The sequence below is a fragment of the Equus quagga genome, chromosome 16, assembly GCF_021613505.1.
Source record: "Equus quagga isolate Etosha38 chromosome 16, UCLA_HA_Equagga_1.0, whole genome shotgun sequence".
NCBI classification, from domain to species: domain Eukaryota; kingdom Metazoa; phylum Chordata; class Mammalia; order Perissodactyla; family Equidae; genus Equus; species Equus quagga.
In genome coordinates, this window is record NC_060282.1 from 16,984,796 (window position 1) to 17,128,974 (window position 144,179).

The 144,179-nt window shown below is 39.9% G+C and overlaps 3 protein-coding genes across 6 annotated transcripts; 2 read left to right on the forward strand and 1 right to left on the reverse strand.

Annotated features, from left to right (window-relative positions):
- Window positions 1–3,200: 3,200 nt before the first annotated feature.
- TRMT12 (tRNA methyltransferase 12 homolog) lies at window positions 3,201–54,383 on the reverse strand. Of its 4 annotated transcripts, XM_046642148.1 has the most exons (7): window positions 53,802–54,383; window positions 46,955–47,033; window positions 12,540–12,661; window positions 10,506–10,587; window positions 9,979–10,111; window positions 8,904–8,993; window positions 3,201–5,640 (listed from the first exon to the last, which is right to left on the reverse strand). In XM_046642148.1, the coding sequence occupies exon 7, from the start codon at window positions 5,104–5,106 to the stop codon at window positions 3,787–3,789; it is 1,320 nt and encodes a 439-aa protein (XP_046498104.1). In that variant the 5' UTR covers window positions 5,107–5,640; window positions 8,904–8,993; window positions 9,979–10,111; window positions 10,506–10,587; window positions 12,540–12,661; window positions 46,955–47,033; window positions 53,802–54,383; the 3' UTR covers window positions 3,201–3,786. The 4 variants fall into 4 exon arrangements, with proteins under 4 accessions (XP_046498104.1, XP_046498106.1, XP_046498103.1 ...); XM_046642150.1 differs by lacking the exon at window positions 9,979–10,111 and having other exon boundaries at window positions 12,540–12,611; XM_046642147.1 differs by lacking the exon at window positions 9,979–10,111.
- LOC124227968 (pre-mRNA-splicing factor ATP-dependent RNA helicase DHX15-like) lies at window positions 14,302–17,139 on the forward strand. Its single transcript, XM_046642146.1, has one exon. It carries the CDS (start codon window positions 14,317–14,319, stop codon window positions 16,687–16,689), a length of 2,373 nt encoding a protein of 790 aa, XP_046498102.1. The 5' UTR covers window positions 14,302–14,316; the 3' UTR covers window positions 16,690–17,139.
- Window positions 54,384–54,525: 142 nt separating the features above from the next.
- TMEM65 (transmembrane protein 65) lies at window positions 54,526–102,171 on the forward strand. Its single transcript, XM_046642167.1, has 9 exons — window positions 54,526–55,288; window positions 69,349–69,429; window positions 84,127–84,222; window positions 85,959–86,003; window positions 89,029–89,096; window positions 93,261–93,315; window positions 94,194–94,236; window positions 96,299–96,404; window positions 100,620–102,171. The coding sequence occupies exons 1-9, from the start codon at window positions 55,003–55,005 to the stop codon at window positions 100,728–100,730; spliced, it is 891 nt and encodes a 296-aa protein (XP_046498123.1). The 5' UTR covers window positions 54,526–55,002; the 3' UTR covers window positions 100,731–102,171.
- The last annotated feature ends 42,008 nt before the right edge of the window (window positions 102,172–144,179 follow it).

Genomic DNA, 144,179 nt, shown 5'->3' on the forward strand with positions numbered 1-144,179 from the left:
ATCACCCCAAAAAGAAACCCAGTACCCATCAGCAGCCACTCCCCATCCCCTCCTCCCACAGCCTCAGGAAAACTACTTTGTTTCCATGGATTTGCCTGTTCTGGCCTTTTCATATAAACAGAATCATACAATAAGTGAACTTTTGTGACTGGCTTCTTTATCTTGGCATTATGTTACCAAGGCTCACCCATGTTGTAGCAAGTATCAGTGCTTCCTTCTGTTTTATAGCATATGGGTATACCACATTTTGTTTATTCATTCATCAGTTGTCGGACTTTTGGGTTGTTTCCACACTTTGACTATTATAACCTCTAAAAACATTCATGTGCAAGTTTTTGTGCTGACACATATGTACATTTCTCTTGGGTATTTACCTAGGCATGGAACTGTTGGGTCATATGGTAACGCGTTCAACTTTTTGAGGAACTGCCAAACCGTTTTCCAAGGTGGTTGCAGTATTTTACAATTCCACTAGCAATGTATGAGCTGGGTTGGGTTTTCATTGGTTTTAAAAATATTTAAACAGTTGTAATCATTTCAAATATCTTAGTTTGAAGATGACTAGTTTATGACTTGCCCCATGTGATGTGGCTGCACCCTGAGTGTGTCCAGAATGACATATATTGGGTATCTTTTCACATGAGTGCCCAGGGGAGGAGAAACTGAATTAAAATGCTTTTTCTGGGGCCAGCCTTGTGGCTGAGTGGTTCACACACTCTGCTTCAGTGGCCCAGGGTTCGCCAGCTTGGATCCTGGGTGTGGACCTACACACCACTCATCAAGCCATGCTGTGGCAGGCGTCTCCCACATAGAAGAGCTAGAATGACCTAACACCAGGATATACAACTATGTACTGGGGCTTTGGGGAGGGGTAAAAAAAGAAAAGAGGAAGATTGGCAACAGATGTTAGCTCAGGGCCAATCTTCCTCACCAAAAAGATGCATAGAAGCATAATTATTAAAAAAAAATTTTTTTAATAAAAAAATGCTTTTTCTGTTTATTTCTTTCTCATCATTTTAAGTTTCTATGTTTGTATATTTAAAATGCATACATTATACTCATATATTAATACATGCACATAAATTATTAAAATTATAGAGTTAAAAAATAGAGCACTCATGGTTGAGGGAGTTAAATAAAATTATTATTGTCTTTAATCATGACATCTCCATCAAGCAGGTGCATTAACTGGCAACTAATACTGATGGTCACAAAGGAAGCCTTTAGAGCTTTACTAATTCCTGCACTGAAGTGACAAGGACTCCGTGAGCCTCCTGACCCTTTCAGTGTTTTTTCCTTGCTTACATTAGATGCCTCTTCCTGACCAGACCAATCTAGCAAGTGCTCAGAGAAAGATGTAACATAAATGGATATACTCAAGTGGAGAAAAGGCTTAAGGGACCCTTATTTTCTTCCATTCACACATAACTCCTACTCATTCTTTAACTCTCAATCTTCTTACACTGTTGAACACTCAAGGCCTGATATATACAATAGGTTGAATGAATTCATTCCGATGCACCTGACATCAGCTGACTATCCGCAGCTTAGGACAGGAAGGTTACTCCTCAGCCCCTGGACAAGTGGTTCTCTGACTCATGTCCTCATTGTTTCTCTCCTGCCTTCCTCCCCATATTGGCTCAAGCCCCAGCCTGGCATCTTTAGTTTGAGAGAAAGCTGTAGGCACACACGTTGAAAGAAACCCAATATGTAAAAGAGGAGATGAGTTCTGGGGCTCCTGTGGGATGGGAATGGAAACAAGCAGCCCCCCGCCACCTTCTGTGGTGGGATCACACAGTAGCTAACATTTCCTGGGGGCTTATTGTGTACAAGATACTGTTCTTTCTAATCCTTACAACCCCTATTTTCAACACTCCTCCCACTGCTGCTTCTGTTCCAAAATGATCTAATGACAATGTTCCAAACATTTTCTGGGCATTCGAACTTTTGCACCTGTTATTCTCTTCAACCAGCATGTTTCCACCCTGACTCCACTTATCAAAGTTTTACTCTGTTTTTAAGAGCCAATTCAAACACTACCTCTCTGAAGATGTCCCCATGCAATTCTCAGAACTTTTCTTCCCCACCTTTGCCCTCCTACAACTTGCTATCACTCATATGGCACTTACTGTATTGTATTCCAATGCTTTGAGTACTTACGTTATTTCTGTTGCTAGGTTGTGAGCACCTCAGTGCATGGACTCTATCTAACGTATATTTCCTACAGCTCATGTACATAGTAGGCACTTAATATTTGTGAAATAACACAAATGGCACCAATCTTGTGCTAACTGCCACTGTTGCAAGAGCAAGACAAGCAGCCCAGTGCAACCTAGCCAGCCAAATGCCAGTTGCAATCATAATCTTGATAAAGTTACACTTTTCTATATTTCCTCCATCAGGCAAACAGCCCAGATGGTTTCAAAGCACACCAAAGCTCTGAAAGGTGATTCTTGACAATCAGTCATCCCGAAGGTAAACAGACTGATTCTTTACAATCAGTCGTTCCAAAGATGAACATTGAGATGACAGACAGCCATAAAATAAAGTGAGGCTTGAAACTCTGCAGAGTACCTCTCATTTCCTATACCTCCTTATGTCGGCCAGGGAAGGAGGATGACGAGGGAGTCTGAGGCCTGTAAAAATCTAAGATTTTAATGCAAACTTTTAAAATAGCTAGCAATTGGCAGCTACTGCACAAGCCTAAGGCTGGAAATGTAGTTTCCCTGTGAGTTAAAGCAGTCATTCTTAACCCTTTTTCTACCACAATAAATATATGACATCCCCCCTACACATCCACTTATTTAAGAATGCTCAGGGGGCTGGCCCGGTGGTGCAGTGGTTAAGTGCCCATGTTCCACTTCAGCAGCCTGGGGTTAGCCGGTTCAGATCCCGGATGCAGACATGGCACCGCTTGGCAAGCCATGCTGTGGTAGGCGTCCCACATATAAAGTAGAGGAAGATGGGCACGGATGTTAGCTCAGGGCCAGGCTTCCTCAGCAAAAATAGGAGGATTGGCAGCAGATGTTAACTCAGGGCTGATCTTCCCCCCACCCCCCCAAAAAAACAAAAACAAAAAAGAATGCTCAAGTAGGAGAATGGAGTTAATATGCTGGAGTAATTTTAGCCCTATTCCCTCCCTTATTTAGTCATTCATAGTAACAAAGCAGCACCATTTTAATGCTTCGATTTAGACTTCATTACTTAGTCCCATCAATTTTATTTCTCAAATCCACCAACCCTCCCACTGCTACCACCCTAGTCCAAGCCACCATCACCTCATGCCTGGACAACGTCCTCACTGGTTTCCCTGCTTCCATCCTGGCTCCCCTCGAGTCAATTTTCCATATTGGAGCTGGAGCGGATCTGGAAACAGCACTGTGTCCCTCACCCTTAAATAACCAATGCCCTGTGTACAACTGCTTCTTAGATAACAGCCATGGGAGGAAGTTCAAAGAAACCCTCATTTTGCAAATGAGGAAATCGAAGCCCAAAAGAATAGTGGAACCTTGTCCCCAAGGTCAGAGAGAACTGAGGTCAGAATTCGGAATTCATGTTTGCACAGATGAGCCTCATTTCAATGAGCACACTGCTTCTCCCAGATATGTAGCTCATTCTTAACATGTTAATGGAAGATGAATGAAATGATTTGGATTGGTTTTGGCCCTGCTTTCAGGGCCACAAAATATTAGATTACCAGGAGACAAGAGGGGTGAGATCCTGGCCTGAGCTGATGCATTAAGGATCACTCACACGTAGATCCTTGTGTCTCAGGATCCACCTTCTCTAGCCAACTAGAGGACAGGGGCGGCATTCCAGATCGAGGACTATGTGATCCACGTGGGGAGCATAGGATTTCACCAGTTGGATGTGCAGGATTTCTGTCTTCCATGGTTTCCCATGCATCTGCTGAAGAAGACTGGCAATGCGATTTTCTGCAGATTCCGCCCACCTTTGCCACTCTGGCTTGGTGGCTGCCGACAGTATTTTTCTCCTAGAATCCCTGCTAGCTCCATTTTTCCATTGTTTGGTGATAATATGCTGAGGATAAGGCCAAACCTCCTTCTCCATTTCACTGCTTCCAGGAGACTGGAGATTCTTCCCTGGGAAAGATTCCACATTTTGGTGGATATGCAAAATGCCCCCAGTATCCTGTCGTAGCACTTGGCAGGCAATGGGCCAGCCTTCTTCAGAGCTAGGAATCAGCCCCAGGTTCACCCTGTCCGCAATATTTGCAAGCTTCAGTTTCCTATTATCCCCAAAGTGTATCTGGCACCGATGTGCTACTCTATTGATCTCAAGGTTATTTCTCAGAGCAACTACAGCATGAGGGTTCCACTCACAGGCATGGACGAAAGCAGCACCAGCATGAACTAGGAACGGCAATGTAAAATAACCAATCCCTGCGTAGAGATCCACCAGCACTTCTCCAGCACAGGGCAACGATGCCACTCGGAGCTTCTCAGTGATGTTTCCGAAGGAGAACATGCACTGGGTCACGTCAAACTTATATAGGATCCCATTATCCACATGCTCGACCCAGCCATGGTCGCCCAGCAGCAGAGTCACTGCTGGAGTTCGAGCGCCATCCGGTGATACCCGCCCTCTTTTGGCCAAACGCTGGACACCGAGTGCCGAAGCAACCGTCTTCCAGAGTTCTGGTTCCAGATTTTTCCATAGCTTGGCTTGGAAACAGTCCTCACTCAGCAACAAGAGGTTACCATGTCGTTGCCAAGATCGGGGCAAATCATCCTCCAACTCCGCTGACCACGTCACTCCCCGGCCCTCTACCCAGCGACTCACCTCAAGACACAGCCTTTGGGCAGGTGAACAACCCTGGGCCTTCTTTGAAGGAACAGGATCCAGGAGCTGCGTTAGCCTACAGGTGCTGCCTGGGGCCACACGATTCCTCAGCTCCCACAGATGCTGCTCCAGGAGGGCCTCTCCCAGCACGGGTAGCGCCACGGTGCCATCTGGCATCTTTTCCACGCGGTGCTGTCTATCCAGGAGTTTCTGCTCCTCGAGATATTCCCTGTATCGCTGGGTAAACCGAGGCTCAGTCACAACTGCGACAACAGCCGCGGGCTTCCCACCTTCTCTGTCCATGTTGCTGGCCCCACATTCTTTACAATTCCCTCCGTGAGTCTTCCTCCGCTCAAGGTCCGCTCACCTCCCTCGGTACAGCCACGGCCGCAGCAGGAAGAGCGGCGCGCACGCCGCTGTGCCGGGGCCGGAAGTGACGTAAAACGGGCAGGCCCGCACTAAACGATATTGACGCGCTTGTTGGCAAATTGCGTTGTCGTTGCCGTGGTGAAGCAGCTGCCGCCATCTTTATTGTGGTGAACCATTGCTTGCTTCAGCCTAAGAGGACGTTAATAATAACGAGGAACTGTGTGGGCTCAAAAACTTCAGATTAGTCGGTATCCTTCAGAGCCCTCATGCGCTCTCTTCAGTGCTGCTCACGAATCCAAAAGGAGAAGTGAACCTGGAATGATGGGCTGAATTTGGAAAAAGGCTTCCTATAGTCTCAAGCCGCTCTCAGATCCGATGCGTGGCCACCGTATTTGCTGAGAGTGAAGAATCAGATCCAGCTTCCCCATTCCTTTTCCTTGCAGAGATAGTCCTCACCATCTCACTGTCCTGCAGTATAAGAAACAAGTGTTTGGAAGTCAGACGGATCTGAGTTTGGGTAAATCAAATCACCTCTCAGAACCTTCACCTATAAAATGGAAACTGTGTTGACTTCCTCAGATGACTGCCGTAGTGATTAGAGATATTATAAATAAAATGCTTTGAACAGTGACTAGTAAAGAGTAGATACTCAAAAGAGATATAATGTAACAAGTGGAATGGTTATATGGCAGATATTAAATACTTGTTGGAATGCTTTGATAGAATCTAATAAGGACAAAGGGGAATTCCCCTACAGATAAATTCAAATAATTGAAAATAAGAGTTGTAAAGAACCCTTAGCCTTTCCACTTACTTGCCACCATTGTACAGGTTAGGGTATTGAGGCCCAGAGAGGTTAACATTAATTGAAGTGCCCAGTTCAGGTCTATATGTATGGGAGGCACAAGGCTATGACTAAACCACCTTTTTGTTTCTCAACAGCTATTCAGTATCAATCAGAGTTGTTGTTGTTGTTGTTGTTTTCAGTCTGGTCTCTATGGTTAAGACTCGGATTCCGTGGAGAAAACGTCAAGCAGGACAGTGTAGAAGACCCTCTTAGTGCTTCATATACCCTTGGGGCTCACCATTCCTGTATATGCCAACCCAATGGCTTCTAACTGCAAGCACTTAGGAGTCTTTGCCTGATGGCTTTCTCTCCTCACCAGAATTGGCTTAGCCCATGTCCAGGACAGGCCAGAAATCCTGGGGAATTAATACCCCATCCCCCCATCTCCAGGGAGCATCCCTCAACCAGTGACTGATGGAAGTTGGTGAATAAATTTCCGGCTTCTACACACCTTAGTCAGAATACTGTGGAGGCATGTTCTAGTCTGTCTCCCAGGGTTCTCTCAGGACTTCAGTTTTTCAGGAATCCTCTCTATGTCCTGCACTTTCAATTTCTTTCTGTCGCTGGCGGTCTAGTGGTTAGAATTTGGTGCTCTCAATTTCTCTCTCTCTCCTGGATTATCCCTATCAGTATATAAATATACTGCCATTTGCCATCTTTAACAACATCTCTCTTGACTCTTCATATCTACTGATATTTAAGTTCATATTTCTCACCACTCCATATCTCCCACTCCCAACTCTAATACCATTTGTATCTTTGATATCTCAATTTGGTGTCTAATAGGCAACTCATATTTAATATGTCTAAAACAGATTTCTTTTTGTCACCGCCCCCCGCCTCCCATATATATAATAGTGCCATACTTTCCAGCATCCATCCATTTAGTCAGGCACACCATTTAGAAAGTATCTTCAATCACCTCTCCCCCTCCTTTTCCTCAACTTCCTATAACTATTTGATGGTCAGCTGCCATGTGTTTATATACTCCATATACACATAGATTACTGCAGCTGCCTCCTCAGTGGTCTTTCCAATAGGACTCATACCTTCTTTTTTATTGTCCACATACCAACCAGGATGAGAGTTTTCAAAACATAGTTTCTGATCCTTTCCCTTCCTACTGACAAACTGTTCCTGCCTACCCATTGCCCTGGCCCTTGCTCCTTGCCGGCCCACCAGTCTATGCACTATCTGGCTCCTAAATCAGCCTGAGATGGAACTTTTCCCCAGGCTAACCACACTCTAGGGACATCAGTCTCCTTTCACTTCCTAAAATAGATCAAGACTTTTCTTATGCTTTTACCTTTGTATTTGCTGTTCCCTTTATCTGAAATGCCCCTCCCCTAGAAGATACAGTGGCTGGGGATTTGTCTGAAGGTCATCTTCTTGTGGGGCCTTCATTCAACACTCTCTCTACAAGTGTCACTCTCTTCCCTCCACTGTTACGTCTATTTAACACTGTTAATTTCTTCTTTAACCCTAGTTTGTTATTTACTTGTTTAGTCTTAAATGCCTGTCTCCGCCAGTAGCAGATAATCTTCTCACAGATGGGGAAAGTTCTTTTTCTGTTTACTGCTATATCCCCAGCATCTTGTATAGTTCCTGGTCATAAGTCATTGCTTGGCAAATACCATAGTTATTAAGAGAATGACTGCTTTGAGCACAAAGAGACTTGAACACGTTTGTACCCATTGAAGCAATAATCTATCCATGAAGGTAGAAATAATCAGAAATTCAGACAAAGATTGACAAACTAAAATAGTCCTTTCTGTTTTACTTAAGCCTGTAGATGAATGGTTAAATGAATTATGGTACATCTTTTAGATGGAAATATACAATTATTATGATGATCATAAGAAATTTTAATGACATGGAGGTTACTCCTTATGCAGTGTTAAATTGCAAAATATACAATTATGCCTTAGGTAGTGCCATGTTATTCATGTATTTAAACAAGTTTATTAGGGCAAGCTCTAAAATGTGAACAGTGATTCACAATGATTCCTGGATGTGATGCAATTATAGGTAATTCCATTTTCTTTTGTACATTTTTCTCTAGTTACAAATTATATATGATGAACAAATGTATTTTTAAATCTTAGAAACATATTTAGAAAATCTGTAACACACTAAGGAAATTGTTTTCTGTGTCCCACACAAATGGCAGCTCCCTTTAGTTTTATTTGTAGTGGGCGATGGGAGAAGTCATATCTTACAAAGTGTTTCTTCTCCAGGTTTCCTTCTGTTCCAAAGTCAGTCTGATATCTTGCAACAATAATTAAAATAAGGTAGTACAGACTTTGACCCAGACACACCTTACTTTTAATATGAGATAAACAAAATATTGGGGGGTTTGATTTGAAAGCTAACTTAATGTTTGAGAGTTGGAAATGGTCCTTTTAATAACTGCAGATTTACAAATGAGCCACACTTGTAGACGGCCACCTTGGTCCACCATCACTTAGGCACATGACCTCACTTTCCCTACCATTTCTGTCACTTGAACTCATTAAAACCACAACAAAGCAAAAGAAACCAGCAATGACAATAATAAACAAGCTTGTAGACAATCCATGAGCTCAAATGCAGAAGAGGATAATTACTTAGTAAGGAGAAGTAGGTTAGGGAAATTAAGTGGAGAGGAGAGGAGAGGGGAGGGTGGGCAAACTTTTTCATGAAGCTGCCTCTCCTAATGTGGCTGGAACGATTACATTCCGTATGAATTTCAATCACAGAGACTCCAGCTGAAGACGAGTTTGTTTTACCACCTCTTCTCGATGAGATGCCAAACACATTCAAGATGTAGGGACCATCCACCAGCCCCTCACAAGAGAGGCTGCATTTGAGTCTTCAAGGGCTTTTCTCCCCTGTACGCTGTCACCTTTCATGTAGGAAGGAGGTTCTGAATGGTGTTGGGCTGGCTGGCTCAATTCACAAGAGCTTTCCTCCATGGCTTGAGAGATCCTGGAGCCTGGAAATAAAGAGGAATAATTGCTTTTCCCTTCTCCTTTTTCTCTTCCTACCTTTCTTCACTCTGCTTGCTGCCCCTGGGATGCCTGTCCCTTCCAGTGGGTGCCTCTTCACTTGTTCATTCATTTTAGTATCACTTCTGCATTGTTTGAACACCAACTATTTGACAAACTCCCCAGTGCTAAGCTCATTAAAGCATAGACAATCAAATAAGATGTAGTTCCTGCCTTCACAGAACTCAATTCTGAGTTGTAGATACACTCACGGATAACTAATGCCATGAGTTAAGTGCTATTGGAGTTACAATTTCAAGTGCTTTGTGAGAGTGGAGAAGAGATCGAGCTGTCCTTCTCTTGCATTTTGAAGAACACCTTCTGTTGCTTTTCCTCCCACCTCACTGACTGCTGCTTCTTATGGGTACACCTGTCTACCATCTTCCCCCATTTGATGTTTCCCAGGCACCTCAAACTTCACACTTCCAAAATGTACTTAATGTGTGTTTTCTCTATCCCTCGTTAGCTCATGAAAGTCTCCTAGTGTATCAGTTTCAAGGGACAGGAGCTGGATTTCCCCCCTCATTATTGTATCCTTATTGTATTTATGAGGACCCACACACATAGTAGGGCCTCATAAAATATCTTTAGAATGCACAAATGAATGAATGAATGAATGAATGAATGATGGATGGAAAGGAGAAAGATCTGAAGAAAAAAGTTCATGGCCGGAAAGAGTGTTTTACTTCCAAAATATTGCCACTAGATGGCAGCAATAACCAGCACCAAAGAGGTTGAAGACAGGAAAGTTCGGGTTTCTGATGGTTGGATGGCCAGGGCTCCCCAGGGGTCCTACTCTTCCCACAGGCCGCCCTTCATTCATCTCTGTTAGACATCCTTACTGACATGGCTAATCCAGATGTGTGAGTGTGTTTGGCAGCAGGTAACAAAACCCCCAACAAACAGCAGCTCAAAATAAGTGGGGAGGTGTACATTTTTTAATATAAAAAGAAGTCCAGGGCTGGTGTAACTGTTCAGGGACATCGTCAGTAAACCAGGCTCCTTCCCAGCCTTAGGTGACTCTTTCATCCTTGTGGTTTCAAGATGGCCATTACACTTCTAGGCTCTGTGAAAAAACGAAGCAGGAATAGAGCAGAACAAAAGGAATAAGAAGTGCCCGCCCCATAGACTTCTGCCTCCCACTCTGGGACAGAAAGGGGTCCCATGGCCACCCCTGCCTGCTGGGGAGGCTTGGAGGCGGGTTGGTTTTACATTTTGGTCCCCATAATGGGGGACGCATAAGTGAGAGTAAGCAAACATCAGCCATTGAGGGCATTCCTCTAGGCAGTGGGCAAAAAAGCTGCTGGAAACCATACAGAGGCTCTGGAGAGGAGTTCAGATGAGAGACAGAAAGGAGACGTAAGAGCAAAGAAGAGCATCTGCGAAAAAGTTTCCACAATATAGTTTAGCTCAGAAAAGCCTGAGCTGACTCTGGTTGCCTTCACCCTGCAGACTCTTACCAGTTTCTGAAAACTCCAGTTCAGACTGAGGATCACCTTCCTCAGGAAGTCCTTCCAGGCTTCTCTTTCCTTTTCCTCCCATCTGTTTTGTTTTTATTTTTTGGACAGTGTAGAAAAAAAAAAGATTTAAATTTTTTTTTTTTTTTTTTTTTTTGAGGAAGATCAGCCCTGAGCTAATTTGCTGCCAGTCCTCTTCTTTTTGCTGAGGGAGACTGGCCCTGTGCTAACGTCCATGCCCATCTTCCTCTACTTTATATGTGGGACGCCTGCCACAGCATGGCATGTCAAGCAGTGTCATGTCCACATCTGGGATCCAAACGGGCGAACCTCAGGCTGCTAAAGCAGAACGTGTGCACTTAACCACTGCACCACCGGGCCAGCCCCTAAATAATTTTTGATAGTAGCACTGAGGAACATTTACCAAGTGCTTACCATGTGCCAGGCACTGACTTCAATGTTTTACCATAGTAATTAACTTTTCCAGTAACTCTGTGAAGTGTGCAGTATTATTCTTCGTGTTCTAAAGAAAAGGATATTAAGGTTGTCACCCCGCTAGGAAGTGGGGGAGCAGGAATCACATCCAGGCCAACTAAATCCTGAGTCTGCTTTTTTAACCACTGCCCCATGCTGCTTTCAAGCACTGTGTGACAACACTGGGTTTCAGAGATCTCCAAAACGATGCAATGCACCCCATGAGTACGCAAGAGGGTCCCAGTGGGTGAGGAGGGAAAATATGAAACTTTTCCTTTCTTGATTCATTTTTTGTATCTCATATCTCTCATTTCTATATCTGTATATATGCAATGAAGTACATAATATATTAGTACTATAACTCTTTTCCAAAATTAATAAATAAAATATATAGACACACAATTTAGAGCTCTCTGGATTACAGTTGTTGGCATAAAAACCTGGAGCCAGTGAAGAGAATGGCCCAGTTGGAATGTATTGCCAGGTGTCTCCACCAGGGGAAGCATTCGTGGGCAAATAGAATGGGTGGGTGACATTCCCAAAGGAAGTGCTTAAGGGCGTCACTTCCTTTGTGTGGCTGCAGTGAGAGCTCTGGGAACCTGCCTTCTGCCCACTGCATGCTTCTGCCCAGCTGGCCAGTCCATGCACCTGTAGGTTTTAGGAAATCATGAAAGAAGATGACCTATCATGGCCCCGAGAAAATGAGGGGTATCCCTACCCCTCTTCTCCACCTAAACCCTTTAAACTCAGCTCAGGCAGCACCCCCTCCCACCTTCCCCAGCCATTTTCCTTCCCTCCCACACCCTCAGATCTGGAGGAACTCATGCCTCTGTTAGTGCACCATTAAAATCTCTGTCCATCTCTCACACGTGGCACATGCCACAGAGCACAGAGATCCACCTCGCCAGACAGTGACCCCTTCAGGAGCAGGGGCCCACATTTGCTTCTCTCTGCTCTGACCCTCAGCACAGCGCCTGGGCAAGGAGCTGCACAGGATGACTGTTGGTTGAGAAATGACTTTTCAGAGTCAAGTCATTCTGCTTTCGGGAGACCAGATGTGTAACAATCTCACCAGATGAATTAAGGTGTGGGGCCCCTGTTTACACTAGACTCAACCTTGGAACAGCATCAGCTAGTGAGCTTCTCTCCTGTTCTCAGAAACAGATTTGCTGTGACATTAATGAAGCTTAAGTTTCAGGTCCCCTCACTTGCACAGGCTCTTTCCAACCCTGTGAGGGGCCCTACACAAGGGTTTCAGAAGATCATGTGTTTTTGTAAAATTTGCAAAAGTACGATGTCTTAACCACAAATGGTTAAGATACTGTGTCACTCCATGCCACCTTTCCTTCTGGCACACTGCCCTTCACATACGTTGACTCTGGAGTGTCTGCGGGCATTTTGGGGACCCAGTAGGTTAAGCTGAGAGAAGAATACATTTAGTTTTGGGTTAGTGGGAAACATTTACATGACTGCGCTCAGTTCTGTATGTAGGTAAGTTCTTGCTAGCTCTTCAGGCTTAGGAATAGTTTCCAGGAACACTTCTATGACAAGCTGCTGACTCACCTGGCATCTTGATGCAAAAGTGCAGGTCCAGATGTCCCGTGGGGACGCGAACACCTTCTCTGGTGCTGGGCACTGGGAGGATGCAGGTCACGGACCAGGTTTCAAAAGTAAGAGATCAATAACTAGAGTACAGAAAATTATTTTAATATTCAGACATGTACAATCTTATTTTCTTTTATTTATTTTTTTTGAGGAAGATTAGCCCTGAGCTAACTGCTACCAATCCTCCTCTTTTTGCTGAGGAAGACTGGCCCTGAGCTAACATCCGTGCCCATCTTCTTCTACTTTATACATGGGACGCCTACCACAGCATGGCTTGACAAGCAGTGCCATGTCCGCGCCCAGGATCCGAACCGGGGAACCCCGGGCCGCCAAAGCGGAACATGTGAACTTAACTACTGTGCCACCGGGCTGGCCCCCAGACATGTACAATTTTAAGTGGAAGATTCAGTTCTCAACAATGGTTAAGATGGAAGTTCTCTCCTGTCAGGAATATACTCAATAGTGCAACACACATAATCATAAATGCACCATACATTTTTTAAAAACTTAAAGAGTAGGATATCTAGTGAAGAATCACATTCAACACAAGTTAAACTCACTAAGACATACTCTTCCACTTTAGAAACCCACAGCACTCATTAAACAGCTTAAATGGAATACCAAAGCACTAGAATCTTGCCGCAGGCCCATGTTCCAGCCTCCAGGTCTTAATCATTATACCACTCATCATCCGACCTCAGGAGTTTTCAAGTTTTCTGGATTAGATCCCATTTTGGTAGAATAGAGCAAAAACATAGACAAATATCCACAAGAAGAAACTTGCTCTAGGACAAGAACCAACTCATGAGCAGGAAAAGAACAAAAGGCCAGCCTGGCCGAGATGCCAGCAGCGCAGCCAGCGCGCGCGGACAGCAGGCAAAGACGCAGACACCTGATGTTTATGTCTCACCTTAGCCCTCCTTTGAGTTTCCAAAAGCATGCCCTGTCACTTGACCCATGCATCTTAAATAAGACAAATAGGTCATCCCCCTCACAATGTGATTAGATCTTTTGTCAAGAAATTTTAAAACGAAGTGCTTGCTAGCTGAGAATTTTCCAAAACGTTACATTTTTTGTGTAAACCAAAATAAGAAAAGGAAAACCCAGCATTATACTTTCCTATGATTACAGTAGTGCAGCTCCAGCCAGAAAATCAAATACGACAGGGCCAAAACACATTGTCACGTAAAAGCTTTTTGTTTTATTTTATTTTATTTTTTGAGGAAGATTAGCCCTGAGCTAACTACTGCCAGTCCTCCTCTTTTCGCTGAGGAAGACTGGCCCTGAGCTAACATCCATGCCCATCTTCCTCTACTTTATACGTCGGACGTCTACCACAGCATGGCTTTTGCCAAGCGGTGCCCCGTCTGCACCCAGGATCCGAACTGGCGAACCCCGGGCCACCAAGACGTGAAACGTGCAATCTTAACCGCTGGGCCACTGGGCCAGCCCCCACATGAAAGCATTTTAAAAGATATGAGTGCAACTGAATGTTTCTTCTGTATAAAATCAAGGGAGACAGAAATTTGCCATTTGCTGTTGCTTTAATGTCCCAAAGACAGAAAAATTGAAAATCTAGTTTTTTTCACCGTTGTATACATTAATAAAATATATATTTTTAAATAAAAAATTTAGATGGCAATGTACAAATTTGAATTTATCAGAATTCTTGTGTTTGCAGGCCACAAAGCAGTAGCATTAATAAAAACAGAAAGTATGCCTGTGATGAAGTTTCATGTTTTATGCATTCCAACCATTAATAATAAAAAGCAACCTTCAGGGGACCGATGGGAAGGATCGAGATCGTGACCGGGATCGTGAAGATCGATCTAAAGATCGAGACCGAGAACGTGATAGAGGAGATAGAGAACGGGAGAGGGAGAAAGAAAAAGAGAAGGAATTGCGAGCTTCTACAAATGCTATGCTTATCAGTGCTGGATTACCACCTCTAAAAGCTTCTCATTCAGCTCACTCAACCCACTCGGCACATTCAACACATTCAACACATTCTGCTCATTCAACACACACTGGACATGCAGGACACACATCACTTCCACAGTGCATTAATCCATTTACCAACTTACCCCATACTCCTCGATACTATGATATTCTAAAGAAGCGGCTTCAGCTCCCTGTTTGGGAATACAAGGATAGGTTTACAGATATCCTAGTTAGACATCAGTCCTTTGTACTGGTTGGTGAGACTGGGTCTGGTAAAACAACACAGATTCCACAGTGGTGTGTGGAGTACATGCGATCATTACCAGGACCCAAGAGAGGAGTTGCCTGTACCCAACCCAGGAGAGTGGCTGCAATGAGTGTGGCTCAGAGAGTTGCTGATGAAATGGATGTGATGTTGGGCCAGGAAGTTGGTTACTCCATTCGATTTGAAGACTGCAGTAGTGCAAAAACCATTCTTAAGTATATGACTGATGGGATGTTACTTCGTGAAGCTATGAATGATCCCCTTCTGGAACGTTATGGTGTAATAATTCTTGATGAGGCTCATGAAAGGACATTGGCTACAGATATTCTCATGGGTGTTCTGAAGGAAGTTGTAAGACAGAGATCAGATTTAAAGGTTATAGTTATGAGCGCTACTCTAGATGCAGGAAAATTCCAGATTTACTTTGATAACTGTCCTCTCTTAACTATTCCTGGGCGTACACATCCTGTCGAGATCTTTTATACTCCCGAACCAGAGAGAGATTATCTTGAAGCAGCGATTCGAACAGTGATCCAAATTCATATGTGTGAAGAGGAGGAGGGAGATCTTCTCCTTTTCTTAACTGGTCAAGAGGAAATTGATGAAGCCTGTAAGAGAATAAAACGTGAGGTTGATGATTTGGGCCCGGAAGTTGGTGACATTAAAATCATTCCATTGTACTCTACACTCCCACCTCAGCAGCAGCAACGGATTTTTGAACCTCCGCCTCCAAAAAAGCAGAATGGAGCAATTGGAAGAAAGGTAGTTGTATCAACTAACATTGCAGAGACGTCTTTGACAATAGATGGTGTGGTATTTGTGATTGATCCTGGATTTGCGAAACAAAAGGTGTACAATCCTCGAATCAGAGTTGAGTCCCTTTTGGTGACAGCTATTAGTAAAGCTTCAGCTCAACAAAGGGCTGGTCGAGCTGGACGTACCAGACCTGGGAAGTGCTTCAGACTTTACACAGAGAAAGCTTATAAAACAGAAATGCAGGATAACACCTATCCTGAGATTTTACGTTCTAATTTAGGATCAGTTGTGTTACAGTTGAAGAAACTTGGTATTGATGATTTGGTGCATTTTGATTTTATGGATCCACCAGCTCCTGAAACTCTGATGAGAGCCCTAGAACTTTTGAATTATCTGGCTGCTTTAAATGATGATGGAGATCTGACTGAATTGGGATCCATGATGGCAGAGTTTCCTCTAGATCCACAGCTCGCTAAAATGGTTATTGCAAGTTGTGACTACAACTGTTCTAATGAGGTCCTATCTATTACTGCTATGTTGTCAGTCCCACAGTGTTTTGTTCGCCCCACGGAGGCCAAGAAAGCTGCAGATGAGGCCAAGATGAGATTTGCCCACATAGATGGAGATCATCTGACACTGCTGAATGTCTACCACGCTTTTAAACAAAATCATGAATCAGTTCAGTGGTGTTATGACAACTTCATTAACTACAGGTCCCTGATGTCAGCAGATAATGTACGCCAGCAGCTATCACGAATTATGGACAGATTTAATTTGCCTCGTCGAAGTACTGACTTTACAAGCAGGGACTATTATATTAATATAAGAAAAGCTTTGGTTACTGGGTATTTTATGCAGGTGGCACATTTAGAACGAACAGGGCATTACTTAACTGTGAAAGATAACCAGGTGGTTCAGTTGCATCCCTCTACTGTTCTTGACCACAAGCCCGAATGGGTGCTTTATAATGAGTTTGTTCTTACAACAAAGAATTACATCCGGACGTGTACAGATATCAAGCCAGAATGGTTGGTGAAAATTGCCCCTCAATATTATGACATGAGCAATTTCCCACAGTGTGAAGCAAAGAGACAGTTGGACCGCATCATTGCCAAACTTCAATCCAAGGAATATTCACAGTACTGAATTCAATGCTTAGAACTGAAGTTATTCAGAGGACAGCTTTAAAAGATGAATGAACTCAAAAGTTCAAGTTGTGCTCTTCACGTTGGTTCAATAATGGCCTTTATTTGAAAGCTTTTTAATTTTTCTTTACAGTAAATATTCCATTCTGATTTCATAAATTAAACATTTATGCCTCCCTTTTGTGTTGACACTGTAGCTCATACTGGAAAAGTCGATCAATGTTTTGCAGTTTATTGAAAGTAGTTCTATATATAACAATGTTATAAGCATTTCTTTAGAAATGGTTGAAAATGCTCCTAAAATGTGATTATCGACCATGGTATGCATGATCGTTGTAATTGTTGACATTCCTTTTAGAAGTTGTGAAATGTTACAACTTGTGCTTATGTAGACACAATCTTCTGTCTCAGTACAGAGGCACTGACTTCAATAAAGTCTATTTATACTAAAAAAAAAAAAAAAAAAAAAAAAAAGCAACCTTCAATCAACTATGTTTGAGAAAAGACTGAATCATATTTCTATTCTCTCTGTGGAAATTGATACTACAAATTTGTTGTCATACATAGAAGGGATCAAAGAATATGCAGCTAAAAATGATGAAAAGGTATCATATATAGATGTATTTGGCACAATTCATAATAGTGTTATTTTTCCAAATTTTATAATGTTTTTGATATTCGTCAGTTTTTTTAAAGTTAGCAATATGTTGGAATTTCTTATTCTAAATAAATATTTTTTGTTCCTAATTTTCTATTCTTTTTCTTAAAGAGGGCCACAAATTTTTAAGTTCCAGGCCCCACAGGCCCTGGCTCTGGGCTGGCTGTTCTGGGGAGGCCGTGCAGCACGGTGCGGGGCCTGAGCACACACTGCCCTCCTTGAGCTCCTCAGCTCTCCGGCCCACCAGCAGTGTGCTGAGGTGTGCACAGGGCACAGGCCACCGGCAGAGTTTACTCGGTCTCTTGGCCATGAGTGGCCCTGGACACTTATCCACCACATTTAGAACAAGCAGTAGCTGCTTTATTTTCTGCAATTCAACTTAATGTCTAGCCCAAGCTTCTCTTTCTCTCACCTGCTGGAAACATCAAACCCATCCTTGGGGTTCTCCCCACTGAGGACTGGGCCATGGTCTTGGAGACCCTCTTGACACCTGGAATTTTGCTGTGATTTCAAGATTCTGATGATGCCCAAGAGTGGGGAAATGGGGCCCCTGGTCAGCTGCCATTACAATTGTCTGCTTCTGCGCGGCCTCTTGGGCCTCTCCACCACACTTGGGTAGGTCAGGGGATTTTTTGGGGAGCTTCACTGTACTCCCATCTGCCCAGACAAACCTGGGGGCCATGCCGGGATGTGGGGCCCGCTTCCCTCTTCACTCAGGACCTACAGAACCTTTCTCCTCTCTGTTTTCCCCCACCCCAAATTTTTACAGAATTTCCCTTTCTTAATTTTGCCCCCAGACTTCTTGCCAAGACTTTCAGTTTGTGTCTGGAATTCTTCCCTGTTCCTGGGGATTAGGCTTTTGGGAAAAAGTTTCAGGAAGATGGACTGGCTATTTCTGCTCTCTCCTGTTACATCTCTCCCGAGGCGACAAGCAATGAGCCTCGTAAATGATGGGGACAAAGAGATAAAGCTAAAGGGGAAAAGCAAAACCATGTAAATAAACACTTCAAAATATAGTCTAACACAGACATTTATTCTGGAGGTTTTCGTCAGGCCCTGTTCTATGGAAACCTTACACGCTATTTCACTTCATCTGCATGACAGCTCTGTGAGTGGGGTTTTATCCCTGCTCTGTTGATGATGAAACTGAGGCCTAGAGAGACTCAGGAACTTGTACAAGATGACACAACTCGTGTGTGGGTCTGAACCCAGCCCCAGCAATCCTCCTGTGGCTGTGGCCGTGTAGCCTGTCACAGGGGCAGGGTTGTGGGCCTATTGCTGTGGAATCTAGGGCCAATCTGATGTCAAGGGAAGATGGAGCTGGGCCTGCGGATGGATGGCTCTGCCAGTTAGTAAGCGTGCTATCCTGGACACATCACTTAAATTATCTGGGCCTCAACTTCTGCATCACCAAATGAACAATGTAGAGCTAGATATTCTGGGCCCAAGCTTCCTACAAGAAAATTAATACGGCAGAGCTGGATGGCTTCAAATGCTCTTTCTAGTCCAGATCTTCTGTGGCTCCCAGCCATCTTTGAAATTCCAGTCACCAAAGCAGTTTCTCTCAAGGTGATCTCATATGCACCCCTGACACACCCACACACACCCCATCAAAATTATCTGTGGGATTATGTTTAAAAAGCAAATTCATACAATCAACACTGATTGAGCGCCAACGCTATACCAGGTGCTAGGTGCGATGATGGGGATACAGAAGTAAACAGACACGGATTTAAAAATGTCTGTAAGGAGGTTCTTGTGGGAAGGGCTCCATTCCTGGCTTCATCACTTTCTATTGTGCTGCCTGGGGCAAGTAACGTAAGCTTTCTGTGCTTCAGTTTCATCTTTACACGGGTGACAATAAATGCACCTCTTACAGAGTTGTTGGAGAGTTCCAGGTCATGTATATGAAGTCCTCAACACAGTGCCTGGCACATAGGGAATGATTAAAAATTTCCGGCTATTATTGCTTCAGCAGCAGCATCATCATCATCTCACCCAGAACAATGCCTGGTCATGGAAGACACTCAGAGATGTGTTTTCAATAAACACATAATTAAATAAATTATTCTGCATGGGTAAAAAAAAAAAAAAAATCAAATCCTCGCTACTACCTTGTTGGTGTTTGTTACTTTCTTACTCTGTTTTCTGACGTGGAAATGGGGTATAATAGAACCCACTTCACAGAGTTGTTGGGAGAATTGCAGGAGAGGACGAGGCCAAGTTGGCCACAGGTGTTGAATATCAACAAAGTGAGGAGAGCATATCCGTAGAGAGGCATTCTCATATGTGGACGCCTACCACAGCATGGCTTGACAAGGGGTGCCATGTCCACACCTGGGATCTGAATCGGCCCACCCAGGCCGCTGAAGCAGAACATGAGAATTTAACCGCTGCACCCCGAGGCCGGCCCCAAAAATCAGTTTTAATTCACCCAAGGATACTGTAGTTGTTTTGAAATATTGTTTTTTGGGTTTTTTTAAAGATTGGTACCTGAGCTAACATCTGTTGCCAATCTGTTTTTTTTATCTTCTCCTTCCCCAAAGCCCCTCACTACATCGTTGTACATTGTAGTCAAAGGTCCTTCTGGCTGTGCTATGTGGACACCGCATTGCCTCGTTTTTTTGTTTTGTTTTTAATACCTATTTCTTATTTTATTTATTTATTTATTTATTTGAGGAAGATTAGCCCTGAACTAACATCCACTGCCAATCCTCCTCTTTTTGCTGAGGAAGCCTGGCCCTGAGCTAACATCCATGCCCATCTTCCTCTACTTTCTATGTGGGACGCCTACCACAGCATGGCCTTCTGAGCGATGCCATGTCTGCACCCAGGACCCAACCGGCAAACCCCAGGCTGCCGAAGCAGAATGTGCGCACTTACCGCTGTACCACCAGGCCGGCCTCTGCCTTGTTTGATTAAAGGAAACAGTTATGCAAATAGTCAGATGCATGGAAATTCTTCTGTAACCTTAAAAATAGTTTTTAGGCCCTTAAGAAAAGTAAAGTAGACAGTGTTAGTTGTCCAGATCAGAAGTGAAGGATAATACTACCAACAGGAATAAATAAATTTATAATGCTTGTTATAGGAAAGGCTCTGTTCTAGATACTCTGCGTCTACTGACCCATGTGATCCTCACAACAACCCTGTAAAGGTAACTGGTAATGGTAAACTGTACCATTATCCCCATTGCCATAGGTGAGGGAATGAAGGCTCAGGAGAGGGAAAGGACTCCCCCAAGACCACACAGCTGGGAGGATGGGCATGGATGTTAGTTCAGGGCCAGTCTTCCTCAGCAAAAAAGAGAGGAGGATTGGCAGTAGATGTTAGCTCAGGGCTAATCTTCCTCACAAAAAAAAAGAAAAAACTTGATAAATCAGACTTCATGAAATTAAAAAATTTCTGCTTATCAAAAAATAATGAATAAACAATCACAGATGTGGAGAAAATCTTCACAATGCTATATAAAGCTCTCCAGAAAATCAATAATAAAAAGACAAAACACTCTATCACCAAAAAAATTAGGAGAAGACCTAAATAAACATATCACACACACACAAAAGAAATAAACGGGCAATAAACACATATAAAAGTGCTCAATATAATTTTCATCATGTAGATGTAAACTGAAATCACAATGAGACACCAATACACACATACTACAATAGCTAAAATGAAAAATACTGACAACACCAAATGTTGGCAAGGATAGAGCATGGAAACCTTCATACGCTGCTGGTACAAATGTACAATGGTACAACCAACTGGAAAACTGTTCAGCAGTTTCTTATAAACAGACACCCAGCCTATGCCCCACAAAGCCCCTTTTTATGTGTTTACTCAAGAGAAATGAAAACATATGCCCACAGAAAACCTAGCATAAGAATGTTCATAGCTGCTTTATTTATAATTTCCAAAATCTTGAAACAATCCAAATGCCCACCAATAGGAGAATGGAATACTGCCCTACGATAAAAAGAATGAACTCCTGACACACACACAACAACACAGACAAATACTGAAAAATGTTATGCTGAGTGAAAAAGCTAGACAAGAAAATAATATATATTCATTATTTCACTTATAGAACTCTAGAACAGGCAAACCTAATCTATGGTCCTAGAAATCAGAACACCAATTGCCTGGGGTGGGGCAGAGATTGACTAGGAGGGGGCATGAGGGTACTTCCTGGGGTGGTAGAAATGCTTTGTAGTTTATAGGGGCACGGGGTAACTTGGGTGGTATGCCTTCATGAAATCTTATAGAATTTATACTGCATTTCACTGTATGTAAATCATACTCGAAAAACACCCTGAACCCTGACAACTCTGCATTTAAAACAAACATATATCAATGGCCCAATAATCCTTTGCCTTTTCTGTCAATAGAGGTGTGTTCTAGAAGTCTACGATTCAGTCACGATGACCAGTATCAAAGAAAAGCTTATAGCCATCCTAAACATCATCTAGGAATAGTTAAAAATGGCTAAAGTGACAGGTTTGCCATCAACTGAATCTTGGACATGGGAAGCATGTTGTCTGCAGCTTTGAAAGCTATACCATGAAGCTAGCATCTCAGGCAAAAAGGCATCTTGTAGAGCTTGGTGAAAAATAAGGAGTCACAGTTAAAAGATAATGATTGATAAGACGATTTAAACGGTTGTTTCTCCACTCACGTACCTAACACGTGAAATCGATCTCTGCACCCAAGGACACCAGGTCTACCAGGGCGTGAGGTGCTGTGGCTGTGATACGTCTTTGATATTCCTGAATGTTTGGCTGATTCTCATCAACCATTAGGCACAGGTGGCTGCTGTCAAAAGTCCAGGCCACACTGCTGCATGCCCTGGTTATCTTTAGTGTTTACTTTAAATCCCTTAGGTGGCAAATTTTTCATTCTGATGCTGGGTACTTGCCAAACCACCAGACATTTACTGACTGTAGAATGGAACAAATTCTTTCTTCATTGTGTAAACGCAGGATTAGCTTTCTTCCGCTGGCTGGTGCCTCTTCCATAACACTCCACTATTCAGGAAGCATACCTTGGATTTTCAATGCCCAAACTCCTCATTCCTCGATATAGTACCCCACCTTACCTATGCAGTCTGATTTCTTACTACTCTTAAAATCTCAAGTCCAGGAGTCAAGAGAGCTGAGTATAGCCCTTAGCTTCCTATGTAGATCGGCAAATCAGCTCCCTTTCACACGAGGACTCCAGCTCCCCTTCCTGCTTTAGCTCTCTGAGTTTTCACCAGACGAATGTCACTATCGTCCCCAATATTTGTCTAAACATTCACTCAACTGCATCTTTGCTTCATAAAAATATTGCTCATCTTTTCTAGTGCGGCCAAAGTTTTCTCTCCTCTCTGGCTTTTCTCCCAACTATTCTATCCGCCTTCTGAGTGCTGACGGCAATGAGCAGTACCACACATTGATTACTAATTCCATGTTTATCCTCATGGTGTCTGCCATCAACATGATACACCAACAAAATGTTTGAGCCCCTGCTATGTACGCTGAGGTAATTACTGTGAGCTATGGCCAGATCCATAAAACAGCACTTACCTCAAGTCAACTTAGAGTTTCATGTGTTTATCGCAACCTCTACACCCCCATGCCCAACAAGGTCTGAGCTCCTTGTGGGAGTGACTTTGCCTTTTCTAAGCATTTCTTTGTGTCCCTTAGACAAAAATTGTAGCCCTACCATTTTTTCAGGTTTCTCTCATTCCTTCAGTTCCACTTGATCCCCCCTCTCTCTTTCTACTCTCTCTCACATTATTACCCTGTGGGAGTTCCTCTTACCTTACTCCTCATTCCCTCTAGTGTTCCCCTCGCCAGCCAGCTGTCCTGCTCATTGCTCCCATGCACTTTTTTTTTAAAGTAATTTCATTGGGATTACAATGGTTTCTAACATTGTGTAACTTCGGGTATACATTATTGTTTATCAATTCCTGAATACACTTCATCATGCTTTGCCCCCTGTAGACTAATTTTTATCCATCACCATACATATGTGCCCCTTTGTCCCTTTCGCCCACCCTCCCAATCCCCTCTGGTAACCACTAATCTGTTCTCTTTATCTATGTATCTGTTATCTTCCACATATTAGTGAAATAATGTGGTATTTGTCTTTCTCTATCTGGCTTATTTCATTTAACCTCATACCATTAAGGTCTATCCATGTTGTTGCCAATGGGACAATTTTGTCTTTTTTATGGCTGAGTAGTATTCCCATATATATATATATATATATAGCACATCTTCTTTATCCATTCATCTATAGAAGGGCCCTTGGGTTTCTTCCACGTCTTGGCTATTGTGAATAATGCTGCAATGAACATAGGGGTGCATAAATCTCTTTGGATCATTGATTTCAAGTTCTTCAGATAAATACTCAGTAGTGGGATAGCTGGATGGTATGGTATTTCTATTTTTAATTTTTTGAGAAATCTCCATACTGTTTTCCACAGTGGCTGCACCAGTTTGCAATCCCACCAACAGTGTATGAGCGTTCCCTTTTCTCCACATCCTCTCTAACATTTGTGTTTTTTGTCTCAGTAATTATAGCTATTCTGGTTGGTGTAAGCTGATATCTCGTTGTAGTTTTGATTTGCATTTCCCTAACAATTAATGATGTTGACTGCTCCCATGCACTCTGACTCCTGCTCAGCTGGGCAGCTGGGTGGTGGATTTTTTGGGGCCACTACCTGTTGCCTCTGGCCTTTGACTGGGGGAGGGCCCTGAGATAATAATGCTACACAATCCCCCTCACCAGGTAGTTATGGGGGGAGGGGCAAATGAGCCTGTGCCTCTTGAGCTCTTAACTTGTTTGAGTCAGAGCCCTTTGAGAATGACCCTCTCTAGAAAAATGTATGTATAATCTAGACTTTACCTATAATTTCAGAGTTGTCACTCCTGAACTCCAAAACTCCTTCCACAGGTCCACTAGACATCCCATAGACCCCAGGTTACAAATGCCTGATGTAAGTGAAAACATGTTACAAATTATAAATACTAACTCTAGCAGAAGCTGTTATTAATATTATTTCCTGGGAGCCATATAAGCGCAAACTAAAGTCTCTTAGTCCTCTTTCCTGCCACCAACGTGCCACTCATAAGAACTCCTTATGCCTTCTGTCTCTCTCTTCTTATCCCCCAATTCAGTCTCAGTGTCCTGCTTGGGGTTTTAGACAGTGGCTGTGAATCAAAGCTTCACTTCGGAGGGAAACTTGGCCAAGGGATAAACCTTAAAAGTCTTGTCATATATTAAAATACATGGAATGAGGTTCAAACAAAAGTACAGCCTGGTTGCTTTACTTATTATGGGCTTAATTAGAATTTATGAGCTAGGATGGGAACTTTATATATCATACATTCAATATGACATTTATTGTTAAGTATATATTGTAATATGTTATGATTATTAACGTATTTCTATTATTGTTTCTGTTTGCTTAGTTATTTCTAAAGAAACACCCACACATATTTCTATAGAAAACTATATTAAGAACAGAGAAACCTTTGTAAAATAACCTGTTTGTAATTTGGGATTTTCTTATCCTGCTTTTAAATCTTTGAAGACATGTCACTGATCTTATCATGTTCCAGATAACTTCTGACCCACAAATGGAACTGAAAAATACATGGCCCCTGCCTTCAAGGAATTTATAGAAAAGTAGGAGTTTGATACGTGCTCACTGATTTATAATGCACTGACCTTTGAGGGCTGGATAACCTGGTTACTTAACGTCATCCATTTCTGATATCAAATAGATAGCCAAAGGGTAATGATTTCCACGGTGCCTAATTAACAGTGAGGTACTACTTCAGACACTGGCAGAATACAGGGTTCATTAAGTACAGTTTAACCATTAAGACAATAATATTTACTGTACATGCTTTCTGGAAAAATTCTTTATCACTTTATTTTTGTCTTAATCACCATCTGAATTATAAATTATATTTGAACTTAAGTACCGAAGGTTACTCAAAAGGAAAGGAGCAATGTTATAAGTAGAAACAATAAATTATTTACCCAAAGCTATTCAGAAAATACTAGTCAGCGCTGGAACCACACTTCCAAACACACTGTCAGTAGTTAAAAGTTTCAAGGCCAAAGTCAGATTAAGCAACTGGTCTAAGATATTTTTAGCAATAGCTATAATTAAGATTTAACAACACTGGTCGAGTCTGGAAAATGTCATGTCATACACTGATTATTGTCTTGACATTCATTAATAAATCCATAATCATAAGGGTTTTGGGAGACAGGCAGTGGAAAGAACATTTTGTTGGATTCTCACCATGAGCCTGGTGCTCCACGGTCTTCACATAAATTGTCTCATTTAATTCTCATAACGACCCTGAGATGTGTATTTTTTTTTTTATTCCCTTTTTATAGATGAAGAAACAGAGAGGAAATAATTTGCTCTAGGTCACAGCTAGTAGGTGCAAGAGCTGAAATTCTTTAATGCATAAGATAAAATTACAAAGTAAACCAGTTATAATGAATGATAATAAAATGCTGCATTAGTTTCCTATTGCTGCTGTAACAAATTACCACCAACTTAATGGCTTAAAACAACACAAATATAGTATCTTACAGGTCTAGAGGTCAGAAATCCAAAACGGGTCTTATGACACCAAAATCAAGGTGTTGACAGAGCTGTGTTCCTTCTGAAAGCTCTAGGGGAGAACCCGTTTCTTTGCCGTTTTCGGCTTCTAGATGCTGCCCGCATTCCTTGGCTCGAGATACCCAGCTGGCAATGGCATAATGCTGATTCCGTAGTCACATCTCCTTCACTCTGACTCTCCTGTCTCCCTTGTTCCCTTTGAAGGACTTTTGTGATTAGGCCGGACCCACCTGGATAATCTAGGATAATCTAACCATGTCAAGACCCCTAATTTCATCACACTGGCAGAGCTCCTCTTGCCACGTAAGGTAACATATTCGCATTCTGGGGATGAGGATGTGGACATCTCTGGAGAACCACTATTAAGTCTACCACAAAAGTCACAAAAACAAATCCGTGATATAGTGATCTACGTAATTCTTCAGTAATGCATTCAATAACATGATCCGTGGGTCCAATAACCACTACCATGTTGAAGTAATGTTGAGCTTAGGGACAATAGTCAGAGGTGAGTGACAATAAAGATGTAATTTTTTTCCATTCAAGTTTATGGACTTCCTGAATTTTATCCATGGACTCCTGGGGGGCAGGATGCGTCTGTGAGCTCCAGGTAAAGAACCTCTGCACTGAACCAATAAGCAAAATTCATCAAAGGTCGGTTTTAAGTCCTTATAATATGTCTTGCTACATCTATTAAGTTCAAGGACACAAATATTTTATTTATGGATCAAAACAAGGCTGGAACTTTAAGGTAAGGGGGTCTCATTTATTGAACAAATTTTTATCGAGAACCACAAAGCAGCCCCTCGGCCTCGATGGAGAGGAACATCAAAATGGCTCCTTCCATCCTCTACTGGACAGAGCAGTCACGTGGAGCCCTGGCTCTACCACTGTGTGACCTTGGATAAGTTATTTAATCTTCACATATCAATCTTCTCTCGTGAGAAATAAATGGGATGATATGATCTTCATCTTCTCATGCAGCTCCAACAATCCATTCATGTACATAATATTTATTGGAAGATATTCTTTATTTTAATGTTTCTTAGGAGTTCTGACTGCAACTTATGAAGCCAAGCCTGCTTTTCAGCCTGAGATTTAGAACATGATAATGTTGATGGGGCTCACTGGCATATTTGGCAAACATTTCATCGACTCCTTCACGTAGGGTGAATACAGATGAGAAACCGTATTCTCAGATGCCCAACTGAGTCATCCTCTTACCTTCTGCTGAATTTACAGAAACTTTCTCTGGTTTCTGTTGGCCTGTTTAACGTTGTGGCAAGGAAGAAAAAGCAAGAACCTAAGATTGTTCAAAAACCAAATCCTAAAGCATTGGAGCCAGAGAGGACAGGCAGGGAAAGGAAAGGATGCTGCCCAGAAATAATTTTCTGGCAGTCTGCAGTTTATTTTCCTATAGAAGCAGTGTGAGTTCCGGGGACCCGATATATTAGTACAGTGCTAAATTCAGGTATGACAGGGTTTTCCTAGACTCTTTTTTTGGCCCACCAGGCAAGTCATCATTGAGAATAATTTCTTTGGACAAACACACCCCAGGTTTAAGCAAATAATTTATCAAGCTAATTTTTGGAATTCCAGCTGTTGATAAATTATAGATTGTGAAAAAAAGTGAATATTTACTGGAGAATAATTTCAGTAGTTCAACGTGAATAGATAGCACTCATCTAAACCTTTTCCTCCTTATTGATAAACATTGATATTTTGGATACCTGGTGAAAACCATCACTTTTAAGTGATGTAATTGCAAGCCCCAAGCCATTCACTTTGGTGATTTGTTCTTAAAGGTAAAGCGATGTCTTCTTTTACTTTTTCTTCTTCCAAAAATATTTTCATATTTGGGGACCTATTATCTTGACTATGCAAAAAAGATCCACAGGCAAAGAAAATGATGTCGATGCAGAGAGAACAACTGAACTTGTTCCTGAGCCTAAAATCAGTAAATACTTATTGAGAATCTATTTTGGCGGCAGGCACGGGGCTAGGCACTAGGCATGCAATGGGGCCTCAGACAGACAAGGTTCCTGCTTTCAGGTAGCAACACATTCTAGTTAGAGTGAATCTCTCAATTAGCAGAGAAACAACTAGACAAGGTAATTTCCGATCATGGTAAGTGCAATGGAGAAAAGAAGGCAAGGATGAAGTGACAGAGAAGAGCCTGGGGGGTGGGGACTACTTCGTATTGAGTGTTCAGGAAGGACCTTTCTCACAAGGTGACACCTGCACTGAATTTGAATTCCCAGTTAGTCGGAATAATCCATTCTGATGCAGCAACATGCCTGGCACGACCAAAAATCAGCAAGTGGTAGGGGTCAAGATGAGGTGGAGAAGAAGGCAGGAGCCAGACTGTACAAGAGATTTAGACAAATATAAGGAGTCTGGGTTTTATTTTAATTACAATGGAAAGCACTGGGAATTTTTGTTGTTGTTGTTGAGGAAGATTCACCCTGAGCTAACATCTGCTGCCAATCTTCCTCTTTTTTTCTTATTTTGCTTGAGGAAAATTCACCCCGAGCTAACATCTGTGCCAATCTTCACCTGTTTTGTATGTGGGTCACTGCTACAGCATGGCCACCAACGAGCGGTGTAGGTCCATGCCTGGGAACTCACCGTGGGCCACTGAAGTGGAGCACGCCAAACTTAACCATTAGGCCACAGGGTTGCCCCTCATTGGGAATTTTAAAGCATAGGAATAACATGTGCATGTTTATAAGCTTTTACAGTTTCTTAGAATCATTAATCTCTAGAACTTGAAGGGATGTTGCCAATCCCCTGGTAGGCTTTTACTTACAAAGGAAGGAAGGAGATGATGTGTCTAAGGCCATACAGAGTGCAGGTGGAGCTAGGACCTGTCCCAATTCTGCCTCCAGAACTAGTGTTCTTTCCATTCCAATACTTGGCCTGGCCATCTCAAGCTGGTACTGATGAAGAAGAATTTATTTATTTATTTATTTATTTATTTATTTTATTGAGTTATTGATAGGTTACAATCTTGGGAAATTTCAGTTGTACATTAATGTTTGTCAGTCATGTTGTAGGTGCACCACTTCACCCTTTGTGCCCACCCCCCACCCCACCTTTCCCCTGGTATCCACTAAACTGTTCTTAGTCCATAATTTTAAATTCCTCATATGAGTGGAGTCATACACAGATTATCCTTCTCTTGCTGGCTTATTTCACTTAACATAATTCTCTCAAGGTCCATCCATGTTATTGCAAATGGAATGATTTTGTTCTGTTTTGCAGCTGAGTAGTATTCCATTGTATATATGTACCACATCTTCTTTATCCATTCGTCTGTTGCTGGACACTTAGGTTGCTTCCACGTCTTGGCTATTGTAAACAGTGCTGCAATAAACATTGGGGTCATAGGGCTTTTGGGATTGCTGACTTCAAGCTCTTTGGATAAATACCCAGTAGTGGGATGGCTGGGTCATATGGTATTTCTATTTTTAATTTTTTGAGGAATCTCCATACTGTTTTCCATAGTGGCTGCACCAGTTTGCATTCCCACCAGCAGTGTATGATGGTTCCTTTTTCTCTGCAACCTCTCCAACATTTGTTGCTATTAGTTTTAGATATTTTCGTCATTCTAACAGGTGTAAGGTGATATCTTAGTGTAGTTTTGATTTGCATTTCCCTGATGATCAGCGATGATGCTCATCTTTTCATGTGCCTATTGACCATCAGTATATCTTCTTTGGAGAAATGTCTGTTCATGTCTCCAGCCCATTTTTTGATTGGGTTGTTTGATGTTTTGTTGTTGAGTTGCGAGAGTTCTTTATATATTATGGATATTAAGCCTTTGTCAGATATATGACTTGCAAATATTTTTTCCCAGTTAGTGGGTTGTTTTTTTCTTTCAATCCTGTTTTCATTTGCCTTGAAGAAGCTCTTTAATCTGATGAAGTCCCATTTGTTTATTCTTTCTATTGTTTCCCTTCTCTGAGAAGGCATGGTGTCCAAAAAGATCCTTTTGATACTGATGTCAAAGAGTGTACTGCCTACGTTTTCTTCCATAAGCCTTATGGTTTCAGGTCTCACGTTTAGGTCTTTGATCCATTTTGAGTTTATTTTGGTGAATGGTGAAAAAGAATGGTCAATTTTCATTCTTTTACATGTGGCTTTCCAGTTTTCCCAGCACCATTTGTTGAAAAGACTTTCTTTTCTCCATTGTATGCCCTCAGCTCCTTTGTCAAAGATAAGCTGTCCATAGATGTGTGGTTTTATTTCTGGGCTTTCAATTTTGTTCCATTGATCTGTGCACCTGTTTTTGTACCAGTACCATGCTGTTTTGATTACTGTAGCTTTGTAGTATGCTTTGAAGTCAGGGATTGTGATGCCTCCTGTTTTATTCTTTTTTCTCAGGATTGCTTTAGAAATTCGGGGTCTTTTGTTGCCCCATATGAATTTTAGGATTCTTTGTTCTAATTCTGTAAAGAATGTCATTGGGATTCTGATTGGGATGGCGTTGAATCTGTAGATTGCTTTAGGTAGTATGGACGTTTTAACTATGTTTATTCTTCCAATCCATGTACATGGAATGTCTTTCTATCTCCTTATGTCGTCATCCAATTCTCTCAGAAAGGCCTTGTAATTTTGATTATATAGGTCCTTCACTTCCTTAGTTAAATTTACCCCAAGGTATTTTATTCTTTTTGTTGCGATTGTGAATGGTATTGTATTCTTGAGTTCTTTTTCTGTTAGTTCATTACTGGAGTATAGAAATGCTACTGATTTATGCAAATTGATTTTATACCCTGCAACTTTGCTGTAGCTGTTGATTACTTCTAAGAGTTTTCCAATGGATTCTTTGGGGTTTTCTATATATAAGATCATGTCGTCTGCAAACAGCAAGAGTTTCACTTCTTCGCTCCCTATTTGGATTCCTTTTATTCCTTTTTCTTGCCTGATTGCTCTGGCCAGGACCTCCAGTACTATGTTAAATAAGAGTGGTGATAGAGGGCATCCTTGTCTCATTCCTGTTTTCAGGGGGATGGGGTTCAGTTTTTGCCCATTGAGTATGATGTTGGCTATGGGTTTGTCATATATGGCCTTTATTATGTTGAGGTAGTTTCCTTCTATGCCCATTTTGTTCAGAGTTTTTATCATAAATGGCTGTTGGATCTTGTCAAATGCCTTCTCTGCATCTATTGAGATGATCACGTGGTTTTTATTCCTCAGTTTGTTGATGTGGTGTATCACGTTGATTGATTTGCGGATGTTGAACCATCCCTGTGTCCCTGGTATGAATCCCACCTGATCCTGATGTATGATTCTTTTGATGAATTGCTGAATTCTGGTTGCCAAAATTTTGTTTAGAATTTTTGCATCTATGTTCATCAGTGATATTGGCCTGTAGTTCTCTTTTTTCGTGGTGTCCTTGTCAGGTTTTGGTATCAGCGTGATGTTGGCCTCATAGAATGTGTTAGGAAGTGTTCCATCTTCCCTAATTTTTTGGAATAGCTTGAAAAGGATAGGTATTAAATCCTCTCTGAAAGTTTGGTAGAATTCTCCAGGAAAGCCATCTGGTCCTGGGGTTTTATTCTTTGGGATGTTTTTGATTGCTGTTTCAATCTCTTTCCTTGTGATTGGTCTGTTCAAATTGTCTGCCTCTTCTTGAGTGAGCTTTGGGAGATTGTAGGAGTCCAAGAATTTATCCATTTCCTCTAGGTTATCCATTCTGTTGGCATATAGTTTTTTGCAGTATTCTCTTATAATCTGTTGTATTTCTGCAGAGTCTGTTGTTATTTCTCCTCGCTCATTTCTGATTTTGTTTATTTGAGCTTTCTCCCTTTTTTTCTTTGTAAGTCTGGCTAGTGGTTTGTCAATTTTATTTATCTTCTCAAAAAACCAGCTCTTTGTCTCATTGATCCTTTCTACTGCCTTTTTTGTTTCAATAGTATTTATTTCTGCTCTGATTTTTATTATTTCTCTCCTTCTGCTGACTTTGGGCTTCATTTGTTCTTTTTTCTCTAGTTCAGTTAGGTGTGCTTTAAGGTTGCTTATTTGGGATTTTTCTTGTTTGTTAAGATGTGCCTGTATTGCGATGAATTTTCCTCTTAATACAGCTTTTGCTGTATCCCATATGAGTTGGTATGGCATGCTATCATTTTCATTTGTTTCCAGGTATTTTTTTATTTCTTCTTTAATTTCTTCAATGATCCATTGCTTGTTCAGTAGTGTGTTGTTTAGTCTCCACATCTTTGTGCCTTTCTCAGCTTTTTTCTTGTAATTAATTTCTAGCCTTATGGCACTATGATCTGAGAAGATGCTTGTTATTATTTCAATTTTTTTAAATTTGTAGAGGCTTGCCTTGTTTCCCAACATATGGTCTATCCTAGGGAATGTTCCATGTGCACTTGAGAAGAATGTGTATTCAGCTCTTTCAGGGTGAAGTGATCTATATATGTCTATTAAGTCCAATTGTTTTAGTTTTTCATTTAGCTCCACTATTTCCTTGTTTATTTTCTGTCTGGATGATCTGTCCATTGATGTGAGTGGGGTGTTGAGGTCCCCTACTATTATTGTGTTGTTTTTAACATTTCCCTTCAGGTCTGTTAATAGTTGCTTTATGAATCTTGGTGCTCCTGTGTTGGGTGCATAGATATTTATAAGCATTATTTCTTCTTGATGAAGTGTCCCTTTGATCATTATATATTGTCCCCTGTGTCTCTCTTTACCTGTCTTCTTTTGAAATCCACTTGGTCTGATATGAGAATTGCAACACCTGCCTTTTTTTCCTTGCTATTTGATTGAAGTATTGTCCTCCACCACTTCACCCTGAGTCTGTGTTTGTCCTTGGGGCTGAGGTGTGTTTCCTGGAGGCAACAAATTGTTGGATTGTGTTCTTTAATCCATTTTGCCACTCTGTGTCTTTTTATTGGAGAGTTCAATCCATTCACATTGAGAGTGATTATTGATGCATGTGGACTTAGTGCTGTTAATCTGTCACTCATTATCTTGTTTTCCTGCGTTTCTTTTCCTGTTTGCTTTAGACTACCCATTTAATACTGCAATTTCTTATGCTCAGTTTCTTAGATTTTTCCTTATTTATGATTTGTGACTCTGTTCTGTGCTTTATTTTAGTGTCTACCTTGAAGTTTGTATTTAGAATCTCGTGTATAATATAGTCTATTCTCTGGTGGTCTCTTACTTACTTGACCAATACTGATTAAGACCCTTTGCTCTTCCCCTCCTAAATAATTATTTTCATTTTTTATTCCAACTCGTCTTATTAATTTGTAGTTAGAGTGCTAAGATCGTCCTTGTTTTGGTAGTTTCCTTATTTTTACCCTAATGCTATAGTTGAATATTTGCTATCCTGTTCTGGTTCTATCCATCAGTCTCCCTAGTCTGTGGATTGTCTCCCCTTTCTCCCTTTTCTCTTTTTTCAGGTATGAGAGCCTTCTTGAGGATTTCTTGTAATGGAGGGCTTTTGGTTACAAATTCCCTTAACTTTTGTTTGTCTGGAAAAGATTTAATTTCTCCCTCATATCTGAAGGAAATTCTTGCTGGATAGAGTATTCTTGGCTGAAGATTTTTATCCTTTAAAGCTTTGAATGTGTCACTCCATTCTCTCCTAGCTTGTAGGGTTTCTGTAGAGAAATCCACTGACAGTCTGATAGGGGCTCCTTTATAGGTTATTCTCTTTTTTTTTCTTACTTCTCTGAGTATTCTTTCCTTATCTTCCCTTTTTGCCAACTTTACTACTATGTGCCTTGCAGTAGGTCTTTTTACATTGACAAATCTAGGAGATCTAAAACCCTCCTCTACACACATTTCTCCATTGATCCCTAGATTTGGGAAGTTCTCTTCAATAATTTCGTTAAGCACACTTTCTGCTCCATTTTCCTTTTCCATATTCTCAGGAATTCCTATGATCCTTATGTTCTTACTCCTCATTGAATCCATTATCTCTCGGAGATTTTCCTCATTTTTTTTAATTCTTAGTTCTCTTTCTTCCTCTGTCTGGCGTCATTCAGCCTGTCTATCTTCAATTATGCTAATTTTCTCCTCTATGTTGTCTACACGGGCATTCAGGGAATCCATATTCTGTTTTATCTGGTCCATTGTATTTTTCATCTCAAGTAATTCTGTTTGATTCTTCTTTATGATTTCAATCTCTTTTGTGAAGTAACTCCAGAACTCGGCTTGTTTCTCTATCTTTCTCTCTACCTCATTGAGTTTTTTGATTATAGCTGCTCTGAACTCATCATCACTTAGTTTACCTAATTCCAAGTCCTCAGGACTTAATTCTATGTTTTTATTGTTTTCCTTCTGGTCTGGGGCTTTTATAAATTGCTGGATGGTAGAGGAGCGGTTTTTTCGCATGGTGGTAGAATTCGGTTGCAGTTACAGCCTGTCGCCACTAGATGGGGGTCAAGAGCCGCGTGTTATGAGCTCCCCGCCTTGGGGCAAGATGGCTGCGCCCACTGGCTATGCCGGGGGGGAGGGGCTGTTACACGCGCTGGTCTGGGCTCAGATCAGTTCTGTTCTCTGGTCTCCCAAGGCCCTTGATTTATAGGGTCCCCGCGGACGGAAACTTTCCCCCCATCAGTGGGTCTCCACTGAATCAGCGGCAGGAGTCCTGGATGATCCCCTGGTCGTGCGGCCCCTCCCCTGCTCCTTACCAACCCGCGCAGCAGCGATCACAGACTCTAGGGGAGGGAGTGATGTTCTCTCTACCGTTCCAGCGCCTCCGAGGCCGTCTGCAAGGTTTATGATCTCCGCCTTCTTGGTATTGTAGGTCTCTAACGAGCTGGCATTATGTTTATTCTCTGAAATTCAGTTCTTCCAGTCTTTTGTTGTATTTTGGAGGGGAGAGAATCCTGGGTCAGCTCACCCCACCATTTTGCTCTGCCCCCTCTCTCATGAAGAAGAATTTAGAACCTTCTTTTGAGTCTCTTTGAAAAACTATTCCTAAGCTACAAGATAATCCATTAACAGGAATGCGGCAGTCACCAAGCTTTCAAACCAATTAGTGCAAAGTCCTTGCTAATGCCCTCAGAAAGTCCATACTAAATTGGGGTGTCAATTGCACCAGTGTCTCATGAACCCAGTTACTTCTCAGTAAGTTCATACACTCGCTATTCCAAATGCCTAACGTACAATCCTGGAATCAGAACTTTATAATGAAAGGGACCTTTGGGGGTTCATTTAGTCGAATCTTTTTTTTTAACTTTTTATTAAGATTATGATAGTTTGCAACCTTGTGAAATTTCAGTTGTACATTATTGTTAGTCACGTTGTAGGTGCACCACTTCACCCATTGTGCCCTCCCCCCACCCCCCTTTCTACTGGTAACCACCAATCAGTTCTCTTTGTCTATATGTTTATCTTCCACCTATGAGTGGAGTCATACAGAGTTCGTCTTTCTCTATCTGGCTTATTTCACTTAACATAATACCCTCAAGGTCCATCCATGATGTTGCGAATGGGATGATTTTATCATTTTTTATGGCTGAGTAGTATTCCATTGTATATATATACCATATCTTCTTTATCGAATCATCAGTTGACGGGCACTTAGGTTGCTTCCATGTCTTGACTATTGTGAATAACGATGCAATGAACATTGGGGTGCATGGGACTTTTGGAATTGCTGATTTCAAGTTCTTTGGATAGATACCCAGTAGTGGGATGGCTGGGTCATATGGTATTTCTATTTTTAATTTTTTGAGAAATCTCCATACTGTTTTCCAAAGTGGCTGCACCAGTTTGCATTCCCACCAACAGTGTATGAGGGTTCCTTTTTCTCCGCAACCTCTCCAACATTTGTCACTTTTTGTTTTGGTTATTTTTGCCATTCTAACAGGTGTAAGGTGATATCTTAGTGTAGTTTTGATTTGCATTTCCCTGATGATTAGTGATGATGAGCATTTTTTCATGTGTCTATTGGCCATCCATATATCTTCTTTGCAGAAATGTCTGTTCATGTCCCCTGCCCATCTTTTGATTGGGTTGTTTGATTTTTTGTTGTTGACCTGTGTGAGTTCTTTATATATTATGGAGATTAACCCTTTGTCAGATAAATAACTTGTAAATATTTTTTCCCAACTAGTGGGTTGATTTTCTGTTTCAATCCTGTTTTCCCTTGCCTTGAAGAAGCTCTTTAGTCTGATGAAGTCTGATTTGTTTATTCTTTCTATTGTTTCCCTTGTCTGAGGAGTTATGGTGTCCGAAAAGATCCTTTTAATACTGATGTCAAAGAGTGTACTGCCTATATTCTCTTCTAGAAGACTTATTGTTTCAGGTCTAATCTTTAGGTCTTTGATCCACTTTGAGTTTATTTTTGTGAATGTTGAAAAAGAATGGTCAATTTTCATTCTTTTACATGTGGCTTTTCAGTTTTCCCAGCACCATTTGTTGAAGAGACTTTCTTTTCTCCATTGTATGCCCTCAGCTCCTTTGTCGAAGATGAGCTGTCCATAGATGTGAGGTTTTATTTCTGGGCTTTCAATTCTGTTCCATTGATCTGTGCACCTGTTTTTGTACCAGTACCATGCTGTTTTGATTGCTGTAGCTTTGTAGTATGCTTTGAAGTCAGGGATTGTGATGCCTCCAGCTTTGTTCTTCTTTCTCAGGATTGCTTTAGCAATTCGGGGTCTTTTGTTGCCCCATATGAATTTTAGGATTCTTTGTTCAATTTCTGTAAAGAATGTCATTGGGATTCTGATTGGGATAGCATTGAAACTGTAGATTGCTTTAGGTAGTATGGACGTTTTAACTATGTTTATTCTTCCAATCCATGTGCATGGAATGTCTTTCCATCTCTTTATGTCATCATCAATTTCTTTCAGGAAAGTCTTGTAGTTTTTGTTGTCTAGGTCTTTCATTTCCTTGGTTAAATTTACCCCAAGGTATTTATTCTTTTTATTGTGACTGTGAATGGGATTGAGTTCCTGAGTTCCTTTTCTGTTAGTTCGTTGTTAGAGTATAGAAATGCTACTGATTTATGTATGTTGATTTTATACCCTGCAACTTTGCTGTAGCTGTTGATTATTTCTAACATTTAGCCGAATCTTTTAACAAGGAAATTGATTTACCATGCTCCTCTCTGAGGACTCTCACAGCAGCATTTCTTTTTTATAAAATACCATCTACTTATTTACATATTATTTACATTGCAAATCTGAGTTTGAGAAGCTCAGGATATTTGGTGGTGGTGATAGAAGTGCTTTGTTTGAACTGTTATTAAACCTGGCCGATCAATTCATTAGGAAAATATTTAATTAGTATGTGCTTACAGTCCAAACCTAAGGGACACAGTGGTGAATGACAGAGAATGCCCCTGCCATCAAGGATTCTGTGCTCTTTTCCACTGACTTTATCAGTTATGGAAAACTTTAGGATAAAGATAAGGGGAATACAAGTGTCAGAAGTTTTCCAAGCCATTTGGATCAGCATCACATAGCCAGGAACCTAAATATGCCATAGTTGTAGCCAGCATGATGGTTGCTATAAACTCAAAGCTAGATTCCTAATGTTCTAACTATATGGCTGCAATAAGAAAGGGAACTTTGCCTTTCTTTTCTGGGGGGTGAGGAAGATTGGCCCTGAGCTAACATCTGTGCCAATCTTCCTCTATTTTTTGTTTGTGGGATGCTGCCACAGCATGACTTGATGAGCTGTGTGTAGGTTCACGCCCAGGATCCGAACCTGAGAACCTTGGGCCACTGAAGCAGAGCGTGCAAACTTAACCACTAGGCCACCAGGCCAGTCCTGAAATTTGCTATTTTTATAGTCCATTTATAGCTGACAATATGCTTAGACTCACTCTTACTTCTCATTAATTTGAAAAGCATTTGTTGTGCACCTATTATGTAATGATAGGCACCAGAGACCCAAAGCTGAAAAAATCAGACACAGTTCTTGTCTTCAGGAAGCACAGGTATAGCTGGGGAAAAGAAGCTAATCCAGTAATTAAAAGAGTGATGAGGGCTGTGTGTGTCCGTGTGGTGGAGGCACCTGATGGGGGATATACTCTGGTTTGAGGGAAGAGGGAGTGGGAGAAATCTTTTTGAGAAAGTGATGATGTTTCAGTTGCAGCCCAGAAGATGGGCAGAAATGAACTGGGTAGAAGGAGCAGAAAGGTGGAGAAAGAAGGAGAGGGCTCCAGGCAGAACGAAGAGGGTATGAGGGTGTCTAAGGCAAGATGGAGCTCGGAGGGACGAAAGTCCACTGTGCCTGGAGCTCAGCACAAGAGGGGTCAAGGTGAAGCTGGAGAGCAGGCTGGGGCCAGGCAATGCACGGCCGTGTGGGCAGCAAAGATTGTGTACCTTATCCTGATAGCAATGGGAAGCCACTGACGAGATTTAAGGAAGTAAGTGAGATCATTAAATTTGCATTTTATAACTAACGGTGGCTGCCGTGGAGAATGGATCTAGTGTTCAGAGACCAGTCAGGAGACTGTTGTATTCCAGGTGGAAGATGATTGTCTAGATGGGAGACATGGTGGTGAAATGGAAAGAAGTGGATCTGAGTGAGAGCTGCTCTGGCTTTGGAACAGCAGGAAGTAGGTCTGGAGAAATTGTAAAGAAGAGCCCCCAGATTCTGGCTTGAACAGCTGGGTGAGTGGGAACAGCGCCATTCACTGAGAGGAAAACACTGAGAGAGGAAGTGAGAGAGAAAGAGGTGTCAAAAGAGCCCTTTTCCTTATTTATCATCTCAAGTACCTGTAAGCTAGGTATTACTTGGGAGGTTTTAAAAGGGATGAAAGTAAGACTCAGAAATATTAACTCACTTGAGGTCACAAGGAGTAAGGGGTTGTGATTTGAACTTTTCTTTTGACACCAAGTCTCACGCCTCTTTCTACTATGTCACATCTTGGTTAATCTTGATATCAATTGCTTGAATTAGTCTCCTAGGGCTGCTGTAACAGATTACCAGGAACTTGGTGGCTTAAAACAAGAGAAATTTATTCTCTCACAATTCTAGAGGCCAGAAGTCCAAAATTAAGTTGTCAGCAGGACTGGGCTCCCTCCAAAGGCTCAGTGGAGAGTTCTTCCTTACGTCTTCTGGGTTCTGGCAACTTCAAGCGTTCCTTGGCTTGTGGCTGCATCACTCCAATATCCGCCTCCATCTTCACATGGGCTTCTCCTCTCTTCCATGTCTTCTCTTCCCTCTTACAAGGACACTTGTTATTGGATTTAGGAACTACCTGGGGAATCCTGGATGATCTCACCTCAAGATTTTAACTTAGGGGCCAGCCCTATGGCTGAGTGGGTAAGTTTGCATGCTCCAGCTATGGTGGCCTGGGGTTTGCTGGTTGAGGTCCTGGGCACAGACCTACACACCACTCATCAGGGCATGCTGTGGCAGCATCCGACACAGAAAAATTGGAATGACCTACAACTAGGATATAAAACTATGCACTGGGGCTTTGGGGAGAAAAGAAAGAGGAAGATTGGCAACAGACGTTAGCTCAGGGTCAATCTTCCTCACCAAAAAAAGAAAAACAACATGCCAATTTTAACTTGATTATATCTGCAAAGACCTTTTTTCTAAATAAGGTCACATTCATAGATTCCTGGGGTTAGAACATGGCTGTATGTTTTTGGGGGGCATCATTCAACCCAATATACCTACACAATCACTAATCTATTTTCTGCCTCTATAGATTTGCCTATTATAGACATTTCACTTCTAGGGTTTTGACCCAAGAATTTGGGTGGATGATAGTGCTGCTTACCTAGGGCTGGACTGAGGATCAGTGTTCTAGAATCATGAGTCCTTTGCCTATGTAACATTTGAGATGCATATTGGACATCCAAATGGAGATGTCAAGCAAGCAGCTAGATACATGAGTCTGGACATGTTAGTCTGGAGATGGAGAGTTGGAAGTTATTGGCACATAGATGGCATTTATAGCTATGGGGCAGAACAAGGTCACTTAGGGTGAAAGTGTCGGTAGAAAGAGAAGTAGGCTGAGGAGCAATCCCTGGAACACGCCAGGGTCAAGAGCAACCTTTAAAGAAGACTTAGAAGAACGAACAGCCAATGAGACAGTAGGAAAACCAGGAGAGTGTTTTCCCGGATGTCAAATAAAGAGCACTCCTAGAACGAGGGAGAAGTTCATTATCTCACATACCTTTGAGATCCGGAGGAAAACCAGAACAGATAAGTGAACATTGGGTTTGGCAACATTGACCTTATTAATTGTCAGATAGAAGCAGTTCTGGTGGAGTGGTGGGGGTGGAGGCCTAATCGAATGGGTTAAAGAGTAAATGAGAAGTGAGGAAGTGGAGACGCTGACCATGAACACCCCTTCTGGAAGTTTTGCCCTGAAGTGAAACAGAAAAATGGGTTTATAGCTGTAGGTGAATGTGTGTTCCAGAGAAGCTTTGTTTTAAAGACAAAAGATGAGGGAAGATGCTTTTATGCTTGTGGGAAGCATCCAATAGGGAGCACTTCAAGATGCAAGAGACTAGGGGTTAATTCTAGGAGTGATCTTCCTGAGCAGGCAAGATCCAAAGAATGTGCCTCTGACGAGAGCAGGAACCCTACATCTGTTGTAAAGGGAGAGAAGGCCCAGGGCTGGGTGCAGGTAAAGAAGGTTGTAATTTTCTCCAGCCAAGTGCTCCTGCTCAGGAGCTGGTGTGGATATTTGGCCAAGATCTGAGTTTAGCAAGAGTGAAATTTTGTCGAATTAGTAGGATGGAGAGAGATGGGGGCAAGCAGGTTAGTGTTTCAGAGGGAGAGATTCTAAGGCCATGGGGTTTAAGCTGGGTTCAAAGGGAAGGGAGGACATGAGAGGACTGACGGATAATGAAAAAGTGGTAGAATCAATGGTTTAGAGGTCCTGATAGGGTCAAACGACTGTAGTGGGGAAGAGTAAGAATAAGTGGTCTAGGAAGGTAGGAAGCGATGGCCAGCGAGGAGAGTGCTTTAATTGAATTTTAAGGTGTGGATATTATTTGCGATAACCAGGCTTTTGATTTTGAGACACCTTGAAACTTATGCAAAGACGAGGTGGCAGTGATGCAGCATCTCTCAGCTCTAAGGTCAACATGTCTGACCCTGAACTTGGCTAGGGCTTTGAAGGGGAAAAGCTTGAACTTTGGAGTCACAGAAACCAGAGGTTTGAATCCTGCCCATCAATTATCAGCTGTGTGACCTTGGGAAAGATACTTAACCTTCTGTACCTCCAGTTTCTCATCTAAGAAATGAGGATTAAAAATAGTTCCAGCCTGATAGAGTTATTAATGAAGATAAAGTGAGGTGGTCTATATTAAAGGTTTAGCACAGTACCTGGACCATGATAAGCAGTCAATAAAGGTGAGCTATAATCATCTTTGTTACTATTACTATCTATAAACTGGAGATAACAAAAGCTACTTTGCAAGGCTAAGAGGATTAAATGGGATGAAGTATGCAAAGTACTTAGCCTAGTGTCTTCCATGTGGTGAATACTAAATACAGTCGCCCTCTTTATCCATGGGTTCTGCATCCATGGATTCAACCAATCACAGATCCTGTGCTATGTTTACCATCCGTGGTTGGCTGAATCCACAGACGCAGAACCGCAGATATGGATGCTGACTAAGGGACTTGAGCATCTGTGGATTTTGCTATCCTCTGGGGATCCTGGGACCAATCCCTAGTGGATACTGAGGGACAACTGTAATTAGCTATTATTATAATTTGATCAGCAGACCAAATCATTTAACTTTATAGCAACTGGGAAGTGATGGAGGCAGAAATAACCTAAGTTAAGTTTCGCTTACATTCATGAAATAAACTAGATTAAGTTTTGCTTACTCGCTTAAATGGTTTTGTCTGCTTGGGGAATTTTCAGGCAGTCTCCATTTTATTTTAACAATATGCCACATTTTCTTTATCCATTCCTCTGTTAATGAAAACCTAGGTTGTTTCCATATATTGACTATTGCGAATAATGCTGCAAGGAACATGGAGTGCAGCTATTTCTTTAAGATACTGATTTCCTCTGGATATATACTCAGAAGTAGAATTGCTAGATCATATGGTAGTTCTATTTTTAATTTTTTGAGGAGTCTCCATACTATTTTCCATAATGGCCATACCAATTTACACTCCCACCAACAGTGTACAAGAGTTCCTTTTTCCCCACACCCTCACCAACACTTGTTATCTCTTGTCATTTTGGAACTCAGCATCCTAACAGGTGTGAGCTGACAGCTCATTGTGGTTTTGATTTGCATTTTCCTGATGATGTGTGATGTTGAGCATCTTTTCATGCACCTGTTGGCCATCTGCAGGTCTTCTTTGGAAAAATGTCTCTTCAGGTTCTTTGCCCCCTCTTTAATCCAGGTATTTGTTTTTTGAGATGTAAGAATTCTTTACATTTTTTGGATATTAACCCTTTATCAGATGTTTGGTTTGCAAATACTTTCTTGAATTCCATAGGTTCCTTTTTCATTTGGTTGGTTATTTCCTATTGCTGTCCAGAAGCTTTTTAGTTGGATCTAGTCCCAATTTTTTTTTTAATTTTATTTTCTCTTTTTCTCCCCAAAGCCCCCCAGTACACAGTTGTATATTCTTAGTTGTTGGTACTTCTAGTTGTGGTATGCGGGATGCTGCCTCAGTGTGGCTTGATGAACGGTGCCATGTCCACGCCCAGGATCCAAACCAGCGAAACCCTGGGGCACCGAAGCAGAGCACGCAAACTCAACCACTCAGCCACTGGGCCAGTCCCTGTTGCCTGTGCTTTTGGTGTTATATCCAAAAAATAATTACCAAGACCAATGCCATGGAACTTACCCCTGTTTTTGACTAGGAATTTTACGATTTTGGGTTTTACATTTCAGTCTTTAATCCATTTTGAGTTGATATTTGTGTACAGTGTAAGATAAAGGTCCAATTTCGTTCTTTTGCATGTGGATATCCAGTTTCCCCAACACTGCCTTTCCCCCTTGTGTATTCTTGGTGCCCTTGTCAAATAGTTAACTGTTTACGTGTGAGCTTATTTCTGGGCTCTCTATCCTGTCCTGATTTAAGTGTCTGTTTTTATGTCAGTACCATACTGTTTTGCTTATTACAGCTTTGTAATATAGTTTGAAATCAGGAAGTATGATGTTTCCAGCTTTCTTCTTCTTGCTCAAGATTGCTTTGGCTATTCAGGGTGTTTTGCGGTTCCATATAAATTTCAGGGTTGTTTTTTCTATTTCAGTACAGCAAAGGAAACAATTAACTAAATGAAAAGATAACCTACAGAATGCAATAAAGTGTTTGCAAACCGTATATCTCTGATAAGCAGTTAATATCCAAAATATATAAGAAACTCTTACAACTCAATAGTGAAAAACAAATAACCAGATTAAAAAATGGGCAAAGGACCTGAAGAGACATTTTTCCAAAGAATACCTACAAATGGCCAACAGGTATATGAAAGATGCCATTGGAATTTTGATAGGGATTGCACTGACTCTGTAGATAGCTTTGGGAGATGTTGGCATTTTAGCAATATTAATTCTTCCAATCCATTTATTTGTGTCTTTCACAGTTTCTTTCATCAACGTCTTGTAGTTTTCATTATATAGATCTTTTACCTCCTTAGTTAATTTATCCTCAGTACTTTACTGTTCACGATGCTATTGTAAATGAGATTGCTTTCTTAATTTCTTTTTTTGATAGTTCGTAGTTAGTGTATAGAAATGCAAAACTGATTTTTGTATATTGCTTTCGTATCTTGCAACTTTACTGAATTTGTTTACTAGTTCTAACAGATTTTTGGTGGAGTTGAGTCTTTAGGGTTTTCTAAATATAAGATCATGTCATCCGCAAACACAGTATTCCTTTCTGATTTGGATGCCTTTTATTTCTTTTCCTTGCCTAACTGCTCTAAGACTTCCAGTACTAAGTTGAACAGAAATGGTGAGAGCAGGCACCCTTGTTTCTGATCTTAAAGGAAAAGCTTTTAGCTTTTCACCATTGAGTATGATATTAGCTGTGGGCTTGTCATACACGGCCTTTATTATGTTGTGGTACCTTCCTTCTATACCTAATTTGTTGAGACCTTTTATCACGAAAGGATGTTGAATTTGTCAAATGCTTTTTCCATGTTTACTGAGATTATCCCATGTTTTTGATCCTTCATTATGTTAACGTGGCATATCACATTTATTGATTTGCATATATTGAGCCATCCTTGCATCCCAGAGATAAATCTTACCTGATCATGGTATGATCCTTTCAATGTGCTGTTAAATTTGGTTTGCTAGTATTTGTTGAGGATTTTTGCATCTATGTTCATCAGGGATATTGGCCTAGCAGTTTTCTTTCCTCATAGTGTCCTTATCTTTCTTTGGTATGAGTTTAATGCTGGCCTAGTAAAATGAGTTTGGAAGTGTTCTCTCATATTTTTTTTAATAAGAAGTCCCCAGCTCTGTATGATTCCAAAGCTAATGCTCTTGGCAACTGCTTAACACAGCAGTTGATAACAATAATAGTAATAGAAAGAATCTATAATTTACTGACTGTACATGATGTATTCCAGACATTCTACAAAACTATTCATGTACATTATCTCATTTAAGTATACAAACAGCTTTGGGAGGTAGGTACCATTATTGTCGGAATTTTGCCAAGAAGGAAATTAAGGCTCAAAGAGGTTAACTGGTTCAAGGATATGCAGCTGGTAAGGGGCAGTGGCAAGATTTTAGCCCAGGTTAATCTGACTCCATGTTCTTAACCTTTATTTACATGGTAAATAAAAAATTGGGTTACAGCTTCTCAATTTTCATAGGACTTTTCAGTCCCCTCACCTTCCATCTTTTCCTTAATGATCATATAGTTTTTTCTTATCTTGCTGAGACCTGGGGCAAGGTTAGCTGGTCATATTATGATGACAGTTTGATCCCTAGGATTATTGAGACTTTCAAATGAGACTATATCATAAAATGAGACTATATCATAAAATCAAATATTGATTGGCAGAATGGTGGTTAGCAAGGGGTGGGAGGAGAGGAATAGGGGAGTATTTCACCGGGTATAAAGTTATAGTTGTACAATATGAGTAAATTTCAGAGATCTGACGTACAGCATAGTGTCTGTAGTTAACGACAAGGCATTGTGCACTTAATATTTGTTAAGAAGGTAGATCTCGTGTTAAGCGTTTTTACCAACAAAACAAAACAAAAATAAAGGGACACAAAGGAACTTTTGGTAGTGATGGATACATTTATTACCTTGATTTTGGTGTTGGTAATATGAGTGTATACATAAGTCCAAACTTACCAATTGATATACATTAACTGTACAGTTTTTTGAAAACCAATTATACCTCAATAAAGCAGAAAAAACATTGACAGGCTACTTAATTTAAAAATTCAACAAATATATTGAGTGTATATATGTACAGGGTACTATGCTAGCTGCTAAAGGGATAAAAAGATGAATTAGACAGGGAAGCTTCCTTCAAGGTGCTTCTGAGTGAGGCAGCCAGGGTACTAGAACACAAGGAGAAGGTTCAGAAAGAGTGATGAGGAGGTTCAGAAAAACAGCTGATATCTTCCTAGAAAGTATCTCTAAGAGCCACCTCAGGAATGAGAAGGCATTTGGGCTGGGCCCTGAAGAAGGGGAAAGACTGCACATGTAGAGAAAATGAGGGTGAAGGTGCTGCAAGCAGAGGTGACAATATGAACACAGGCATGGACAGTGGAAGTCTTGGAGAGTACTAAGGAGTCGTGTTTGGCTCAAGAAAGGGAGAGTAATAAGAGATGCGGCTGAAAAGTCAGTTTCTAATAAGATCTGGAAGTCCATCAGTTAACAAGGGAAGCTATTGGAAATATAATTTAGAGGCAGGGAGAGGTAAGTTAGGCCATAATGACAGTCAACAAATCCTGATGGCTTAGAGTCTGTCAGAACCAGCCAGGATGGAAAGGAGGAAACAGAAATGAAAACATTTAATGAGTAGAATGTATAGCATTTGGCAAGGACACATTAGAAGTGAAAGAGGAGATCAAAGATGGTCCGAACATTTAGTTTGAGTTTGGAAGGTTTACAAAGGAAATATAGGAAGAGGAATGGATGTGAGGGGTAAGATGATATTTTGGGGACAGTTTAAGAAATAATAGCCAGGGGCTGGCCCCGTGGCCGAGTGGTTATGTCCGTGCACTCCTCAGTGGTCGAGGGTTTCGCTGGTTTGGATCCTTGGTGTGGACATGACACCGCTCGCTAGGCCACGCTGAGGCGGTGGCCCACATGCCACAACTAGAAGGACCCACAACTAAAAATATACAACTAGGTACTGGGGGGATTTGGGGAGGAAAAGAAGGGAAAAAAAATGAGAGAGATTGGCAACAGTTGTTAGCTCAGGTGCCAATCTTTAAAAAAAAAAAGAAAAGAAATAATAGCCAGAACCATTTTAATAATTAAAGCATGAAAAGATGTTCTAAATCCTAAAACTGTGCATAAATGTACTGGACACATGGATTATGCAAACATTGCTCATTAAAACACAAATCACATTCAGTACACCTTTCACCTAGTGAAACTAATAGACTAGCTATTAAAGACATTAACTAAACATTTGATTAACAAAATTTGGCTGTCTTTTGGAATTCATCTCCCACTCACCTCAGCTTTTCTTCTCAACCCATTATAATCTGATCTCAGCTCCCAGCACTTAACTGAAATTGCATGGCAAAGGTCATCAGTGATTTCCTCAGTGCAAACCCAAAGAGCATGTAAAAATTATTTTTATCAAGGTTGTACTTAGTGATAAAAGTCAAATTGTTCTACAAAGTATGTAATAAAAAAAAAAAGCAGTTCCCAACCTTGCATCTCCCTATTTTCAATTTTCATTTCAGAAAGGCAACTATTTTCAACTTTTTTAGAAGTTTCTCCTGGATATATAATAGGATTATGCCTATTATTTCTTCATTGCTTGTTTTTTTTACTGTGTTGGATATCTTCCATTTTTCCCCTGGATCTACTATCTACCCATCTCCTTGCTTTCTGTTCAGATAAACTCACCTGTATGGACCACCACCACGGGTTTATGAAGGGGTCCTCTGTCTTCTAGGTGAGTTTGTTGTTCTCCAGCTGGGAGAACCTGGAAGAGAGATGAGAGAGAAAAGACAGTGAGATGAGAATCTTTATTCCCCTGACTCCCTCCTTGACCATCTCCTCTAGCTGGCTGTGTCCTCAACTGGAGGTCACTGCTTTTCTCAAGGAGGCCTGCTCTATCTGACTCTCATTCTAGACTGTGGTCACCATGCACTGAACTTACCCCTTTAACAGTGCAATTGCTACTGAGCCCTGGGTTACTGCACTCTCTCTTGTGGCTCCCCTTACACCCACACCTTTGTAAACAGTCCCTTTGGAAATAAACCCTCCTCAAATTATCCTATTTAGAGTGTACTACCATCTGTGCCCCGTTGTGGCCCTGAGTGGTATGCTTACTATGACAGATAAGGTTTTACTTTCTTACTCCCATTTCCTCGGCCCACTACACATATACATATAAACACACACACACACATTTCTTGTCATGAACTGAAAGTTTGTGTCCCCACCCCCCAAATTCATATGTTGAAGCTCTAACTCCCAATGTGATAGTATTTGGAGATGTGAGTTCGGGGACATGATTAGGGTTAGATGAGGTCACGAGGGTGGGGCCTTATAAGAAGGGTCCTTATAAGAAGAGACGCCAGAATGCTTTCCTTCTCTCTCTCCACACTTGCACAAAGAGGTTATACAAGCACACAGTGAGATGATGGCTGCCTACAAGCCAAGAGAAGAGGCCTCCAAATGAAATCTACCTTGCTGACACCTTCATCTTCAGTCTCTAGAACTGTGAGAAATAAATTCCTATCGTTTAGGCCACATAGTCTACAGTATTTTGTTATGGCAGCCTGAGCTGACAAAGATACTTCCCCTCCGCCATCTGCCCAGTTTAGATACATTTAATTTTTGGTTAAATCAATATTCTGAATTATTATAATCCTGTAAATACTGTTTACCTGTGACATTTTAATTTATTATGATTTTTCCCTAATATAATTTTTATTTACGAGTTAATAATTGCCTCAGTCTTTATTTGTTTAGTTTTCTTGCTACCTATCACTAATCCATTCCCAAACTCTCCCAAAGAAATTTGTCCCCTTTCAAGATATTCAAATATATCAGAAAACCTAATTAAGTCCACCTCTTTGTCAGAGACACGCCTCTGAAAACCTTCCGTTGCCTTGCTCCCACGTAGACTCGTTGCTCTCTAGACCTGCCATCCTGCGACTTCCTATTTCCTGGATCTTCTGGTTTATTCCTTCCATTTGACGGAGCACATCTTCCAGTTTCTTCCTGATGCGATGTATGGGACATACGTATTCTGAGCCTTCAAGGTCTGAAAATCTACCCTCACGCTAGATTGCTGAATACAGAATTCTGGATTGGAAATAATATTCCTCAGAATTTTGAAGTTATTTCTCCATTGTCTTCTGGCTTCTAGCATTGCTGCTGAGATATCTGAGCCCATTGTGAAAGGAAATTTATTTTTACTGAACGTCCCTTGACAACCATTGACTTTGATGCTGAAATCTTTTAGGATCTTTTCTTGGTCCTTAGTGATCTGATGACAGCAAAGCACGACAATAGGCTTTAAACGGGGTCTCATTTCATCTAGAGTTCTGAGCCCTCAATGAACTCTCTCAGTCTGGGAACAAATGACCTTCACTTTGGGGGACTTTCCTTCAGACATTTCTTTGATGATTTTCTTCCTTACATTTTCAAAACTGTATTATCTTCTTTGACTCTCTTGCACCCCCGAACCTGATTCTCTAATCTTGTCATTTATCTTCTATTTTATATTTGTTATATTATCTATTGTCTACTTTTAAAGAAATTTTTCTCAATGTTATCTTCCAATCTTTTTGCTACATTTTTCATTTTGACTATCATGTTTGAATTTCAAGAAATGTCTTTTATTTTCTGGATGTTTCTACTTTTATAGACTCTTATTTTTTCCATAGATGCGGTATCTTGCCTTCTTTTGCAAAGACATTCATGTTACGCATTTTCAAAAGTTTTATTTTGTTCCCTATGTCCTCAGAGATCCTTTCTCTTTTTTTTTTAATGTTGGCTATTTTGGTTCTTTCTATCTTGAAGGCTTTCTTCAACTGACTAGTGATTTTAGGCTCTTGGCTCATATTTTGTACTTAAGAGAGAGACAACAAAAAGCTGTTTGGAAATGCTGTGATTAGCAGAGCTGGTTAATGGGTGGTTTCATTGCAGGGGGGTCTGGCTAAGCTCTTTTACTGGCTGCTCAGAGAAGAATCCTCCAAGAGTATGGCTACCAGTGATGGTGAAGCAGAGCAAAAGAGCAACGGGGATCCATGAGTCAGTCTGTGGCATTCACTTCATCCTTTTGTTTTTGGTATGCCCTCTTTGCCCTCAGGTATTCCTGGTGCCCCCAAGCCTAATGTCTCTCTACTAGTAAGCTTCTAGACTTCTTCTGGGGCAAGGAAGTGGCAATCTCCCAGCTGCATGGGACGTAGGAGGGGATCTGGGTTTATAAGTGCTCCTTTAAAATTTTTCACCTAGGGGGCTGGCCCCGTGGCCGAGTGGTTAAGTTTGTGCACTCCGCCGCAAGCGGCCCAGTGTTTCGTTGGTTCGAATCCTGGGCGTGGACATGGCACTGCTCGTCAGACCACGCTGAGGCAGCGTCCCACATGCCACAACTAGAAGGACCCACAATGAAGAATATACAACTATGTACTGGGGGGCTTTGGGGAGAAAAAGGAAAAAATAAAATCTTTAAAAAAAAAAAAATTTTCACCTAGATCTTCTGTTTCAAGCTCAATTATATCTCCACCTTCAGAGGTACTTGGGACCTCCAATTCCTGTACTTTCTTGAGGCTGTTGCTCAGATTAACCTTCTTCTAGGGTGTTTCATTCCAGCTCAGTTTTCACCTTTCGCTGCCCCACCAGGTTAGTTACCACTCTTCCATTTGCTTTCTATCATGTATTACTGTGTTGCTGTCGTCTCTTCTCCCATTAACTCTGTGCTTGCAAGGCTATATCTTTTTTAACCCATTACCTTCATTTTAGTGCACTTATAAACAATTCAAACAACAGAGACAAGTGCAAAGGGGAAAGTTAAAAAAAAAAACTAATATCCCAAGAATAATAATGATCAGTATTACAACAGGTAGACACAGTTCTGGCATCTCCAGTGATACGAACAGAGAGAAAGACAATGAACACCACAGTCCTCTGGTTTTCCTCCTACCCCGCTAGCTCTTCTGCCTCTGATGGGGAAAGGGACCTGAGAGGTTAGAACCCTAAGTCAGGAACTTGATGGATGAGAAGTGCAATCAGGGAACTGCAAACATGTGGGCAGAAGAAATGATTAAAGGTCCCACAAAGGAAAGCAACAATTTCAAGAATTTTAAAGTGGATTGTAATAGCTGGGTGTACGAGGTATCATAAGAGGTAGAGACAGCAAACAGCTTTGTGCCCTGCCAGCAACAGGGATGCCAGGAACTCTGCATGATGTAACCTACCGTGGACTGTTGATTCAGCAGCAATTTTTTTATGAGGATGAAGCTGATTGTTAACTGAGGCATGATGTTTGTCATCTTTAAAGGTGCAGAGCAGGCTAGGCCAAACCCATGCCAAGTTTGCCTTCTGGGTCCTCCTTCTCCCCCTCTTCCATTCCCGGAACAGCCTCCGACCTGCTGGCACTACCTCTTCAGTACCCTCATATTTCCTCAGAAACTTCCTCCGGCCACCCACATCTACACCTGTCATATTTCTCAGGAGCTCCACACATGGACCCCAAACCTCCCCCGTCTCCATCTCCTCTACGTATTCTTATCAGGCGATTTAAGTGTTCAGAGAAAGGGAGTAGATGCAGAATGCAGTTAATACACATTAATGTGTATTAAATGACAGGTAGCTCGGTAGATATCTCTTAAATTAGGGTTCAAAGCCATAATCCTAGAGGTTTGAGGTGTCCCTGGGAATTTGGATAATAATAGCTAATAGTTATTGAGCACTTACCATGTTCCAAGTGTGTTTGAAATGCTTGACATGTATTAACTCATTTAGTTTCACTAAAACCCTATTAAGCAGATACCCTTTACCTCCATTTAACAGATGAGCAAACTTAGCAACATGCCCTTATCCCCATCAAACAGCTGAGCAGCCCTGGAAAGGCTGAGTTATTAGCTCAAGGTTATACAGCTAGCAAATGGTAGAGTGAGGACTCAAACCCAGGCAGGCTGGCCCCAGAACTAATGATCACAATGCTGTCATCTGGGGCTTGATTGGGACTGGACAGTCCAAGATGGCCTCATGCATGTGACTGGTAGTTAGCTGGGGCTATTGGCTGTTGCCTCCTCCTCGACGTGGCCTTTCTAGCAGGATATTCCAGACTTCTTTATATGGCAGCTGAATTCCAACAGGGCAAACATCATGCCCAAAATTACCTTGAGGCAATGGCACCCTCCAAGTATACCAACAGAGAGGTTGTACCGTAGCTCACAGAAGAGACAGGCTTTATAGACCAAATTAAAATACTTGAATCCCATTGCTTATGTGGCAGCTTTAAAACATGTTCCCAAATTCTTTGGCATTGCTCTCATTGAGAGGCAGGGGTCTATATCCCCTTCTCCTGAATCTAGGCTGGCTTTAGTGGCTTGCGGGTAGCTAGTAGAATACATTGGAAGTGATGCTGCATGACTTCTTAGGATAAGTCAGAAAAGGCCATGACCCTTGTTCTTTTCAGACACCTGCTCTGAGGGAAGCCAGCTGCCATGTGAGAAGTCTGCCATGCTGGAGGGGTTGCACGAAGGTGCTCTGGTTCACAGCCCCAGCTGAGCTCCCAGTCAGCGAACAGCCAGCATCAACTGTCAGCCACATGAGTGTGCCATCTTGGATGTCCAGCCCAGATAATCCTTCAAATGACAGTGGCTGCAGTTGACACTTGATAAGAGATGCCAACAAAGAACTGCCCAGGCAAGCCCTTCCCGAATTTCTAAGCCACAAAATCATGAGCTGGCTATTCAAGACACTAAGTTTGGCATAATGTGTTCACTCAAAGAGCTGCACCAGTAACCCAAACAATTTATCAACTAATTTAGAACAGAGTGAGAAGCAAGAGGAAAGAGATAGGGTAGATATACAAGCTTAGGATAGGGTACAAGCAGGGTTGAGGGCCCAAAGCACCTAAATTTTGTTTTATGCAATGTTCATACATCCTATACCTCTCTGCTGTGCCAGTCTTCTCCACAGATGGTGTGGTTTTAAGGACCAGAGTAGAGAATAAGCAAGAGGGATTGACAAGATTGAAGGTCTTGGAACCAACATTCATTTGTTTTGTGTCTGGTCATAACTGTAGCTGGCCATTAGCTGGCTGAGTAGCTAGGAGTTTATCTGTTTTTCTTGTGCAGAGATAACATGAGGCCATGATGGGGCTAGTAGGTGGCCAATTTAGGCATGAAACAGTCATCAGTCTAGAGGTAGTACGATCCATGCCATATTAATATTTAAAGTTCACTTGGTCTACCTCTTTCTATCTAGCCCTTTCATTTGTTCCCTCCTTTTAATCTATGTTCAACATACATCCACTTATTCTAGGTGCAACATGTCTCATAAGCAAATCGTGTCTACGGTTTAGTTTTTCCTATTTTCTATAGCAGAATGGAATATTCATAAATCATACAGCAAACATATTACAAGCCCCAACGAGCAAGCACTTATCAGATCAGGTTTGTGATCTCCCATTTATTGGCTAAAGCAAGTCATATAGCCAAGCCCATAGTCAACATAGTCAAGGTCTACACAAGGGAGTGGATACCATAAGGCATGATACATTGGGACCACTATTGTAATCAACTACCACTAATACCTAACTAGGAAACGGTTGACCCAGTTATCACACTTTCAACAATCTGTTTCTGGAGCTCACACACAAAACTGGTGTCCTACAGACTCTTGGGAATGGGTTCTTACTGAGGAACTCTTCCAAACCTCACTTCCCAGGCCTCACCCCCAGCCCAACGAGTCAGAATCTCTTGAGGGTAAAGGATAGCGTGGGGAGGGTGGTGGTAATCCCAAGAACTTGAGACTGAAATAACTCTGCAGAGGATCCCAACACACACTGGGGGTGTAAAGCATTTCAAAGACAAGAAAGACACAGTCTCTACACTCAAAGAACTTGTATTTCCCACAAAGTGCATTCTTAACTGTCATTATTACACTAGAGGGCATTGCTTTGAAATTGAAAAACAAAAAATTACTTTCCATGTTTCTTTAAGTTAGAGCAGTGGCTCTCAAACTTTTGTGTGCATCACTATTAAGTGGCGAGCTTGTTAAAACACAGACGACTGGGCCCAACGCCCAGTTTCTGATTCAGGAGGTCTTGGGTGGAGCACACCAATTTGCATGTCTAACACGCTCTGCTGTCCAGGGAACTATACTTTGAGAACCACTGAGACAGTGCAGCAGGAGGATTTAGTGATAACATTCCTCCTTTGATTCACATTTATATTTTGCACTTACATGTTTATAGCACATCCACTACACACAAGGTCTTGGGCTGGGTGCAGCAGCGGATATAAGGATAGGATTTGGATCTTGATTACACTTGAGCAGATTTATTCTCTAAGTGGATCTATTCTCTAAGACAGGAAGCCTTAGTGTCATTAGATAGGTTCAGATAAAGCTGAGATCTCCTCTCTTACGAAGAGAGAAAAGTAAAGCTTGGAGTAAGAGACCCTTTGAACTGGGCCTTGAAAGATGCCTAGGACCTGGACATGCGGAAATAGTGGAGAATCGCAGAATTCTTTCTGCCTTGGCATAGAGAAAAAAAAAAACCAACCTTGACAAACACCCCTAAAAGGGCTGTGACATTCTTGCCTCCCGCTTCAGCATTAACAATCTGCAAGCTGCTGGCATCAGAAAGTGGAAGGGTATTCTCGGTGTCAGGGTCTCAGTCTCAAATCCTTCTGAGGAAGGGGTAGAACCGGCCTCGCCCTCTCTTTGGAGCTCCCAAACGGGGTGCCTCAGAAACCCGAGCGTCTGGCCGAGGCCACGGTGGGCGGCAACCTGGTAAAAGGCGCGGCTTGGGCGCTTCAATCCCCAAAAACCAGAGCAGGGAGCTGCGACCCCGCGAGGTTTCGAGCGGTAGCGAGGCTCTCCGGAGCGGCCTGGCTGGTCTCCTCCTGGTCCGTACCGGGCAAGGGGGGCCGCACGCTGGGGCATCATTCAGAATGAGCCCCAGATTTAGGCATGGCGCTAGGGTGGGCCGGGTGGCAGCTGCACGACTCGGCCGGGAGAGGGGCCCACAGTTCTGCGTCCCTACTCTCCTCGCTGGAAAGGTAGGGAACGCCGGCACGAGCATGGGCCTCCTCCCTCCACCTTCGCTCACCGGAGGGGGTGGGGACGCGTGTGCACGCTCCTTCCTCGGGAGGGACCGCGGTCCGCGAGCCTGAGGACTGCGCCTGCGCGGCCCCGCCCCCGCCCCGCCTTCCCCGTTCGCCCCGCCCCGTTACCCCTTATATCGCCGCTAGGGGTAGCGGCGGCAGCTGCGGCCTGAGAGCGCGGCTGCTTTGAGGGCAAGGGAGCTGCGCCGAGAGGGGACGAGGGCAGGCAAGAGGTTGGGAAAGCCGGCGGGAGAGGAGGGCGGCGCCGGAGGAGGGCGGCGCGTGGCTGACTCATCCCTCTGGAAGACCAGACTGACAGACACCAGCCCTCGCCGAACCCGCCCGCCCGCGCCGTTCCTCCTCAGCCAGCAGGCGCCCGCCCGCACCGCCCGCCCTCTCCGGGAGCTCTCCGGGCCCGGCCGCCTCACAGAAAGTTTTCGTCGGCGGAGCGGCCGCGGGCCTTTTGGAAGGGAAGGGGACGGAAGAGGAGGCGACGGCCGCGCGGGCCCGGGGAGTGCATGGTGCCCGGCGCCTCGGCTGCCTGTGAGGAGGACATCGGGGCGGGGTCGGGCTGAGCCCAGCTCCTGCTGCTTCCCCCGGCCTCGCCGGCCATCGCCTTCCCGGACGGCCGCGGGGGTCCCCGCTCCTCAGCCCGCCATGTCCCGGCTGCTGCCGCTGCTGAGGAGCCGGACCGCGCGCAGCCTGAGGCCGGGCCCGGCAGCCGCGCCCCGCCCGCCGTCCTGGTGCCGCCGCGGGCGGGGGCTGCTGGCGCTCGCGGCGCCCGGCGGCCCCCGGGGGCTGGGCACGCACCCCAAGAAGGAGCCCATGGAGGCGCTGAACACGGCGCAGGGCGCGCGCGACTTCATCTACAGCCTGCACTCCACCGAGAGGAGCTGCCTGCTCAAGGAGCTGCACCGCTTCGAGTCCATCGCCATCGCCCAAGGTAAGGGGGCGGCTGGGGGCGAGCCCGGGCCCGGCGCCCGCCCCTCCCCCCCGGGAGCCCTCCTGCCCCGCGCCTGGGCCGTCCGAGGGGGGGAACTTTGCGCCTCCCCAGTGTCCCCGGGGCAGGTAGGACAGGCGCGGCGCGTGCCAGGCCGCCGGGGCCAGCGCTTGGCAGCTTCCTCCCCGGCTGCAGAAGCCCAGATTGCCAACCGATCGTGTTTTGCTTTTGTTTGGGTTTGCCGGGCACCTCCCCTCCCCGGGCCTCCTGTCCCCGAGCCGGGGCTGCGATCTCGCGGCCGTGCAGCCAGGCAGGTGCCTCCTCCGAAAGTGCAGGGAGGCGGGGAGAAACTTTCTTGAGGGGTTGTGCAACGGGCATGTCTGGGCGTCCAGGAGAAGGGAGCTCGCTTCCTAAGTCAGAGATGCTCTCAGCTGCTTGCGTGCGCGCGGACCTGGTGGTTTTAATTTAAGGAAACCTTTTCCTGGGAAATGGAAAGGATGGACCAAACCGGTCACTGATACAGATACAGACTTGCGAGCCCGTAGAGGTTCGGGGCTGCACGAGTTCAACTGCAGCGTTTGTTGTTTCCCCCGGAGGTTGAAAGAATGCTAAATCAGAAGGGGTTTTTCTGGGATTCTGTGGCTCTACAGGAAAAAGCAGAGTGCTGCTCGAAAGTAATTTGGGACGGTGAAAGCAAAGCTATTTTTAAGTTAACATGTTAAAATAGGATATTTTTAAAACGGGTGCAGAATGCTGGCAGGTCAGAATTGGAGTCTGGGAGAAAAAGCTAGAACAGAAAATCAAAGGGCCGAAAGGAGCAAATGGTTAAATGATTCAGTCTGAACGTATTTTGCCAGACAAAATACATTGCTGCTATTTTATGTTACGTTCTGATGTCTTTGAAAGTTTCTTTTTTTTATGTCTGTTCCCTCGCCTCCCCAAGTCGGTAGGTACAGAAACATTCCATAGATTCCTTAGGTTTAGAGCACGTTGATTTGGAACGTGGCATTTGGTTTGCCAGAGGCGCTTAAAGGGGTTCTTTGGCCTGTGTATAGGGATGGAGGAAATTATCTGCCTCATCTAAGCGTGACTTATCCATTACTCCTTCTGCAGAAACTTTTTATTAGTTGTGCCTTTTAACTGCCTTCTTTCTCAGTTCGGGGAATTGTGGACCAATTTATGGTATTGGGAGATTCCAGACTGTCTACCCACAAGGCTTTTACAGGAAAAATGTAACATCGCAATCAATTCAGTTGTTAAGTGTGTAATCATGATGTTAGAGGAAGTCATAATTAAAATACTGGTGTATTTGTAAGCTATGTGTGCACTCAGTGTGCAGTTTTAAAATACTCAATTCTGAAAATGTACTCCTTGGAGAACAATATAGACAGTCATATGCTGGAGCGTTAATTTGAGGAATCTTTGTCCATGGGCGAGACTGTTTGAACACACTTTTGGCCTTTTCTGAGTCCTTTCTTGGAAATTCTGCATTAATGTTGTTAGAAGTTTGGAGAGCCCTGTTAATATGATTTAATGACAGTTCTTGCAAAGCATGTGCTGCGATACAACTGGGTAAACTTTACCTTCTACTTTCTTGCGTTAGCACATGCCACACGTATTGCACTATAGGGTTGCTACATTTTCCAATGAAGATAATATTTTTAAATTTAACATGGTTTTGGATATTCTGGAAAGGACCTATAAAGTTCAGTAGTGGACATCAATTAGCATCAGTTAATCTTAATAAGTATGTAAGATAAATGAGAGAGAAGTTAGTAATTTAAGTTGTCAATGTTCAAGATAAACAGGCAAGGCTATAGGAAGCAAGTGGTAGTCAAATGCTTATCTCCTGTTTATAAGCTAAAGAACTTCAAAATTTACAGCAACATTTTCACCACTGTTGATGACTCAATTATTGCCTTTTGACTCAGATGACAGTTGATGATGTTGCTTTAATTTTTAGTACAGTCTTAGTATTCCCTATTGTTTTCAATATCAGTACATACAGTTCCTATGGCGATAACTGGAATCATCACTAGTAAACTACTTTATTTGTTGATCATTGAAGGCAAAGAGGATTTTACTATGTTGAGAATGCATACAGCTCATTCCAACGCTGAAATTAACATTTTTCCCAATCAAACAAATGAAAAACTCCCATGTTTTTCCCACGTACTAAATGTGTGTGTCCTAAGTACACTATCTAATGAAATGAATTCTCTTGAAAGGGCTGTTTCTTATTATAGGAAATCTTATGTGTTCTTGGAAAGGGTGCTTGTATGAGCTAATGAAGTGTTTTGGATTTGGTGTAGAAACATTACAGGAAAATAATCATCCAGGCTTTGGTATGGTCGTGGAATCCACTGCTGAAATTTGATACATTTGCCCTTATCAGTAGGCATTTGATATAGTCTGTGATGGGATAAAGCTTTACAATCATTTTGTAATAGATAAGGCAGACTTTGTGGGATGTCTTATTGTAGTTAAATAGGATATTGTGATTTTTAAATTACAAACTGATTTCCTCCTCAGTTTTAAAAAAGTTGATGTGATCGACTTATCTGTTCAACCTGTTCTCTCTTCTTCCAGGAACAGTCCATATTCTTCTGATAGTACATTGTTGGTTCATTGTTTTTCCAAGTAGGACTGGCAAGCTGACATTATTAACAGTTTCCTTTTAATTTTCACCGAGATTTTTAAAACAAATTTGCCTCCCAATTTTTACAGTTAGTATTTCTAATTATTATTATTGTTATTATTTTGAGGAAGATTAGCCCTGAGCTAACATCTGCCGCCAGTCCTCCTCTTTTTGCTGAGGAAGACTGGCCCTGAGCTAACATCCATGCCCATCTTCCTCTACTTTACATGTGGGATGCCTGCCACAGCGTGGCTTGACAAGCGGTACATAGGTCCGCACACGGGATCCGAACCGGCGAACCCCGAGCTGCTTGAACTTGTGAACTTAACTGCTGCGCCACTGGGCTGGCCCCCTAAAAAGCTAATATTAAAGTGGATACCTAGAATACTTAAAAACAAATAAGATTTTCCATGGAGTTCTGGTCCACTAGGGATCTTGGACTCTTGACAAGAGTATCCCCATTTTTCTCTGCCCATTGATCAGCATTATGAGAAAGTGGCGATTCTGTTAATATATGAGCCTCTGGGATGAATTGGAGATATCATGGCTTTTGCTCAAAGAGAATAAGGAAGAGGGCAATAGAAACATGTCATACTTCAAATTAAGATACATGAATAAAGGTGTTTCACTGCCTTTAAGAGGAATAAGGGAAGTGTAGCCCCAACTAGACCCAGCAAGAGGAGAAGAACCAGAATGAACATATGAAGTGTGAATTGAGTCAGGAGGAGTGAGAGGTAGATAATAAGCTGAGAGCTTCTGTATCTTGGGCCTAGATAAGTTAAATGAAGCTTTGCTACGATCAGTTATTTTACCAATATGGAAAGAACCTAATTATAGCAGTATATTCCAACAAGCTTAATTCTGAATCCTTTAGAGTTACTGGGCATATTGGAGAAGCCCTATTACTAGGAATTACTGCCAGCAGAAAACGGATAATGCAAATAGGATTTATTTTCTTCCATTATAATATGGATATATGCTATTTAATACTTTTTAATTATCACTTACATATAACTTGATGTCCACAGTTATGTGTGACTTAAAACAATAACTATTCCATTACATCTCATGATTTTGTGGATGGGTCAGGAATATAGGAAGGGCTCGGCTGGCTGATTTGTCTGTTTCATGTGGTATCTATGGAGCTCACTCCATAAACGGCTGGCACATGAGCTGGTCACAGGGTCCAAGATGGCTTCACTCACCCGTCTGGCACTTTGTTGGAGATGGCTAGAAGGGGTGGGCTCCCCTGGAGCTGTTGCCCAGAGTAGATGTCTGTAACCTCATTACCATGACAGACTTAAAATGGTTGTGAAACTTAGATGATGGATCTGGACTCCCAGAGAAAATGTTCCGACAGGGCTACGTAGAAGCTGTAAGACTTTGTCTTAGTTTCCTATTGCTGGTGTAACAAATCACCACAAATTTAGTGGCTTAAAGCAGCACAAATTTATTCTCTTAGTGTTCTGGAGGTCTGAAGTCCAAAATAAGACTTAAGGGGCTAAAATAAAAGTGTCAGCAAGACTCTTTTTTTTCCAGGGGAGAATCTGGTCCTTGTCTCTTCCAGCTTTTGGCACTCTCTGGTTCCTGGTCATATCACTCTAATTTCTGCTTTGGTTGTCGCATCATCTTCTCCTTCACTGACCTTTTTGCCTCTCTAGTATAAGGACCCTCCTGATGACATTTAGGACCCACCTGGATAATCCAGGATAATCTTACTCTCTTAAATTCCTTAACTTAGTCACACCTGCAAAATCTGTGCCATATAAGGGAATATATTCACAGGTTGGAGGATTAGGATGTGGACATATTTGGGGGATATTATTCAACCTACCAAAATTTGTTAAAGCTAGCCTTGGAAGTCCCAGAATGTTCTTTCTGCTGCATATTGGTCAAACAAGTCACTAAGGCCAGTCTAGATTCAGGGGAAGGGAAATTAGTAGGAAGTATTCCATATGCATGACCCTAACTAATAGTTGTAGTTTATTCCTTTATATCACTAGGCTTTTAAGAAGTTAATAATTTCTGTTGGGAATCTTGTATTACGTCTTTCTCTATTAATGCACACCATTAGCAAATTAGGTTTTTTGTTCGTTTGTCTTAAGGCTTTTGAAAATTCCTTCTTTTACTGAGTGCCAGTGTAGTGATTCCTTTATCTATTGAGATGTCTAGGACTCTTTCCTCTATATCAGTTTTCTCATTCTGGGCAACATTGACATTTTGGGCTGCATAATTCTTTGTCATGGGGGCTGTCCTCCACACAGGATATTTAGCAACATCCCTGTCCTCTACCCACTAGCGGCCAGTAGCACCCTCCCACCCTCCTCACCCCCACTGTGTCAACTAAAACTGTCTCTAGACATTGCCACATGTTCCCTGGAGAAGACGTTGGGTGGGGGGAAGGGGAGGAGGGTAGCAAAATCACCCTGCTAGAGGGCCATTGCTTTATATGAGTGCTATAGGCTGTATCTTCTTCAGTCCTTGGGCTTGTCTCTCCTCTTTTCCTGTCATCCATTGACACTTGCAAGTATCAGTGTATTCTCTTTGCTTCTAGCTCATTTGCTTTATTTTACATTTGTTTGTCTCTGTATAGGGCCAGCGGAGTGACTTTATTAGATTCCTCACCTTATTATCAAATAAATGAACTTTGTGGTAACTGTTGTCCTTGATTGTGACGTTCTTTCACTCTAAGTTCTTGACTAAATTCTAAATACTAGGCACTTTAAAAATATGGCTTCCAGATAAGTCAAACACTGCTATAGTTTAATTCACCAGTAATTAATTTGTTGTTGTTCATCTCAATAGTCACTATTTGCTTACTTTTTATAGCAGTTGTGACAAGCAGATTTTTTTTTGAGGAAGATTAGCCCTGAGCTAACATCTGCCACCAATCCTCCTCTTTTTGTTGAGGAAGGCTGGCCCCAAGCTAACTTCCGTGCCCATCTTCCTCTCCTTTATGTGGGATGCCTGCCACAGCATGGCTTGGCAAGCGGTGTGTAGGTCCACACCTGGATCCAAACACGTGAATCCTGGGCTGCCGATGTGTAACATGCGAATTTAGCCACTGAGCCACTGGGCCACCCCTGTGACAAGCAAATTTTTATAAACAAATTTGTAGATAGGAAAATTGAAATAATGTAAAGTCTGCAACTTTATAGACTTATCCAAAGGGTCGAGTAGAACTAAAGATAGCGAACTTGAATGTTGGGGATGCTCTGATATTGAACCATTATTAGTGGTGATTGTTTCAGTTTTTCTAAAAATAGTGATGTTTGCATAACCATACTCTTTAGTGATTTTCTTTGGCATGTCAGAGTGTAAAGCTATCTGGAACAAATAGGGACTAAATTCATAAGTGCGAATTTTATTAGCATCTTGGTCAAGTCAGCTGAGTTAATCAGTATGTAGATTTATAGGACTCCAGCCTTGTCATTGACTCATAGGTTTAGGTCTGCTTTGAGTTAAGGAAAAGAGCCACATAAAAACAAGTAGTTATATGTTAAAATATAATAATTTAGTTACCTTAGACCATCTGGTAAATAAGAGAATCTTCTAGACAAAGGACTTTCAGGTAAGAAAATGTCATTCCCCTTAACCTGTGAAAGATTTACTTTAATAGCTTTTGATGGCAACATATTTGAACGTAGTACATTTTTCTCTGCCTTAGTAAAACTGTGAGTACAATTTAGCTTCTGTCAGACGTTAGAGTCCTTATATACTGTATTTTAATACAATAATTTTCTTTGGGGCTCCTTCTATTTGTAGACATGCCAGTCATCACACCAAATGCCTCCAAAACACGGCCAGTTCACTTGGCATGCTTTTCAGACTGTGTCATAGTGGTGAAATGTGTGGGGCTTATTCCTCCCCTCCCCCTTCATCCCCCCTCCCGCCCTCAGACTATTCTACTCTGTTCTCATTCATCAGTTGTGGTTGTGGTAAACTTTTCTGCTGTGTAAGGAAGTCTGCTTCTTGGCATCCCTGTTATTGTTTCTGATGTCTGCTCTTTGTCGCTCTTCCGTAGTGTTTCTTATTTTCTTCTTTTTGTTTCATTTTCTCTCTCTCTCTTTTTTTTTGAACCCCCTGTGCTTCTCGGTAGGGTTTAATTCTTGACAGACTTTTTAAGGTCATAGACCTCTACTTTCTTTTGTCTTTCCAGCTAGCCAGTTGCATCTATCACATTGTTACTGATCTTTGACTCTTCAGATCTCACATTGAAGCCCTTGTGAATATTTTTGCTAACATCAGGATGATGGCTGTTCAGAGGATCGTTGTTTTAAGTACCTAAAAGGTAGTTAACTGAGGCATTACTACTTACAGATCCTAAAATTTCAGGGAATTTCAGTTAGAGTGGTGTTCTTACTTGGTTTAGTTTAAATTTCCTGTCTTTCTGAGTTTGAGGATAGATTATTTAGTACTTTTTGTGTTATTAAAAACATTTGTAATTTTAAAAACAGCCCGCTATTTTGTAAGACAGTTTCTGAATTTCTACTGTATAATGGTTCTTGTATTTTATAGAAGACATCCCATTGCTAGTACTGTTGTTGTTGTTGCTGACGCCATCTTTACTACCATTACGTAGCGCTTATTGAACATTTGCTTTGTGCCAAACATGCTGAGCTAAGTGAGTTTTCATGTAATTGTTTTGTTTACTTATCTTGGAGGGAGAAGGAATTATCTCTATTCTATAGATTAGGAAACTGAGGCTAAGAGGAGCTGGCCTGTGTGGCAGGCACACACAGCCTGTGTGGCAGAGTGGAGTTTTTATCTTAGCTTTGTTTGATTCTAAAACCCCTGTTCTTATTATTGCACCTTTCTGAGTACTCATACCGGGGATTTTTAACTCATGCCGGGAGAAAAGCTATCACCTCAAATTCTAGAAAATCACTTGTCCTGGTAACATATCTTAGTCTATCTTTTGTATTTTTGCACATTATACAGCATTCAATACAAAAGCAAATATGGCATTGTTTCTTTGAAAATAAGGGAAATCAAAGTAAAATCATTGTGTAAAAAAGTTTATAATTGTGTGAGGATTTTGAAAAAGTCAGAAAACTAGTATTTGGAACTTCTGTCTTAAATCTGTAACTTTTGTGCTAATTTTCCTTTAGGTTTTTGGATGAGGTTTTTTGTTTTGTTTTGTTTTTAATATCTAACATACTATTCATAGAAAAGCTTTCCAAACTTTGAAAATTTATTTATTTAACAAATATTTGTTACTCTCCCTACCATAGAATAGACACTGTACTAGATGTTTGGGGTACATCAGAGAATTAATTTAGCAAAATACTCTTATGAAGGTTATATTTTTGAGCGAGGAAAGATATTGAGCAATAAAGTAAATAAATAAATAATTATGGTGGGTGCTATTAGGAGAATAAACAGAATGACACTTACTTTAGATAAAGTGATCTGGGAAGGCTTTGTGTAGGTGATATTTAAGCTGAAAATTGAGAAGCCAGTCATTCAGATAGCTGAATGAAGCTGGAGGAAGAGCGTTCTGAGAAGAAGGAAAAGCAAATACCTAGACCCTGAGATAGGAAGGGACTTGGCATACTGTAGAATTGACAGAAGGCAAATATGAGTGGAACGTAATGAACAAAGGGCACAGTGGAGTGGGATGAGATGGACAGGTAGGCAGAAGCCAGATTAGTCAGGGCCCTTCTTGGTAAACCATATGAAGGCCATTCCAGGGTTTAAACATGACGTGAAATAATGGGATTTAAAGAGCATTTGGGCTGCTGCTGGTGAACAAATTGGAAGGTGCAAATGCATAAGCTGGGAGACCGCTTAGGAAGCTGTTACAGTAGTCTAGGCCAGGGATGATGGTGGCTAAGACTAGGTTGCCATGGGGATGAAGAGAAGGAGATGGATTCGAGATATATTTTTGAGAGGGAACTGATGGGACTTGCTCATGGATTAGAAAAGGTCAGGTAATCAAGGGAAAGGAAATAGAAAGTGATGACTTAGGTTTCTGACTCTAGTGATTGAGTAAAAGGTGTTGCTCTTAACTGCGAGGGAGAATACTGGGGAAAAAATAGATTTTGGGGGATGGAAATTAAAGTGTTAATTTTCGACATGTCAAGTTTAAGATACCTCTGTGAATGTGAATGGAGATGTCAAGTAAGTAGGGGTGTGTGTGTGTGTTTATATACATTAATCTGGAGCTCATAGGAGAAGTTTAGGCTGAGTTTGTAAGTGTGGGTGTTAACAGTTGTATATAGATCCAGGAGAGAACTCTGAAAAACACCAGTGTTTATTGGAAGGGAAGATGAAGAAGAACCAGGATCAGAAGGAGACCAAGGAGGAGTGTCCACAAAGACAGGAAAAATAACAAGAATGCTATATCCCAGAGACTAAGTGAAGAAAAGAGCATTTCAAGAAAGAAGGAATGATCTGATTCTTTAGATAGGTCATGTAAGAGGAAGACTAGGGGTGCGAGGAAGAAGGTCTGATGGATTTAATAACAGGAAAGAGAGCTGATGTCTTTGTCAGAAGCGGTTTTATAATTGTTATAGTTATATAAAAATTATAATTTTTATAATTATGTGGGGAGAAGCCAGATTTTAGTTGGCTGAAAAGGGAGTATCACTAAGGAAAGATTCAACTCTTTATTTATTTATTTATTTTTGAGGAAGATTAGCCCTGAGCTAATGTCTGCCACCAATCCTCCTCCTTTTGCTGAAGAAGATTGGCCCTGAGCTAACATCCGTGCCCATCTTCCTCTGCTTTATATGTGGGATGCCAGCACAGCATGGCCTAAGCAGTGCATAGGTCCGCACCTGGGATCCAGACCAGTGAACCCCAGGCTGCTGAAGCAAAGCGCGAGAACTTAACAGCTGCACCACTGGGCTGGCCCCCGGATTCAGCTCTTTAAAGGGAACTTTGGATATGGAGGGCAGGAGGCCTCCGGCAGTAGCTTGAGGGTTATTGAGATTATCTCTTTACTCATAGGTCAGAAGTCTGAACTTATTTTAAATATTTGTAGTATTTTTTAATAGACATTCGTGTGTAGAATTCTGGTTTATCAGAGGAAAACATAATACCACAAGTAAACAAATCACACCTGTTTTTAGCAGCACTGAATGGAAAATATGCAGGCCATTCAGCAGGTAAGATCTTTTCATTTTCTTTGGTGAGAAGCTTATAGAAATCAAGAAGATGATTGGAAACTCCATTTTTCAAATTAAAATACCTAGGAGCTAGAGGGAACACTTTTTCCTGGGATGTGGGACTTTCAGTGTTAAAACTAAGACAATCCTGTGCAAACTGTAGTTGGTCACCTCACCTGCCCTAAGGGTGATAGTATTGCCTTCTCACAGATTATGGCTTTTGACTCATAGGAGAGATTGAAAAAGGGATCCAGGTAGAGTTTCACGTTCCTTCTGCATTATTGCTTTTCCCTTCCTTCAGGTCTACACCACAGTGGACAGTTTCTTAGGGCTCCCTCTCTTTTTGTGTGTGTGTGTCTGGTGGAGTTTCTGCTGAAAGAACCTGCATACCCTAATTTATGCATATCCTAATGCCTTCGCGCTGTCCCCCTGGCCCTCACTCTGCCTCACCTGTTCCTTTACTATTCTAGCTGTACGTTTATGGTATCCAGTTGCATCTATCCCGAGTAAGCAAGTGCTAACGTCCCCTGTCCCCTCTGTCATTGCAGGTGCCGGCTTCTCTTTTGATTTAGGGCCAGTGGTTTGCTCTGTGACTTGAGTTCTCTTACAGGTTTGAAATAAGTCATGAATTTGAATTTAGTTTGACTTTGTTTCACTGTAATGGTGAGAGCAATGCTCTTTATAGCTTTCTACATCCCTCAGTGGAAACTGGAGCCTCACCAAGTTTAATGTACAGATAAAATCATCTGGGAATCTTATTGAAATGCGGATTCTGTTTCAGTAGGTTTGAGATGGAGCCTGACATTTTGCGTTTCTAACTGCTGCAATTCTAATCACCGCACGTTCTCAGTGATTCAAGGCTGCAGGGCCAGGGACCATATTTTGAGTGGCAAGGCTTTAAAAGGTGTTTTTGTTTTTAAGGTGGGAAAGAGGTGAGGTCATGTAGAGAAACTCAGGCATGCTTGAATTGTGAAAAGAAACAAGCAAACAGATGTGAGAGTGGTAATGTAAGATGTGGCATATTTTGTGAGCTGGTAGAATTTTATGTTTGTGTGTGAGAAAGATCTTATGGTTTAAAAAACATCTTAGCATTTTTTCTGCTCAGAGGGGCTTCTTAAAGACGTTAGAAAAAATGTGAATTGTTAACACTCATTTTATAGCTATACAACGATCGCTTTTAAGTAATAAATACGGTGTAATAGGTGTATTCCTTTTTGTTCATTTCTTTTTATTTCCTATTATCACCTTGAATATACTGTCCATTGGTTAGTCTCATTTCTTCAGTGAACCATGCGCCACATCATACTTTTTTTCTTCTGCTTTTCTTCATTCTGTTCTTCTTCCTGTGCTTTCCCCACTTAATTTTGTATTACTGTTTAAATTTTGAAACAATCTCAAATTTATTGCAGTTTCAAATATAGTACACTAAGCTTTCTTTTTTCCTCCCCTGAATCATTTGAGAATAAGTTGTTGACATGATGCCCTGTCATCCCTGTCACAGGTTGGGCTCCTTGGGAAGCTGTGTCTGAGGCCAAGATGATCATGCAAGTTTGCTGGGGAGTGCTATTGGACTCCTCACTTTAGAAAAGGAAGGGAAGGAAGCAGGTTTGGGCAGAGGTTAAAGTGATGCAGTCTTAATGAAAGCCTCAGCTGACCCTGGGATAGGATGTGTTGTCCTGAGTTGTGAAGGGTCTGGGCCTCAAGCTCTGTGAAAATGAGCTGTTGGATGTGGCCTGCCCAGGCAGGGTGTAGAGCCTGGGGTGAGGCAGCGTTCTGCAGCTGAAGCAGGCTTCCAGGATTGCTGTCCACTGAGGGCTGTCTCTTGGCAGGACTTCTGGCAGCTAGCGATCAACTGTGCATTACAATGTCCACTACAACTGGAGTGCTTTGGCACGTATTTCCTACAAACAAGAACACTGTCCTTTATAGCCACAATATGACATGGATAGATTACTACCGTCTAATACTCTGATGCCATTCAGATTTCACCTGTTGTCCTAGTAACGCTCCTTTACAGCGAGAAGATGCAGTCCAAAGTCACATGTTGCATTTAGTTGTCACATATCTTTAATTTCCTTCTATTTGGAACAGTTCCTCAGTCTTTCATTTGGCTTTCATGACGTTTATGCTTTTGAGGATTACAGGCCAGTTATTTTGTAGCATGTGCTTCAATTTGGTTTTGTCTCTTTCCTCATGAATAGATTCCAGTTATGCATCTTTGGCAGGAATATCACAGAAGTGATGTTATCTTCTTTTTCACCCTTTCAGTTGGCCCATGATTTTGGTTTGTCCCTGGTGATGTTAACCATTTCCAGGTTAACCAATTCCTTTGAACATTTGACTAAAGTGGTATTTTCCTAACTTATCCACTGTATAGTTGCTATTTTCCTTTTTGTAATTAATAAATATTTTGTGGAGAGATACTTTGGGTCTAAGAAATATCTCATTCTTCATCAATTATTTATTAATTTACATCAGTATATCCTCATGGATTCTTATTCTGTTTAATGGGTTATAATTCATTACTATCACTTTTGATCCTCTAACTGTCCCATATTTCACCAGTGGGAACCCCTTCAGGCTGGTTTCTGTACCTTTTTGACATGTCCCCATTACTTTTTGAACATTTATTTACTTTCTGGCACCACAGGACGTTCCAGTCTCATCTTGCACTTTTCTTCTAGCTCTGTGATCAGCCTTTTTTACAAGGATCCCTGGTTTCTTCAGTGTAGAATGGTATTTACAAACCAAGATCTGTGCTCATAGCTATTAGGGTGTTGCTGTTCCCAGGCCCCCACAGTGGTCAGAGCTAGTGAATGTATGAATATATTTGTTTATATAAATAGTAAATATCATTTATATTTAGATTTATCTCTCTGTCTATATCTATTATAAAGTGAGAGTTCATAACAATTTCTCCAATTCCAATCCAACACTACAGGGTACATTCTAGTTTTCTTTCTTTCTGTATTTCTAACTTCATTCTCTAATGGAAAAATACCTGACTTCCATTATCCTTAATATATTTATTCTTTTGATCAGTCCTCCTACATGTCACCAATATCTCACCACCACCACTGGATTTATGCCCATTTCATTAAGTAATTGATTTTTTTGTTATTACAGGCAGTTCCTGCTTTGCACAGTTACCATATGCATGAATTTCAGTAACTATGTTTTCGTTAAATAACACCAGTCCCCAAGAACATGGTTCAGATTTCATTTACCACAGTATATTGACTGTGAGTGATTGCCTAAAGTATTAACTTTGCTGCTAACGCCTTGATCCACAAATCACTCTGTAAAAACAGGTGTGTCTCATGATTGTGGCCAGTTACATCGCTCTTTCACTGTCTGTCAGTGGTTGGTCACCACTTATCTGTTACTCAGTTCACACACAGGAAAATGCATAGCTCTGTTGCCTCCTTGTCTCCCAGTGATAAACCTTTGAGAGTTGGATAATCAATGGATAATCGAAAGGGAATTGACCAAAAAAGATGAAAGTGCAGCAAAGAAATGAAAAGTGATAATGCCGAAGTGAAATTTTAACCAAATGTAAATAGAGTTATAGGAAAAATAGCTGACTGACGGCATGTTGGCGCTGCTGTTGAACAGCTGCCATTTGAGAGATTCTGGATCTGCTGCCAGAGGAGCTTTGAGAGGATGAACTTAGGGACATAAATGAAGAAAGTGAGGAGGTTGTGATGAAAAGGATGAAGATGTTCTGGAGGAAGTGACACTGGTAACAACTTCACATTAAAGGAAATCTCAGAGATATTTCATGAGATTGAAAATGTAAAGGATAAAACGTAAGCGAATTCAAACTTAGAAAGGAGTGTGACAATTCACCAAGGCGTAGAAAAGATGCTTCCTCCATACTCTAAGTTACATGATGAGAAGAAGAGTGCTAGCGCTATTGAAGCTACTTTTGATAATTGTTTTTACCAAGAAATAAAACACTTTAATTCTCAGTGTTTCTAATATTTTAAATTACAGTATACTAAAGAAACATTAGTTTTACTATTTTTAAAATTTCCTTTTGTATTTTTAACTGTCAATAAGAGAGCTTTTAATGTTTTGAAAAAAAATTTAAAGGTCACAGAACAATTGTCATTTTCCCCATTGTTTATTAAGATTGCTCTGCATGGTTTCAACTTGCACTGTCATTTTTTTATGGTCCCACACTATTGTGCAAAGTGAGGACTGCCTATATTCTAGCAGATTTCACTTCCAAATTTCATATACATTTTTTATTTATACATATTTTATTTAATTTATTGATTGAATACATTTTGATTTTAAAATATTTTTAGCATGCAGATATCCCAAACCTGAGATTGCCTTTGTGAAACGAGCAACGGAGGTGTCGTCAGCAGAGACCCCTGATAGTTTTGGTATAGTACAACCTTGCAGTATTGAATGATTGCCACATGTTTATTGCAAGTAGCAAGGCATCTATTTGACAGAACTTCTTGCTTGTTTGAAATAGAATGCTTTGGTTATAATGATAGCCTTTTTTTTGTTTTTCTTTTCTTGCATCCATGTTTTGGACTGTCTGCAGAATACTTTTGTTTTCTAATCCTAGACTTTGTAGATATGATGGAATAATAATTGCATGTTTAATTAACTGAAGGTTTAAGTTTATAACCTTAACGAAAAACAAAATCACTTATATTTAATTACATTTAAATAGTGTATTTAAACGTTGTTAAAATAACCACAGCAAGTGAGAGATAAGAAGCAACAAAGGTTATGAATTTCTTTAGGATGGATGAGTGGGAAAAAAGGACCACATGCAGGGAAAGCTTCAGAATGTTGTGAAGAGAAACTATATTTAAGTAGCTGGACTTCAGGAAAGTATATTTTAAAAATATATTCTTGAATAGTTTGAAAGCCTTATGTAAGTTCATTTAAAGGCCATTCATGAAAGTTTTTTTACATTCACCCTCCATAGAGCTTGATACCTAACTTCTGTTGCATGCTGTGGTGGTGGTGGCAGTGAGGAATTATGTTGAGTGTGTGTGAGAGGGAGAGAAAGAGAAAGGGAGAAATATATATCTCTGTGTCCCCATTTTATTTTTGATTACTATTTAACATAGATACATTGCCAAAGAAGTATAACACAATGTATGAAAAGGAATCAAATATTTTATGGACCAGTTGCAATTTTGTAAGGGTGAATAGTAAATACAACTCAGCATCCTTAGGCTGTATTATAGTGTCAGGAGTAAAAGCCACACTGTAAGAACTTCAGAGAAATGTAGAGGCTGTAGGGGAGGAAGACATTTCCTCTTCCCAAATGGGGGTTCGTCTGGCCGGAGAACGAATTAAATTCACATGAGACAGAATAGCAAGAGAAAATTAAACAAATCTTTATGAGGAACCATGGCCCGGGGCCTTTCTTCCCGAAGGAAGAAAGGGCACCAAAGAAGTGGGGTGCACAGAGTGGTTATATACCCCCAAACAGGGTGTTTCACATGTGATTGAAATGTCCCTCCCACAATAGTCACAAGATTGCCCTGTGGGCACAGCGCTTGATGGACACAGCAGGTAGTGGTCTGCTATCTCGGTGGGCATAGCAGGAGGCAAGTCGATAGTCTGGAGCTGGGCGGTCACAGGTGAGCTCAGCAATCAGTTCCTAGCCTAAGGAAAGATGCTTAATCCTTAAAGAAATGCCAACGTTGGGAGCGGGAGGGAAGTCAGTTACAGGAGGTTACCAGACAAGCACAATAAAATGCAGATTTAAGTCCTTGCCTTTGGTATTGATTAAGAGTTTCTAGAGAGAAGGTCATCGCCTTTCTTCTTCCTGGTACAGAGAGGGAGGCACCTTTTACAGGTAGAGATTTACCTTATAAATGTAAACGTGTCCTAACAAAGGGCAAGTTCCATTCCTCAGAGCCTCCTTCCCTGTCCCAGTTTATCAAAAGCAATCAGCCTCAAATAATCCTGATGCCAAAGAGACATATCTTGGGGTGGCCAATTTCAGGTCCCCACAAGGCATACAGTGTGTGTGTATACACATACACATATATACGTATATATTAACATATTAGTACATTATCTGCAAAAATCCCCCAGTATACTCTACTTTACCAGGTCGAATGTAGTTCTAAAATTAAAAATTTGTAATCTCAGTGTGTATGTTGTAGAAGTTAAACATTTAATGCAAATATCTTTTAAAGAATAAGTTTTAATTTTGAATTATTCTGAAGATTATTTAATCAGCCCTCATTTTTAGGAGAACGTAGGGAAAAAGGAATGATACATATTCTATAAATGATGGCAGATGACGTCACTAGGACCTAAGGGGCGGCTGAACAAAGGCTCTGTAGATGACCAGTGGGACTGACCTGTCAGTCATCTCCTGAGACTCAGTCTTCAGTTGTATCCCACTTATCGTCATGTGCTTCTTCAGGAATGCTTACGGGTACCCTTCTATTTTTTTTTTTAATCCTACTCATTATGCAATAAAGAAGAAATATAGAAACAGAATCTTAGAGCTAGAAGGGATCATAGAGACCTAAATGCCTCATTTTATGTAACATGAAACTGAGATCTGGAGGGTTTATGATATGTTCAAGATTTGGTGACTGGTTATGTCTGTATCAGAGCAGGGGTTAGCTTCAAGTCCTTTGGATTGTTAGCTCAGTGCTCTTCCCATTACAATAAACTTCTTCGGGGGTAGCAGCAGAGATTTGTGCCAGACTACAGGGTGTCCAGTTGTTCTGAAACCAGCAGAAACCATGTAATTTTCCCATTCAGAAAATGTTTTATTTGGGAACCATAATAAGTCAATTGATCTCTTCCTCTTTCTTTTAACTTTGATGGATTTTTGAAAATGATTTGTCTGAAAGTGCATTATTTCTTAGGAGAGAAAAAAAGCAATTTGAAAAGGATATTAGTATTTTAGTTACTTATAGTTTTACTTCAATTTCAAATGTTAATGCATGACCAATGTTTTGACAATGTTTTGTGTATTTATATGTGATTGATTGATTTATATATAATTGTTTCTTGGTTTTTCTATGTTTTCGTATTGAGAAATAATTCACTAAAAGAGAAGTAGAACAAGAGAATTAGTATCTGGGTTCTAGACCCAGCTGTGTGTCCTTGAGTATATCACTTAACATCTCTGGGCCTAAGTAGCTACATCTTTAAAGTGGAGAATTAAGTCAGTATTTCTCGGAGGGTATACTACTGGCATTTGGGCTGGATAATTCTTCATTATGAAGGACTCTCTTGTGTATTGTAGGATGTTTAGAATCCCTAATGCCAGTAGCATTTCCCAGTCATTATCACATCCGAAAACAACCCTGCATTTCCCAGCATCTTCTAGGGTGAGATACCATCCCCTGTTCAGAACCACTGGCCGGTGGTTTCTAAGGATTCCTCAGCTCTAACATTCTGTGAAAGAATTCTTATTTGGGGAATGATTGAAAGGTAAAAAGGTAATGCATTGACTGAAAAATCTTTGCTCCTTCCTAGTATTAAGCAATTTTAAATAAAATGATTGTCTTCTGGGGATCTGTGTAACCATACCCACAGATATATCTACCACTTATGATGTTCCAAGATGAATTATTATTTTTTTCTAGCTTACTTTGAGCTTTCCATCTATAATGTAATGTATCCATGTATAATATGTATAATTATATGATTTTCTCTACTTAAAGTTTCAGAGAACTACCTCTATGCCTAATAAGTAAAACTAACAAGATCTGACTATTTTATACAAGTTGTACTGTTGTTTTAATATCTTAGTCTTTTTTAAAAATCATTATATATAGTAATTCTTCTCTTTGTCTGTTTGTCTGTCCCCCTTTGCCATGAAGGAAGGGAAGGACTATAGCCTGTGTGTTAAGTAGTGTATATAATTGTTCCAAGTGCACAAGTTAGACATGTAAAAGCAACCACAAATCAATAGTGTGTTTGATCATCCTAAAAAAACTCCGTGAAATGATAGATATAAGAGAAATCCTTGTATCTCTAGTATTTGCTGTTTCTTAAGCCAGAGTTGAACAGTTAACAGGTTAGTACATTAATGAGGTTAATAAAGGTAATGATTAATTGGGCACTGTTGCCTTGCATCGTTACTACTGGCCAGCTCACGTCCTCCACTTTATGCCACTGGCCTGCCTCAGCTCAGGGAGAGGTTAGTTGCCCTTAAGTAAACTGGATACCAGACTAGGTTGCGGTGAAGCTGCAGGTTGCACGTTGTGTCTCCTAGAAGGTTAACGAGGTAGAAATTCCTCTGCTACATAATGTGCATGATGCAGTAAGCTTTTAAATGCTAAATAACATTACAAAATCACACTCAAATGGGTTTTCTTTTGGTCTTAGCTAGGCCTATATTTAAAAAAATAATTAAAAATTCCCTTTACAATCATAGTCTTTATTTTAAAAGACAAGACCTGTTAATTGAAATTTACTAAGTTAAAACGTTCAGTTCCTTGCTGTTTCTAAAGAGTGTTTTTATTTTTCAATTCCAAACGTCAGTTTTTATAGGGATATTACTTAGCCATATAAATTTGTTTCTTTAAAAAAATATTGCTGTGTAACTTTATAACTCTTTTGGTGCATGTTTGATTTTTTTTTTTTGGTATTGAATGTGATTTGCTTAAAGTATTTTACATACAGCATGATTTGCATTTTAAGTTTGTATTTTTTTAGTGTTTTATATATTTATTATAAGTTTCACCTTACCCATGGAACCCATGGAACATTGGTTCTGTTAAAAGTCTAAACACTTAGTTATTCGTAATGTTCAGAAACAGGAGTAGCTGAAACCCATAATCCCCAAATTGTTGCTTAAACACAGTAGTTTCAGTTTTGTTATTTTCATAAATCTCTTGTTAGGCCAAATTGTGATTTGCGCCTACTTCCTGCACTTTCTTGGGGAAGATGCTGGGGTGGGACCTGGAGCAAAGATTAGGTGGTCAAAAGATCAGAAGCTGGACAATTGGACACTTAAAGAGTATTGAGTTATTTGTCGTTAAAGGAATAGTCGTTTTATGTCATCTCAGGGTGAAGTTGTTTTGGTACTTTTCTTACTAAGTCTATTAAAATAATTTTGAATTTTTCCCTTGATTCATGATCTTACTGATGTTTATGTTTGTGGTAACAGACTGAAAAAAGGTATCACATTTAGAATTATCATTGCCATGAAAGCATAATAGAAAACAAGACTCTTGTTTTTGTTTCTCAGATTTTCTTTTGTTTCACGTTTGGATTTATACCTTGTAAAGTATGGTTAAATTTAATGGAATGTTTAACAATGAAAATGACAAATTATGGTTTCTATTAAATAATATAATAGAACTCACTCTGTATGCCAAGAAATCTAGTTTGGTTTTCCAGCAGCACCATTATAAACGCATTTTGTTTTATGAAGGAGACTAAAATGTAGACTATAGATATTCCAGTTACGTTTCTTCTACCAAAATATTTTGATTTTCAATTTTAGATGTATATATTAGTAGAGTGACTTATTAGAAAAAGAAATACACCAGGCATAGCTTATCCTAAAAAATAGTCTAGAGAGGCCGTTCAGGTGGCGCAGTGGTTAAGTGCGCACATTCCGCTTCAGCAGCCTGGGGTTCGCCGGTTCGGATCCCGGGTGCAGACATGGCACCGCTTGGCATGCCGTGCTGTGGTAGGCGTCCCACATAGAAAGTAGAGGAAGATGGGCACGGATGTTAGCTCAGGGCCAGTCTTCCTCAGCAAAAAGAGGAGGATTGGCAGCAGATGTTAGTTCAGGGCTAATCTTCCTCGAAAAAAGGAAAATATTGTGGAAATGCTTGTTAATTTTACTTTAAAAATGCTTTTTTTAAATAAAAAAGCTATTAAAGGGAAAAAATTAAGGAGAGATATACAGGTTAAATCTTATAATAAACTTCTCAGACCTGTTCTACCTATTTGTTGTCTTGGAATCTTGTGCTAATTAAAATAGGTTGGCAGTTGATTGCGGCTTGGAAATTTCTTTCAAGGATTTTGTTTTAATGACATTTTACATACATTCTGAAAACATGAAAATATTTTAGTAGAGTGTAACATTAAAAAAATTAAAATGCAGCCAAATGTAAATTGCATTTACAAATTTAAAATGTAAATTAAAAACTTAAAAGTGGCATACTTTTTCTGAGGGAAATTTTGTAGAGTTTTTAAAATCCTTAAATTTGTGCCTTTTTTTTTTTTGACTCAGTAATGCCACTTAGGAATCTACCCTAAGGAACTTTCAGAAGAACATAATAAAAAGATTTAGGTACAAGTTTGTATTGTTATTGTGAAAAAGAATAAATATGTAGTAATAGAGGATTAAACTATTATACATCATATAATGAAATAAAATGCCACTAATAAGATTATTGCCTTAAAAATTTAAAGATAAGGGAAAATATTCACCATATAGTGCTTTGTGAAAACTGCAGAATACAACTTTGTATATATCTCTCTAGAGAAAAAAGATTGAGGGATAATACATTAAAATGTTTATTTCTGATAAATTATAGGTAGTTTTAATTTTCTTGCTTTTCTGAATCTCATTAACTTTCTACAATAAACATGTATAAGCTTCTTAGTTGAAAAGTGTAACTTATTCCTTTAGATAAACCAAAGGAATTTAGATTTTAAATGTTATTTTCTAATTTTTACTTAGAAATTCCTAAGTTAAAAAAACAAACTCAATATCCTCGTTCTTTTAATATATATAAAGATGAATAAATATTTATATAGAAATTATGTATATGTATGTGTGTATATATAAATGTGGTTTCTTTAAGATGTTTGCAATAAATTCCTGTTGGGGCAATCAATTTTGACGGAATAGCACAAAGGCACAAGGCGTTGTATGGCAAGGTTGCAGGCAGCTATTCTAATGTTAGAAGTTCTCTTCTATAATTTGCATGTTATATATTTCTGAAAAGCACAATTTAAAAGAATTTTATGGGGCTGGCCCGTGGTCGAGTGGTTAGGTTCACATGCTCTGCTTCGGCCACCCAGGGTTTCACCGGTTAGGATCCTGGGCGCGGACACGGCACCGTTCATCAGGCCACACTGAGGTGGTGTCCCACATGGCACAACCAGAAGGACCCACAACTAGAATGTACAACTATGTGCTGGGGGGCGTTGAGGAGAAGAAGAAAAAAAAGAAAAGAAGATTCGCAACAGACGTTAGCTCAGGTGCCAATCTTTAAAAAAATAATAAATAAAACAAAATAAAAATTTTCTGTTTTATTCTAAGCGTTAATATAAAGGGTAAATTTTAGTGTGCATATAGCACTGGTAAAAATATTTGAATATGTAAGTTATGTTTTAGTTATGAAGTATTCTAAAACATTTTAGTGAAACCTAGTAGGAATTTTCCAGGATTAAAGCAAATGTGAGCCTTAAAATGGTAATATTTGTTCTTCTATGGTTAGAGGTCATACGGTCATTGCAGTAGTATAGGCTTGGTTGTAGGATTCCTGTCCCAAATATATGTCCGTGGTAAAGCTTCTCCTTATTCTTACCAATCAAAAAACTATTGTTTCCAGTACAGGAAAAAGAAAAAAGAAAAACTTGATTAACCAGAATTCAGCTTATTAGAGCCTGCAGTTAACCAATTTCCTTTCTCACCAGATGCCATTTTAAAATAAACTTTTTTTCTTCTTGAGGAAGCTTAGCCCTGAGCTAACTGCTGCCAATCCTCCTCTTTTTCTGAGGAAGGCTGGCCCTGAGCTAACATCCGTGCCCATCTTCCTCTACTTTCTATGTGGGACGCCTGCCGCAGCATGGCTTTGCCAGTCGGTGCCATGTCCGCACCCGGGATCCGAACCAGCAAACCCCAGGCCGCCAAAGCGGAACTGCGCCACCAGCCGGCCCCTAAAATAAACTTTGAGAACATGGCCTGGGATACAGAAACGTTTAGACCTGTGTCCTACAGCAAAACCTGGGAACCTCTGGCACAGCTGGAGATGATTTCTCTTCATCTGGTTTTCCTATAGTGCTTACCATTGTGCTGTGTGTTAGGAGGTATCCGTGTGCACAGTGGAGTCTAATCCAAAGGTGCCACGTTTGGACCACTAGGTGGCTAATGAACAAAGAAACACAGCCGAGGGACTGAAAAACCCACGTCCAGCAAGTCGTGCGCCCACATCCAGGCAGTCTCTTTCTTGTGTGGCCTTCTCTGAGGCTCCCTTTAAAGAAATCTCTCTCTCTCTCTTCTTTAAAAGTCCCTGCGTTTGTTCCTAATCTGTTTTTCTTACCGCGTTCTCTTTCTCGTTTCTCCCGTTGTCTTTCTCTTCCTTATCTGACTTCCCCCTTTCTTTAAGTGAATACAGCATAAAACTTAAATATTTTTACTTATATTTATATAACAGAATGTAAAAAGCAGCTGCATTAAATAGTTTTTATCCCTGAAATAGGAGGAAAAAAGCCTTAATTTGTGTTTTCTTCTGATTTCTTTTTTGTGTGATGATGCACCTCAGTTTCATATTTCCTAAATAGATAATAATTGAGCATTAAAGTGATGATTCTGATGCACTGTAATATTCAAATTTATCAAAGAAATATTCCTTTTTTAAAAAACTTCTATTTCCTAAATAGTAACAGTATTTTACAAGCTACAACAGTTTTCTGGTTGCATTAGTTAATTAGAAAACTAGCTGGAGGGGTCAGCCCTGTGGCCAAGTGTTTAAGTTCGCGCATTCTGCTTCAGTGGCCCAGGGTTTTGCTGGTTCAAATCCTGGGTGTGGACATGGCACCGCTCATCAGGCCATGCTGAGGCGCATCCCACATAGCAGAAGCAGAAGGACCTACAACTAGAATATACAACTATGTGCTAGGGGGTTTTGGGGAGAAGAATTAAAAAAAAAAGAAGAAGATTGGCAAGAGTTGTTAGCGCAGGTGCCAATCTTTAAAAAAAAAACAAAACGAGCTGAAACATCTCATTCTTTCTACATTCTAAAAAATTAGAGTTTCATTTAATAAAAACAGTGAATTGCTTTAAATTTTCTCTAATCTTCCTGAGTTACTGAAGCAAAACAAAACAAACGTTGAGAGTGTTGAAAAATCTTATATTTAAACATGCAAAGTGTTTTTCTTATGTTTTCAGAATTTGTAATGAATATCTAGGGTGTTTTTGTATTAGGAAAAGATTTGTCTCTACATTGTAATAATTGAATATATTTAAATTTTCAAGGACAGATTAGGAGAATAAATAGTCCAATTTCAAATAATTATTTGGTTTTTATAGTATAAATTGGCAGTTTGCAACGTGTCTTATTTACACTACCTCCAGCAAAGACTTTTAAATGTGAAATCAAAAGGAAAACAATCCTGTATATAAATATTATCTCATAGACACTTTCAGATACTTTTCCTAACTTATATATTTCTAAACGTGAGACCCTATTAAGAGCAGCTTCTCCTTCAAACAGGGAGAAATATCTAAGAAAAGGAAAAATGTAGGGAAGTCTGGATGTTAGTTATTTTTTGCCACTGTTATGAGTAAACACACTTAGGAAAACAGAACAGTTATCATTCAATTAAGGATTTTTGTGTCTGTGTTCATGAGGGATATTGGTCTACAGTTTTCTCTTTTTTGTAATTTCTTGGTTAGGTTTTGTATTTAGGATTATTCTGGCCTGGTAAGATGAGTTGGAAAGTATTTCCTCATCTTCTATTTTTCTGAAAGAGCTTGTGAGCTTATGTAAGATTGGTGTTTGTTGTTCTTTAACTGTTTGATAAAATTCACCATTGAAATCATCTGGGCCTGGAGGATTTTTGTGTGTGTATGTAATAGAAAGGTGTTTGGTAACAAATTCAATTTTGTTAACTAGATAGAGCCCTTCAGATTTTTTGTTTCTTCTTATGTCAGTTTTGGTAAGTTGTATTTTTCAAGGAATTTGTCCATTTCATCTAAGTTGTTGAATTTCTTGGCATAAATTTATTCATAATATCTCTTTTTAATGTCTGTAGGATCTGTAGTGATGTCTTATCTTTCATTCCTGATATTAGTAATTTATGTTCTCTCTGTTTCTTGATCAGTGTCCCTGGGGGTTTATTAATTTTGCTGATCTTTTCAAGAACCAACTTTTGGCTTTGTCTATTTCCTTTATTGTTTTCTATTTCATTGATTTCAACTCTTTTCATTATTGTTTCCTTCTTTCTTCTACTTAACTCTTGGTTTACTTTGCTAGATTTTTTCCCTAGCTTCTTAAGATAGAAATATAGGTAATTTATTTTAGACCTTTATTCTTTGTAGTTTAAGTATTTCAAACTATAAATTTCCTTCCAAGCATTCATTTAGGGTCTGTCCCACAAATTTTGATTTGTCATACTTTCATTGTTATTCAGTCTATCTTCTAATTTTATTTCTTTTTTTTTTTTTTTTTTTGATGAAGATTAGCCCTGAGCTAACATCCATGCCCATCTTCCTCTACTTTCTATGTGGGATGCCTACCACAGCATGGCTTGCCAAGCAGTGCCATGTCCGCATCCAGGATGTGAATCGGCAAACTCCGGGCTGCCAAAGCGGAACGTGCGCACTTAACCACTGTGCCACCTGGCCAGCCCCTTCTAATTTTCTTTTTGATTTCTTCTTTGGCCCATGTATTTAGAAAATGTTATTTAATTCCCAAATTTGTTTTTCTAGTTATCTTATTGTTATGGACTCCATTTTGGTAAGAGAACATATTCTTTATGATTTTAGTCATAAATTCATTAACACATTTTGTGGATCAGCATATGGTCTATCTTGATCAGTGTACCATCTGTGTTTGAAAAGGCTGTGTATTCTGTAGTTATTGGGTGTAGATGTTTAAATATCAATTGAATCAACGTGGTTGGTAGTATTGTTCAAATAATCTATGTCTCACTGATGTTTTTGTGTAGTGTTCTGTCAGTTACTGAGAGAGAGGCTTTTATACCTCCAAGTGTGATTGTGGAAGTGTTTGTTTTCCTTTTAATTCTGTCAGATTTTGTATCATGCATTTTGAAGCTCTGTTATTAGGCATAAACAAATTGCTCTTATGCCTTTTGATGAATTGACTCTTTTATCATTTTGAAATGTCCTTGGTTCTGGTAATACTCTTTGTGTTTAAGTCTACTTTATGTGATAATAATATAGTCACTCCAGCCTTTGTAAGCTTGCTGTTTGTATAATGTATCTTTTTTGTTTTTGTTAGTGCCGTTGAGTCGATTTTGACTCTAGTGACTCTGTGTGTAGCAGAGCAGAACCCTGCCCGGTCTTTTTACGCCATCCTTTCATCTTCCAGTTCTGTTTCAGACAGTGCTGTGCTACTATTCATGGAGTTTTCATGGCCAGTTTTTTCAGAAGTGGGTGCCTAGGTCCTTCTTCCTAGTCTGTCTTAGTCTGGAAGCTCCACTGAAACCTCTCCAGCATGGGTGACACAGCTGGTATTTGAAATACCAGTGGCATAGCTTTCAGCATCACAGTAGCATGCAGCCACTATGGTATGACAACTGCCAGACAGGTGGTGTAGTTCCCTGACCGGGAAATGAACCCGGGTCACAGTGGGGAGAATGTCAAATCTTAACCACTAGACCACAAGGCTGGCCTTTTATATCTTTTACCATCCATTTACTTTCAACCTATTAAATTGTAGTTCTTGCAGATATCATATAGTTGAGTTTGCTTTTTTATCCATTTTGTCAATCTTTGCCTTTTAATTGGAGTATTTTGTCCATTAACATTGAATGTAATTATTGATATGGTTGGGTATAGGTTTACTATTTTACTGTTTGGTTTCTGTTTGTCCATTTTTTGTTCCTCTGTTCTCATTTCCTGCATTCTTTTGACTTAATTTACTATTTTTTAGAATACCGTCCAGTTATTTTTTAGCTTTTTAAATATGTCTTCATTGCATTTTGTCTGTATACGTGGTTGCTCTACAAATTTGCTTTCTTAACACTTTGCAGACTACTTAGAGCTAATATTATACCACTTCATATACATTAAAGAGGTATTGTAACCAAATCACCAAATTAGTCAATTTATAACCCCTTTCATCCTTTGTGCTCCAACATCACGTGTATGACACCTACGTATGTTATAAACTCCACAAGGTGGTGGTATAATTTCTGCTTTAGACAGTCAGGTTTACTTAAATTACTGGGAAAGAAGCAGTCTCTTGTATTTACACAATATTTACCATTTCTGATGCTCTTCATTCTTTCCTGAAGATCCTGCTTTCCACCTGGTATTTCCCTTCAGTCTGAAGAACTTCCTTTTGCATTTCCTGTTTTGCTGGTTGGCTGGCAAAACATTCTCATAGTTTTAGTTTATCTGATACAGTTTGCCTTCATTCTTGAAGAATAATTTTTCTGGATATAGAATACTGGACTTACATGCTGCCGAGACCAGCTAGGCAGCCAGCTGCTGAAGGGGCAGACGGACTTAATAGAACACAGTCTATATAGTAGAAAGAACACAATCTATATTATTCAGTGGGACCGGGGACCATCAGCCTCAAGGACTGAGGTGAGGTCCTTCTGATTGCCATGTATTTATTTGCAGGCAAAGAAATACAAGCATAGCAGGAATGCATGCTAACAGGGATATGCAAGTCAAAGCTCAGCAGTTCTAGTCTGCCTCCTTTCAACGTACTCCGGCCCTACCCAAGGCCATTCCCTTAGGGAGTATCCTAGGAACAATCAGCAAGTTATGCAGACAGCGTTCCTAAGCCCCTTGCCTTCATGCTTGATAAGATACTCCCTTCTGGCCTTTGATTCCAAAGCACAAACAATCTAGTGTAGTAATTTATGAGAATCAGCAGATCACATATTTCTCAGCCACCCATTTGTAGCTTATTTTTCCTAAGCTTAAAGCCTAGCAAGAATGTTGCTATGATCTCCTGCAACACTTACAGCTTTTTTTCCTCTCTCAGTATATTCAAATTATTGTTTTCTTTATTTAATGTCATATTTTTCTGACTGCTTTCAAGATTTTTTTCTTTATCATTGATTTCATCTAACTAGGAATTTACTGAACTTCTTGAATCTTTTGAAATTTTTGTCTTCCACCAAATTTGGGAAATTTTTAACCATTATTTATTTAAAATATTTTTGGTCCTTCCCTTTCTCCTCGCCTTCTGGAACTCCAGTTATACGTATATTAACCTTTTGCTTTAGCCACAGATCCCTGAGACTGGTTCATTATTTTTCAATCCTTTTGTTCTCTGTTCCTCAGATTGAGTAATTTTGACTGATCTGTCATCGTGTTCACTGACTCTCTTCTCTCACCTCTGCTTGAAAGCACCATTCTGCTTTTAAGTCTATCCAGTTAATTTTAAATTTCAGACAATAAATTTTTCAGTTCTAGAATTTCAGTTTGGTTCTTTTTTATAGTTTCTATTTGAGCATATTTTCATTTATGTCTTTTAATATAATTTTAATTGGTACTTTAAAGTCCTTGTCTTCTGGTTCTAACATTTGAGTTGCTTCAGAATTGGTCACCGTCTTTGTTTTTTCTCCTGAAAATGGGTCACGTTTTCTTGGTTTGTGAAGTACTTTTGAATTGTGTCCTAGTCATTGCTGTGATTAGTATGTTGCAGAGACTCTGGGTTCTGTTTTATTCTTCTGAAAAATATTTATTTCTATTTATTTGCTTTAGCAGGTAATTAATAGTTAGGCTCAAACTGCAAACTCTTGGGCTGCAGCTTAAATCTTCAGTTATTTTACCCTCAGCTGGGAGTTTTCTCTACACATGTATGGTTCACAGGTCAGCCATATGTTGGAACTGAATGTATATATAGAATTTAGGGCTTGTCTGTTCTGACTCTATTCTTTCCAGCTTCCCCTCTCACTCTCCAGTGGCTTTGGTTACTTTGCACTCCCTCTACTGCGTCTTCAGGCCAGAAAGACTGAAGATTTTTTGTTAGAGTTTTAGTTGCCCTGCAGGTTATGGATTGAGGCCTGCCCTCAGGCCAAAGGCTGCAACAAATAGGTAACTTGCTTAGTTCCATTCCTTCTTCCAAGTTTTGACTCCTCTCCAGAATCAACCTATTTTTGGTCATTTTCCAGTGCTTTCAAGTGGTTATGTATTTATCATGTTTTTGTCTATAGTTTATAGTTGTTCTGTGCAAGAGGATTGGTCTGATAGAAGGTGACTCAGCCAATATTGGAAGTAGAACCAGAATTTTTTCAACCTAAAAATGTTTGGAAAATATGGTGTGGTGAAGTACAATCTTAATGGTCATCTTATTACTTAAAAAAATTCAGAAAAAGAGAGAAATTATGATGTATATAATACACACACACACACACAAATATAGTCACTGAAAGAGCTGGTTTTTCTAACTCCAAAGTCTGCTTAATAAAACGTTAGATTAGAATACATTTCCATTGTAAGCACAGATAGTTTACCATATGTCAGAAGAAAATCCTTAAGGTTAAGATATATATGCAGTGAGATAAAGCCTCTGGGGTTTATTGTGACTATTTTCAGGGAGATTATATTAGCAGCCATTACATTTTAGAACTTATATAGGTTGCTGAAACCTTGGGCTTGTTTCCAATACCAAGTTCTGTCGTGTATTATATGTCTAATTTTTTTTTACTTCTGAGACATATTTTGTTTTAATTCAGTTAATATATAAAGAAGATAATTTACAGTGTCAAAGTCCTCAAAATAATCAATTTATGATTTAAAAAATTTTTGATGGATACTTTCCAATAAAATTTCCACTTTCTAGGAAATGTTCCCTTCGTGTTTCCTGTTGTTAGTGTTTAGTTCTTTGTGAAGCAGGAGACAAAATCTGTGCTTTGATTTTACTTTAATCTCCGTGCCAGTGGTCTTCCTCCCTGGTCTGTCTCCTTTACTTTCTCTTTCTTTCTCTTCCTATCTCTTTAAAAAAATTATTTTTTAATCCTTATGTATAGTTGGGAGGAAGGATTAGGAATGTCGATTACTTATTTGATTTTTTTTTCTCTTTACTGCTACACATTATCCATTTGCATAGTCCTTATCCTTGCTTCTTAGGAGTTGTAAAATATTTTAAATGTTTTGCTCAATATGTAGGGAATTTGAAGTAAAAGCAAGGGCTCTGTATACTCTCATTCTATTGGGAAGGTCCTGCTTGTTGAATTTTTAGGTATTTCAAGATGTTCCAGTCAACTGACAAGGACTTCTCCTCACAGTGTGAGAACTGTAGTGATGATGAGAGTAATGCAACTAGCAAATAGTTCTGGTATGTAACCACTTTTGCATGTTTACTTCACCAGAAAACTCTGTGGAGTACAGCGGTATCCTATATTCCTTGTTAAAAATTTAGAAAACCATTTGCATGCTTTCCAAGTAGATTTTTAGGTAATAGTGCTAGTCAAAGAATGGAGAATATATTTTAATCAGATGTAAAATTTTGTAAAGATTAGTGTATCTTCATATCTTAGCTCTTCTAAGCAAGGAAAAACAAAACTTAAACTTGCATTCTTAGAACTTTATGAATAATGTGCTAATTGATTAAACTCTAGATTTTAGTGTATTTCTTATCTTATTTTATTTTATTTTATTTTTTGAGGAAGATTAGCCCTGAGCTAATTACTGCCAGTCCTCCTCTTTTTTTTTTTTTTGCTGAGGAAGCCTGGGCCCTGAGCTAGCATCTGTGCCCATCTTCCTCTACTTTATATGTGGGACGCCTATCACAGCATGGCATGCCAAGCGGTGCCGTGTCCGCACCCAGGACCCGAACTGGCGAACCCCGGGCTGCCAAGAAGCGGAATGTGTGAACTTAACTGCTGTGCCACCAGGCCGGCCCTATTTCTTATCTTAAAGGCATTATGGTACTATATGCTTTTTTAGTAAAGCAGCATTCACAAATATAAACCATACTCCTTTTTTTATATAGCTTGTCAATGGAGATTTATTTGCTTTTTACGTCTTTTAAACTAAATTCTTTAGTTCTTATGTTTTCTAGATTATAAGTAAATATTGTAGAAAATGTATATCCACTTTGTAATGTGTTTCCTTGGACAGTCTGGTTGTATGAAATGCTTACAGCAGAGTGATCCATGGTGTGGGTTCTTCTCTACAGATTATTAACTAATTCTTTTGGATTGGTTGAGGATAAAGAAGGTAGAATTCTCTGCCATTTTACCATAGCTTATTCTTGTACTTATACAAATGGTGAGGTACTTATTGTTATGAGATTAGGTAGGTTGCTTCTTTGTAATAATTTTTAACTTTTAGATTTAATAACAGCACTTGAAGAAACTTACTTTGATGTATACTTGGGAAAACTTTGTGTGTTTATTATGGCATATATTATGAATAGTATATTGTTACTTGTTGAAAAACACCCTATTATTTTTGGGTCATTTTATTGTGTAGAATATTCTTTATTATCCAGTAGTATAGGCTTCAAAACTCAAAATATTCAATATATTACCAAGGGAGATTGATTAAGGAACAGAACACAATCCGGTGAATTCATTGTTGTAATACATTGCTTTAAAAATGTTATTTTCGTATTTTTAAAGGACATCTACATCTATTTGAATATTCTTTTTTTCCTGTTATCAACGTTTGTGTAATATTTCTTAAGTCATCTAGGGTTGCCGTCTTAAAGAAGGATAGCTATAGTTCTGAAGTTTTTTTTTTCTTTTTTACTTGTAATTAATGTAAACGGGCTCATTATATAGATGCAAGGACTTAAAAAACAAAAAGCAAATGATTTACCCAGGGCTATAGAGTCCATGGCAGGCTTGTAACTAAAGCTCAGTTTTGTTTTCTAGCTTTGTAATTTAATCCATACCAAGTAATATTTTCTGTATGGATAACTTTGGTCCATTAACCTAAAGATAATTCATGAATAAACTCTGATATTCTCCCACTTTGTAAATCTGCTGGTATTTTCTTCAATGTAATAATGAAGAAATTATGCTATAGTAACTAATTCTTGCCCCGCACCCTTTTTTTCCCCTTTAGAAAAATTGGAAGCTCCACCACCCACCCCAGGACAGCTGAGATATGGTAATGGTTCTATAATTGTTAAATATTTGTGCATCTATCTTTTGGATTTGAAATAAGTGTATCATTCATTGATAGTACAGGTGTCAGTAAATTAAATCTTTCCAGATAGAGTGGATTATCCTATTTATTGTAATGAAGCAAAATTTTGTAAACTTGGCTTAAGAAGTATCACAATATTATGGAATTTCTAATATTGTTAACTATATCTACTATTGTTTAAATATTATTACCATCTACAAATAGAGATATACTAAGGTAGAGGTTTTCTTAATTCCCAGGAAAAAGGATATGTTTAGTTTGGATTTAAGTTGGGTAATTGCAGAATTAGAATTTCTAGGCTCAAGGTTAGGTAGAAGTGTTCTCTGGTGGAGGAGATACTTCTGGTTTGCTGTTTGTAATAATGAAGAAAGTAAAGTTCATTTAAAACCACTAGGAAGAAGAACCTTACAGTGCTGCTGGTGTTCATTCTTTACTCCATTATCATGGGAATAAATATACAAGGGCTAGCATTGAAGTAATAGAAGACAGTTTGGGATCTTATTATAAAGACAATGGAACAAGAGAATTATTTAACAGTGCAGTGAATGTGAGTAGGTTGTAAGTTAAAGCTAAATATTAGATGTGATTTGCTAACAGCTGCTGAGTTATAGAATAGTGGGAGACCATTACATACTGGAGAGCAAACTTATATGATTTTTAAAAACCCTATTTAATAGCCAGTTCTTTTTTCTCGCAGAGGTAGCTAGATCAGAAGTAAGTAACTTGTCTCAATTATCGAAACAATTGAAGAAGTCTTTAAGACTTTTCTTCCTCAGGTAATCTTTTCTGATCCTCCTAGCCTAGATTTGTACACTCTATATCTATAGCACTGTGTAATACTATTATCATTTTTTTGGTCATATTAAAATTAAATATTTATATGGCTTTTTATCATACTCAAACTTCTTGAGGCTGGTAACCACATCTTATTTATCTTTGTATCTCACATGCCCAGTGGAGTGTCCAGTACACGTTTATTTTAACTTTTTGAAAATTATAGTTTTTCCTTTGGGTTGAAAATAAATTTTTATTTATAGGACACATTTATTTAGGTCTAAACATAAAAACATGATGTATTTATAGTTCAAAGTCATTATAGCAACGTGCCTTGGTTTCACCGACCAAGTTTTTTACTAGGATAGCAATTAGTCTAATCTTAGTTTAATAGCCTTAGCACCTAATTTTAAGTTATTTGTAACTGGCTAGTTTTAGAGATGCCATCAAATTAACTCCAAAATGTGAAGTACTCCCAAAGGATAGTTACTTTGCCGTGTTTACATTTCAAAGACGATTGAGGTGAATTGGGAGACTTCTCTCAGAGATGTATCTAAACCGCTCTCTCTTCACTGTCAGTGTTTCATTTGTGAATTTTTAAAGTATCATTATACTCTTTTGACCTATCAAATTTGTATTATGTTTTTTGGAAACTAGGATTGTGTGTATGTTTTGGAAACTGCTTATTATAAAATGTTGAATGTCAGTAGCAACTGGACTTAGACAAAAAGTCAAGGAACTAAGACTAGACTCTTTAATTGAAAAATCCCATTTCATTAATGTCCTATTTGACTTTTATCATTTTTAATAGCTTTTAAAATAATAGTCTTTATAATTAAAAAGATGCTGCTTTTTATCTCACTCTTACTTGATAACAAGAAGAAATCTGAAATGACCTAGGATATATACTATTTTCCCTTGATCTTAGCCTTTGATAGTGGTTATAGGTAGAAGTGGTGGTTGTTTTTTGTGGTTTTTTTTTTAATTGCTTGTTAGCTTCCCCTGATTGGTATAGAACTCACTATAGTAATATTAAACTTTCGTAACTACTGGATTATATTTTGGTTATACTTTCTGTAGATTTAACTGCATTAAAAGAAAAAAGACTCTAAAGTCACTGAACACATATAACCAATAGGTTTAAGGGACTGTTTTTTGGATGTAGTATAAAACTCAGAGCTTTGATGTTTACCTAAAAAAAAATCCTCAGTTGAACTGATGTTGACTATACCTTGGCAATTTTATAGGTTCATTAGAATAAAGGTTTTTAACTATCCCCAGTTTTTAATCTGTTTCGCAGTCTGCCTTCAATTCTCTCAATCTGGAATTCTCTTCCTTTCCAGGTTAGTGGTACTCGACTTAATTAACAAATGTTTATTGAGCATCTACTATGCACTAGGCATTCTGCAATGTGCTGAAGATGCAAATATGAAAAAAGATGAGCCTAAGTGTATAAAAAATAAATAGATATTAGTTCTTCCTACTTACACTTCTGTTATCTCCAGCCATTCAGATTATGTATTAGATAGATGAAGTAAGATGCACCTCTGGTAGGAAGAGTCCACGTTATATTTTTATTTAAATCAAGTATTTTTTGTGTATAGTTTGTGAAAGCGTTCAGGATACCAATATGTTGTGAGAGGGGAAAAAAGACTTTGTACACAGATGTCTAGTATAATTGAGATAATCACATTTTTCTTTAGGAAAAAAAAATCACATTTTTGTTTAAAAAATTGTTTAGTGAGTTAAAAGTAACCAAATAGCTTCCCTGAAATGTGATTCAGGGAGTTTATTATTTTTAATATGGAGATCAATTTTATGATATCAGTCTTTAGGTTTAAGAGAGAAACAGATTGATGTCAATAGCATTAAACAGGTAAAACATGGTATTCATACTCTATGTATGTGCTTATTTGTTCTACCGTTAACTGTATATAATTTGTATGTATGTGTGTGTTACCAGTAAGAAAACACAAAAATCTAACAATTATTTTTACATGTTCTGTGTTTTTTATTTTGTTTTTTCCCCAATGTAGCTTCTACTAGTCGCTAAACTTATAGCAGGAGCAGAATCTTTTTGCTATGGGGAATAGAAAGCAAATTCCAAAGCTTATCAAGTCTATTTAGGAGACTTTAATCATACGGTCTGTTTTTGTCATTTTATAATTATAGAAACCTTAAAGTATATTTTTCTGTTTTTGATGTTTTTCAGTATTCATCCACAATGCGATACCTTTCATAGGGTTTGGCTTTTTGGATAATGCAATTATGATTGTTGCAGTAAGTTCCTTCTCTCACCCCTTCTATTTTGAGTTAATAAATTAATGTGGTCTAAATTTTCCTAATCATTTGCATATTGTAGCTATAAAGTTTAAATTAACATCACAATGAACAAGGCTAGTTTTTATTGTACTTCATGTTAATTAGACTGTAGCTCAATTTTAAGGCGTCATATATATTAATCATTAAGACTTTTGGTAAAGCATTGGCAATAGTAAACATATTTATTAAGTCTATATTATCCTGTTCTAGTTTCAACATTCTTATTAAAGGAAAAAAGTATGTAAAATTTTCTGATATTCTTTAATTGTATCAGCAATTCTCATCACATATATCTATGTTGATTGGTTCCTTGTTCAGTTTTTCCATGCAAAAATATTTTAAAGGGCGTTTTGATATACAGTCTTTCCATTTAATCCAAAGATATTCTGTTTCAATTCATAACACTGTGAATATATCCCTCTTCTGTCTTTGTTCCAGTGTAATGTTAAAAGAAAGTTCTCTGCTGCGCTCATTTTAACCTAAGGGTGTTCTGTAGAAGTGTTGCTTTAGTCTCGGGGATGCTGCTTTACCTTTCTTACTGTTACATGACATCCTTTGTTAATGGATATCAATATTGGGTCCAGGTCCTAAAGTCAGAAATAAGTCCATGATTAAAATGGAAGTCTTCTGACACTGCTCAGTGCTCTAACTACTTCTCTTCACGGACTCTAACTTTAAAAAATTCTATAAATTCTAACTATTGTGTAGGAGACTGCTCAAAAAAATGGGAATAATTTTAGGATTATTGAGTGTAAGGAAAATACATAGGAGAGATGCAAGGGTGGTTTTTTTTTTGGTGTTTTGGAGGTTTTGTGTACTACAGTTGGACATAAAGAGAATGTTTTCAAAATAGGGATAAAAGTGTAAGTTACATTGTATAGATTATAAAATTTGCTTAAAGAATATCTAAAGTTGGTTCATTCAAGAATGGTTTTCTTCGCTGTCTAGTCACACCTTATATCCAGATTGATGGGGATCAGATATCCAGAAAGTCTAGCCATTCACTTGGTTGAGGAAACTTACAGGGTTCACACAGCCAGAAGATATACTACTTCATAAACAGTCACAGAACATGAGCTAGCAGGCACACAACTTGAGGATGATAAGCACCCATTGGATGATTCTTTCGCAGAGTCTGGCATGAGCCTCTAAAATACAGTTTCAAAGTGCTAGTTTTTTGACTGATTATGACATTTTCCTAATAGGTATAGAAGAATCAAATTGGCCAATTTATATATCTGTGAATGTGAGAAACTTATTCAACCATTTAGAGCCATACTGCTATTTTTGAAATTACTAAAATCTGAGTTAGTTGGATTATTTAAAGAGTTAATGTAAATCAAATCTAATTGTAAGAAAATGCAATTATGATGAATTTATAAGCTGTATTTAAGACTTAATGTGTTCTTGAATAGATTGTCTGAATTACAGCTTCTCTGGGGCAAATATTTCTTTCAGTTTACATGACACACTCAATATTTTAGATTCTCTTTATTGACAGCTAGTACCCCCCAATACTACCGTCTTAATGATCATTTGTTTTTATCACCTCTATAGGGAAGACCTTAGATATTCAAATGCTGAAAGACTATCCTTGCTTCAGGGAAGTGTTGAGATGATGTATTTTGCGTAAAAAGGGGTACAGAAAGATTTTGAAGAGAGATCAGAATAGAGAAATGAGGTAGCTTCTTAGATACTGAGTAAGACCTTCCCAGTGTGGTCTTATCATTTCTTTGAGATAAATATCTAAGTAAGAGATATCTGTGTTTAAATACAGCTACCAACAAAACCAAACACCCACATTCTGGAGTCAAATTACTGTAATGTTGTTTACTGTTTTGTGTTATTCAGGCCTGTGTCTCATTGCTGGTATCACTGAGAGTGGACTATTTTTCCAGGCTGGAGATGCTTGACTCCAATTTAGTAGTGTTTGTTTTTCTTGTTTACATTGAAATCCAGTTTCAGGGACTTATCACTAGTTTTTTATTTATATAATACTCAAATAAATGTTTAAACTACTGGCTTTAGTACCTGATTGAGTAACAGGTGTGGGAAAAATATTATCCTGTGATAATTGCAGACTAGTTCAGGGACAGGGAAATTTTCCAAAGAGGCTTTGCAATAGACTGCTGAGACTAAAATACATAAATAGTATAACCATGGAATCCATGGAAAGGGAAATCCACGATCATTATTGTCTTAAGAATGTTTTCACCTCTCTGTTTTAAACACGGATTGATTGCCTCCTCACGCTGTGGGACAGCCGCCACTGTTCCAAGTTACTCGAGTCTTTTCTATCATGCCACAGGCATCGATGTGTTTTCCTTTTCCTGTTACTCCCACGGCTGCCACCCTAGTTACTGTCACAAAAACAAATTCCTATATAACTTCTTATAATAGATTTGACCTTTGTTGTTGGCTGCTTTTGATACTCAGCATTTGGTTTCGTAGTTTTTTATTATATTTTTATATTGTCGGGATTGCATTTCATGACTTATATTTTAGTGGTTTTTAAAAGTTGTTTTTCTTACAGTTTAATTAGGATAGAATTTATTAGAATTCTAGAGTAGATTAATCGTATTAAGGTGATGAACCAGGTGTAACTTTTAAGATGACTAGTATTAGATTTATTTATAATTTCTACTTCACCTGTTAACACGAGATTTGGTATAACTATGGGAAAAGTAAAGGCGTGGATAACCCATTGCCTTCACATCAACCCTCACTTTATATGAGGTTTTTCATGCTATTAGAAGGACCTTCAGGCTTCTTAAATTCAGCCAAATGATTAAGCACTTAAATAGTTTTTAAATACATGTATTGCACACAGGTTCTTCGTGGGTCGTTCCTAATGATTCATTGCTATTAAAGATGCTGTATTTATTTTTTATACACTGTAGTTGTCAGGTGCTTCCCTTCTATATCAATGCTCCAGTTCTTTTTTTTTTGGCCTTCATGTATAAAGATACACATCTTCATTCTTTGGGCTTATTATTTTCTTCTTCAGAAATCTATGTCTTTGGGTAATTCTTTACAAGTAATTTTGAGTGCCTAGGAGACTTGTACATCAGTCTGTTTGGTTCATACTCTATAAGAATTGTATTTTAAGGGGGTGGAAATAAAAGGCCTAGGGGAAAGAAAATTGAAGAATACTTAACTCAGCTTCTCTTTAATTTCGTAAATAATTGAGGAAGGCAATATTTCTACATATCAGATAGGGCATTCTTTTTTTTTTTCTCCACAAATATCATTGAGATTTAAAAATTTTTTTAGAAATTTTCAAGCATCAGTGTTCAAAAGTGTTTTTGAAAATTAAGTCCACTTACAGCAGCATTGCCCAAGGATTAGAACTTAATTAGCACAAAAGATCCTAGGATTTCTTCTTTATTCTATCTAATAACCCATTAGAACAGTTTAGTCTTCTTCACTTCAGTTCCTTCTCTTTAAAGTAGATGTAAAAATACGAGCCCCTCTTTTCTTCAGAAGAATGCGATAGATGTACAGTCTTAAACTCTGTCAATAAGTAAATTCAGTGGAAATATAATGGAGCCTCATTTTTGCTGTAGCTCTATTGTATTAAATGCTATTGTTGCTAATCAATGAATCATAGAGCCTCACTAATTAACAGTTAAAGAACTAAGTGATAGAGGGATAATTTTTGAAGTCTCTATCTCTTGAGGTTCCTAGAAACTGGTTTAGTGTGTCTTTTTAACCTGTTATAGAGTAAATAACAATCATATAGACATGTCATTGAGAATTTAAAATTTAGATCAGTTAGTTGTCTTTGTGTTCGATGAGCTTTAAAACCTGTTTTCCCTGTGGTAGGAAAATATAAATTCTAGGTTCTTAATGATGAATTGTATTGCCATATGTGTTGCTGTTTTTTTATTTTTATGAAAGCCTAATTTTAGTGAATAAAATGTTGATGCTATTTCTGCATGAATGCATATATTTAATAATTAAGTGAATTACTGCATCATATGTGCATATTTTGTGCATATAATTTTGCCCCAAGAACATGTTGGTTTAACTGTTTTATTTGTTTTTGTTAACGCTTTGCGTTTCTTTTATAGTCACTTTAGCTTTAATTTTTAAGATTAATTTCTTTGTATCATTTTTCAGGGAACCCATATTGAAATGTCTATTGGAATTATTTTGGGAATTTCAACTATGGCAGGTATTTAATAATAGTAATGTTATTCCATTGTCTGTATATTTATAAAACATTTCAATAGGTTAGGTTTAGAAGAGGATAATTTATTTGAATGAGTTTACTCATTGAAATCTTTATTAGTTTATCTCCTTAATCCTCTTCCTCTAATTCTTGTGAATGTAGCACTTTTTTTGGTGAGAAATTTTAGGTGCTTTATGTTAGTTAATGGTAACAATAATCTACTATATTATGTTTAAAAAAAGTTCCTCTCTTTATTCGTTGTTACCTCAAAACCTTTCTACTTCTATTACATTGTTTATTTTCAAGTTGGGTAGAAAAATCAAGGAAGGCAATACAAGAATGAAAATCTAGTTTGGTTCTATCTCCTTCTTTCTCCCCCGTTAACCACTCTATTCTTCATGACGGTGAAATTTGGGAATGGTTCTGTGTTATGTTTATTGTATAGAACATAGGAAGTAGATGAGTTAATGAAAGAGACGTCTCTTCTCCTTGATTGTCTTGAATTTCAGAGCTGTACATATGGCTTTATTCTTTAACTTCGAAATATTCAGATTTCCTTGAACAAATATTATCTGAAAGTTACAACTACAAAATATTGTACAGGTGTTTTAATATTGAAGCCAAAATGGAAACTGGCTGCCACAACAGAAGAAATCTGCTGCCTGATGGAGGTGGACTGCTCTCCTCTCAGAAGCATTGTGTTCTATTTTGAAATCTTGAGATTCATAGCTACCCAATGAGTCACTTTGGATATAGTCGTTGTCATTTGAGAAATGTGATACCTCTTCCAGACCAGTGCTTTATTGATTTTATAGTGATGTATTATAATGATTTTTCTGACTCCATGTAACAATTCACTTGTCCATTTTTCATTCTTTTAGCTGCTGCTTTGGGAAATCTTGTGTCAGATTTAGCTGGACTTGGGTAGGTTCATTCATTTATTCATCTGTGCATGTGTATACTTATTTGTTGTCTTTCTCTTTTCCATTCTCCTTTAATTGAGAAGTATATTAAAAAAAGGGAACATTTATTTTTCTTCTTCTTCTTCTCTCCAAAGCCCCCAGTACGTAATTGTATATTCTAGTTGTAGGTTCTTCTAGTTCTGCTATGTGGGACGCCACCTCAGCATGGCCTGATGAGCGGTGCCATGTCCATGCCCAGGATCCAAACCAGAGAAACCCTGGGCTGCTGACATGGAGTGTGCAAACTTAACCACTCGGCCACTGGGCTGGCCCCAGGGACATTTTTTTAAATGTGTTTTAGAACTAAATTTTTTAATTTAATATTTCTAAATCTTTGGTGTGCATCAGCAATAGACGGTGTAGAAGCCTGGGTCACACCCCAGTCATAAGAATTAGTGTCTCTGGGGATAGGGCCCTGACATTTGTGTTTAATAATCTTCTCAAGCAATTCTGATAAATGCAAAAAATTTTTCTAAAACTACTATACTGTAAGCAGAGTTGAATTTTCATTTACTGAAGTATTTATATGTATTTTATAGTCATTTCTAAGTGTGAGACAGGATTAAAAGTAAGAACCCCTATCATTATTCCACCCCACCTCCTCCCACTAAGCCCAAATATAAGAGAGATGGCTCAAATGTGAGCATACTGACTGGGCATGTTTTCTGGAGAGAGGAATTTTCAAAGGGAATAATGGCCAAAGCATACACAGGTTTGGCTGGTTTTTGCTCTTTGTATCCCTTGTGGCAGGAATGATGAAATAAACTGGGAATGTCTACTTAGAAAAGGCCGTCTTTCTCTCTGTCTGTTTTTACACTCTCTCTTCCAAGCGGCAGATGGCCTGGGCTGCTTGCTGAGCTGGGGGAAGCCTGGAAGTATAAATTAGACTAAATTGGCATTAATTATTGTGATAAACATGCTCTCTCTTGCTCAGTCTTTGGTTGTGCTTCTTCCTTCCTTGGTTCATTAGAGTGGTGAGTTTTGAGATTTGGATTTGGGTCTAATAGAAGTCGACTTAGCCCTATAATCTAGGCAAAGGCAGCTTTCTAAGTGATCTAACCCTGTGTACTAGATTTCTGCACTGGAGTTTGGGCCCAAACCTGCTGTTAAAAGCAAAGTTTCTTTGCTTCTGGGCCAAGACAGAAATTTTATATTCCTGGAATTCCTGGCGTAAATCTGTGATGATATTGCCTCTTAAACATTTCCATTTCCCAGTTTCCAATATTGAGGTTAATAATGATAATATTATAGCTACTGTATTTAATAGAAACAAATGATCTAAGAGATTTTAAGGTCATTTAGTTTCAGATCACATCATAAAACAATTATTTTTTAATTAGAGATAAAGATTTTGTTGAATCTTTATATTTAAGAACTGTTTCTCCTCTGCCTTTTAAAAAAATGTTAAATAAACAAATACTACGTTTTATCGATTCTCAGATCCACAGTTTTTTTTAGAACTTAACATATCTGACTTTGGGATCCATCATATAATTGATTATAGGCACAGTTTAATTGGCAATTTTCTTTCTTACTGTTCATAAAGTAAGATTGTATCTGGTAAATGATGGCAATTTAGAATTGATAAATATTTGAGATTGCCCTAAAAATTCTGGGCTGTTTTCGTTTGTGTGTAAATCTGATACATTTTGGAAATTTTTGCTTTCTGATGACAGTTATTAATTTATACCATATGTTAAAGTGCTTGCTTTGAATTTGGAATAAGTGCATTAATTGTAATTGCTGTAAAAAATTTTTACATTAACTTGAATTGGTCTTTTTAAAGTAATGGTAGAGAATAATTGCTCTAAGTCAATTAATTTACCTATGTATTACGTATATTAATATGAAAATATTTTTAAACTGAATATATTTATACACAAAAAACAAAAGCTGTAAAAAATGTTTACACCATTTCTAGAGTGCCAATTACAGGTTTCTCTTTGTAGTAATTAGTTTTACTATCTGAGGACATTTGTGTCTCTCTTTAAAAACTTATATTCTGTCCTCTTGTATTTTTAAAGACTTGCAGGCTACGTTGAAGCTTTGGCTTCCAGGTTAGGCCTGTCAATTCCTGATCTCACACCCAAACAAGTTGACATGTGGCAGACACGTCTTAGTACACATTTGGTAAGTACCCTATAGGGTTTATGACGTTGGATTTGGGAAGCCAGAACAAGATGCTGTATATTTCAGTCCCCTGAGGAATTTGAGACTAAAATTGATTGGAGTGGCATTTTTAACAAAAATTGTTCAAACCCTGGGAGTTTTCAGAAGAACAGTAAATTTTATTGACTCTTTATTTTTTGTAGGTGTACTTGATTTTTTAAAAATTCTTTATATGATTCAGTTAATGTTGAGGAGTATTAGTTATGTGCTAGAAAGTGAAGAACATAAAATGAATAATAAACTGTATTTCTTTTTGAGGATTGTTTAGGTAGAGAACCAGACATAATTGTTTATAATGTAAACAAATTATAATTTAGTGACAGATGCAGTAACAGAATTATGCACTAGATATAGCAATAGCACAAGTAAGAGAATTAATACTTTGTGGGGAGAAATTTATTTTGGTGGGGAGATTTCATGGCAATTATTTAATCTAAGCTGATTTTTTAATTATCGATGAGACATTTACTACTGCACCAGAGAATCCCAAGTATATTGACTAGTAAGTAGAAGAGCATGATAAAAACAAGGTGTGTTCAGAGAAATACATGAAAGTAGGTCTTCCTGGGATAGAATATGTAGTAGTTGTGGATAAAAACAGAAGTAGAAAACAGCATTGGAAAAGTCAGTATTGATCAGACAGGAAAGGTATTTTCCTGTCTGTATAAGCTATACTGAGGAGCTTGAACCTCATACCCAGGTGATGGAGTGGTAGTGAAAAATTTTATATAGGAAGGAAACTGGGGGGATCATGATGCCACCAATTAAGAAGAAAAGGAGGAAGAACAAGTTTGTAAGGGAAGATATGAGTTCTGTTTGGGGCATGTTGATTTGAGATGATACTAGGACATTCAAGTAGTGACACCTAGTAGGCATTTGGATTAAAGGTCAAGAATCAGAGAGGTCTGAGTTAGAGATGATGGGTATTATCATTCATTCATTCAACAAATATTTATTGTTTACCTACTATATGCAGTGTACAGATCTAGGAGTTTTGAATATAGGGTTGACAAAACAAGATCTTTTTTCTTGTGATCTTTCTAGCAAGGAAAAGATAGGCAATTAAAAAATCTGACAAATCTGACAAGCCACCAGTGGCCTAGTGGTTAAGTTTGGCGCACTCCACTCTGGCAGCCTGGGTCCGGTTCCTGGTGTGGACCTACACTACTCATCTGTCAGTGGCCACCTCTGGCGGCAGCTCATATACAAGAGGAAGATGGGTAACAGATGTTAGCTCAGGGTGGCTCCTCCTCAACACAAAAAAAGAGGAAGATTGGCAATAGATGGTAGCTCAGGGCAAATCTTCCTCAGCAAAAAAATCCCCAAATCGGACAAAATATTTAGTATATTAGAAGTTCACAAGTGTTATGGGAATTAAAGTAAAAAAGAAAGCCAGGCAAGGTAAGAGAGATTGGGAGTGCTAGGATGGAGACAGATTGCAGTATTAAATAGGAGGATCACCACAGACCTCACTGAGATGGTAGGTGATAGTTAGAACCATGGGAGAAGGTGAGATTGTGTAGGGCAGTGGTTCTTGAAGTTTGATGCTAGGATCAGCAGGATCAGCATTACCTGGGAACTTGTTAGAAATACAAATTCTCAGGTTCCACCTTAGACCTGTCTATTGCTGTGTAACAAATATATATCCATATCCTGCAATTTGTAGATAAATTGAGGTGAATCTAGCTAGCTAATACCAGCCAGAGTGGTTGAGGAATAAGGATAATCCAACATTCTAGCAATTTGGCTTAATGTTTTAGCACTACAGCTGGGATCAAAAGAGGAATTTTTTCCTGGGGGTCTCCTTTTCTCACTAATTGATAATTCTGTTTTCTTGCTATATTATAAGCAGATCTACTTCCCTTCTTCTATGATGAAAGCACGTCAATTACCGAATTAGTGTGTGTGTATATATAGAGAGAGAGAGCAAGAGAGTGTGTATGTGTGTGTGTATATTTTGATAAATCTCCCACCAGCATATGGAGTGAGTCTATTCCTTAGTTGTTGACTCTGCTTTTTTATGTTAGGATCCAATCTTCTACTCTATAACATAGCATTTGGTTACATACAACCTGAAGTAGTTGAAGTTAGTGATCAGCCATCTATTCATGACATAAACTAACTCTGAAATTCACCCATAATAGAATACGTGCCAATACACATGCAAGTTCCAACTGACATAGGCTGTATTTTAAATCCTCATTTGTAATTTGGTTGTTTGGAACTTGGAAAATTCTTTCTTGCAGAACAATATTATAGATGTACTCAAGTTCTCAGGTTAGCCCTAATGCAGTTAACTGTAGAGCCTAGAATATCATAAATACCTGATAATAATGTATAAGTGGCTTTTTTACAATGGAAAAATATGTTTCAGGTTCTGGATCAGGCAGCCAGAAAAGGATATCCCACTTTTTTCCTCCCTCTCTGCCCTACTGACCTTACGCCTTGTTGAGATAACCGGGTTGAAACTCATTGACTGGCATTCCTAAAGTGAGGAAGGAGGAAAGCTTTGGTTTCCACTGACAATAGTAACAGGCATTCTAACAGAATGGGTGGGAAGTGGAAGTGGAGCCTGTTAGCAATGATTGTTCATTGTATATGGGGAAGTCAGGAATCTAAGATATAGTCTCTCTAAGCAAATGTAAATGAGTGTAAATGTTGTCTAAGGTCAAAATAAGAGTCTAGGATTAATGTAATCAGCATCCGGAATGAGGAAAATTTCTGCTTACTAAAACTGTAGGAGTGGTACCTTTTAAAATTTGATGTGATGAAAATGACAAATCTATCAAAGCACGAGCACACCACCACTACCACTGACAACAAAAAGCCAAATAACAGAATTGAAATGTTTTTATGCAAGCTCTTATCAAAACATTAATGTCTACTGTTGAAATTTGTTAGAAAAACTATAAGATCTGATACATAAATGGACAATGTATAGGAAAAGACATTTTATTCAAGACTGTGCATTATGTAGCTATCATAGCATCTGTAATCTTTGATAGAACTTACTTTGTCTTTCTCTGTATAACTGACTGGAAGTTCCTGGAGGAGAGAGACAGTCCCTGTCTCTCTGGTATTTAGCACAGAGTTTGACACATAGTAGATTCTCTATAAATGTTTGTATGAAGTAATGAAATTTAATTGAAAAGTGTTTGACCTTAATAGTCATCATAGGAATGATTAGGCTCACATGTGAGGGGACGGACTATAATTAGTTTTTGGGGTGGTGAACATGATGTAATCTACACAGAATTCAAAATATATTACGATGTACATCTGAAAGCTATATAATGTTATAATCCATTGTTACTGCAATTAAAAAATTTAAAAATTTTTTTAAAAACACCAGTTACAAAAATGAAATTTAAAAAATTTTCATGATGTAGGAGAGGTTGCAGAAAAATTGGTGTGTATATGTACATACATATATTATAATTGGTATATGTATGCATTTGCAGTTTTGTCTAGAATTGACAGCATGGCAATACCCTGTGAATATGCACAAGTATTCATATTATTTGATTTTTAAATAAATCATTGAGGAAGAACTATACACAGAAATATTTATTGTTATATCACTTATAATGGTGAAAAAGTAGCAATGATTTTTAATGGTAGAGAGAGCTTTCAGTAGATTATAGGCTCATCAATTCGGTGGAGTTTGAAAGTTTTTATATTAAGTTTATGATACAGTTTGGAAAAGAGCTTATTGTAACATATGTGGCTGTGGGCGGAGGATGGAGGCAGAAAGCAAAGCTAAGTTTACATAAAGCTTAACCCTATGCATAATGAGGTATCCAGGGGGATAAATATTGAAAAGGAGTATATACGAAGGGGAGCAAATCCAGATATATTGAGAGTACTTGGTGAGGTTTTTTCCTGTCTCTCTGTCTTCTGACATTAAAATATATGTACAATTTTTAAAAAGTGTTTTTCTACTTGAATATTTCTCTGCTGTTATTTTTGTGACCATTTGAAAAAAATTTCCTGGTTGCTTTGAACTTTAAGTGTTATTTGTTCCAGAACCTTTTTGTAGCTTATTTTAATCTTTAACCTGCTATGATCAAACGAAATGCAGTCACAGTTGAATTTTATAGTACCTGATAATTGCTTAGCAAGGATTCCTCTTACAGGGATAAAATAACTTTAAAACATGTTTTCTTCTTTCCTTAGGGCAAGGCTGTTGGGGTGACTATTGGCTGCATTCTAGGGATGTTTCCTTTGCTTTTCATTGGAGGAGGTGAAGAAGATGAAAAACTGGAAACGAACAATTCAGCCTCTTAGAAAACCTATAAAAGATGTAAACTAATGTACCTCAATTATTAAGTATGCTGTCACAGCATTTAGGAATTAAGACAGTTAACAGTGTATAGATATGGGATCAAATAATTCAGCATGTATTATGGAAAACACTAACTTATTGTGGCTTGGTTTTCTTAGGACATCTTTTTAAAAACCCTGTTTAGTATCTTTGTGTAAATTGTTGAAATGCTTTTTCATCAACGGCAGTCAACATTTTACCTTTTCTTTCCCTTTCTTTCCATATCAAAATATCATTTAAGTATCAGTCATTGATGTCCTGTACTGACTTGGGGTTTGCTTATGTGTTACTTAACGTGTGTGCGTGCATGAAAGCATTTTCTGTTGTTGTTGTTATCGTTGTTGTTCCCTGTGGTTACAGCTCAACCTTAAGATTTTTTTCCAAATTAAGATGTTTAATATCAGTTAAAGATTTTCTTGACTCTTTTTTTTTTTTTGGCAACATCAATTTTGTACTGTTTCACAGTAAACATTTACAATCATATAATTTCAGTCATTTTTTTGAAACTCTCACATCTATTCAAAATGGATGCAGACGTTAAGTATTTATTACTCATTTTAATTTTCTGACCTTAGTGTCTCAAGAGCCAAAGGTTAATAAGAGTGAGCAGTTATGGAGTCTCCCTACTACATAAAACCATGTATGTTAATAAGTGTATTATTTTGAGTTGATGTTTTTACTTTTAATTTGTCGATTTTAAATTACATGATGGTTTCTGACTGCCGAGGGGAAAAATGATTATTTTAGGATATTTTTAATGGGGATTGTGGAATTAGGGGGGAACTAAGGGATTTGACATGATTCTTGGAAAGTAAGAGGCTAAAAAATTTTTTTACAAGAAGTAGAAAATGGGAATTGTCAAGAAAGTTTGTGGTGTAAGTGGTGACATTGAAATGATGTTTGCGAAGTTAATGAGATACAAATTATACTGTTTGGGAAAGATTTTTTCCCCCAAAATGTCATCTTCTCATCTGAATTGAATGACTCTGAGTACTCCATTATAATCCTGACATCATTGTATCTTGTTTACTGAATTTTGTTTCTGGATAACTAGTAAGTTTGAGGTTTAACTAAATATTTTATGTTTTGCTTTTTGCTGTGTATAGACTAGTAGTCAAATGTTACATGAGAAGAAATCCTCTCTCCCTGTTTTGGTCTTTTTTCTTCTTTTGGTATTTAAAGCATATTCTAGATTGAAGTTACTTATTTCCAGTCTTGTATATGGCACATAACAACAACAAATATCTGACTTAAACATAACTGTGTATGCATTATAAATTTTCATTTTATGAACCCTTAAAATTTGTTAGTATGTGGTCTATTAAAACATGCTAAAAAATTACTCTTACTTGTAAGAGTAATTAAACACATCGTGGAGGAGAAAAACTGAAATTAAAAGTACCATTTGGGCCACTGAAATTATGAATGTTGGTAAATAGATGCAAAAGAAAGGAAGCTTATAAGATGGCTGCATTTACAGCTACCTTATTTTACAGTTTTATTTGCACATATTTACTTTGAGCTCTTATTTTCAGAGGAGCTGTTTTTCCCCACAAGGCAATTTATTATAAATTCTCTTCTGTGCCCTTCAAAATAGTTTAGTGCTGTACTTTAATCATAGATTTTTGATGGGAAAAACAAGAAAATAAATCATATAACATTAAAATAAATATGTAATGTTGTTATATACAAATAATGTGACAATCTCATTTGATCAAATTAGATTTATAGAACTTGACATCTTAAACAGAATTGTGGTTTGTATCTTCCACATAATACCACATACAAACCAAAAAAAATTTTATTATCATTTCAGATGATAGGATTAGAGTACTTATTTTTTTAGATTTTATTTTTCCTCTTTCTCCCCAAAGCCCCCCGGTACATAGTTGTATATTTTTAGTTGTGGATTCTTCTAGTTGTGGTATGTGGGATGCCACCTCGGCGTGGTTTGATGAGTGTTGCCATGTCGGTGCCCAGGATCTGAACCGGCGAAACCCTGGGCCACCAAAGCAGACCATGCGAACTTAGCCACCTGGCCACGGGGCTGGCCCCTAGAGTACTTATTTTTAAAAACTTTTTGTTTGTAAATGTCCAAGTGCTTTTGTCCCTACCTGGTATATTGCCAGTCCTTTCTGTTTTCTAAAAAAGTATTTTATTGAGGTGCTTAAATTTTCTTCTTATTAATCAAATCCCACATCCACAAACCTTGCCTGTGAGTTTAGAAAGGGCTTTTGATTATTGCTTTCTTTGTTTTGCTCTTGAAAATAACCCAGCCCTCCAGAATCGTTCAGTTTAACTGAACATCTGCAGAATTACTTAAGGTGTCAAAACATGGAATATATACCCTTTGTATTGAAAGATATTTTAACTTATGCACACAGTAAAAATTTGCTTCATTAATTTTCAAAAAATTGAGCCCTTTTGTCTTTAACCTAAGGTACACGTATTTTCAAGATCTTATTCTAAACTAGTATGGTGCTTTGCACAAAGTGATTTCTGAAAAATTGTTCCCTTTAAGATAATGACTTCATATATCATTGTTTCATGTTACTTGTCACAAAGAACCTTATTTCAGATTGAAACTGGAATTCTTATTTCTCATATTAGTCATCTTTGTTGGGGGCACTATATATATGATTAAATGCAACATGAGCTACTTTAGTACTGTTCGTTTGCAATTCATGTTGTCCATGTATTATGATTTATTGACTTGTTGATGCATGTAAATTGGGTATATTTTGTTGCCACTGTATGTTAAATAGTGACCAATGTTTTTACAAAGGAATTGAACAAAAAAAAAAATCTTTTAAGAAATTTGGAATGTGGTTTTGATTTTGAAATTTGATTTTCTTCCTAATCGCAGAAGCCCCTGGTTATTCTGTCGCTAAAGGAAATAGAATTAATAAATGCAGGTTTGTTACAGGATTGTGGCAATGTCACTGAGACAGTAAAATGGAACTATTTATCACCTCCCTGAAATCCACACTTGAGATACAAAATTACAGATTATGAGAGAAGAACCATGCCATATTGAGATAATTTGATCTTAATAGGCTGTCAAAAAAAAGCTCTAGTTAGAGAGATTGGCATAAATCACACTGATGGGTATTTACAGCAGTGATATCCAAGCCTTATATATAATAATGTCTCATTTGCTTACTTCTTTTCTCTAGAAGGTATTTTGAAGACACTAGAAGTTTATGTTTCACACTAAAAGTTTGTGTAAACCATTTTGAAGTAAATCTTCCTAATTTTAGAATTATATTTTCTCACCATCTTAAAAGAGTGTCTTAAATATAATGTAATCTTTTTCTTAGTGACTAAATATCATCTTCATGGGCATTATTGTGCTGTAATGCAGTACCTCAGGAATCTGGTTTTTGTAGTTTCTCACTTTCCTCCCATTTTTTTGCTGCTCTCACTTCTGGCAACTGCTTTATCTTTCTAATTTGCTGCTTCTTGGCTGTATGGACTTAGAAACTAGGTAGCCAATCTTACCATAAATTATTTGGAAAGTATTAGACAGTAAGCTATGGAGCCTCAATGAAATGGTGATGATGGTGATGATGATGATGATGATGATGATGATGATGATAAGTATAATGTTAGCTCCCTATTAAGCACTTATTTGTTGCTATGTACTGTAGTATTTTACACACAGTACACTTAATCGTTTTAACAACAACGTTAAGTTGGTGCTGTTATTATCCCTATTTCATATTGGGCAAATTGAAACATGGAGAGGTTAATTTGCCTGTGATGTCACTACTAGTAAGTGGACTGGAATCCAGCTTGGTCCAGGTGTAAAGCCTGTGTTCTTGACTGCTGTGCAGTAGGGACATCAGTTGCACGGGCTTTGTAATGTTTGTTCTCTGCTTCCTTTTTACCTCTGTAGAGTCATCTTCTCATCTATAACCTAAGGGAATTGTACTTAGAATGTCAAAGTCCGTTTAACAAATCCTGTGTTTTTGGATGCGTACTATGTGCTAAGAGTTCTATAGAGATAAATGAAACAAGATAAGGGGAATAGAAAGTACCAGCGGTCGTATGTAGGGGGTTATTTTTATACAAGGTGGTCAGGGAAGACCTGAAAGAAGTAAGAGCTTAAACAATAGCGCAGGGAGAAGGTGTCATGCTAGATTCTGGAGAGTTGAGGTTAAGAAAATCTCTATCATGAAGTATATTTCACTTTTGAATGCGTTGTAAGATGGTTTCTTGTTTGTTTTGCATTATTAATGTTTTCTAGGTTAAGCCTAAAGATTAAGATTTGAATATTAAGAGTAATACTCCCTGCATATTTACTGACAGCAGTAGAGGGAAATGGCCCAGAAGCATGGTGAAGCTGCCCTGGAATTCATAAAGTCAGTGGATAATCCATCAGCACATAATTTAGGGTTTGTCGTGTGCTCGTAGTGAAACCTTACTAACAGATCACTTGTTTTTCCCAAAGCCATAAATGCTACTGATATATGAGTTGTAACACCGAGATTCGTTTTTTCTCCTTTAACTTTTAGAAATGGAGTAGTGATTAAAGCGGGATACATAACATTTTCTTTTTGAAGTTTCAGGACTTTCAGAGTCTACTGACCTTGTGCTGACAGCCATATGAAGCACATGGTGTTTTGTGTTGGTTTTTATAGGAAATTTTATAGCATCAAACATAAGTTAATACCATTGAAAAGTATATGAATGAAAGAAATTTGAGCATGTTTTTTTGTTGGCACAAAGATTAAAAAGGTAGAGTAAACATCTGAGAGATTATACAATTTCCCCACTACTACAAGTCAAACTTTTTGTTTAAATGAATAAAATGTGAGAATGATGACTGAAGAGTTAAACTCAAAGGAACTACTTTTGGGGGGAGATTAGAACCCTCAAAAACTGTAGGATAAAGGAATTTTCTGTGGGAACTGTGAAATTCAGGAAAGACTTGGCATTTGTTAATAATAGGAAAGCTGTACATTTATATGATGCTTTATCGCTTATAAAATATTTACGTAGATACTAGACATAAATGGGGTTTAGAGAGGTAGCTGAGTCAAAGAAAACTGTTGGGTACCTTGATTAGAATTAAGATTTTTCCTTCTTGCATGTCAACCCCACCACCACCATTCCCACTTTGCGGTGTGTTGATTCTTCTGTATCTTTATGTCTCAAGAGCATTTGTTCTCTTCCTTATTTTTTTCTTATTTTCCTCAACCTCAGACTGATGGAAATGCAGTTTTTAGAATGTATTTTATGTCCTACACTGTTACTTTAAAAGCATGTAAATCAAACATTTTCTCTTTCCCACCCCCGATTGGGAGGAGGAGAACAAATCTTAATTAATTTAGTTCATTCTTTTATTGTTCACAGCTTTAACTGTTCTTTCTTCCATACTGACCCAGGTAAAGAGTCCACATTTCCTAAGAGGAAGAAGACGTCACTGATTATGCTTTAAATGTCAACACCCCAAAGGATGGGATCTCATCTCTCTTGCTTACTTCTCTGTCCTTAATGGCTCCGTACAGTGCCTGACGCACGGTATGTGTGCAGTAGATACTTGTGTAATGAATGAATCGTTGCTACCCACATCGCTATGCTCCTCTCTCTAGGTACTTGAATTCAGGCTTGACTCCCAGCCCATTTTCTATCAGTACTAAAAAGCTGCATCACTTCCTATGTCACTTTCTATATTACTTCTGAACTTAACATATTTTGCCTCAGGTCGATTGGTTCATCTTCTACTGGCAGTTCTCTAGGCCTCTGTTGTGTAACAGATAGTCAGATGCTTAATGGGAAATTCAATATGTATATACCTTCCCTGTTCTACTGATTATCAAGGAAACATTCTTTGGTTTGACATGGGTTATTCTTAGTGAACTTGTGTTGGGAACCAGTGGTTGTCACTTTACTTTCTGTTTAATCTGTTCTAATTTTTTTGAGAACTAATACTCTTTGAGGATTAATATCAAGTATATTAGCATACAATTTTTAGAACCTATTTGTTCCCCCTTTCTTTTCTGAACATAGCATTATTTACCTACCTCTCGGCTTAGTGGTTCTTTTACTGATTTCATGATTTCACAGAGAACAGTTTTGTCTTAGTATCTCAAATTCTTTTAATATTGCAAGCCAAAGATTTTTAAACTTTTTGGACTCAAGACCCCTTTACACTCTGAAAAAAAAATCGAGGTCTTCAAATAGCTTTTGTTTATGAGGGTTATATAAATATATACTATATTAGAAATTAAAACAGAAAAATTACAAAAATATTTATTTACTAATTTATTTTAAAATAACAATAAACAATTTCATCATAACATGGATAATACATATTTTATGAGAATTATTTTCCAAAAAAATAATTTAATGAGAATAATAGCATTATTTTACATCTTTTTGCAAAGCTTTTTAACGTCAGGCTTAATAGATTACAGCTGGATTCTCATATCTGTTTCTGCATTCATTCTGTTTGCTATGTTGTTGTTTTTGAAGTAGACGAAGAAAATTCCAGCCTCACACAGATATGTTGTTGGAAAAGGGAGGAATATTTTAATAACCTTTTTATGTAACTATAGATTTATTCTTGGACACTGTACGAAAATTGAACACAGGGTAATTTTTAAATGGTTAGTTGCAGTGCAGAATCTAAAAGGCTATCAGTGAAATTTTGCACTGAGTTATGTTAAAACCCGTTGGTCTGCCTTGCACTTTGGCTGAACATTTTTCCCGTGGATGATTTTATAACCTCCTGTGTTCGGCATTTGGAAACTGTTGGTTCACTGAGTTATGTAGATCTTGCAAATGTTAATACATTTAACCATATAAAATAAAAAGGCTTGTGTAACATGACCAGCAATCTATTTTAAAAAGCCTAGTAAGTAATGAGAAGCTGTCATATATATGTGTAGATGGCAGATACGTGTTTTCCAAAATTCTGATTTTCACTTGAAAGCTTAAATTTTATCATTGAGAACACATACCATTAGCTTTCCTTTAAGCGACCGTTCACTTTGTTCATGTTTGAGAAAATATCTGCCAAATACTCACATCTGAATAACCTGGTTTATTCATCTCACAACTCAAAACAATCTCACAATTGCTTTTCTTCAAGACAACCATCATATTTTGGTATCTCCAGAAGTACTTTGTGCACACTTTTCATTTCTTCATACAGAATTTTAAAAAGACATTTACTCAAGACTCAAGATTTAAAATAAATTATTTGTACTGCTTTATCAGGGACATTGAATGAAATTTTTTTCTGCGAGTACACGGCAATAAAGACTACAACGACTACTCGTGCCTTTATTCATTCTAATGTGCTGGTGCTTTTACCCACCGTTGCTTTTGCACCCTCAGTGAACATGACACCACAATGAAAGGTAAATATTGTCTTTGTATATTATGTAAATAGTTTTGACTCAGGGACTCCCTAAAAAAAATGAGGAGTCTGCAGACAACACTTCCATACTTTGAGAACTGCTGCTCTGAACTTTCCTAATTAGTTTAGATCAGATTTAGCTGGAGTAACAAACCTCTAACAGTAGCTGAAATGAGATGGAAATTTATTTCTCCGTCATATAAAGTTATTGTGACATGTTGTCCAGGGCTGGTATAAGGGTTATGCTCCAGAAGTAGTCAGAGATCCAGATTCCCATCTTCCTGCTTCATCGTGTATAGCTTTTATTCTTAAAGTCACTTAATGTTCTCAAATGGCTGCTTCAGCCCCAGCTACCACATCCACTCTCTACCCAGGAAGAAGGAACTAAAAAGAAAGGTGCAAGGCTTAAACCAACTTTAAGTTTCCACATGACTTACCTACTTATCTATCAGACCTCCATCACAAGAACAAACTGAGCTGAAAGAGATGCCTGTAAATCTCTCTATTCTGTTTGGCCAGGTGTAGAGCTGAAAATTGGAAGAAAGGAAGGATATCTTTGGGGAAAACTAGCTATCTACTACAGTCCACCACTTTGGCTACCAAGTATTCATGCCTCGCCTTCTTCCCAAGATGGAAGACACCCATCCACAAGGACTGGCCTCAGGGTTCCATGCCGTGTCTGCACTCAACTCTGGGAATGTGTCATTCTCTGTATCAAGTCTTAAACTGGCTCCTTGGTGTCAAATAACCTATAAATGAAAAAAGTAGGCCCCTACATACCCAGTATGCAATAATAATTTCTATTCAGAAAGTGAAACAATGAGCAAGACAACTGTCACTAGTTGCTAGGAATTATTAAATCCATCATCGCCATCCCCAAGCTCATCTATTTGAAGGCAGGGGGAACCTGCTTAGGTGGGACTTCAAAGAGGAGTGAACACTTTAGAAGTGAGATAACTTCTAAGGCTGCTTTTAGCTTGGGGGCATTTGTTAATTCTGGTTGCAGGCAGGAGGCTGATAATTTTGGTTTTATATTTTTTAAGCCTTGCTTCTAGAAGACAGAAACCAGGAGAGCTTTTGGTAGAGATATGGAGGAGCCTCGAATGTGTAATTTCCCCCCAGAAAATTTGCAAAATTGTGAAGTTGCTTAGGACAGAAGACAAAGTTAAGCAGAAAGCCTCATGAAACAAAAATTAAAATTCAGGACCTGCCAGAAGAAGGGGATCTGGGGAATATCTTAGGTTATTAGAAAACTCTGAAGGCCAGGGGCAAATCAAAGGGAGAATGAGCCTTACACCAAGATTTTCAACTCTGCCTTGATTTATCATGATTCCTGATTGGATTAAGTGACCACTCTTTATTGTCCCAGCAGATGGAAGGTTGGCCTTCCTCTCTGTAGGAAGATATCACCAGAAGCCTGTAAAATATATAACACTTGGAAATTAATGAAGATTAATGCCAAAAGATAGGACCACATAACCAAAAACTAAGAGGAAAAAAAGACAGAAGGAACCTAGAGATAATCCAGGTAATGGAGTTAGCTGACAAGAACTCTAAAATAACTGTCATTTTTGTTTGAGGCAAATTATGGAGAAAATAATAAAAAGACAGCGACTTTCATCAGAAAGTTATTCTATAAAAATCAAACAGACATTGTTTAATTGCATACAATATCTGAAGTTAAGAACATATTAGATGGATGTAATAGTAGATTTGCATAGCAAAAGACAGAATTAATGAACTGCAAGACAGGTCAACAGAAAACAATACATACTGAAGCATAGGGAGAAGTAGTGGAACAGAGAAGAACTTTGGAGGTATGTGAGCACAATGAAAAGGCTTAAAAAATGTAGTTGGAGTCTCAGAAAGAGACAAGAGAGAGAATGGGGCAGAAGTAACATTTGACCAAGCTCAGAAAACCAAAGCAGGATAAAGTAAAATAAAATCAGGGGCCAGCCCACTGGTGCAGCGGTTAAGTTCACACGTTCTCCTTCAGTGGCCCAGGGTTCGCTGGTTTGGATCCTGGGTGCTGGCATGGCACTGCTTGTCAAGCCATGCTGTGGTAGGCATCCCACCTATAAAGTAGAGGAAGATGGGCACGGATGTTAGCTCAGGGCCACTCTTCCTCAGCAAAAAGAGGAGGATTGGCAGCAGATGTTAGCTCAGCACTGATCTTCCTCAAAAAGAAAAAATATGTATATATACTTAGGCACATCATAGCAAACCAATGGAAAAATAAAGACATAGAAAACATCTTAAAGACAACCAAAAAGGGGGTGAAAGACATTTTCAAAGAAGCACAATAGGATTGAGAGCTGACTTCTCTCAGAAACAATGGACACCAAAAGGGACTGATACCTCAAAAGTGCTTACAGAAAATAACTGCCAATCTAGAAATCTATACCCAGCAAAAGTAACCTTCAAAAATTAAGGTGAAATGAAGCTGTTTCCAGACAAAAACTGAGTATTTGTTGCCAGCAGGCTTGCAAACACTAACCAATAGAAAGCTGGAGCTGTTGTACCAATGTCAGACAAAGTAAACTTTATGGCTTACCTTCTCACTTTATAATGCTGTCTTGATGAACATAAATTCTTTTTTTTTTAAAAAAAGATTTTTTTTTTCCTTGTTCTCCCCAAAGCCCCCCAGTACGTAGTTGTATACTCTTCGTGTGGGTCCTTCTAGTTGTGGTATGTGGGACGCTGCCTCAGCATGGTTTGATGAGCAGTGCCATGTCCACACCCAGGATTCGAACCAACGAAACACTGGGCAACCTGCAGCGGAGTGTGTGAACTTAACCACTTGGCCATGGGGCCAGCCCCTATGAACATAAATTCTTAATTTTAAGGAAGTCCAATTTATCTCTCTATGATTAGTTTTTTCTCTCTCTGATTAGTACTGTTTGTGTCCTGTGTAAGAAATCATTTCCAACTCTAAGGACATGAAGGTATTTTATAATGTCTTCTAAAAACTTTATTGCTTTACCTTTCACATTTAGATCTACCAATTCATCTGGAATTGATTCTTATGTATGGCTTGAGGCAAAACTTAAAATACATTTTTCCATATACATATTCATATTGATTTAGTACTGTCTGTTGAGAAGACAGTCCTTTCCCAATATCTGTACAGTGTCGATTTTATAATAAACTAAGTGTCTGTGCATGTGGTAGGCAGAATAATGGCCGCTCACAGATGTCCATGCCTTAAACTTGGAACTTGTGAATGTGTTCTCTAACACGGCAGATGGAATTAAGGCTGTGGACTTGGAGACAGAGCTGTTACCTTGGATTATCAAAGAGAAAGAGGACGGCAGAACAGTCAGTTATAGAAATCTGGCAGATAAAGATTGGAAGCATGAGATGCAATCTGCTGTTACTGGCTTTGAAGACAGGCGTAGAGGGTAGGAGCCCAGGAATATGGGCAACCTTTAGAAGCTGAGAAGAGTCCTCAGCTGATCGCCACCAAGGAAACAGGGACCTTAGTCGTTCAATCTCAAGGAAATGAATTCTGCTAACAACCTGAGTGAGGAAGGAAATGGAGACTCCAGAGAGAAACATATCCCTAGTGATGCCTCGATTTTGGCCAAGTGGTACTCTAAGCAGAGAAAGCAGCCAAGCCCACCAGACTTCTGACCTACACACCTGGGAGTTAATAAATTTGTGCTTGTTATTTTTTTGGAGAAGATCAGCCCTGAGCTAACATCCACTGCCAATCCTCCTCTTTTTGCTGAGGAAGCCTGGCCCTGAGCTAACATCTGTGCCCATCTTCCTCTACTTTATATGTGGGACGCCTGCCACAGCATGGCTTGATAAGCAGTGCCATATCCACACCTGGGATCCGAACCGGCAAACCCCGGGCTGCTGAAGCAAAGGGTGCGAAATTAATGACTACACCACCGGGCTGGCCCCTTGTAGGTCTTTTTTGTAGATGCCTCTTACCAAATTAAGGAAGTTCCCTTCTATTCTTAGTTTGGTAAGGGTTTATTTTTAATCATGAATAGGTGTTGAATTTTATAAAATGCTTTTCTTTATCTACTGAGATAATCAAATGATATTTCTCTTTTTAATTGTTAATGCAGTGACTTATACTGGTTGATTTTAAATGTAAAACTACATTCTCATGCCTGGTGTGAAACCTACTTGATAGTGATGTATTATCCTTTAATCTTTTGCTGCATTCAATTTGCTAAAATTTTGCCCAGGATTTTTGCATCTGTGTTCATGACAAAGATTAGCCTGTAATTTTCCTTTTTTGTAATATACTTGTCATGTTTTGGTTTCAGAGTATGCTGACCTCATAAAATAAATTGTATTCCTTTTTTTTTTCTATTCTCTGGCAGAATTTTTTGTAAGATTAATATCGTTTCTTCCTTAAACGCTTTGAAGAATTTGCCAGTGTGGCCCAGGAGATTCCTTTGTGGGAAGGTTTTTAATTAAATATTTAATTTTGTGTATAGATATATAGGATTATTCATATTTTTCCATTTATTGCTTTAGTTTTGGTGATGTGTATTTTTTTAGGAATTTATCTATTTCATCAACATTTTCAAGTTTATTGGTATATAGTTTTATATTCTTTTTATTCTTGACATTGGTAATTTGTTCTTCTGTCTATTTTGAAATCCTCCGTCTCCCTTTGGTTCACCTTCTCTCTATGGAATAGTTCTCTGGTTGGTCCAACTGAGAGTCTAGGGTTGATCACTGGACTCCCTTCCCCGAATGATTCTGAACATCAATCTTTGTCTTTTTTGCACTGTGAGATAGCCAGAACTCTGCTTTTGAGAGGCTTTTTTTTTCATGCTTGATTTCTTATCCTCTTCTCCCAGACAGCTTCAGAATTTGGCAAATTTCCTGAGGGGAAAACTGGCCAAGAGCGTCAGGCTCAATTTTCTCCTTGCCTTTCTCACATGTTCCTAGCCCCTCGAATTTTTAATTGTTTTCCTCTAGCTCCATGAAACATCTCAACGCTTTCCTGATTTCTTAGTAGCAATACTATGCCTTGGCCCTTTGTGTGGATCCTTAGCGTTTTATTCCACACTCAGAGTTGGCAAATGCTCTGTGGAAAAAAATGACTGCAAAAAAGTTGTTTCATATATCTGAAGTCTCCAACGTGCTAGTTTTTGTTCTATCATATTCTAGTTGCTTATAAACCCCCCAGTGCCTTCAAACAGCTTTAAAAAAACCTGGCCCTTCTAGTGGATCTCCGTGGGAGTGTCGATCTACTACAAGCTACTGCATCAGTAGCTCTGAACCTGGGGCTGAATTTCCCCCCTCCCCAGGGGATAATTGGTAATGTCTGGAGACATTTTTGGCTGTCATAACTGAGGAGTGGGTAGGGAATGCTACTGGCATTTAGTGAGTCATTTCCAGGATGCTGCTAAATATTTGCAGTGCACAGGACAGCCCCCAGAATAGGAACTTATCCAGCCCAAAATGTCAAGAGTACTAAGATTGAGAAATCCTGCATTATAATGCTTCGATCTTAGTATTTTTTAAAAAGTTCTCTGATTTCAGATCTTTTTCTGACTTTACATTTAAAAGATCTTAATTGGTATACAAAAGGTATAAATGCAGGTTAAGGATCCTATTTAATTCAAGTTAGTTAATTGAAGAGAATAGGCATTGTTTTTTAAATCTCACCCTTATTTATCTTTCTAGAGATATATAGAAGATAACCCAGTAGACAAAGTACAGTTGGAAGTTGAGAATATTGGTCTCAATTTCAGTTGAGAATTTGTGATGAAATATGTATGGTTGGAAGTTATTTACACAGAGATGTTAGTTAAAGCCATTGTATTCCATAGGGATTCTCATTTTGTAGAACATAAGAAAGGAGGCCCAAGGACAGAACTGTAAGGGTGGCTGCGAGTGGTGGTAAGAGGGACAATCATTGGTATTTAAGGACCTAATTCCTCTAGAATGACCATCTCAATAAATGCAAAAAAATAAACTGACAAGTCCAATGAAACAATCAAACATCCATACATTATAAACAATTCTCTGCCAACTAGAAATAGGAGGGAACTTCCTCAACTTAATAAAAGGCATCTATGAATGCCCGTACACTTCCATTCAGCACTGTTCTAGATGCTCTAGCCAGTGCAATAAAGCTGAATAAACAAATAAATAAAATACATCCAAATTAGAAAGAAAGAAAGAAAACCATCTTAATTTACTGATGTCACAATCTACGTAGAAAATCCTAATTAATCTACCAAAAAGCTACTAGCACTAAAAAGTGAGTTTCTCAAGGTGACAGGACATAAGGTCAATATACAAAAATTAATTGTATTGTCATGCAGAAGCAATGAGCAATTGAAATTAAACAGTGGCATCAAAAATAAGAACTACTTAAGGATAATCTGACAAAAGATATGTGATACCTCTTAACTGAAAGCCAGAAAACATTGCTGGGGCAAAGAAGTACTAAATAAATGAAGAGACGTGCTATATTCATGGAATGGAAGACTCAATATTGTTAAGATGTCATTTATCCTCAAATGGAACTGTATATATTCAATAAAATCCCAAATAAAATCCCAGCAGGCTTTTAAAAGAAATTGCTAAGTTGGTTCTAAAACATAAGAAAATGCAAAGAACCTAGAATAGTCAAAACAATGTTGAAAAAGAGCTATGTGGAGGATTTACACTATCTGATTTCAAGATTGTTCTAAAGCTACAATAATCGAGCAGTATAAAGGTAGACGTATGGATCAATGGAATTTGTCCAGAAATAGACATGCATATATAGTCAATTGATCTTCAACAAAAGTGCCAAAGCAATTCAATGGGAAAATGATAGCTTTTACAATAGATGGTGCTGGAACACATGGATATCCATATACAAAGAAACAAAACAACAACAACAACAAAAAACAAATGAAACTCACCCCTTACCTTACACCAATATACAAAAAGGAATTTAAAATAAATCATATACCTAAAAGTAAGAAGTAAAAGTATAAAACCTCTTGAAGAAAACATAGAAGAAAGTCTTACCAAACTTAGAAAAGTTTGGCAAATATTTCTTAAATTGGATACAAAAAGCAGAACTGTAAAAGAAACAATCACCAAAATGGACTTCCTCAAAATAAAAAACTTTTACTCTTCCAAAGGTACTGTTATGAAAAAGAAAAGGAAAACTACAAAATCGGAGGAAATACTTGGAAAGATATCACTTCTCTCTAGAATTCATTAAATCTCTTATAACTCATAATAATAATATAAAAAACAAAAATATGCAAAAACTTTGAACAATCACTTTACCAAAGAAAATATATAGGTGGCATATCAGTACATGAAAAGATGCTCAATGTCACTAGTCATGAAAATACAAATTAAAACCACACTCACAAGAATGGCTAAAATTGAAAAAACTCACCATACCAAGGGTTGATGAGGACGTGGAACAACTGCAACATAGCACTGCTGGTAAAGAGACGAAAATGATACAACCACTGTAGAAAAAAATTCAGCAGTTTCTTAAAAAGTGAAACATAACGCCTATCATAGGGCCTAGCAATTCTACCCACAGGTATTTATGTAAGAGAAATGAATGCATGTGTCTGCACAAGACTTGTGTACTAAAGTACATGGTAACTTTATTTGTAATAGCCCTAAAACAGAAGCAACCCAAATGTCGATCAACAGGAAAATGGATAAACAAATTGTAGACTAGGCATATAGTATAATATGCGTCAGCAATGAAAAGGAACTGTTGACGCACTCAACGTGGATAGGTTTCAAAATAATTATGCTGACAGAAAGAAGCCAGACAAAAAGGATACACGTTGTCTGATTCCATTTATATAAAATCCTGGCAAATGCAAACTAGTCTATAATGATGGAAAACACCTGGTTGTCCGAGGATGGAGGGAGAGTAAGGAGGGGAGAAAGGATTATAAAGTGATCACAAGAGAGCTTTTGAGAGTGAAGGATGCATTCATTATCTTGACTGTGGTGGTGGTTTCACAGGTATATACATATGCCAAGACTCATCAAATTTTACACTTTAAATATTTGCAATAAAGCTGTATGAAAAATACCCCTCCCCCAAAAAAGGAAAAACATTAAAAGCCATTACTCTGTAAAGTTTTCTTTACCACCATCATCCTACATCCTCTGAGCAGGAAATAATTTCTAACTCTTCTTTATTCCCAAATGACTTTTTACTTCCATTGTAGTGTTTATCAGCTGTCTCAGTTGTCTATTATTCCAAAACTTAGTGGCTGAAAACATTTATTATTTCTCGCATTTCTGTAAGTTGGCTGGGCAATTTCTCTGCTGGTCCTGCCTGGGTTCAGTCGTGTGGCTGCTGTCAGCTGGTGAGTTGGCAGAAGCTCGAGGATTTAAGATGGTTTTGGCATAGATGGACAGAAGACTGGGATCTCTCTCACCATGGTTTCTCATTGTTTCATAGTCTAGCCAAATCTTCATGTGGCAATTGGGTCCCAAGAGAGTAAAAGTAGAAACCATAAGGTCTCGTAATGCCTACACTCCAGACCTTATACCATGTGACTCCTGCCACATTCCCTTGGTTAAGACAAGTTACAAAATCAGTCCCCATTCAAGGGGATGGAGAAACTGACTCCACCCTTTTGATGTGAGGAGCAGCAATGTCATATCGCAAAGGAGCATGGACGCAGGGAGGCATTCTTCATTGGAGACCATTATTATAATGATCTACCCTTCCAGATGAGGACTTACCATGAGCATTTTTTTGTACCCGTACCCCTTCTATTATGTCATAAGTTCCTTGAAAATAGGAATCAGATCTTATGCACCTTTGTATTTCCCTTTGCAACTATCACAGACCTTGCACACTGTATAATAAGTGTTGAATTTTTCCTGGATAATAAGAGAAGTAAAAGGTAAGTGGGAAAAAACTAGAGTTGAAAAGTGCATCATTGTAGTGGTAGGGTAGAAAAGATATATTTCGAAGCATTTAAAATCAGAGTCTCCAGGGGCCAACCAGGTGGCACAGCGGTTAAGTGCGCATGTTCCGCTTCGGTGGCCTGGGGTTTGCTGGTTCTGATCCCGGGGGCAGACATGGCACCGCTTGGCTAAGCCATGCCATGATAGGCATCCCACATATAAAGTAGAGGAAGATGGGATGTTAGCTCAGGGCCAGTCTTCCTCAGGAACAAGAGGAGGATTGGCAGCAGATGTTAGCTGAGGGCTAATCTTCCTCAAAAAAAAAAAAAATCAAAGTCTCCAGAACAGGCAAAAGCAAATAGCAACTATTCATGGGCCATCAGAATATCTTAATATTCACAGCATTTTTATAGCAAAACAGGTAAGGGCAATATAAACCCCAATTTTGTAAGTGAGAAGAGTTGCAAAGCTGTTTAAGTAGCTAGACTTTTACTTAAATACTACTCTTCTCATTCCAATTTCTAGGCTCTTTTTTCCTTCAGATTTTATAGGATTGCATTATGCTAGGTAATTGGGGAGAAGGGTGGATAATTTAGGGGTTTTAGATTTACAGAGTAAATATTCTGGTGGTTGGTACCATGCTTTTCGTATTTACATTTCCCTGTGTAGAAAATGGAAGATTTTAGAAGAACAATGTTTAAAATGCTTAAAATAAATTTTCCTCATTTATTTCAAGGCCTTTCTATTTCTAAGCTGTTAAATTTCAAGAGAAAAAGTGTGTCGTAGAGCAACTCTGCCAAAAGCTTAGTCCAAATTCTTTAGTTTTTCCTGGAAATTGCAGCCAGTGTTTTGCCTGTCTGCTATTAACACAGTACCCTTTGCATGCCATCTGATATTTGGCATGTTTTATCAACAGGCTGAAAACTCTAGGCTGAATCCTGGCTACATTCAGGTTTTATAATTATATCTTTCTGCAATGTTCTTCCCACTCAGACAGCTAATAAATAGTTTCAGTAATTTAAGATTCAGCCTTTCTCTTTGTCTCTCCAAAATTTAGAAATTCAAAATGCAATTCAGAAAAAAATGTTTTCTGCACTCACTCCTACCATTATGTGTCTGGTGTCCAGTAATGAACCAGATTATGAGAGAGGTGGATCAGGAGAATCATGAGGTCTAATCCCTTCCCTGGGGGATCTTCTGGTATCAGAGAGCTGGACAATCTTGGGGTACTCTGCAAGCTCTAGAATTCTGTGCTTCTAAAGTGAGTGACCTACGTGGCTCATAATGTTGCTAAGTTCTTATGATCCATTATATTATAGTTTTTGTTTTTATATAATTCAATGTATTGGGCAATAAAATAATTTTGACACTATTCATATTAGTTAATCTTTACTCTGCAGTAAGACTTAACGTAAGAAACCTTTTAAATGAAAACATTGAATTATTGCAATTCAGGAAAAATATAAATGAAATATAGCACTTAGGGGGCAAGACATCAATTCAGTTTCAATTAGTGAGTTAAGTTCTCCATGATGCCCTGGCTCCCTGTGGATCCCATTAGCGCATTGTTTCACATCTGTAGTGTGATGCTGCAACACTGAGGCAAAGGCTGTATTTAATTCGCTGTTGCATCCTTGGTATTCATCATGATACCATATTATAGGTTATCCCTCTTTCTATGTATTTTTTTTTATTAGCATCAGTATCAATTTTGAACTTCGGGAGGCTTGATAAGCGAAGTGTATGCTCATTAAAAATAAATGGATAGATTTAAACTACACATTATTGTCAATGCTCTTTTTAAGCCTTCAGCCTCGGAGCCACTGAGGGGAATGGTTGCTGCTGACAGGCGCGGCAGTGGGTCATATAGGAGGAGGTACTTTCACAGCTGAAGTCCTTTGCTTTTCTGAAGCCACATTAATAGTATTTCTCATTAGGAATTCAACAGTTCTAAGCCAATTGATTCCTAGCTTTGGGAACTTACACATGAGAACTAACCTCTCTGAACTCTCAGAGTGCCCCCATTTATAAAATTGAGACAATAATGTCTCTCTTACAGGGTTGTGAGGATTGAGATTATATGTTTACAATATGTGGTAAAATGCTTGGTGTATAAGAAAGTGCTCAGAAGGGGTTGGCCCTGTGGCCGAGTGGTTAAGTTCGCTCACTCCGCTGCAGGCGGCCCAGTGTTTCGTTGGTTCGAATCCTGGGCGCGGACATGGCACTGCTCATCAAACCACACTGAGGCAGCGTCCCACGTGCCACAGCTAGGACCCACAACGAAGAACATACAACTATGTACCGGGGGACGTTGGGGAGAAAAAGGAAAAAAAAAGAAAGTGCTCAGTAAATATTTATAGTGAAGTGAGTAGTGTTTGGGACTCATTCTCCTGTGTTCAATTGGTGGTTCAATATTTGAAAAGAAAAAATGGATCCTGTTGAATATTTTTGAGCTGAGGGATAATGGGAAAGTAGAAACATTCCACTTTTTCTCCCTTTGGGCATTTATAGTGAGACTTTATTTTTTTAAGTATTGAAATCTCTGTCCATCAGACACATCTTCGATGAAATTTAAGCAACCAAAAGATAACCCAGATCAAACACATGTTTTGAAGTATTTGGGCCACTGCTACCCCTAAAATAACTGCAGTGAAGTGCAATGGTTTGGTGCCTCCCAATATTTTTCTTGCATGTTGTGAAAAGCTGGTAAGGTCCCATGAAACTCCTATTGTTTCAGTGAAATCATGTTAAAGTCGAAGTCCCAGGCCTTCTGTTTACTAGCTGTTTGATCCATCTGCAAAATGAGTACTAGACACTATTATTACTATCTCACAGGTTTGTTTTAAGATTGAATGAGACATTGCATGGGAAACAGCTTTGTCATTGGGATAGCTGTTTTCTTAAGTTACAATAACACTAAACATCATGGGGGTGAAGTGGGGACTTTCACTTAATGGAAAACTTCAGACACACCTCCTTTCTTATGTGAAACTGGACTGACAGTTCTCTGGATTTTTCAGAACTGGTTAAAACGAGATACTTAATCTCACAGCACTTAATTTCTTCATGGGCCATCTATTTTAACAGTTTTAGCTTCTCTCAATCACTAACCTGATTCCTCCCTTCCCCTGGATTGTATGTATCTACCGCATTTTGCTTATGATGGTTGGGTTGGGGGAACTTATCACTTACTGGGTCCCCTTTGGGATATGCCTTTCTGCACAGAAATTGGCCACTTGATAATTTTATTAGAAAACATTTTGCTCCTGCCAGGAAAGGCCCATGGTTTATAAAAGATGCCTGTAGCTTGGTAGCTGGTCTGCCCAATTCTGGAGTGCAGAATAAGGAAGCCCATGGTTGTTACACACCTAACCCATATTTCTACCCTAGCCTTTATCAGCAATAAGGCTGCTATTTTTATCTTCAACTGCCTGGCTTGTTTGTTTCTCAAAAAGTTCAGAACTCAAATGAGAAAAAAAGAGTATTCGTTATAACTCCCCTGAAAAGTAAGGGCCAATTTATCTAAGATGGATTCCTCACGGGCTGGCCTCTGGAAAACTCCATAGAAACCAGTTACAGCTGAGGTTTAAGACAATGAAACCGACTTATGGTAGAAATCCGATGTGGCAGTTTAGCTGGACTGGTGCTCCCCTAACCAAGAATACCCAAGTAGCGGACCGGGGCTGCCTGCTGAGCCTCTGCCTTATTAGACAGCTGCAAGCCCTCACTTTCACTCCAGCCTCTTGATTTTGCAGGGGGATGAGTGCTGAGGTGATGACATAAGGATGGAGCCAAGGTTCTGCCATATCGTACTGCTGGGACTGCAAGGTTTGGACCCTAGCCCTTGATCACACCACAGGAGGGGCCTGTACTCTTTCAGTCATGCAACTTAAGAGATCCACAGCCCAAAGACTGAGATTTCTCTTCCAGAGCCTGAAGTTTGGCCCTGCTAGATATGCTGCTAGTACGCTGTTCGAATGCAGGGGAAAATAGGGGCTCACTGCTATGGCTTTTGTCTCTGTTAATTTACCCCCACTCTTTATGTGTTCCAGAAAGCATGGTGTGTGTGTATGTGTCTGTGTTTGCCTTGTTTGGTCATTCATGGTTGCCACGACCTCTAAACCTCAGCATTATCTGCTCAAATAGAGTGATCTTAATTTGTCTAGAACTGTCTAGTAGACGAAGAAATTTCATACTGATTATCCCATTCGACTATCACAACAATCTTGAAGACACAGGTATCCCATACCTCATTTCATAGGCAAGGAACTTGAATTCTGAGAACTTCAAGGTTGCGTACAATGAATGACAGAGGTAGTTCTCTTGATACCCAGGTCCTTGGCCTCTAAATCCTGTGCTCTTTGCTCTATAACCCTTTTCTAGGAGTCAATAGTTCCATAAACATCTATTGGGTCACACAGAAATGCCTGATTCCCTTGTTGCTATGGGAATAGTTGAATGCTTTGTTTTCCTAAAGTCTTTTTCTTTACCCCAGATAACAGTTCCAGGGATGGTTTTTGCTTTAAATAAAAATAGCCCATTTCTCTCTACTCTCTAGAGTTTATTTTTCAGTAGATTTTTCAAAATTACAGCCGAGCTGAAGAAAAAAGAATAGATATTGAAATCAGGAGACTGCAGATGCTGCAGAAGTGGTACTGCAAATGAAAGATAAAAGAGTACTAGTTGGGACAGATCTGGAAAAATGGGAAGTTCGTATTCAGAGACCAAAGGGAAGTCTAGACGATAGCAAAGACAAGGTGGAAACATCAGAAAGAAGGAGGTGTTAGAAGAAGGAGAAGTATGCACACACTACTTTTAAAATTGTGGTGCTTACCCCATTGGCAAATTACATTGTTACAAGCTAGAAACAAAACCTGGATTGCAGCTTGCATTTCTCAGTCCCAGGGAAAGTTCTGGGTGTGCAGGGCAGTCAGGCCACCTTCAGTACTGCTGGGACCTTCAGGGACCAGGAGAGATTGTGACCTTAATAATGCCCAACATGCATTGAGTCCGATGCAGTTCCCAAAGCACTTTTACTGAAAGGAAATAATTTTAGTTTCACAACCCACCCACTGGAGGTAGCTGAGCAGAAGCTGTCCCCATTGTACAGATAAGGATACAAAATAATGACATCCAGGGCCGGCAGTAAAAATATTCTCCTCTTCCGAAAGTAATTCATGGGTGATTTTACATAGTTTTGTTAGGGATGCGGGCATAGGTACAGAATATAAAATGTAAGCGTGGAGTCTTAAAAATTTTCAGTATTTTAATAAAGACAACACACAGGACCTTCTGGGGCAAGATCGTGGTTGTATTTTTCATACTAATGTTGTTGAGCCTAACTTTGAGAGAGGAGGAAACTTCTAGATTTAACCAAATGGGAGGGTTTATGATGATAGAGAGTAGCTGTAGAGAGCTAAAGCTGAGGGCCTTATGGAAACATTAGGTTGAGAGAGAGAATAGATAAACGGATCCAGTGGAAAGGGCTGCAGAGACTACACAAAGCAGAAGAGGTTCTAATGCTGACCGTATAGAAGAATGGAAAGAACATTAGATTTGAGGCCAATAGACCTGAGTTTGGGTCTTGCTGTATCACTTAGGTAACACCGGGCAAGTTACTTAGCCTCTCTGAGCTTTGGCTTTCTAGTCTGTAAAGCAAGCATAATAATCCCCCCCTCATAAAGTCAGTGATACAATTAAGAAATCCGTATGAAGGATGTAGCAATGTATATGTTCAAGAAATATCTTTAAAAAGAATAAGTGAATCAAGGAAAGTTATCCCAAATGGCCCGAAAGACCCCTTCCAGCCCTAAAATTTAATGACTGTTCAAACTGGGGAGAACCAGCAATGACAATGACAACCCAGATGTGATGACAGACTCAGCCCAGGGTCCAGTGCCCAGTGCCAGCTGCCTGGTGGGCTGAGATAACCAATGTGCAGACCAAATGCACATGTTTGGACCTAAAACTATAGTGGGATGTGAGTAGATTTGGGGCCCAGAAAAGAAAAGAGCTCCTTTTTCTGCAGACTAAGGGAAATGAAAAAACTTAGGTTTGGAGTGGACATGGGGTCAAACAAGGAGAGCGCCTTAGTGGGCTGGGGCTGAATTAGGAGAGGAACTTAGAGTCTCAAAGGACAGTGAAGGTGGAAGGGTATTGCAGTGAGGTCTATAGAGAGGGTAAGACTTGACATCTCTTAAGGAGCTTACAAGCAAATGCAGCACACAATGTGGCCACAGCAGCATTTCTAACCTTTGTTCTATCCTTCGTTCCTGGGGGAAACATCTAATATCAGGGGACAAGAAGGATGGGGAGGTGAATTCCAATGTGCTTCATGAGATCCCAATATGCTCCTTGGGGTCACATTAGACTCCTAGCAGAAGGCTTTTCTGCCACGTTGGCTGCATTGAGGGAGCTCATGGAGGGCAAAGTAGCATTGGTGACTCGTGTTCTGTCTTCCTCTCTATGTTCTCTTCAGGAACCTAGGGTCAGAGAATGTTAGAACTGGTGTATGCCAATTAAAAATGTTTCTTTTCCAAGAATCTTGGAGTAAAATGTACTTTCCACAAAACTGTACTCTGTTTATGCAACAGCTTCTTATACTCACTAGCTCACCACCATATGCCAATTTAAGAAGGTAGATCTTACAAGATAATGTTTAACCTCCAGAATATGATGCTTAGCTCCTTCACGGTCTCGTCCCTCATGCCATATCCTCCAGCCTGTAAGCCTCCCCCGTCCCCTGCCTCCCTCAGTCTTGTGTTGCTTCTGCTCAATTTTCGCGAGTCCTCTTGTAGTTGTCCCAAGATGCCGTGGCTTTGGCCCTGCGCTTCCTCATTGAGATTCTCACGGCCTGGAGTGGCCTTTCTTTCCTCGCCCATCTGACAAACTCCTGCTCATCCTTTATGTCTCATCTCAGGAGCCAGTAAAACCTTTCCTGCCCCCTTGGGAGAAGGTAGAGTCAGGTGCTCACCTGGGCATTTTAGTACCTACAAGAGTACCTGACTTATAGTATAGTGTGCTCACTAAGTACTCAGAAGGAGAGAAAATGGTAAAAGCTGTTGACTCTTGAGTGCCTGCTGGGCACTCTTCTGAGCACTCTATGTGTATGACCTCACTTCATCCTCACTACAACGCTATGAAGTAGGCACTGTCATCATCCCATTTTATCCATAAGGAAAAAAATGAAGCTCTCTAAGAGCTAAAGCATTAGTCCAAGTTTACACAGCTACTAAGTAGCAGTGCTGGTATTTGGACTCAGGCTGACTTCACAGTACACACTCTTGACCACTGTTCTGACCTGCCCTCAAGGGGTTGAGACCAGCCGGGAGGCAGAAGGGAGGAGACAAAGGATACCTAGAGGAGTCGATGCTTGGTACACATTGATGTCAGCTTAGTTGGCTATTTGTTTTTCCTAAGCAGACAAGTAATATGCCTTAATGGATGCTACAAGATAAAACTACTCTGCAAGAGACTTTTGTGATGATAACATCACACCATTTTTTTTTTGTCCTGGCACGTGTTCAATTATTAACTAAGGAATAGACTTTAAAGTTAAGAAGCAAACAAGCTCTTCAGCAAATATGATTTTCCTCCCAGAACTGTCTAGAGATAGATTCACTTAGAAAACAAAAAGAATGAAATCTTGCCATTTGTGACAACATGGATGCACCTTGAGGGCATTATGCTAAGTGAAATAAGACAAAGACAAATACTGTATCATTTCATTTGTATGTGAAATCTAAAAACAACAACAACAGTAAAACAAAACAAGCTCATAGATACAAATTAGAGGTTACAAGAGGTAGGGGGTGGGGGTAGGGGAAATGGGTGAAGGGAGTCAAAAAGTACAAACTTCCACTTATAAAATGTCAGTCATGGGGATGTAATGTACAGCGTGGTGAATATAGTTAACAATACTGTATTGCGTATTTGAATGTTGCTAAGAGAGTAAATCTTAAAAGTTCTCATCACAACAAAAAAAATTCTGCATCTACATGTGGTGATGGATGTTACCTAGACTTATTGTGGTGATCGTTTCGCAATATACACAAACATGGAATTATTATGTTGCACACCTGGAACTAATATCATGTTGTATGTCAATTTTATACCTCAATAAAAAAGAAGGAAACAGATGAGCAATGAAAATATAACTCCCGGGGATCAGAATGGACCCTGGAGGAGGAGGTGTTGGTGATATATGCCTGGCTGGATTTCAGAATTCCTATTACTGTTCCTGTGGAACAGTAACCATTATGTGCCTTCCGTTCTCCTCTTTTTTTGAAAGGGAATACCCATCGTGATTATCCTATCTCTGTCTCCCCAGTATGTGGGAAAAACGATTTGTCTCTTAAGTTCCCAGGTCTTCAGATCTAGAGGAAAGATACCTGAGAAGGCTCATCTACCCCTGGGCCTGCACCTGGGCCAAAATCACATGAACGTGGACCTTGAGCCTGAGACTGATGTTGTAATAGGATGAAACTCCCAGAGGTCTTGGGAGGGTTAGGAGCCATTAGGGACCAGAGAGCCAACTATTGCTGTCTATTTCATTGGTGGCCCTAATAAGCAATGCCTCTTGGTATTTACCTTCCTTTGTGTACCCTTTCCACAAATCTGGGCTGGGTTTATGACTTGCTTTAACTGATGGAATGTAGCAGAAGTGTCACTTGTCAATCCTGGGCCTTAAGAAGTGCTGGCAGCTTCTGCTTTGGTGCTCTTGGGAGCCTGAGCTGCCATATAAGACTACCCTGCTGTGTGAAGAGGCCTGGGGAAAGTCCTGTCGTCCCAGCAGATCAGCTGAATCCAGTCCCCAGCCAGCCCCCAGCCAGCCCACCAGCCAGTCCCCAGCTGAATTCACCCAATGAGTGACCACCATCAAAGTCAGCAGAAGCCTGATCCAGCTAAGCCCAGTCAGGATTCCAGAATACTGGGCAAATACAAAGCTGGTTGTTTTAAGCCACTAAATTTTGGGATGGTTTGTTGCATGGCAACAGATGTGTGAAACAGGCCCAACTTGAAAAGTCGACCCGTGAGCATATAACTAAAATAGTTAGTTATGTTATAATAGTACCTCATAAGAGTAAGAACGGAGATTTTTATGGAAAATAAATCTTTGGTTTGACTGAAGTTCATTGACTAAATTGACTCAATCATAATCTGAGCATAAATCACACTTGAAAAGACTGACTCTGTGGAGTACTCGAGCGGGCTCACAGAGCCGACTATATTTAGCTTCTACTTGGGGTTTGGAGTGGGATGTGAGTCTGTTTTAAAATCCGAAAGAAGGAAAAAAACATCAAGTCATAGTGGAGCCTAGAGATTTGTTTATGCTTCTTAATGCCAGAAACCAGAGATTGCTTTCCTTCTTCGAGGAAGGAAAGTAAAATTTGTAATTTTGCACAGCTGAGAAGACATGTTTCTGTCGTCCCTCCAAATGTCACTCCTTGTCTCCAGAGACATGAAGAATCGTTGCAGCTCCTCAGAGGTGTCAGGGACTCGCATCTCTCTGCTTTGTTCACGTTATTCCTCCTGCTGGTGTGTGTTCTCCCCATCCATCCATCAGCCTCTACACTCCACCCGCTTTGTCCACCCGCTTTGTCCACCAAGCCGATGAAGCTTCCACTTGGGAAAGACCTTCCTGACAACTCTCCCTCTGTGTCCCCAAGCAGGCTGATCCCTCGCTGCCTTGGGACACCCCTGTCCTTTGTCTTCACCTCTATTATTTGACTACACAATTCCTAGGATGGTTGGTTTGCTTGTCTTTTGCTCCTTCTAGACCATGAATTTCTCCTGGAGACAGGGAGAGATCCTACTGAGATGACCCATGAATAATATGTGGCATTTATTGCATGGTTATAACATGGCCTAAAATCAGTGGTTTTCTAAGTTCTGTTTGCATCAAGCGTTCTTGTTAAAAATGCGTATTTTCAACCCCCCAACCCCAGATAGTCTCATTTATTTGGGGCTGGGGGAATCTACATTTTAACAACACCTAGGTCACCCTCATGTAACTGGTCAGGTGACTCCATTTTACAAAATACTAGCCTGGGTTCCTCACATCTCCTCTGGCCTTTTGCTACTCAACTGCAGGCTGTTTCTCTCGAGTAAAGGAGGAGCCAGGGATGGTAATTTGGTGAAACTCAAATCAGGGGGACGCACCTGGGTAAAATGTTCTGTCCTGAAAGTCAAAAGCACAGACTAAACTAAGAATTCTTTGTTGATTTATTTATTCCCTTTTGCCGTTACTCCGTTTTCCACGGACAGTCCATGACTGGCCATATTTAAAGCTATGCTGGTTGAATTTTTTTCCCAAGGCACCGTGAACAGCTCCTCAAAGCTAGAAAAATTTATGCACTTGAAAAGTGAATTGTGATGAGCTTATCTGTCAGCCACATGATGTTTCCTTCGTCATTCTGTTCCGGGAAATGAATCCATAATCACAGGAGGCAAGAGCAGTTTATTAAATATGTTCATAGAGCCCAGTTGGAAGGCCCAGATTATCCAAACTGACAGGAACAACACAGCTATCATTTATTTAGCTGTTACTGTGTACCAGGGCTCTGCTCAGTGTCTGCATCCATTTGGTTCTTTAATTCTCGTTAACGCCTTTGAGATAGGTTTTATAGATGAGGAAAGTGGGGCTCAGAGAAATTTAAATAACTTGTCCAAGGGGCAGAGCTCGGATTAAAACATATGTCTGTTTGACCCCAGCACGTAGAATTTCCATATTATGCTGCAGGCCAGCTCCTCAGAGCATGCTCCGTAGTCTACAGAGGGTAGACTGATGCCTGGGGTGCCGGGCTAGTTAGCATCAGGCCAGAATTTAGGACTCAGGTCTCCTGACTCCCAGCATAATTTCCTTATTATGAACTTAAACATGGAAAAAAAGAGGAAAGCTGGGAACATTCGTGATTAATTCTGGTAAAAAGAAAAAAACAGAGAGAGCGAGTCAGACCCCTGATTTTCCTTTGCTTGTTTAGATGATTTGGGAAATTTCTTGATTTCTCCTGAAATCATGGTTTTTTTAAAGCGATATTTACCAAAAAGCTAAATTGTGCTGTTATATGTGACCTTGGAAGAGATTATCTGGGCTCTGCCCCATTTGCACAAACTGCTATTCCCCTCACTTAGTGGAAAACGCTAGAACCATCGCATAATTCTCCTTGGTCCATTCTGAAGACTCTTAATACCTCTAAAAGCCTTGTTAGACCCATTCAACCATGGCGCAGCCTTTTCACGGAGAACTGGCAAAGAAAATAGCTGAGCCATGAGGGGATATTTTAGGCTGAGAGCTGACTGGTTTTATGAAAACCCAGCAGCTTTTGTGAATATGAACACATAAACCGGAGGCAGAAAGCGGCAGGAGCCATGCCATGAGCAGCTGAGACCATGGCTGGATGTGACTGAGTCCCTCTGATGGGGCAGAAAAAACCCAAGGTCAGCAGAGGGGCCCTGAATTTGCTCTCAGCTCTGCTTACGACTTGGGAGCTCTTAGGCCAAGCTCTCAACCCCTGTGGGCCTGGGGTTTTGTTTTAAATTATACCAATACAACCTGTGCTCTTGGTGGAGGCGAGGATCAGGTGAGAATTTCCGTGAAAGAACTTAGCACATGTAAGTTGTTAGGAAGTGGAGATTCATCTGCCATCTCTGCGGGCCCTTTTGTGGTTTTCAACAGAACTTCACAGAGGCTGTGATGAAAATCACCGCTCGCAGCAGGAGTGCGGCCAGCTTTTGGCGGAGTTGAACTGCTGAATGTTTATGATAATAGAGAGCCTCAAAGAAGAGTCTGAACCCAACAGATGTCACCCCTACCCCTTTGTTCTGGTTGCTTAGGAGCTAATGTGTTGTGATGGTTTGATGTCACTGTTGCCCAAAGTGTGAGGTGTGTGCCCTGTGACATTCAGGATGATTGGGGTATCACGAAGGCAAACATTTTTAATGTATAATTAGGTGGTTATTTTACTATATATTTTTTTAAAGGATTCATTTAAAAAATAAGTTAAAAAATTGCGTCGATTGAAAATATATAAAGCAAATAATAATATGGATGGAGAAAGAGTATGTCAGAAATCATGAAAGTGGTACATGAATGAATACAGCTAGGATCTCCTCCTAGAATATAAATCCATACCCCCTTAAGCAAAACTCTTGGGGCCAGATGCGTTTCAGAATTCAGAATATCTCATGCGTTACTTGACACCCCCAGAGGTAACTGGAACAGCGCTCTCAAATCAAACACATTATTACTTCTGCAGTGAAGCATCTGAATATTCATCATAAATGGGATAAATAAAGTCTATAAATAGACTCAATTCAGGTCAACTATTGTAGCCAAGTGAGTTACAAAAATATTGTTTTTCAGACATTTTTGCATTTTGGAATTGTAGATAAAAGATTTTTAACCTATAAGAAAACAGGTCAACAGGATAAAAAGGCAAATCCAAGAACCTTAGACCTGGACCATACTTTGTAGTTTGCAAAACTCTTTGCCTCCCATTATCTTATTTGTGAGGTAGATACCTCCGTATTACAAATGAGGAATCTGAGGCCCAGAGAGGCTAAGTGACTTTGCCAAGATCACACAGCTCAGCTGGTAATCAGCCGGGCAGGACTAGAACCCACGTCCTCTGCCTCAAAGTTCTTGGATCTTTCTATATTATAATCCACACATCATATAATAAGTCCTGAAGACTCAAAGTTGCAGAGGCTGAATTCTTCAACATGTTGCCTGAAATGCAGAGACACTTTTCTCCAGGGAAGTGTCTTACTAGACTGTAATTTCCACAGGGGGGCCTCTGGAGGGGAAGGATGAGAGCAGAGAACATAATCTTGACGTTTTAACGTTGAACTACAGATATATCCGGGGTGGTTGGATCAGTCTCTTCAGGTGGAGCATAAAACCCAGACCAAATGCTTGCTATGGTCCAGTGGTATTTCAGAGGAACCATTGCCTGCTACTTCCAGAAATTCTAATAATAACAAACATTTATTGAGCACCTGCTATATGCCAGGCACTCCTCTCCATAACATTTTGTACCATTCTCCTCCCCCAGAAAAAGAAATGGGGGTTCAGAGACATGGCCAAGGTCCCAAAACTGGTAAGTGACAAGTCAATGTTGGGCCAGTTCTTATTGAGTGTGGAGGCCACACGCTCACCCAGTATCCTGCACAGAGCCATGGAAGAGGCCCAGGTTTCCCATCCACCCATGGTGGGAATGCCTTCTCCCTGACCCCAGACTGGTGACAGGTGGACAGGCAGGACAGGTTGGTTTGGGGAATGGGGACACAAGCATATCTTGCATGGTCATCCTGAGGGTGGCTTCAGATGAACTCAAGGAGTATTCTGTTTCTAAGATGCAGATGCAAAGATCCTCAAGGACCTCGGGCATGGTTCTTGGTGTGCTCCAAGGAAAGAACCTTTCAAGTGCCCTATTACAACTGGGCCCCACGTTTTGCATGCCTCTTGTCCTAGGAATCCAAGTGCAAGTTGATTCAGCTGCCTGGTTTTGATGGTGAAGCCCCCAGCAGTAAGGAAGAATGAGGGAGGTTGCTGTATTCAGGAAGCCACAGAAGATGCATATGGTTGGAACGTAAAATGATGGTGGAGTGTGGGGAAGGGCTAGCGAAAAAGGTTAAATCATGAAGGGCCTTGTTGTTCTCCCTAAAGAGATTACATTTTGTTCTCCAGGCAATGGAGAATGACTGGTTTTGAGTAGGGGAATGACGTGGTCATGTTTCCATGTCTTATTTGACTTGGAAATCAGGGACTGCTTTCTGGAAGAGGTATAAGGCTAACCTGGGGCTGAAAAGATGGATAGGATGTCGACCAGCAGAGATGGCTGTTTATCCAGGACAGAAGCAGCTGTGATGCAAAGTGTGTTCAGGGTTCACAATGCTATGAATCAAAACAAATAATCTCCACGTGTAGGGGAGGAAGACATTTCCTCTACCCACTCTAGGTCCTTCTGGCCAGAGAACGAATTAAATTCACATGAGACAGAATAACAGGAGAAAATTAAACAAAGCTTTTTAACATCTATACATGGGAGAGGCTCAGGCAAACTCAGCCACTCGCCAAAATGGCTGAAGCCACCACCTTGAACAACATCTTTAGCTAAAGACAAAGGAAGATGTTGGGGGTGGGGCAGTCAGTTATGGGAGATTACCAGAAAAAGCACAGTAAACAAGAGTAAGGTTATTACACAGATTTAAGTCCTGGGTTCCACATTGATTAAGAGATTCTAGAGATAAGGTCATCCCCCCTTCTTCCTGGTACAGAGAGGGAGACACCTTTACAGATGGAGATTTCCTTTACAAATGTAAATATCTCTTAACAAAGAGTAAGTAAATTCTACTTTTCAGAGTTTCTTTCCTGTCTGAAGTTTTTAAAAAAAGTAACCAAGCCCAAATAATCCTCATGCCAAAGAGACATATCTTGGGGTGGCCAATTCCAGTCCCCCACACATGTATTGAATACCTACTGTGTGCACTGGCAATCTACATATGTCAACTCTTTTAATGATGGCAGAAGCCCTGCAAGGAAAGTCATAGCTCCTGAGACATGAAGGTGGAATTCAGACCCTGTCAGACCCCAAAGCCTGTTCTCTTCCCATCCCATGAGTTGCCTCTCTGGTCGGGTTCAGTCTTGGCTCAGAGCACAGCAGGAGATGGAAGAACAGCAGAGGCTCAGACAGAAATAAAAGCTGGAATCATATTTTAAAGAGCCTTGACAGCTTAGTGGCTGTTCTAACTTGGTCTCTCCTGACACTAATACTGCTTTCAAACTGTACTTACACCGCTAATGGGGCTGCATTAGTCAAATGAGATTATTATGTGCAGGAGAAGAGCGTTCCCAAGGAACAAGTTTTAATTCCAGGATTAGTTCCCCTAGCTTGGTTACTGATCTTTTGTCTTTGTACTTCTCTCTCTTCATTTTTCTGAGTACTCTGGGTGAAAATGGAAGTCAAGAGAAAGAATTCTGGGAGCAGGCCACACTGCAGCTAAGACTGTTTAGAAGGCGGTTTTGAGGACCCAGAGCAATTCCAGACAGTTGGCCAAGGTTTGGTGAATGTGAGCTGGATTCTGGGCTCGGCCTATGGGAGACAGAACCATCCTTAAGAGAGCCCTTCTGCCCCCGTCCACCCCATGAAGCTCAAGGAATTTACAACAGAAGTCAAGCACATACCTCTGAAATGATCAGAAATAATTACATGCTTAACCATTAGATAATGACTAAAAGGAGAGGTTGGTGATGGGAGAAAGGAGAGGCCGTCACGGATGGCGACAGGCAAGGAAGACCCCCTGAACTTGCAGAAAAAGCCCTGAGTCTTGAAAGCTGTGCCTTCCTGGAGTCCAGGGGCTGGCCCTGGCTAGCGGGCCCAGTTTGGGGGCAGCATGGAGATGGGCTCTTCCCTGGTGTGAACACATTCCATTAAAGCAGACCCATTGATAATGTTGGATCCTCTACATACCAGAGGGAGCAAAGATTAGCTTGGGGAGGTTTGGAGTGGTTAGAGCTAAATATCCCAAGGGATAGATATATTACTAGGAGCCAAACCTGTCTCCCCAAACCCTCTTGGGTCATATGATAAAGTGAGACTGGGTGAGGAGGAAAGAGGAGCACCCGAAGGATCAGGGGTAACCTGACTGTGGTTTCTCTTGGCCCAGCCTCAGACCAGGTATTTCCAGGATGAAAACAACCATGGGGGCTTTTAAAAAAGTAAATGATATTGTCAAAATCCAAAAAGTATCACTTTTTCTGAAAAAGGGCAGACTCTTTGCATGTGTGTGTGCTAATGTCCATGAAATGACCAGGGCCCTCAATTACCAGGGGACCTTTGACTTTCTTTTCTCTAGATAAAGATTTCTTTATTTATGCCTTTGGGAACATCGCGTGTGGTGGCCTAGGTCTTTCTACCATTGAGCCCCTGGGGTGCAGCTGCTCCTGGCCTGACTCCCAGACTCTCCCTTTCTGTGTTTTCAAAGGCTCTAGTATCTCACCCCTTAGATGTTACCTTTCCCCACTCCAGCCCCACTGATCATGAGAGATTTCTCTTCTTGTTGCCTCTAAGGACAAGCAGATGGGCTCCTCTTGTTTGAAGGTGTTTTTATTCTCAACTAATCGCAGTGGGGACACAGACAGTGGAGAGACCTAAATAAAAAGCACAGGGAGGTTACAAAGTTGAGGAAATCTTACACAATACGTGCTGTTGCAGACTTTTCCTGCAGCTGCTGACAGCGTGGCCAAGTGGAAAGTGGTCGATGGATCTGGGTCCAAATGCTGGTCTAGCTGCTTCCCAGCTGTTGACCTTGAGCCCATCAACTACTTACCCACACAAACCTCAGTCTTCCCTCTGGATAATGGGGCACTAACACCTGCCTCCTGCTGTTGCTCTAGAGATAGATGAGGTTACACATGCATAACACCACACCTAATGTGCAGGATGTGACAGGTGCAAAGAACTGCTTCTGCTGAGTTACTCCTTGGAAAGGCCCTTGGACTCCAGCTCTCTATCTTCATTCCTAAAGGGAAGGGTCATCCCTTTCTCCACGAAGACCATGTTTCAAGCTTGTAGGCTCTGGATGGAATATGTGAATCATGAGCATCAACCAGTTTCTCCAGCTGCCCCACCTGTCCATAGTGAGTGATTTGCAGTTTGAGGATGCAAGATGCGGCTGGCACCCTCCTCATCAGGCCCCGGACACTTATGGGTAAAATGTCCCCTGAGAGGAGTGCCTTGTAATTCTCTTTTCTCACTAAAAAGTGAAAGCGAATTGTTCTATTTCCATTTTGCATTCTCTCCTCCGTCTCTGGGTAGTGAACATCAGGCCTTATCGATGCTCCCGAGGTCAGGAGGCAAAGATGTCCAACCATGTTCACCATCTTGGAACACACATCACATGGAAGCTGAATTTCTCTTGGGTCCTTGGCTATCTCTGAAACTCTGAGTTAGAGGTTTTCTTAGAGACCAATCTGGTCAGAGCTTCAGCGTCAGCTGGGAGAATCAACCATTGTCCCCATTAGGTTGAGCACTGGTCAGGACAGCAAGGTGCCAGCGCTGCCCTCCTCTGAGGATCCACGTCCACGAGGTCTGTCACTCCCACAGTCCCCTGAGAGATGTTCCTGTGCTTCAAATCCAATTTAGGGCTTGGGGTTGGGCTGGGTTTGGATTCCCACAATCACTCAACAGAACTTCTCTTGGGGACGTCACATCTGCCCCCTTTCCCTATGACAATGTGACTGGATATGCAGAGCTCCAAAACACACTTCCTTACCCCTGGAACCAGGGAACAATGCTTACTGAGTCCTCCATTGTGCCCGGCACCAGCATCGGAATGTCACGTGCATCATCTCATTCTGTCTCTCAACAGCTCTTTGAGAGCAGGAAAGAGAGGCTGAAAGGGGGCCGTGAACTTGATGTTCTCCTGGGAACTCAGATGAAAAAGTTTCTGTTTGGGAGTTAAATTAGGAAAACCTATACACGGAGGTTAGGAGTAAACCAAACAACTATCTGTTGGTGAGAAACCGAGGAGTCTGAGACTACAGGAGACTAATCGAGGTGACCTGATCCTAAGGGGACACAGCAGGAGTCTTTAGAATCTGCTTACCAGAAGCTATTCACCTGTAGTTCATGATTTGGTGAACGCCTGTGTGAACCGAAGGTAAGAGTCAGGCTGAAGAACAGAACCAAGAAAATCCTCAAAGAGCCAGGAGGGGGCTGAGCCTTTCAAACACTGTCCAGGGGAGACTGTCTGCCACCCTCTGGGCGTCACCATTCCTATTCATGGTCAGGTGCATCCTATTATGTATCAACCTACCAACACATCTACTTGGCATCCCACTCATCAAGTAAGCTTCTGATTATAAGGTTGATGTCCAGGTGTTTGGTTTACGGGGAAAGGCAGTCGAGAGGTGCTGAAGTGGACAGCTGGGCTGGTTGACAGTCGTACTTCTCGTCTTAGACTAACAGGCATTCTGACTTGTGTCTCAGTCTCAGAAGTGGTGCGTGACCGTAAGCCCCAAGATGGATGCTTCTCTCCAAGACCAACCTGATCACAACCCTCCGCAGCACATTGCTGCCCCGGCTCATCTTCACCAGCTCTAAGGACCAAGGCCATCATTGCTCCTAAAGCAGTAAATGAATTTGGATGTATGTAGTGGTTCCTATGAAAATAGCAGTCTGAGAACAAAGTCATTACTAAGCCTGAAAAATGAAAGGGTTAAAGGGATGCTCAAACGTATGGCCTGAGGCAGGAACATCAGAATCTCACGTAGCACCCAATCTCTCCCCTTCCCAGAGATGACTGCATAAATGGAGCCATTTCATCTCTACCGGGTAATTCCCAGTTGTCCGAGTGGCCACAGTGTGATCCTAGGAATGGCAGGATTGATCTCATATTCACCAGAGCCTTTTTCTTTCCTTGGTGACTTTTACTATTTTTCTCTTTGAAGGAAAATACTTCGCTTAGAAATGTCAGCACATCATTAATGTGTATAGAGGGCATTTTAGTCGCTCAGAGTGAGGCTAGGAGGGAGATGAATTGTATGAGACGTGGTTTCTGCCAGGGCCACTTTGTACAGCTGTGCAGGTTGTGCACCCCACACCCTTAGAGAGAATCCTATTTGCATGTAGTCTATGCAGTTGTCCCCCTCTCCCCAGGTTGTTCAATGTAATGTATGGGATATGGGGGGCTCTGACACATCCAAGGGGCTTTTAGTTTAGATTTGAAAGTTACAGCTACAAGGTAGAGCTCCCCACAGTGCCTCAGATGTGAAACATTGTGCTAAGTGTAGGAACTGGGACTGGAAACTGTGAATTCCTTTTGTGAGTGGTTTGTTGCATATTCATGAGGGAGCATTCCAGTGAAGTGACTGGAAATGAATGTATGGAAGAATCCTGTCCAGGAGAAGAAGCCAAAATGTGAACAAGAAGTAACCATCTGCTCCAGCCTCACTTTTCAGAGCCCCCGTGTCTCTTCAGGAAGAATGAGAGGCCGGAAGAAAAGTGAGCTCTCAAGTGCTGTGGCTCTTCCATCCTGGCCACTGTCATGTGACATCCTAAATATAATTGGTTGGAAACAGAATTTCCCAAAGCCATCATAGAAATGAGTCAGCGTGGTTTATCTTAACTCGTGAGCTGATGTCGTAGAAGATTCCAGATGTTGGGAATACAAATAGACTGTATTAGTCATCTCCAGTCTCCATAACAAAGTACTGGAGACTGGGTAGCTTAAACAACAGAAATTTATTTCTCACTGTTCTGGAGGCTGGAAGTCCAAGATCAAGGCATCTGTAGGGTTAACGCCTCTCTCCTTGGCTTCCAGATGTCCATCTTCTTCTTGTGTTGTCACATGGCCTTTTCCCTGCATGTGTGTGCATGCCTGGTGTCTCTCCGTGTCATAAATTTTCTCTTCTTGGTGTCTATGGGCCCCAGTCAGATTCGATTAGGTCTCACCCTAATGGCCTCTTTTTAACTTAATTACCTATTGAAAGGTCCTGTCTCCAAATACAGTCACATTTTGAGGTACTGGGGGTTAGGGTTGCGACCTGTGAATTTGGGGGGGACATGATTCAGCCAGTAGCATGGCCCCCCTGAGCACCATAGGGGAAAAGGAGATTGTACTCTAAGGGAGGAGTGAATGGCTGCCGGAAGGTGGATTGCAACCTGCCAGACAGAAATCTAACCAGAGACGCATCAGAGGCTCACCAAGAAATAGACAGCACCCCGTCCTCCAGTCTGGGCCCTTGGCTCTAAGTCAAACCTGTCTAGAGGACTGTGATGGGACAGGAGTCTGAGGAATTTCCAAATATCAGACCCAGGCAGAAGAATACCTCCACCTTGGGACTATCAAACCAAGGCGAGCAAATGAAAAAGGGAAGGGGAACAGACTGTTCCACTAAATGAGAGATTCCATGGCGAATTTGCTAGGCCACTGACCCCAGAGGGCTCCCCCTCTAAGACAGCGCCAGTCACAGAGGACACACACGTGACAGAATCTGAATACAAATATCAATCATATCTAGTGGTGTGGAGAGTCACATTGAGGTGACATATGTTTAACCAGTGATATATGTGTTTAAACTGAGTTTGCTGTATTAATCCTTCTAAATGGTCCTCATCTGTGTAAAGTAATGATATTAATGAATAATTATTACACTATTTATTGAGTGCTGGAACTATGCGAACGGGTTATACACCACACATTACCTTCTTGACTCAGTACTGCCCTTTGAGGTAGACCCAAAGTCAAACCAAAAGTAGATGTTACCCCTGGGATTTGGACTCCAGCCTGGCCCACTCCATAGCCCCAGCTTATAACCACTGGGCTATGGTTTAGTGCAGGTAGTTCTTGAAAGCAGGGCCTGGGGTTTGGAATCTCAGCTTTGCTAGTAGCCAGGCAGGCCAACCTCATCTCTGGCTATTCCATTGCATGTCAGAGAAGAGACCCTGATAGAGACGGGTCCCAAGGAAGCTAGAAAGCTCCCTAGACTCAGTAAGCATGGATTGCATTTGAAAGAGTTTAAGTGTTTTTCTGCCTGCAGACAGCATCATGGTGATAGTGGTGGTGGGTGGGAGGATTAATTGGTACCTCTTCTCTGATTCCACATTAAATTTCCTTGGTGAGAGAAATTGGATTACTCAAGAGGTTGAGAAAGAGAACATTGGTAATAAAGTTCAAAGAGATGAATTACACTTGGATGTTCAACCTTTTCAGTGCTAAGTAATTGATTAAATCCTGGCCGTTTGACAATGATGGATGGTTGAGGTACTAAGAATTTCAGCTCCATTCCCAAAGGATGGCTTTTCTTGCGTCTAAACGAACCGAAGAATGATCACTAATTAACCTCTTTCTCTGGAGTCTCTGCCAAGAGGCCAACTTTTGATAGGTTTCTAGAGCCCAAAAAACATAGTATAAAGATGATGATGGTGGTTGTCCATGAGAAAGGAGGTCAGTCCTTATGACTGTTTGACTCTCAGTTCATAGCAGCTTAAGAATATAGTATGAAGGGTGGTTTTGGGTCCTCTAGTAGAAGATGCTTTGTATACATTTAAAGAAATGAAGAAGATCAAATAAATGTATCCATTCCTAGAATGACAACTCTTTGAGGAGTCAGGGAGTTGAGTTGCCTTGATGATTTGTAACTCACGCATTTAGTAACAAAGATTAGTTTAAACACTTTAGGAACTTTTCCCTAATCTATTTGAAAGGGTATGGGTCTGTTGACCAGGAGACCTGGCTCCTAGCTCCACTCTTTCGCCATCTCTTTATCCCATTACACAGCAGGCACTCAACAGGCAAGTGTGGGATGGCTGGGTAAACCAACGAACTAGATGGGAGACCTCGAGGAAGTCACCATATTCATCTGCCTCAGTTTTCTCACGGCAAACTTGGATAAAGCATGACCTTTAGACCTCTCAAGGATGTGGTGAGGATTAGATGAGAAAATAGAAAATCATAATATTGGCTAATATGTTTCAACACTTCTATGTGACAGGCACTATTCTAAGTGTTTACATATCTCCTCTCTTTCATTCCTAACAATGATCTTCTAGACCTACAGCAAAACTCCTCCAAAGTGTAGCTAACCATCTCTAATTCCTCTCATTCCAGTGTCGTCTGAACCCCTGTCAGTCAGGCTTTTATCTCCACCTCTTCACCAAAAGAGTTCTAGTCAAGCCCACCAAGACTCCACATCACTAAATCTGTTGCCAGTCTGTGCTCATCCTGTTTGACTTCTCATGTCAGTAATTGTCCTAGTCGATCACTCTCTCTGAGCCAGTTGTTGCCTCCACAAGCCCATACTGCCCCCATACCCTACACACTCCCAGCCCCCCTTCTAGTTTTCCGGAATTCTTGGTGGGGGAGACCTTTCAGCAGGCAGTGGGGTCCCTTCCTTGGCTCCGTGGGGGGACTTCACCACCATCCCACCTCACTCACTGAGGGGCTTCATAGTCAGTAATAACACCACCTCTCCCCCTAGCCATGTCAAGTTTGGGGAAAATGGAAAGTCATACACTTACAATCCAGCCCAACTACCCTGTATGACAGGTAAGAAACCAGGGACCCAAGGTCACACAACTAACTCATGGTAGGGCCAGAACTAGGCCCCAGGCTCTTGCCTCCTAGCCCAGTGCTCCAGAATGCAACATCTCCTACAAGAAAAGAATACAGAGACGTAACAATCCACAAATCAAGGCTACAAAATTCTGCTTCCAATGTTGCACTCCAACTTTCAACTAATTTGGAATTTAATATAAAGTTTGAAAAGTGTCTGGAGTTTCACATTTTCTATAGCCAATAAAAATTTTAACTTTCCTGACAGGTTTTATCGTTATCACTCTTAAGCTGTGTCTGTCAGACCCCAGCTGTTCTTTTTGATGAGAAGAAGGTGACCCCAGAGGATACTGTCCAAGGGCAGCATGGGTGTTAGAATAATTCAAGTCAAGCTCAGGGCGGTGCTTTACTTTTGAGCTTTTTTCACAGAAATTCTTAGACCTGCTTTCAAATATATTGCACCATTTGTTGAACCTCAACTACGTGCCTAGAATCACCTGGTTAGTTTTACACATCATGACATTCAACACTCACAAAATCCTATGAAGATATAATAACCACTATTTATCAATCATCTACTATGTGCCAAGAACTCGACATTCATTATTGCCGATCCTCATCAGTCCCCTCCCTTCCTCATGGTCCCCTCAGGGCCAGAAACCCAAACAGAATTCACTGTCCACCACTAGTTCTCACAGTAAACATGGTCACTATTCCTATTTTACACACGAATAAACTGAGGCATGAAGAGATTCAGTGACACTTCCAACAACACTCAGCAGTGGTGAGTTGACCCTGGAGCAGCCCAGCCTCTTCACTTCTTACTCCACTAACCGCTATGGCTTCATTAGATTCTTCCACTCAGGTCAAACTGGGAGCACGTAGCTGCTGTCCCCTTCTGAGAAGAGGCCCCCGCACTTTCAAAGGCTGTGATCAAGCTTGGGAAGCTGGGAACACATCATTATCCTTGGAACACAACTCCAGTTTATTTCCCTCCCAGGGAAGTCACTTTGTTGGCGGTTGGAAAAGCATTATTCTAAGTATAGGAATGCTTTTGAAAGCCCTGCAAGAGATTGTGAAAAGCTCTGTTGTTTATAAAGTAAATAGATTAGGAAAATAAAAATGAAGCTGGCCCTGTACCAGAGAGGAAAGGTATTATTAACAAGAACAACAAACAGGGGGAACCGCGAACAGAACTCATTTTTTATTTTTGTGCTTTTTGTGGTTCTGTTTAACTGAATGATTCTTTTGTGTCAGTCCTTTGCTACAAATATGAGCTAATCTCTGTTTTCCTCCCCCAAAGACTGGACAGTTTTTTTGGCTTATCGTATGTCAGAAAGAAGGCTATTTATTGTATCCTGACTACGTGGAATAGTCAGCTGGGGGCGTCCGATTCATCTACTCAGGTCATCCTCAGGGAATCCAGCGACGTTAACTTCATTTCCAGACTCTCTTCCCATCGTCTGATCTCCTGCTGATGTCACCCATTGGCTGAACTGAACTAGATACTGCAGGAGCCTGGGTGACTCAACACTTAAAGGTCAGCTCCCTGGGCATTGAGGAGGTGTTGAGGGTAGAGAGTGAATCTCAGGGGCAAATAGAGACTGACCATGACAGTGCCCATGCTGACTGCTTTGAGGTGGCCGATGATCAGGGTGATCCAGCAGGATCCTAATCTGGCTTTGAGCTTGACTCGTTGATCCTACAGATGACTGGGGCTCATTAGCAAGCCCAGGTCCTCTCCTAGCATGTCCTCAGGATCTTTCAGAGGCTGGAAAGCTACACCTGCTGGCAAGGAGCCGTTTGGTAGAGTGGACAGAGGCCCGGCTAGGAGCCAGGAGACCTGGGGTCCAGCACAGTTTCTGCCATGCAGCATGTGTAGCCACGGGGAGATCTCCTCTCTGAGCCTGATTCCTTATCCGTGAAATTAGTAGGTTAGACCTGACTGGAGGGCCTCAGCACTCTCTCTGCATCTGAATCCCACAAGAAACTTTAAAAACTGTTCACCTGCCTGAGCCTTTCCTCCAGAGCTTTCATCTCAGTCGGCTTGGCGTGGGGCCTGGGCACTGGTATTTTATAAACATGCTCCTGGGGATTCTCATGTTCAGCCAGGATTGAGAAACAAACACTGGACTAAATACCATCGTCTCCGTTCTGGGATTCCACTTGCAGGGACTAAGTTCTCTTTAGTTCTAGAGCTTTATTCTTCTATGGAAATAGCACAGAAGGAAATGAGCATTTTATTGAGATCTGATAGCACATTTGGGATCCCGTTTTCCTGACAACAGCCTCTAGGCTGTTTCATAGTTGAAGTCACTGAGGTCACAAAGTTTGGACTTTCATTCAGCGATGTTTACTGAGCACCTCCTGCAAGTGCTGGGGACACGCGATGAACAAAATAGGCCAATTCCCTGTTCTCATGGAGCTCACATCCTAGTCTAGGAGATGGATATTTAGGGTACCCTAAGTCCCCGGGTTGTCTGGGATCATTAACACCTGTTGGTTATTTTTAGCATGTCCTATCACTTTCAAAATGTCCCAATTTGGCTGATAAATTGTATTTTTATTCCATAAATAATAAACAAAAAAAGAACAAAATACTTTCAGATGGTGATAAAGAAAATGAAGAAAACAACCACAACACTGTCTTCTAAAAAAATACAATGATTTATAGACATATATTTCTCAAAGTTTTAAGCTTCCAAATACTGTAGCTGAGTTATTTTGGAGAGTGGCTTCTTGGATTAGGTGAAGGAATGCTTCCCTGACGAGGTAATATATGAGTTGCGATGTGAACAGCAAAGACCTAGGAACACCAGGCAATGAGAACAGTAAATGCAAAGGCCCTGAGGCAGGAATAATCCTGTTGTGCCTGAGGGACCAAAGAAAGTCACTGGTGAAGCCCAGTGAGCAGCTGGGAGATGAGAGGAAATTAGGTCTAAGAAATGGGCAGGGCACGTCTTGAGAGCTCTCTTGACCATAGGAGGGTTTGGATTTTATTCTAAGCATATTTGGAAGACTCCAGAAGGGTTTAAACTGAGGATAACCATGGTTAGCAGGTTACTGCAGTAATCTAGACTAGAGATAATGGTGGCTGGTGTGTGGATCTGATTCAGTGGGTCTCAACCCAGGGGGATTTTTTCCCGTGAGAAACTTTTGGCAATATCTGGAGACATTTTGATTGTCACAATTTGGGGTGGGGGTACTACTGGCATCTAATCGGGTAAAGGCCAGGGATGCTGCTAAACACCCTACATCACAGGAAACAGATCCCCCTCACACATACAACAAATAGTTACCCAGCCCAAAATGTCAACAGTGCTGAGGTCTTTAAAAGATCACTCTGCACTGTTAGTGGGAATGTAAAATGGTACAGCTTCTATGGAAAACAGTATGGTGGTTCCTCAAAAAGCTAAAAATATTATTACTATATGATCCAGCAATAGCACTTCTGTGTACATCTTTAAAAGAATTGAAAGCAGGTATTTAGTATCGGAAGAGATATTTGCACACGCATATTCGTAGCAGCATTATTCACAATAGCTGAGAGGTGGGAGCAACCCAAAGGTCCATTGACAGATGAATGGATAAGCTAAATGTGGTCTCTACATACAATGGAATATTATTCAGCCTTAAAATGGAAGGATATGCTGACACATGCCGCAACATGGAAGGACCTTGAGTAATTATGCTCAGTGGAATAAGCCAGTCACAAAAAGACAAGCACTGTATGATTCCACTTATGTGAGGTACTTAGAATAGTCCAGTCTTCTTTCAGAGACTGAGACAGGTTCTCAGGGGTTGTAGGGATTGGGAAATAGAGAGCTGTTGTTTAATGGGCACAGACTTATAGTTTTGTTTTGTTTTGTTTTTTGGTGAGGAAGATTGGCCCTGAGCTAACATCTGTGCCAGTCTTCCTCTATTGTGTATGTGGGACACCTCCACAGCATGGCTTGATGAGCAGTGTGTAGGTCCATGCCTAGGATCCAAACTCACAAACCCTGGGCTGCTGAAGTGGAGTGTATGAACTTAACCACTATGCCATCAGGCTGGCCCCACAGACTTATAGATTTGCAAGAAAAATAAGTTCTAGAGATTGGTTGCACAATGATGTGAATATATTTAACACTTCTTAAAAATGATCAAGATGGAAAATTTCACGTTATGCATGTTTTACCACAATTAAAGGGAAAAAAAGATTGCTTCTGTTGTTGAGTGGAGAATGGAGTGTTGGGTGGTAACTATGGAAGCAAGGAGACTAGTTAGCAGGTTATTGCAGTAATCCAGCCTAGAGATAGTGGTGGCTTGCACGTGGTGGGTAGCAATGGAAATGAGAGAAGTGGACAGACTTAGGACATCTTTTGCGAGTGGACCTAAAAGGGCTTGCTGAGGGTTTGGACTTGGGAATTAGGTGATATGTCCAAGGTCATTCTGCTGATAAACGGTTGAGCTGGGACTTGAACACAGGACTGCCTGCAAAGCCCACACTCTCACTTTCTTTCCAAACATTCACACCTTCCATCATCACCTAATGGACTAGAAATCTCACTGGGGTAGCATTTCTTGCCATTTTGGTCCATTCATGCTCTTGGACAGGAGGCAATCACTTCACAATATTGTCAGCTAAAAAATGCCATGACATGTATTTCTCAAAGCCTTAAGCTTTAGAATACGGGTTTTATTTCAGATTATTGCACGCTGAGCTGGTCTTCCTGCCAGCAGCTCGCAGTTACGCCGCTTCATTTGCAGTGGCATTTTTGCGCCGCTTTGATTGTGAGGGGCGCCGTGTTAATTAGCCTGTGGTTTTATGTTTAGCCTGTGGATCAGGATCACAGACCTCATGTGTGGCGCCAGTTGAAACTTCTAATTCTGCAGAAATCCCTTTCAATACCTGGTGAGGGTAGCGAGCAGGGGATGCTCTTTGAGAACCCTTTGTTTTCATCTCTGTTTCTTAATGTTTAGGTTGCTAGGAAACCAAACAGACATCAGAGAAAGGGCTTTCTGAGGTCACCTGAGCCCGGCTCAGTGTTAAGGGCCACAAATTGCCATCAAGCTTCAGTGGTTACCAAGGGCTCCTGCAGAGGTCGAGAGTGCTGTGCCTGCATTTCGG

Excerpts from the sequence above, each read along its gene's own strand:
- TRMT12 (XM_046642150.1), bottom strand. The coding sequence starts at position 5,106 with ATGGACAGAGAAGGTGGGAAGCCCGCGGCTGTTGTCGCAGTTGTGACT.
- LOC124227968 (XM_046642146.1), top strand. The coding sequence starts at position 14,317 with ATGTTTTATGCATTCCAACCATTAATAATAAAAAGCAACCTTCAGGGG.
- TMEM65 (XM_046642167.1), top strand. The coding sequence starts at position 55,003 with ATGTCCCGGCTGCTGCCGCTGCTGAGGAGCCGGACCGCGCGCAGCCTG. Across the intron at positions 55,289-69,348 it reads GTCCATCGCCATCGCCCAAG|CATGCAGATATCCCAAACCT; the intron begins GTAAGGGGGCGG and ends AAATATTTTTAG. Across the intron at positions 93,316-94,193 it reads GGGAATTTCAACTATGGCAG|CTGCTGCTTTGGGAAATCTT; the intron begins GTATTTAATAAT and ends TCATTCTTTTAG.